This window comes from Meriones unguiculatus, chromosome 4 (assembly GCF_030254825.1).
Source record: "Meriones unguiculatus strain TT.TT164.6M chromosome 4, Bangor_MerUng_6.1, whole genome shotgun sequence".
Taxonomy (NCBI): Eukaryota; Metazoa; Chordata; class Mammalia; order Rodentia; family Muridae; genus Meriones; species Meriones unguiculatus.
This window is the reverse complement of record NC_083352.1, coordinates 127,578,354-127,699,528: the sequence shown is the minus strand read 5'-3', so window position 1 is coordinate 127,699,528 and position 121,175 is coordinate 127,578,354. Positions and strand designations below refer to the sequence as shown.

Sequence of the window (121,175 nt, the reverse complement as noted above, 5' to 3'; positions counted from 1 at the left end):
CCAGCTGCAGAGTGTTATAAGCAAATGTGTGAAAGATTTTGAAGGGAAGATGTAGGGATTTAAATCTTTGCCCTTCATGAGATAGGTGTGGAAAGACTGCCTTATAATTTTCCAATCTCCCTCATGCCCAACATGTAATGTTTCTCTTACTGAGAGTTAATGCTGATCACCAGGAAGCCCCATATTTCCTTGACAAACACCTAAAATTGCTCTGGAGCTGGGCATGGTGGTGTACACCTTTAATCCCAGCACTCAGAAGGCAGAGGTAGGTGAATCTCTCGAGTTCCAATCCAGCCTGGTCTACATATTGAGATCACTGTCTCTTAAAAAATGGCCCTAGTCATTTTAAATACAGAGGTTGTCAAGCACTGAAAAAAATGCTTGCTTTCTTAGTTTTTAATGTTGATGTGGAGGTCAGAGGACAGCTTGCAGAAGCTAAATTTCCTGCTATGTGGGTCCTGGGAATGCAGCACCTTCCCCAGAGCTATCCTGATTGCCTGAATAATGATTTTAAGAACACTTTGCTTATATTGATTTAGGTTTCTGCAGTAAGAGCCTAGAGCTATATCTTAATTTTTCTGAAGGTTATTTTTAACAGATTTATCAAAATGATAGTTTTGGTGACTACCTATTTAAAAACTGTTGAGATGTCTGGGTGATACTACAGTTCCTCTAATGTAAAGGAGAGGACAGTATTTGTGTACATTTTGGCCCCCATCAAGATCACTAAATCATTCTAGAAAAGTCTCATACCATTTCCAACTCAGATTCTACCATACTACCACAGTTCTTTTTTTAATTTACTTTTTAATGTATGTTAGTGTGTGAAAGAATGTATGCTGCATGTTTACAGATGTCCTGGAGGCCAAAAGATGGTCTTGGATTCCATACAGCTGTAGTTACAGGTAGTTTAGAGCACTGGCTATTCTTGCAGAGGACCCCAGGTTGATTTTGCACCACCAACATTGTGCCTCGCTGCTGTCTGGAACTCCTTTTACAGCCATTCCAGTGCCATGTTCTGGTCTCCATGGGGACTAAGCACCAAGTGGTGTACAGATAGGTGCAAATGAGTTTAAATGCAGTTTAATTAAATTTAATTAAACCTAAAATGTCAAAGGTAGCACTCCTGTCTTCTCCCAGAGTATATGAAGTCCTCTGAGTTGCTCAGATTCCAGGTGTGTGTACCCCCAGGCAGGTGGGCACTGTACCCATTGGAGGCTAGGTTTGCCACAATAGTGAGCTACATAGCACACACTGTCAGCTTTTGGAAAGGTGGAACATGCTGGTAGGGGTATATGTGTAGCTGATGTTTCACCAGCTGTGGCTACTACTGGGCCCTCTCCTATTTTAACATTCCAATTTCTAATACTCCTCAAAAGCAACATGTGCCTAAGGTTTAGGAAAGTAGATCCAGTTAATTGTAGAGTGTCCTGTACTTATTATGCCAGTCCTGTGGTCCAGTGCATGCTGGTTGCCAGGAATGAATACAGTGCCAATGTAGGCTTTTCACTTCCAGTGAAGGGAACCAACAGATGAGTAAATGGTGGCAAGCACCATGAAAGCAGAAAAGAGCAGGAAGTGGCCAAGTGGAGGTTAAAAAATTGTCCTATGGCAATGGAACAGTGACAGTAGACCTGAGTGCTGGTGTACTAGCTTAGCTGGTGACAGCAGTGAGACCAACAGGGACTAGCAAGGGGTACATAAAGCAGTAATATGTCACAGGTCAGTGAGTTGTATAGTGTCTTGTGGGTTTCAGCATATCCCCAACTCTACATAGTTTAGATTTCTTTTAAAAAGGTTATAATAGAATTTTCAAAACTTAATAAAAATCTTGTACCCTAAATACTACATTTCTAAAGAAAAAGTCCGGTTCAGATTAGTTTTAAGTTGCTGCAGGATTTTCACAGCATATTTCTGTGGCAATGTCCCAGGTGTCTGGCCTCACGTTTCTAAAACAAGAACCCTCAAAGGCCATCAAAGCTGCAGAGCACACAGTGGGACCTGAGTGCTCTCTCCATCTAGGTAAAATCCTGGATGGGAAGGAATGAAGGAATAGATGCCCTTCCCACTGGAGGAACATCAGTCAGTCTCTGCAGAGTGCCATATGCCACTTTGCCCTTTGGAACTGTTACCACAATGCCACAGTGTCTTAAGTAGACTGCCATCTCAGTGGCAGTTCAGCTGGGCTGTTATTCCAGGTTGGTAATTGCTGGGAAGATGGAGTTGTGAAGCTCCCAGTATTGCTGAGGATGCAGTTGTGGTTGCCACTTCTTTGTGTGTGGCCTTTTTTATTCTCTGTATCTGCAGGGCCAGCTATATAACAGGTGAAATTAATATGGCTTTGCCATGGGTGTTGTGCTTTTCTGATTGCCCTGGTCCCTGTGATGGATCCCCAGAATTTATGTAAAAAAGCCAGGCATTGTATGTACCAGTAATCCAGTGCTAGGAACTCAGAGACAGACCAATTGCTCCTGGTGCTTGGTGGAGCTAGTAATTTACTTGGCAAACTGCAGGGCAATGAGAGACCTATGTTAGGGGCTGCAGGCAACCAAGGTGCACAGCTCCTGAGCAACAACAGTCAAATCTGACCCCTGTTCTCCACATGCATACATGAGTACACCCACACAAATATCACACAAGCAGGAAATTGTAGCTTCAACTCATGAAATAATTACAGTACTAATTTACACCTGGATCTCTTTGTAGACAGTTTAGTAAATGTTTTGAGTACCTTCATGCTTTCTTTAAGACCCAGAATTATGCCAAATATAAACTAGACCCAGGAATAATCCTTGTGAATGAGAACATCTCCTCCATTGGAGAATGATTCCTCCATGGGGTATCTTGACAAGTTGGGTGCACTAAAGCCTTTATTGACATTGCCACCTATTGGACAACCAGTGTAGTGCCAAAAGACACATTCTTTAACCATAGGAACTGGAACTTAAGAAAGCCCAAGAACCCTTCTCTATGAAGCAGGATTCTGGAAAGTTTGTTTTACCTCAGACAGGGTTTCTCTATGCAGCCCTGGCTGTGTTGGAACTTGTTCTGTAGACCAGACTGGCCTCGAACTCAGGAGATTTGCCTGCCTCTGCCTCCCAAGTGCTGGCATTAGATGGTGTGTGCTGCCATGCCCAGCAGAAGTTTCTTGAGCGGTGCTGAAATTGAGTGTTTTCAGCATCTCTCCCAAAATAATGGGCTTTGTTGGAATGTCTGTTATAATGGGCAGACCTGGACTAAGGACTAGAATGAACCCTAGGGCCTGTATGATAACTAGAGGAGTTATGCAGGGTCAGTCCTAACGTCTCATAGGACCAGAAACATCCTTGCTGATTCATGTCACCCAGTCGTGGTCTGCTTGTCTGTGTGCTTAGGGGACTAAAGACTAAAGATACCCAATTGACCCAGGGCCTGATGAAAACCTTGTCTTTTCAAAAGTGCTTTTGGGAGAGGCTGTGGAAGTATTCTTTTCTGTCCTGGAGAAATCATCTCCAGGATAGGTTCCTTATGTAATCTACTCCTGAAATCAGAAGAAAATTAGAAAAATTATCCTTGGTGCCAAAGACAACATATAACACATTCTGCTTTTTGTAACCAGGATCTAGAGGGGAAAGTGAGAGCACAAAAGAGACCAAAGCTCCTAAAGAGAGAGAACAAAGGTGTGAGGATTCACATTGAGATGTGCTGGTTCTTTTCGAGGAAATAAACTGATAAATGCTATATCTTTCAGAAGGTAGGTCACCAAAAGAGGAACTGTGCAGATAATGTCCTCTAAGACCTCTTGCCTTCAATGTAACAGCTAAGAACACTGGAGGGCCAGATCCCAAATGTTCCTGGAATGAGGAAGCCCTTGACCCCAGCTGGCCTCTGACTTGACCATCCTTATCAGTATTACAGAGCCTTGGGTAAGTCTTGCAGTCCCCAGTAGGACTGATAATTTTATCCTTGTTAGTGGAGTTTTCTACTTTGTTCTTTAAAAAAAATTTAAATTAAATTTTATGTGCATTGATTGGTATCTTGGAGTTATAGACGGTTGTGAGCTGCCATGTGGGTGCAGGGAATAGAACCTGGGTCCTCTGGAAGGGCAGTCAGTGCTCTTAAACACTGAGCCATCTCTCCAGCCCTCTACTTTGTTCTTAACTCATATTCTAGATAATTGGCTTCTAAATCTTGTTGGATTATGGGCATCAGCAAAACTCCGGTGGTCAAATAATTTCTTCCGCCTTAATGCTGTCTAGAATAGTTCATTCTTTCCCAATACTTCTGTGTCTTTCCCCTTAATTGGTTAGAGACCTATTGAGAAAAAATAGAGACCTTAAGCATCTTCAGCCACCTATAGAATTCCACAATAACATCTCTCACAATCTCTTTTAAAGGAATAATGATTCAGTCCTTACAGGCCTTCCATTAGCCACGTATGGGCTATGGACATGTCAGGATATACCTAGGTATAATCAGATTAAAGATTCTTATGCTTTCTTGACCACAATTTTTTTTTCCTAGTCTGAAGCCAATAAAAGATACCTGGAAAATTTGAGTAAAAAGTAAATCAAACTGAGAATCAAATGAAGGCTGGCGGTGGTGTCCCATGCCTTTAATCCCAGCACTCAAGGGGCAGAGAAAGGCGAATCTTTTTAAATTCAAGGCCAGGCTGGTCAAAGAGCAAGTTCCAGGACAGCCATAGCTGTTACACAGAGACACCCTGTCTCAAAAAACCAAAACCAAAAAACAAAGAATCAAATGAAGATGAAAGCACAGCTTACCAGGTTCTTTGGAATATAGCCATGGTAGATTCAAGAGGATCTCTCATGGCTGTGGGCTTCGTTTAAAGACCAGAGAAGTCAAATGAATAGCCCAATAGTGTACTTCAAGGTCCTAGAGAACTAAGAACAAAACAAACCTTCAAAAAAGGAAAATGGCAAGAAATAAAAAAACAAAGACAAAGTAATGAAATGGAGACTAAAAGAATATACAGAATCAACTGAGTTGGTTCTAGAAAGAAGGGGTCGGGGTGGAGACAGAAGGAAAGAAAGATTAACAAATCCCCAGCTAAAATAACTAGGATTGTTACAAAAACTGCCTCAGGGAGAAGAAACATGATGTAGGTCAGTGACTCAGATCCACAAAGAACATCTGAGAAACAATGCAGTAAGGTGTAATAAAATCCTTCAGAACACTTTCCTGATCCTGTAAATGACTGTTCAAAGTCTTAACAGTTACCTCAGTAGCACATGAAGAGGGAGGGTGTGAGCAGCTGTAACATACTTGCACTCCAGGAAAGTGGCCACTGTTCAGTTTTAATGGAACATTGGCATATTTTAAACAATGCTTCCTGTAATAAATATGGTATATGTAAGAAAGCTAATGTGGCAGGCTTAAGCTTGGCCCCAGCATTGACTCAGCCTTGGACGCTTTCAGGTTACTGACAATTTGGAACAGTTCCCTGGACTTGGCTCAGTCTCTCTATCCCAGTACTTTCTACACCTCTGCATTTAAACAACTGGAAAGCCTGGTGCTCTAGATATCTATAACCTGAGCACTTGGGAAGCTGAGACAGGATGCTATAAATTCAAGTCCAACCTGGACTACACAGTGAGACACTTTTCAAAAAAAAGTGGGGAGTGATGGGTCCGGTCACAAGTGCTGGCTGCTCTAAAAGAGTTTCAATTCCAAACACCCACTCTGGGTAGCTCACTATCATCTGTAACTCTAGTTCCAGGGGATCACACACCCTTTTCTGGCTTCTGCAGGTTGTTACATGGTGCACATACATGTGTAGGCATACACATTTGCATTAAATAAAAATAATAAAAAGGAGACACAAAGAATGACATGTATGGTTGTGAGAAGCAGCTGCAGCCTGAGCACTGTCATTCCGTGTGCCAGTCACATAGGACCTCACAGCATTCTTAGTATGTCTTAATGTATTGTTTCCCCTTTTATGTCACAGTACTGCATTCATGAATTGTGGGAAGAAGGCTCAGCTGGTCAGGTGCTTCCTGTGCAAGTGTAAGGACCTGCAATTGATCCCCAGAACCCACATGAAAAAGCTGGGTGTGGTAGCATACATATATCACTCCAGTGAGGGGCAACAGACAAGCACATCTCTGGGCTCACTGCCAGCCAGTTTAGTCTACTTGACTAGCTCAGACCTGGTCTCAAAAAACAAGGTAGATGAGATCTATGAAATAATATCCAAGGTTGATCTTTGGCCTATACATGCGCGCGCACGCGCGCACACACACACACACACACACACACACACACACACACAGACACACCCCACAAATAGCAATACTGTATGTACTTATTTGGTTATTTTAGACTGGCATAATGTGAAATCCAGTACACAAAAAAAAATTCAGTCTGTATTCTTTGGCCATTACTATGTTGTGTAGAGAAGAGGGGGTGGGGCTGCTAGAGAAAGGCAGCTGCATGCCGTGCTTTTCTCAGCCCTCCACGTGCTGTCCTCTCTGAATCTTCCTATACACACCACTGGTAGGTGTCACAGCTTTTTTGTTTTTTACAATGGAGAAAATGCCAGTCAGCAATGGGGGGGGTGGTGAGCCAGCTCGTGGCTGGGAAGTGGGAGAACCCCAGAATCAACATCAGAAACACCAAGTGCAAAAACCCTGCCATGAGGGACACATAGAGAGCAGGCTTGCAAGGGCTTTTTGGATCCCCAGGTCAGGTTAGGATGGATTAATGAAGAGAACCAAAATATGAGGGCAAGGACTGGAGACATGGCTGCAGTTAAGAGCATTTACTGCTCTCCTGGAGGACTTTGATTCTGAGCACCTACATAGTGGCTCACACCCATCTATAAAACTGGTTTCAGCTCTCTTCTGGCCTCCATGGAAATTAGGTATGTATGTGGTACATACACATACATGTAAACAAAACACCCATACACAAAATAATAAAACATTTTAAAACTATGTTAAAGTATAAGGGCCACATGGTGAGTAGGGTTGGGCTACCATTCTAACCCTGTCCATAATGGCCATATGCGTGGACACTCTTCCTCCCTGGGCTATGTGATCTCTCTGGACTTTTTTATCTTCTGAAGTTACTGTTTTCATGTATTGATGTGGAAACTAGGAAAGCACTGATGTCACCTGCCTAACGTCACACCTCTGTCCTGCTTGGCTCAGTAGCTATCTATCAGGAAGTGAACTACTAGGTCATGACTAGTTCTTACACACTGCCTCCCAACTCCACTGTCTGGAATGAGGATGTGTCAGATGACTGATATCTCAAGAACATGCCAGCCAGCAGGTAGAGGGTGAGTTAGGTGTCATCACTGCTGTCCAATTTGGGTATCATGAAACCAGCATTTTACCAGATTGGATGGATCCCTCATAATGTCATCCTCTAAAATGTCACCGGGAAATATAGCTCACCTAGTATGCAGAGGGCTGATTCCTACAGCCAAGCAACACCCATAGAAGTACAAACTGCTAGACTCTGCTTTCAGCAGTCATTTTAATAGTTTGTGATTATAGGAAAAATTGCTAAATGAAGTTTAGATGTGAAGAATTTTGGTCTCACTAAGGGGACAATGAAATGCAATTTTTTTCTTTCTTTTTTTTTTATTTACACTTTATTCATTTTGTATCCCCCCATAAGCCCCTCCCTCCTCCCCTCCCGATCTCACCCTCCCTCCCCTTTCTGCATGCATGCCACTCCCCAAGTCCACTGATAGGGGAGGTTCTCCTCTCCTTTCTGATCTTAGTCTATCAGTTCACATCAAAAGTGGCTGCATTGTCCTCTACTGTGGCCTGGTAAGGCTGCTCTCCCATCAGGGGGAGGTGATCAAAGAGCAGGCCAATCAGATTATGTCAGAGGCAGTCCCTCTTCCCATTACTATGTAACCCACTTGGACACTGAACTGCCATGGGCTACATCTGTGCACGGGTTCTAGGTTATCTTCATGAATAGTCCTTGGTTGGAGTATGAGTCTCTGGGAAGTTCCCTGTGTTCAAATTTCCTTGTTCTGTTGCTCTCCTTGTTGAGACCCTGTCCTCTCCAGCTCTTACTATTTCCCACTTCTTACATAAAATTCCATTCACTCTGCCCAACAATTGACCATCAGGCTCAGCATCTGCTTTGACAGTCTGCAGGGCAGAGGCTTTCAGAGGCCCTCTGTGGTAGGTCCCTAGTTTGTTTCCTGTTTTCTTCTTCTGGCTTTCAGAAGCCCTCTGTAGAAGGTTCCTAGGTTGTTTCCTGTTTTCTTCTTCTTCCGATGTCCATCCTCTTTGCCTTTCAGGATGGGGATTGACTGTTTTAGTTAGGGTCCTCTCTCTTGCTTAGTTTCTTTAGATGCACAGATTTTAGTGGGTTTGTCCTATGTTGTATGTCTATATGAGTGAGTATATACCGTGTGTGTCTTTTTGCTTTTGGGACAACTCACTCAGGATGATTCTTTCCAGGTCCCACCATTTACCTGCAAATTTCATGATTTCCTTATTTTTCATTGCTGAGTAATACTCCATTATATAGATGTACCACAGTTTCTGCATCCATTCTTCAGTTGAGGGGCATCTGGGCTGTTTCCATCTTCTGGCTATTATAAATAAAGCTGCTACAAACATGGTTGAGCAAATGTCCTTTTTGTGTACTTGAGCCTCTCTTGGATATATGCCCAAGAGTGGTATGGCTGGATCTCAGGGAAGCGCTATTCCTAGTTGTCTGAGAAAGCACCAGATTGATTTCCAGAGTGGTTGTACAAGTTTACATTCCCACCAGCAGTGGAGAAGGGTTCCCCTTTCTCCACAACCTCTCCAGCATGTGTTGTCACTTGAGTTTTTGATCTTGGCCATTCTCATGGGTGTAGAAATGCAACTTTATAAACAAAAGTGATCAACTTTTTAAAACGGAGCATCAGATTTGTTTTACAGCTATTATTAAGCATATTTTGTATTTTCTTTAAAAATCAACTTGTTTTCATGGATAATCAAGGAGAGCCAAGAAAACTATTCTGGATCAACCCAGAACCCAGTGGTTCTGTGCAAGATATGTGAGTGTCTCTGCATTACAGCCCTGCCCATCCTGCAGGGGCACAGCTCTCAGCAGAGTTGGCATGGTGGTCAGGGTCTACAGCCTCTGCCTCTCCAGCTGGAAGCTTTTAGACTTCTCTGTAGCTGGGCAGTCTCAAAGCTGCCTGGTACTCAGGCTGTGGGAATGAAATGTAGGCTCTATGGCTGGACCTGGTCCCTCCTTCCTCCTGGAATCAGAGGCAGAGGAGAAGCCTCCCACAGGAAAACGGGGACTGCTACCACAGAGGGAAATGGGAGCTGGTCACACACACATGCACATGAGCACGCACATATACACAGTGAAGCGCATAAGCTCTGGAACCAGACTGCCTGGGTTCTAATCTGGTTTTCATTTTTTACCTTGGCCACAAAACCTAAACTCTGTCCCTCAATTTCTTCATCTGTAAAATGTAACAATAGGGTTAAGGTGGGGATTCTGAGAGAATCCCTCACATCCAGGGACTTGGGTCCTGGCTTACTGTTAAGTACTCAAAAATAGTGGTGGTTCATTTCACTGTTACCCCACAAGGGATAACCTGGTTTCTCTGTGGGACCTTGTTTCTGCTGCCAGGCTGTACAGCCCCACTTAGGAACCCTGGCTTCTGCTCCTTCCAACCTTCAGTGTGGCGTGTGCAGACCAGTTATAGAAATGCTCAGTGGCTGCCACCTCAAGCACTCGCCTCAGAACTGTGAGCACTGGCTTGGGGATCCTGACACCGCTCTACCTACCAGTCTCATTGCTAGAAGCAGGACTCAAAGGAGCAAGCGTGACAGGGGGCTTAAATGAAATGGTGGGATACAAGGCTTGCCCACCTGTTAGAGCATGCCTGATTTCTCTCTCAGAAGAGGAACTGGGCCAGTACCTTATCCTCAGTGTCCTCCCCTGGGAACTGTGTTAGTTAGCCCCAGTGTCCAAGGGTCCTAAAAGCATAAGCCTCATTTGCAATGGCTCCACCTTCATGCTTAGTCACACTCCAAAAGCTTCATGTCACTGGGGATTTGAGTGTGTGAATTCTGACGGGATACCACCACAGGCCATAGCAGTTTGAAGGGTAGGACCATCTTCACAACCCCAGGTTCGGAAGTAGCAGGTGTCTTGTTTTTGGCTTCTCTGCTCTTGGGGAGATCACAGCAGGCTTGTGAAGACACCCATGAACACCTGCTTCCCCTCCCCACAGGTGATCAGAGTCACCTGCACCTGGATAATACCTAATACCACCTTCTGTGTATTGCCCATGTTCTGGATTCCAGACATGGGGTGGAATAGCATCTCTGAAACCCTTTTTACATTGGTGGAGTCACCTAGGATAGAAAGTGACATTTGGAATGTTTACTTCCCAGATGAAGACCTCTTTCCCTGTTCGCAGCTGCTGACATCCTTTGAGATGCAGTTGCTCTACCACCTCGGCATATGCATGTAAAAGAAATGAGCTTTTTGTTTCTTACCTCAATGTGGTCTTGCCTACCTAGGCTACAGCAAACTACCAAATAGCAAGAGGGAAAAGAGAGAGAGAGAAAAGAAAAGAAAGAAGCAAAGATGGTGTTGAGAAAGGATAAGAGCACACTTTGTCTTTGGTGCTCACATGAGCATCTGGTGTCTGGGACCTATCAGGGACTCAAGTGGAGCTGTGTATGCCCTTTGAGCGACGACCTTAGATGGCTTGGGGAAATCTGGGATAATCTACCCAGTTGTCCTTGAACAAACGTGGAAACTGAGGCCCAGAGAGACCAAGGACTTGATAGTATACTTTGGCAGAGAAGTCCTATAGAGCTCTTTGATGGGGTCAGAAATCAGTTGGTCATGACCTCCCCTTGATATATAGGGAGATGGGGGCCTACAGGACAAACAGATTAGAAAAGTCCCCACTAATGACTCTTCCATGCCCTTTCTTATAGGCAGATGTTCTTAGGACTGTGTCTGGGAAGGATAGGCACAGTGCTAGCAGATCAGTCATCTTAGGCCCTTTGTACACCTGGGCAAGGATGGCTGAAGCTACTCAGTGTTTACCTCATGCCCATGCCTCCATTTTCTTTTTCTTTTCTTTATTTTTTTTTAAGATTTATTATTTATACAGCATTCTGTCTGCTCACCAGAAGATACCAGATCTCATTATAGATGGTCATGAGCCATGTGGTTGCTGGGAATTGAACTCAGGACCTTTGGAAGAGCAGCCAGTGTTCTTAACCTCTGAGCCACCTATCCAGCACCCATGCCTCCATGTTTTTTTCTCTAGTTTTTCTTTTTCTTGCTTTCCTCCTCTTTTTTTTTTTTTTTTTTTTTTTTTGAGAAAGGGTCTTATTATGTAGCTCTGACTGGCCTGGAACTTGCTGCGTAGAACAGACTGGCCTTGAACTCAGAGAGATCCGTGCCTCTAGTTCCTGAGTGCTGGGATTAAAGGTACGTACTGCCATTCCTGGCTTCCTTTTTCTTGCTAAGGGAACCCCAATGCTTCCTAGCCAAAAGACACCATTTCACAGCTTCCCATACATGAGGCCATGAACTGAAATTCTTGTGACCATTCAAAGCTAAAGTTGCTTAATATTTGAGATAAAAGGCTGTGGTCCAGCTCTATGGGGCTGAGAGTGCAGGCACCTTCATTCTGCTGCAGCCATGCTGGGCTGTATGGCCCAGAGCAAGGTGCTGCCCTCAGAGTCTGGCCTCTGTTTGGAGGAACACTGGAGAGCAGCCTGTGAGAGGCCAGTAGAGTGCTCATGTTGTAGGAATGCCATGATGGTACCTGGTCCACCATTAGCTCTCAGAGGGACAGGTGCAGCTGTGGCATGCTAGCCTGGGTTACAGGGAACCTTTCAGATTCCCGGGGCCAGTCAGAGGACACAGCAGCTCCTAACCTGGTGAACAACCTTTCTCCCTTCTTGCTGTAGAGAATGCCTTTGGTGTTTTCATATCTCTATTTTCATTTTGTGGTAAGTTTTATAATTTGTATAAGCAAAACCCTTTAAATCTCTAGGTATAGTAACTGGCCACAATTGAACAAACAGCAAAATCAACATATAATGAAGGTCAAACTTCATAAGCCCCTATCTTACTTCTGCTGCAGTCAGACAAGTTCCTAGAAAAGCTCTCAAATTTGAATAACCCTGTGCAAGAGAATGTTCAGAGGCTACCATCAGACACGCTGCCTTCAGTAGACTAGCAAATAAATATTTGAGTTGAAGGTACTGTCTCAAACTGAAAGGGGCTGGGCTGGCACATGGAGCTGTCAGTGACAGTGTCGGGAAACCATGCTGACTGTGTGTTTGGGAGGTGAATCTCTTAAACACTAAGTCACACTTTACACTCACAAGTGAAAAGGTTACACCATGCACAACCAGCCCACCAGTCCATACAACTAGACACTAATAAATGTATCCTTCCTACAAGAATTTTCATTTGAAATTCCAATTTTTGGCTAAAAATGTCCATCTTTAGCCATCTGTAGATTTTTCATAATGTATTCTCCATCAATGTCTTGAGTTTAAAAGCTTAATTTTTAGAGGGATATTCAAATAACAATATCTGAAGGGTCTCAGTTTGATAAAAGGCATTTCCAAATAAAAGTGACTCAGGCTAGGCAGAGTGGCACATACCTTTAATCCGATCACTTGGATCTCTGCGAGTTCCATGGTAACCTAGTCTACAAAGTGAGTTCCAGGTCATCCAGGGCTACATAGTGACACCCATCTCAGAAAGAGAGAGGAGATGGGCAGGGAGAGGGGGAGGGAGAAAAGTGACTCTTGCATCAATTGCCAATAGCTCCTTAGCTAAGGGTAGGGCCTCCGGAGCTGCTCCAGGATGCATATTAGAATTTGAACTGGCTTGGATGTGTATAGGTAACTACAGAGGCAATGAACTTATGTGTGCATAGGCCATGTCCTATCTAGAGGACACATTTCATGGGACTCCTCCCCAACCTCTGGGTTTGCTAGTTTGAGACAGAGTGTTGCCTTTTATTCCTGCCTGGCCTGGGGAACATAGCCCAGGATGGTCTCCAATCCAAGGAAATCCTTCTGCTTCAGTTCCAAATCTATGCACTACCATGATCGGTGTTAGGAATGTCTTCAAAATTAGCTTCATGTTATACAACTCTGTAAAGCTGGTGAGTAACCTGGTAAGTAGAGCTATGGCTAACCCGATTCAAGGAAACTGTCCATCTTGCTGTTGCTGCTTCAGAATGTTGACAGTCAGCTGTCCCCAACTCCATTTCCTTCATTGCTCTGCCTACAGGTACCCCAACTTTCTTTTTTCCAACACCTCTGCCTACAGGACACAATTAAAATCCAAGTGGTTTTGCCAGCACATGTCAAAGCAAGTTTTTTCTCCAGACATCAACCTCGCTTTCATTTGTGCTCTATTTTTTGAGAAAGGGTCTCTCTCTTATTGTAGCTCTGGCTGTCTTGGAACTCACTATGTAGATCAGGCTCATCTCAAATTCACAGGGACCCACCTGCCTCTGCCTCCCAGGTGCAGGGATTAAGATGTGCACCATCTTTGGCCTGCTCTGTGCTCTCTTTGGGCCATTTTTCTTCCTGTGACTCTCAGTTATACATTTCAAAGCCTCTTCTTGTTACTCATCTGCCACACTGAGTCCCCAGGTTGCCATTGTGACCACATCTCTCAACACTGTGTTCCATTCCTCCCTTGTCACAGAGCCATCTAGCTCTACATCCATCCTAGTCACAGAGATGGGACTGTGACAGTGGCCTTCCATGTCCATGTCACAGTCTCCCAGGCACTTCACACCCCTATTGCATGTAATGATGAGGACAGGCCTGTGGAACAGGTGGGTGTGGGAAACCCAGCTCAGAGATTTAGACATCAATGTGATGTCATAGAACTGGGATTGACCTCTGATCCAACAAGCTCTTCTTTTAAGTATGGTGAATATTTAAGTTTGTAACTGTAGTTTTGTAGAAGATATCTTTTCTAGTAGGAACATGTATTCTTTGAGTAAGTACTTACAAGCATGATGCTAGCCCCAGGACTAAAAAGCTCATGGACTTTTAATCCCAACATTTGGAAGGAAGAGCAAGGGCGATCTCAGAGTTCAAGGCCAGCCTGGTTTACAGAGTAAGTTCTGGGACAGCCAAGGCTACACAGAGAAGCCTTGTCTTAAAAAAGCAATAAATAAATAAGTAAATATAAAATAAAATAAAAAGAAACAGAAATCCTGGTTATAACCTTGGTTCCAATATTTATTTTGAGTGCATCCTTTGTAGATCTAAGAAGTGGGCCTTACTCTCAAGGAACCAAGGGTTGAACTTGCAGCCTTTGAGACACATGAGCAATATAAGATGATGATTCTTAGAGTCAGAAGCAAAAGGCCACATGGACAAGGGAGTCACCATTCCTGAAATGTGTTTCTTGTGTGTGGTACTCTGGGCTATAGGCTCCTTATAGGCAGGCAGTGTCTCAGGATCTGCTGTTAATACAATCCTGCCAGGCTCATCATGGGAACTGATGTGAACATGCCTGGCCTGAATCCCTGATACCTACCCCACCCTGAGTGGGTGCACTTCGTCATTCGCTAGGGGATTCCCCAGCACATGACTCCTGGGTCCCTCCCTAGACACCGTCACCAGGAATTTCTCTTCCTCTTCTTTTTAACTTGACTTTTATGTGATTATTTTGTAGGACAAATATACATTTTAAAGTTTAAAAATGTTAAGGGCACAAAAGAGCTAGGCATAGTGGCACACACCTTAAACTTAGCACTTGGGAAGCAGAGGCAGGCAGATCATTATGACTTCAAAGCGAGACTGGCCTACACAGTGAGTTCCAAGCCAGCCAAGACTACTTACAGAGACCTTGTCTAAAAACAAAACAAAACTGACAAAAGAAAAGAAAGAAAAAGAAGCCCTGTCTATCCCAACACAGTTCCTTAATACCCCTTCCAGGAGATTACCAATTAGATTACCATTTACTGCTTTCTTAGGAAGATCATAAGCAAGGCTGGAGGGATGGCTCAGTGAGTTATATGCTTGCTATGCAAGTGTGAGGACCCCTCTACCCACATGAAAGCTGTGAACAGCAGCACACATCTCTACAGGTGCAGAGACAGAGCCGAAGGGCTTGCTGAGCAGCCAATGCAGCCCAAAGGGTGAGCACTGGGTTCAATGAGAGACCCTGTGTCAGAAACTAAGGTGGCAAGGAATAGAGGAAGACAGTATCAATCTCAGGCCTCTACATGCTCAGACAGGCAGGTATGCTGCACACGCCTATGCACCCGCGGGCGCGCACGTGCTCTCTCTCTCTCTCTCTCTCTCTCTCTCTCTCTCTCTCTCTCTGCTACCATTATTGGAATCCACATAAAAATACAAACCAGAAAGCTCACCAGGGTCTGGAGATGTCAGGCCAGCATTTGTTTAGAAGAGTAAGGCTTAAGCCCTAGCATCTCAGAGAAGGAGTGAAAGAGAGAAAGGAGGAAAGGAAGAAGGATGAAAAAAAATGTTCAACCTCAGTCTCCACCCAGAGCTACGAGTATTTGAATATATACCCTACAGGCTGCCTGCAGTACACACTTTTCTCAAAACAAAACCAGAGGGTAGGACCTCAATTTTGATTTTTCACTGTCTCACTAGTATTATGGTTATATTTCCTCCTAGCACTTTCCTGAAGTAATTTAATAATTTTGTCATCTTCCATAGATTTGTGACTCCTTTAACGAATGTCAGGCATCTGATATTTCTAGATTGGTTTTACTAAAAGAAACAGTGATGAACACAGAGATTTCATTGTATTACATTTCTAAGAAATATACTAGGTTATAAAATAAGGCCACTCTTTAGGACCCAGGGCATGTATCTCACTGCTCTCCAGACAACTGACTTGGCCCATCAGCAGACTGGGGTCTCCATGGCGGGAGCCAACTTCCTCATAGGGCCAAGCCCTAGTTTGCACCTGTCAGTACAATATCCACTCATATCAGCTGTGCACCTTAACCCCGCCTCTGAATCTATGCTAAGGCAAGGTCTCACATGGGCCTGGTGACTGCTCTGTTTACCTAGCTGTACAGCTTAACCTGGGCCTATCCCAGTCCACAGTGAGTCAGCTGAACAAGGGCAGGAACCACCCTTCCCAGAGCAGGAACCCAACTGGGACACAGGCCACCAGCAAGAGACTCTGCAGTGGCTGGAGAAGGATACAGGGTGCTGGGCCAGCAGGTAAGAACAGAATCTGTATTGGCTGGGATAGAGGAGCTAAACAAGAGCTACTTACAATTAATTTCTCTCCTTCCCTTGCCATGTCTTCTGGGGCTTCCTAGGTAGTCTTTTAATTCACTTTATTCTTGGAATGAATTGGAAAAGGAGCTTTCCTTTTCTGCTCCCAGGCCCAGGCAGGGCTTGAAGAATGAATGATTTTCTGCACTGCCCTATGCTTTTACCCTTACCTCTCTCCCACAGCCATTAGCCAGGAGGCCCTGAAAGTTGTGGCTCTTTGATGCTCAGATCTCTCTCTAGTGGCTGACTCTCACTCAAGAAAGGCCAACATTCTCACCAAGACCTACAAGCCCACAAGGATCTGGGCCTCTCCCTTCCTCTCTGGCTTCCTCTCTCATAGTCCTCTGAACAGCTAACTTCAGTCTCGGGGGTCAGGTGTCCCTAAACACAGAGGACACCCTCACCTCTGTGCAGTAGCATTGTCTCCCTGAAATGGCCTTGTCCACCCAGCCCTTTAAGCTTTTACTCAAATGTCTCTCACCCCCACAGCAAGGCTCCCCTAGTCCTACTGCCACCCTCTGCTCTCCACCACTTCATTTTCCCTCCCCAGTTCTTCCCACAACCTGACCCAGCCTACAAAGTCTTGGAGCGTCACAAAGAAATCCTTACCTGAGAGAGAGATCATTTTGTTCACTTCTTACTGTGGGCAGCCACACAGTACCTGGACTTATGAGGTGCTAATAAGTGCATGTGGGATAAGCAGACAGTTATTATGGAGTTGGCTATTTGTGCTAGGTACTGTGCTAAATAATCTCCATGTGTAACTGGTTTAAATAGTCCTCTAATGCCTGATTAACTCTATGGTTATGGTAATGTTATTTATTTCACTGTTGTTACAAAATGATATAGAGCCTTACCCATTCTTTGCTCTCACAGTCAGTGCAGGCAGTGGGTCAAGCCTCTATCTCAAGTCCTAGCTGCTGCCCTGCCTCCCCTGAACCATCACTGGGGGAACAGCATTTTGTAAGTCCCATTCCTCTGGCACAGTATAGCCCTGGAAGGAGAGGACACAGGCTGTGGCTTAGCAACAGCTTCCTCCTTGCCGATTCACCAGATCCCTGGGTTAATTTGGCCTTATAGGAGCTATTACTCTACCACATTAACCCACACTTGTTTTCTGAAGGATGGATGAGTTGTCCACAGGAACAAGTGGGAGTCCCAGAGCTCTAGCATTTTGGAACAAAGTATTCTTATTTTTAAAAATTCAAATATGGGGGCTGATGGGCCCTTTTCCAGCCCTGATGATTCCCCAGGGCCTGGTATACTGTGGTATATACCATGGGTGCTATTGCTTACAATATGAAGAAGTATAAGAAGCTCTGGGATGGAAATATGAAAGGCATTGTTGGGAAGGGAAGTCCCTGGGAGCAAGGACTGGAAGGAAGTAGAGAAGTTGCTACTTGCAGGAATGTGAGCAAATTCTTTTGTTGTCACACTACTTTACGTGCACCTCATTAGGGCTCTAGTTTCCCTTTCTACACCCAGTTATTCTTCAAGGGATCTTCTTCAGCTGGTAATAGGAACAATGTTTATCTAGGTGTCAGGTGACATTTCTAGGGAGATGTGAACAAACATCTATTCACTTCAGACAAAGAACCAATGGCAGACCAATGAAAACAGTGATTCTCAACCTTCTTAATGCTGTGACCCTTTAATACAGTTTCTCATGTTGTGCTGACCCCCAACCATGAAATTATAAAATTATAACTGTAAATTTGCTGTTTTGAATCGTAATGTAAATGTTTTCTGATGGTCTTAGGCGAATCCTGTGGGTCTTAGGTGACTCCTGTGAAAGGGTCATTTGATCCCAAAGGGGTTGCAAGCCACAGGTTGAGAATCGCTGAACTAAAATATTCCACGTCTACCGTGGTAAACCAAGGAGCTTAGAAGGGTCAAAGGAGCTTGGGTGACTCAGAGAGGCAGCTACATCACAGAAGAGCCCACCCCAGGATGGGTGATGACTGCAGAGAGCTCCCCAGAGGAATCTTGGCTCCCTGTGCAACTGTTCACTGCTTATATAAGCTCGGGGAGGACTTCGTGAATCACAGCTTCACAGTCTTTTATGCTCCCTTAGCTTCCTGAGTCCTACTGGCTTCCCACTCCCTTCCGGGACGGAAGGTTGTTTCAATTGGGAGGAAATAGGGGCAGACTAGGCTTTCAGGATTCTTTTCTCTGTGCCTGCTCTTCTCCTCCTGTAGCTTTATGGAGATGCTGGGGCTTGACACAGACAATTCACACTGGCTAGTGGGGATGACAGGCAAACAAATACAGCATGGTGGAATTTCGATCTAGGAAATGCAGAAGGCCTGGCTCACAATAGGTGCTTCCTAAATATTTGTGGAACAAATAATGACTACTGAATACATATGATGCTGTGATCTAGGGAAAAGAGGTATGAAGATCCTTGAAGGTTGTGTGGGTGTAGGGTTTAGGGGCAGGCTTAGAACTGAACGATTCACCACATGAACTGTAGATGACATTCAAGACAGAGGGAACAGCACTGCCAAAGCATGAAGGCTGTTTTAGAGCTAGCAAGCCATTTGGAATGAATAAAATGCAGTGAGTAGATGGGGGCTAAGGATAGAGACATGTCCACCAGGGGTCAGTTATGAAATTTTTAAAGGCATGTTGAAGTCTGAGATTAATGCTGCTGTCAAGAGCTAGCTGTGGCTTCACTAACAGGTAAAGGCGGGTTTGAGGGTAACTCACAGATTTCTGGCTCAGTTCATACGTATATTTGGTGGGGCGGCAGCCACGATTTGGGAAAACTTCAAGAGAGTCTCTTGAAGGTAACACATACTCAAAAAGCAGGTGGAAATTTGCCTGAGCCTCCCTATCCAGAAATAGCACGCTGCTCTCACTGGCTTAAACTTTCCATCCTTCATGGTCACAGGTGGGTCTCTTACCTCTCAGAGATTTCCCTGATTTTCATAGCTTTTCCCCTACATCCCATGGAATCCATTGCTTGAGCTACTTGAAAAGGGCGATCTAATCTTCCATAGGAAGTAATCCCTCAGTCAAGTCCACCCACCCCCGGGCAGCAGATGTCTAATGGTTCCAGCACTGGTGGTTGGCGCCTGCATTTTCAACCAGGGTAGGTCAAGAGTCAGGGCCATGCTGGGATCCTGAGAGCATGGGAGAGAGGGTGACATCAGAGGCAACACCGAAGGACTTGAAGGCGCGGTGTCAACTCTGCTCTACTCCCTCACCCACTGCTGCCTCAGTGCTGAGTAAGCCAACCGGTCTAAGGAACCACTACACACAAGGGGCACCTCGGGAGAGCCACGGGCTCTAAGTCTAGGTTTGCATGAGGAAGACTGCAGAGTCAGATTGGCATTCCTGTCGCGTACTCCGCTGCATTGCCGATCTCTTTGGATGCCGGAGCCGAAGCAGACCTAACGCTGGGAGCACAAACACTATCACTATGACTTCGCAGCCGCGGGGCATCCTGGGAAACCCCGACATGCAAGCTGTGTGCGCGTGCGTCGTAGGTATCTCACGCAGCCGAGCGGGATTTCTGCGCAGGCGTAATAGCCCACGGCTTCCGGCTGGGCTGGGAGTCTTAGTCCAGCGTAGGCAGCTCGTGGGTTGCGGAGCAGTGAGATGTCCGGGCGTACAGGGGATAGTCCCTGGACAGTTGGGACTCTGCCTTGTACTCAGTGCGTGAAATGTGCCTATGTGGTCTCACATCTAAAGGGAAGGGACGGGTTAGGGTTTGTCTTGAGTTGCTGCCCTGGCAAGGATGCCTTGTCGTGAGGGGAAGGACCGCAGCCTGCAATAAAAGAATATGCACCATTTCTTGTGAAGGCAGTGGTGAAAGTGTTTCAGTCTGAGGTCAGTTTCCTGGAAGTGGGTCTCTAGGCCTATTTTCTTTCAGAGGGCAGTTGCAAAATGCGTCTTCTCCATTGCTGTCCTGTTAGAAAAAGGAAGACACGGTTCGATTCCTGTCTTATGTTCGGTTCCGCGCAGTGCATACTCCTGGTAGCGAAGCAAAATTTGGTAAATGGTAACTGCTGCAAGTTAATTCAAGGTTAAATCACCTGGAGGGTGTGCGCTGTAGGGTAGGGCCCAAGCCAAGGGATCTCTTCCAGTGGCTGATCTGAAAGGAGGTTAGAATCATTCTCACTTTGCCCCTAGGAAATTCTTGTCTTAGGACAGTCATTTCTGCCCCAAAGACTAGCCGAAGATAAGGAACTGCAGCTGTCCCGGCAGGCCACAGAAATCAGCACTGAGTCGGAAGAAAGCAGGTGGAGCCCCTTCTATAAAGGAGCCCTGGCCGAGCCACTTAGCTTGTCAACTATTTATATTTTTCAGTACAAATTAGAAGTGAACTTTCTATTTTCAGATTTTGTAATGCTAGTACCGGTTCATGTCAGACAAGAAGGCCTGCAGGGCGATGCGTGCATGGGTGGGTTGATTGGTTGGTTTGGGAAAGGAAGTGACACTGGAGTCTGTGGCTGTTCAGCTGAAGCTTCAGTTGCCAAAGGTTCCCGTTTTTCAGGATCAGTGGAATCTGTCAAGTGTAGCAATTTTGTAGTAAGCAGAAAATTGTTAAGTATTTTGCAAGCTCAAATAAAATTTCTTTACATCTGGCCATTGGGCTACCAGTTTCATTCCAGGGAAGATTCAGGAAGCCCTTGTGGGCCATTTTAGGAAATCCAGGCTGTGTTCCAAGGGAAGGTTCTGGCTAGTTTATGTCAACTTGACAGAAGCCAGAGTCATCTGAGAGATGGGACTGAGAAAGTTCTGCATCTGAGAGAGGGAACCTCAATTGAGAAAATGCCTCTAAGATCTGGCCGTGGAGCATTTTCTTAATTGGTGGTGGTTGTGGATGGCCCAGTCCATTGTGGGTGGGGCCACTCCAGAGCTGGTGGTCCTGGGTGCTATAAGAAAGCAGGCTGAGAAAGCCACGAGGAGCAAGCCAGTAAGCAGCACTCTCTGAGGCTTCTGCATCATCTCCTGCCTCCAGGTTCCAGTTTAGTTTGAGTTCCTGTTTTGGCTTCCCTCAGTGTACTGTGATTCAGAATATCTAAGCCAGATAAAACCTTTCCTCCCCAAGCTGCTTTTGGTCATGGTGTTTCATGATAGCAATAATAAACCTAAGTAAGACAGAAATTGGTACCAGGATTGTGGGATATTAATGTGATCTAGCTTACCATGTTGTTTTTGGGAGGATTGTGGAAGGGCTTTGGAAAATTGGGCTGTAAAAGCCATCGAGTGTTCAAAGCTTGGTGAAATGCTGTGAGAATTTGGAAGACTAGAGAATAATGCTGAAAGCAGTGATGATAGAGGCCTGATTTGTGAAGTTTCAGAGAGACGCTAAGACTGTCAGGGACATTTGCTATTTCGAATTGAGAACCTGTGGTTCTAGTTAGCTGGGGCTGAAGACTAGAAGATTTGGCTGTGATTAACAAGAGACCAGCACCACAGAGGTAAGAACATTGCTTTACTGGGACAAATGATGCAGATTCAGCTGGGGCTGAGAAATTAATGGTGAGTAAAAAGACTGGCATCACTAAGGTGAAATCTGGGAAGTGTTTCTTGGGAGTCAGCACACAGAAGCTGTGTTATAGAGGCGGCCAGCGGTGTACTGTGTGCTGGCAGCTAAACTTGGTAGTGTGTTATCTGAGTGGTACTGGTTTTGAAGGCATGAAGGGGTCATGGAGGGCAACTGAGGCTTGGCACTGTGTGACAGGGCTGGATTTCCTGACGAGAGTCGAAGAGAGGCTATTGGTGAAAGTGCAGCCCAGTTGCAGCAAAGACCCCAGTATTTTGAAGATGCCAGTATCATGGTGCCAAGAATAGCAGCAGTGGAGCATAGCCAGCCTTAGCCTAGGAAAAAGCTGTGTGTGCTGCAGAAGTTGGAGCTGGAGAAGGGACCCAAGCTCTCTGGAGGAGCCCACAGATTGTGAGTGAATTACAGATGTTGGACATTGAGTTATTTACATGGTTGGAATTTGGTTTTACTTTGATTTGATATGATTGTGCCCTGGTTCTTTCTTCTTGGAATAACAAAATATTTAATTTATTTTGATTTTACAGGAGCCCAACAGGAGTTGATAGATTTTGAACTTTTAATGAGAGTTTGGATTTTTAGAGAATTTTGATTATTTTAAAGAGACTTTGAACTTTCAGTATTTGAATTTTTAAAGACTGTGAGACTTTTAAAAGTTGAAATGTTTTACATTTTGATGTTGATATTAATATGTGAACCTGGATGAACAAGAAAGGAAAGGTTATGACTTAACAGTGATGTGTTTGTATTCCAGGTTGATAAGGAGTCAATTGTGATGGTTGGTTTTTATGTCAATTTGACACAAGCTAGGGTCATATGAGAGGAGAGAACCTCAATTAAAAAAAAATGCCTCTACAAGATTGGGCTTTTGGTACCACCCTGGGCTGCTGGTTCTGGGTTCTTCAAGAATACAGACTGAGCTGGGCAGTGGTGGCAAAGGCCTTTAATCCCAGCACTTGGGAGGCAGAGGCAGGTGGATCTCTGTGTTTGAGGCCAGCCTGTTCTACAAAGTGAGTTCCAGGACCACTAAAATAGAGAAACCCTGTCAAAAAAAAAAAAAGATGAAAGAAAGGAAGAAAGAAAGAAAGAAAGAAAGAAAGAAAGAAAGAAGGAAAGAAAATGCAGACCAAGCCATGAGGAGCAAGCCAGTAAGCAGCATTCCTCCATGGCCTCTGCATCAGCTCCCAAGAAGCAAAGGACTTTAGGCAAAGCCACAACATTCCAGCTTCATGCTTAAAAGGCATGGTGGATACTGTCTGGAGAACAAAGAAAGAGGAGACCATGGCCTATTTAGGGGGACGCTGTGACACCAATGAGGAGCAGAACAGTACAGCAGGGATGGGTTGAGAGGGGGCTTGGTGATACATGGAAGGGGTGTTGGGGATGGGAGTTAAGGAGTACATGGGTTGGGGTAGCAGGTACAGAGGGAGAGATGACTCATAAGAATGCCCTCAGTGCCTCATGCCCTCATGCGGGGTCACAGGGCTGGTTTCACATCATCATGGTACAGCCTGGTCAGTTCCCTATGACACTTCCTGGCATTCCTGTTACATATGGTTAAGAAGGACATACCTTGTCCATTAGTAGTGATTGTGAGCTGGGAAGGCACAGGTAACTGAAGAGTTGGAGGTGGGTGAATAGTTCAGAGCCTGTCCTTGGGGCAGGGCCCAGGGTGACAGGGCAGTGACCTCTACTCTGGGAGGCGGGTCCAGCAAGAGGAGGTGACAGGGAGGCAGGGTGGGGCATCCAGCTGGAGTGGCCTGCCCTACAGAGGGCAGAAAGTATGTCAGAGTCATAGTCTACTGTGTAAAGGGCAGAACCCAGAAAGACAAACTCCCCTGGGCATTTCACCTAGGGAGGGAATGGTGTGTCTTTCAGGGGAGATAGTACCCCACTTAGAGGCTGCAGATTCTCAGCCAGGATGACGAAATTTGGGTGGGCGCAGCGCCACCGACCTGGTTCCTCCTCCCTGTGTAGTAGTGTTTGTGTGTCTGGAGGAGGGAGGACTGTAGTGCCCGAGCAGAACCCGGGGGCCTCAGTGTGCTATGCAGCAACACTACCATTTGGCGCTTCCTCTTGGAGTAAGAAAGGACCTAACTGATTTTTGATGCTACAGTTGAGAGACTTTGAATTTTTAAAGAGATTTTGGATTTTAAGGAGAACTTGGATTTTTAAAGAGACTGAACTTTTAAAGTGTTTGAATTTGTAATATTAATTTGTAATTGATTGTGTAATATTAATTTTAATATACTATATAATACTGTAATATTAATATGAGCACTTGAGGACAAAAAAAGAGAAAGGTTGTGCCTATTAAGTGATGTGTTTGTGTGTCAAGTTAACAAAGGGTCAGTTGTGCCGGCTGGTTTTTGTCACCTGACACAGAGGACGGAACCTCAATTGAGAAAATGCCTGTTGTAGGCAGGCTTGCAGATCATATTCTTAATTGATATGGGCGGTGTCACCCCTGGGTCGGAGGTTCTGGGTTCTATAAGAAGCAGGCTGAGGAAGCCATGAGGAGCAAGCAAAAATGCAGCACCTTTAAGTGGCCTATGCACCAGCTCCTGCCTCCAGGTTCCTGCCCTAACTGCTTGTGGTGATGACAGTCCCATGGAAGTGTGGGTGCGACCCCCTCCTCCCATTTCCCCCAGGCTGCTGTGGCCGTGGTGTTTCATCACAGCAATATCAACCCTACCCGTGACAGATTACAGGACGCTGTGGAGCTGGAATATTTGGGGATGGGAGGGGTGTTGGGAGGGCTCCTAGAGTCTTCTGCCTTTCTGTTTAAATGCTATGCCCATTTAGCTGTGGTTATGGGTGCCAGCTCCCGGCCCCACCTGGTATGCAGTAGATGCTTCATGCATACCTGTGGAACTGGATGAGGAAACCTTATTGGTTCATCTGACTTTTGACACATGGCAGGGGAAAATGAAGCCCTTGATCCTGTCTTCTGGGTACATTCTGGATGGTCCTCTAAGTTTGGTTTCTAAGGTCTAGGGTCAGTTTAAAAAATACGGAATTTTGTGGGTGGAGATTATGAGCTCAAGAAATAAACAGGTGTAAATCCCAGCTCCTCATCTCTAAGATGGGACAGTATCCACAGGTGATGGTCTCGGCGTGTTGTGGTTCACAGGTGGCAGGAGGCAGCTGTCCTGCCTTTTTTTCAGGATGGGAACTGCATTCTCATCCTTCCTCATCCTCTGTGCTCTGCAGGGTGCTTCAGAGAGCAGTTATGTCTATCCTGTACCCATCTCTGGAGGATCTGAAGGTGGGCCAAGTCATCCAGGTAAGGAACCAGGCTCCATTTGTCTAGAGTCCCTAATGGTGGCCTTGAGGATTAATCCTAGTAACTAAAGCTTGCCAAGGGGGAATTCTGGGTACTGGGAGCTCTTGGTAATTCATGGGAAGCCCTAGGGCCCAGTGTAGAGGCCTATGGGTAAAGGGAGAGTCCAGGAGTCAAGACCCGTGGAATCAGAGCAGAAGTGGAAAAGACAAAGCAGCCACAGTGATGTGGGTTGTGTGCCTTCCTCTGAAGGCACACCCCAGGTGCCATACAGTTTCCCCAGGAAACCTAGAGTATAAGCTTAGCCTGCTCAGACTCCAGCAGTCTCTTCCACCTCTACCCCAACTCCTCTGTGTCCCCAGAAGCTTTGGGAATTTCAGTTTTTCTCCCTGATAACCTGGTTGGGAGTTTGGCTTTTGTGCTTTGGTTGCCATGGATATAAAACAATTGATCATAGGCACTAGAGAACTTTCTGCCAGAAAGATGTTTGTCCAAAGAGGCCACATTAAAAAAGATTTATTTATTTTTATATTATGTATATTTTCTCTGCGTGTATTGTATATGTACCATGTGAATGCCCAGAACCACAAAGGCCAGAAGAAGGGATCAGATCCTCTAGAACTACAGTTGAAGATGTTTGTCAGTTGAGATGTTGGTGCTGGGAACTGAACTCAGGTCCTCAGCAAGAGCAGCAAGTGCTCTTGACCACTGAGATATCTCTCTAGCTGCAAGAGGCCACATTTTAAAAAGTATTCAGCCTTGATTTTTAATTATCGCTTTGTGGCTGCACATACTCGTGAGGTACATGTGACATTTTAACCTGTCAGATCCATGTGGCTGGCACATCCATCACTTCAGGCTTATATCAGTTCTTTGAGCTTGGAGCACTCAAACTCCTCTCACCCTGCTCTTTTGAAGTATTAGTCATTGCTGAGTACGAACCATAGCTGCCCCCCCACTTCTCCTCCTCCTCCTCCTCCTCCAGCTAAATCATTTAATTTTCCTTGAATGACTGAAAAACACAACTCTGGAAAAACAAGGCTAAAAATGACATTCTTCCTGTTGCATAATAAAACTGACCCATTAGAGACAGGTCATAGTGTCCACAGGTGGGTCTCAGAGATATGAAATCCATGCATACAAGTTTCATAACTGAGAGAGGAAAAATAGCCAAAGAAAAAACTCCAAATAAATGCTGCATATACATGATGTCCCTTTTGCATACAGTTGCCCTTCTATGTATAGAGAACATTGTTCATTTAGCTTTAGCGTGAGTGAACACAGGCAGTATTTGACTTTCTACACCTGCCTTGTATCATGTATGTATGTAGAGGCTACATTTACATATGGTCTGGAGCCTTGAGGGTTCTAGGACACCCCACCATTATAAGTCTACAATAATACTCAATGCTCAGAGTCCCTGCCTCAGGAGGTCCCAGGCAAGAGTTCCTGCGGTCCCAGCTACAGCTGAGCAACACTCCATGTTCTTTTCCAGGCCCAGGCCAGAGCCTCACCCATGATGCCCACTCTGTCGGCCCCGCTGGCTTCTGCACCCCCACTTTCAGGTAAGTGAGCCTGACCCCAGTGTTCAGTGTTCATTCTGTGACAGCCCCAATGCCACCACACACCCCAGAACTGCTGGGCCTGTCACCCAGGCATGGGAGAGAACTTGGGACTCCTGTTCTCAGGACCAGGCAGGCCCACCTCTCCTGGGTATGTGGGTTGTACTGACCCTCAGGATGTGGCCCAGTTTTCTGGCCACTTCTCAGTGCCCATTTCTCACTTGTCACTCTGGCAGGGGGGTATGTACATTAACATTCACCCTTTGAGGAAACAGTGGAGGAACTAGTGGGGCAGAAATTGCCTAATTGGTACCACCATGGGCAGGCCATCTGGGGAAGACCAGATGTTTGAGGTAGCCCATACAGAAGCTCATAGCAACTGTGGATCAGTCCTGTGAGAGAAGCTCTGCTGTCTCCTTGAGCTGCCCCACATCATGGCGTGTGGTCCCTGGTGGTCCTGTACATAGTCTGGCTTTTTGTCAATTGTCCAACTGGTGCCAAAAGCAGTTGAGCTGAGCGTTAGGTGGGTCTCGGTGTCCGAGGTTGCTCCTAGACAAAGGTGCTCCAAGCCTTCAGTAGAGCTGGCCCATGTCACTGCTAACCATCCCTGGGACACATGACATGCTGAGGGGATCAGGGTGTTCTTATTTCTTTTAAAATGCATTTTTTTTATTTAGTTGTGTGTGTGAGGGGCACAGACCACATTATGAGTTGTAGAAGTCAGAGGACAACTTAAAAAAAAATATTTACCTTTATTTTTGTGTGCATTGGTGTTTTGCCTACATGCATATCTATGTGAGAATGTCAGTTCTTGGAGTTACAGACAGTTGTGAGCTGCGTTGTGAGTGCTGGGGTTTGAACCTGGGTTCTCCTCTGGAAGAGCAGTCTGTGTCCTTAACCGCTAAGACATCTCTCCAGCCTGATCAGGATGAAGTTTAGTGAAGTTTCCCAGCTTCACAGAAAATGAGAAGCCCTTGAATGATACCTTGCCTCTTCCTTACCATCAGAGTTGTATCCGAACCTGGCAGAACTGGAGAATTATATGGGGCTCTCCCTCTCTAGCCAAGAAGTTCAGAAGAACCTGCCTCAGATTCCAGGTGGTGACAATGTAGGTATTTGTCTCCTCAGGTGGCCACTAAATATCCTACTTCCTAGTCTTGCCGTTTGGAGAGGTGTGTGTGTGCGTGTGCGCGTGTGTGCGCGTGTGTGCGCGTGTGCATGCATATGCACATTCGTATATGCACAGGCATGTCAGTCCAGGCATTCTTTATACTAGCAATTGAGACCCAGATGCGCTCACTCTAAATTATGATGGATACCTTTTTGTTTGTTTGTTTGTTTGTTTGTTTGTTTGTTTTAGACAGGGTCTCACTATGTAGCCTTGGCTGGCCTGGAACTGGCTATGTAGACCAGATGGCTTCAAACTCATAGAGATCTGCCTGACTCTGCCTTCTGAGTGCGGAAATTAAAGACATGCACCACCACTCCTGGATGTTTTTGAAAAAGATTTGTTTTATTTTACTGTTATGTATATGATTCTTTTGCCTGTATGCATGTGCACTGCATGTGTGGTTGGTACCCATGGGAGCCAGAAGAGGATGTCAGATACCTAGAACTGGGGTTACAGAAGGTTGTGAGCCACCATGTGGGTGCTGGGTTCTCTGCAAGAACAACAGGTGCTCTGAACTGCTAAGCAACTTCTCTCAAGCTCCACACTTAGCAATTTTTATCATTGTAATTATTTTCAATACTTTCACCTTTAAAAAATAATAGGTTCCTGGGATGTTGCAAAGATAGAAAGTATTTCACCAAGTGTTGCTTTCATAACCACAGTACAGTAGCAAGACCAGTAATCTACGTGGGTAGAGTGTGTCCATCACTCTGTCAGCTTATCACTGTTCAGATTCATGGAACCATCACCCCATCTTAAGACAAGACCATCTATCATTAGCAAGCTCTCCTCCTCTCCTTTTGTGGTCACACCTACTCCCTCCTCCATCCCTCTCTAACCCCGGGCAACCTTCCCTTTCTTTTCTTTCTCCCATCCCTTACTCATCCTCCTCCTGTTGGCATTACTTTTTTAAACTATTTTGTTTGGGTTTCTTATGTCTCTTTCTCCCTTCTACACCCCAATCTGTTCCAATACCCCAATAGCAGGTAGGAGAAAGGAAGTTAATGGGGACAGGGGGCAGAGGTCTCTTTAGTTACTTCCTGCTGGTTAGGGTCGTTGGGTTCCTTGTGGCAAGTCCACTCTTCGTTTCAGGATTATCTCCAACTACCTCTCATCACACTGCATCAGCAGCAATCGGGAGCAGTAGTAGGGAGCCCCAGCAGCCTCCTTTCACAGAGTGCCCTCAACAGTCTCTGGGCTCTGGCCTTATATTTGCTCTCAGAGTCCTCAGAACTAAACTATCTCTTCAGCTGGGAAAGAGCCCCTCCCAGAGCCTGCATGAGCAAATAGTTCGCTGCTGTGAAAAGTCTGAATCAGTTCCTTATCCTACACCTGAAATCAAAACAAAAACATGTTTACATCCACAACATCCTCCCTTTCTGTGGCAGTACCTGGGACCTCATGGATGTTAGGCAACTGTTCTACCATTGTGCCACACTCGCAGCCTTATTCTCCCAGCCTTGCCCCCACCCGCTGTCTGTATAATTGTATCATTTCAATTGTATCATTAGATAAATTGTGTCATTTATCTAAGCATAAATCAGAAATTATGACTCTTTTGGGATGCTGTGTTCATGTCTTATGTTGTGTGTCTGTGGTACATGCCTGGTGCCTTTACACCTTCACCAGAACTTGGTATTGTCACTAGTTATGGCAGGTCTTCACCTGCATTTTCCTGTCAGCTAGTGGTGTGGAATATCTTTTCGTGTGCCCATCACCTGAGACAAGATCTGGCCTCGTCTGTCCTCAAACTCAAAGTGTAGCTGAGAGTGATCTTTAACTTCTGACTTTCAGGTCTCAAGTGCTGAGGTTACAGATGTGTGCCACCATGCCTGGTTTGTGTGGTGTAGGGGATCAAACCCAGGGCCATGTGCATGCTAGGCGATGCTCTCCTGACTGAGCTACATCACCAGCCCCATTTCATGCATCTTAATTGGACTTTTAAAGGTGGGATTTAGGGACTACATTTTATAATCTAGAGTCCTCATCAGATAGGTAGGTTGTAAATAATCATCCCCCAGCCTCTGGATTAACTCTTTATCTCCTGACAGACTCTTTTGCAGGGAAAAGCTTAATTTTGATGAAGTCAATTTTTTTTATACTTTTTCTTTTCCTTTCTTGAATTTCCTGTCTAAGGAATTTTTTCCCAAGACCTGGATACTAAAGATTTTCTCTTTTACATTCTTCTGAAGTTGTTACAGTTTTGTTTTACATTTAACTTTATAATCGAATTTGAGTAGATTTTGGGGGGAAAAATGTGTAGTTTATGTCACGGTTTCTGTTTTCTCCCCTGCCTGGCCATCCATCGCTGCAGTAGATTCTGTTGGGCTAGCTCCCTACCCCCACCTGGCTTTGACCTTTGCCACAAAACAATTGTCCTCCCCACAGTGAAGATCTCTCTGGATTTCCTAGGTGCCTGCTGATGGAGGGGAGTGCTGTGTCAAGAGAAGTCTTGATGTGTTCACGTGGTTCCTCACATCTTGTTCTTTTTTTCTGAATTAGTGTCACTGTTCACATCCCACTGTCTTTCCCCTACGGTTAGGTTGCCTTGACCGTGTCTTCAAAGCAGCTTGGTAGAGCTTTGATAGAAGTGCGCTGTGTTTGTGTGTTGGTTGGAGGAGTCAACAGCTTTGCCAGCTCTTCCAGTGTGTGCAAACAGGAGACCTTCTGTTTGCTTAGGTCTTTGTTAACGTTCATCAGGATTTTTCTCGCCTATAGTATACAATTTCTAAAAGTGTCTAGTTAGATTCACACACATCTCATTTTTTCCTGCACTTCTCTCTCTCTCTCTCTCTTTCTCTGTCTCTCTCTCTGGATGTCAGGGTATAGATAGACAGTTGAGTCTATGTTACTCAGGCTGACTTCTAATTCGTGGGTTCAAGGGATCCCCTTGCTTCAGCCTCCTTGATAGCTAAGACTAAGGTTTGAGTTACCATCCTAGAACAGTTGGTTTCTATATGCTGACATTGAACTCTAGGACTTTGGCGAATGTTTTAGTTATTTAATTATAGCTAGAAATTTTAGATTTCTGCAGATATTCTAGTAGACCATCATGTCATCTATCAATAGGAACAATGGTAATTCTCTGTCCTGTGTTCCCTTTTCCATTTTCTTGCCTCATTGTACTGGCTGGATCATCTAGTCCTGTGTCTGGTGAGACTGGCATCCTTCTCTTTTCTGTATTCCAGGAGGAACCAGGCATTAATTTTTATTTTTGGTTCAAATTATTGTTGGTTCAAGACAAAGTCAAACCTAGCCCTTTCATCTTTGATGCCTTACCATTTACTGTGAAAATATCTTCCTTTTAAATGAACTTTTAAGTTGATCTTTTCTTGATGTTAATTTCCTTTGGAAAATAAAGTGACTCCTTCCTGAAACCAGCTTCCTCTCTCCACCCCCCACTCATGTTTAGGGGTGTGGATTTTGATGCCCTCTAGTGGTCTCATCAAGATCCATTGCAGCCCCTGTAAAGTATGGTATGTGTGTGTTTGTGTGTGTGTGTGTGTGTGTGTGTGTGTGTGTGTCTGCCTGTCTGCCTGCCTGCCTGCCTGCCCAGGGACTGTTCTAGCCTCTTTACTCATCCCTACCTAGACCTACCTAGAACCAGAGACCCAGGCTCCAGGTGCCTGGCTGACCCCGCCCCTCCACTACTGTGTCTGCAGATGGTGGTCACTAGCCCTGGGCCTGGCCAGGTGGTAGCACCAGTGTCTGGGAACAACCTGGGTGTGCTTCGTGCAGAGATCAAGCCTGGGGTGCGTGAAATCCACTTGTGCAAGGATGAGCGTGGCAAGACTGGACTGCGCTTGCAGGCTGTTGACAAGGTAAGCAAGGGTCTGTAGAGGAGAGTGTGCCCCTCTGGTGCTAGATAGCCTTGTCACAGCCCCAGGGATACAAGCTTTGGGACAGTCACTCAGCAGCCTGAGGTGGTGTAGTGTATGGGGGGGGGCCTCCTGCCCCAGGGTTCACAGAGCCTCTGTCTACGGCAAGGAAGTTTCCGAGCAGACTCCTTAATATCTGATGCCTCAAGGCTGTGCCCAGTTGCAGCGGGGATCCTCTTTCAGCCCCACACTGTCACTCAGACTCCCTGTTTCCCTGCACCCTAGCTCCCATGGGTCTAGCTTCCTGATGAGTGTAGAGAAAGCCAGCCAGATGTTTTTGGGAAGGGTGGTACAGGAGAATTGATTACGATGCTGAAATGATGATTCAGCTTACTCTGTGTGGTCTGGCGTGTTTCCTCCTCCTCCTAGGAAACAGGGGTAAACTGTGTATCCCCCTGCAGATCTTAGGTCCCACTATACTACAGGCTCTCAGGGTGTGGGGAAGGAACATCTTAGAGGAGGGCCCTTGGCTCATGCAGCCAGGGGTGCTGACTCTGGGGTCCTGCTTCCCAGGGGCTCTTTGTGCAGCTGGTCCAGGCCAACACCCCTGCATCCCTCGTGGGATTGCGCTTTGGGGACCAGATCCTGCAGATTGATGGGTGTGACTGTGCTGGGTGGAGCACACATAAAGCCCACAAAGCCCTGAAGAAGGCATCATCGGAGAAGATCGTCATGGTTGTTCGGGACAGGTCAGTAGCCAGGTCCCAGCATGCTCCCTGCCTGGCCCCAGCCACACCTGCAAGCCCAACTCACTGTCCCTCTCTACCAGGCCCTTCCAGCGTACTGTCACTATGCACAAGGACAGCTCAGGCCAAGTTGGCTTTTTCATCAAGAAGGGGAAGATTGTATCTGTGGTAAAGGGAAGCTCTGCCGCCCGCAATGGACTTCTCACCAACCACTACGTGTGTGAGGTGAACGGACAGAACGTCATTGGATTAAAGGTAGGCAGTAGTGTTGCTCTGCCGGGAAATGTGGGCACTGTGGAGATGGCAGGAGTGGAACAGCTCCCGTCTGCATAGTCTGTGGAACCTGCTAGGGCCTCAGCTTCCCCAGCCTTAGGTTGATGGGGGCTTCAGTGTGACTTTGTGCATGGAGCTCTGACCAGTGTCATTCAGAATGAGTAGGTGCCTAGTAAGAATTTGGTCATTGCCAATGCACAGGATGTGCCAAAGGGGTGTTACAGTGTGTGGGACAAGGGCACCCAGGGCCTGCTGGTCACAAAGGACACCTCCTCCTCTGTGTGGCTTTTCTCTCTGGATGCTGATTACATTCAGTAATGGGGTTTCCTTTAGTAAACAGACTTGAAAATCCATTCTTCAAGCGGGACAGCTGAATTCTGGTCTTTGCAGAGCAGGAAGGTATACAAGGCTTCAGGCCCATGCTGTAGCTGTGGAAAGAAGGGCATCTTCTGGGGACAGGCAGGGATGAGTTGTATGGTGTGAGACATGAACAAGTGAAAGCAACTCAGTCCTGACCTCATGCCAGTCTACAGTGGTAGCGCTTCTCCACCCCACAGTGCTCATGGGTAGGCGGTGGCATCTACTCCACAGTGGGTACAAGCCGCGCCTATCCTATGTCTGCTTCCTTGTCCTGGGCAGTCTCCCCTCACCTTCCGTGGAGACTTAATTCTAGTGGCTCATGCTATTGTGGTTAGTAAGTTCTTCCTGTGACTGAGATCCCTCCTGGTGCATTTTCTCCCGTTTCTCTGTGATCGAGCATGCCGGGTCAAAAGGCCACCACAGTCTCTGCTTGAAAATCTGCGTGCAGTAATGGCACTTGTGAGCAGCTGTAGGTTGCTTCCTTTGAAAAAATAAAAATTCAGTCATAAGTCTAAGAGTAGCCATGCTGGGAGATGGTTCTTCCATCTGCAGATGATCCAAACCATCACTGTGAACTCACAGGTTACCCCGCCTAGCCACAGTGCCACGAGATCCTTCGGCCTATGCTCTTCAGCAGTGCCAGGTAGTTACACTTTTTGAGATCAGTTGTCTTTCAGAGTTTTTGCCCATCAGTACTCCCCTGAAGCATCTCTTCCCCTATTTATTCTGGAACAACCAAGGAAGCACAGAACCATATAAATGTAAAATGATTTGCATTTGTCACCAGGGTCTGAGCAGGGACCACAGGCTCATTACTACAGCTGCAGTCTTTTGACTGGCAGGCACCCTTTGCATGGAGTTGCCTGTTCTCTTCATGATCTAAGCTTTTCTTACTAGTCAGTGAGGTGTGGGAGAGGACGCATATGGCTGGCTCAGGGGAGCCAGGGGGAGCCTGAGGATACAGGTGGACCCAGTGTCTCCCACTGGAGTCCAAGTGTAAATGGGACTGGCGAAGTTGTTAGGGCAGGAGAGTCACATTTGTGGGGCAGTGCTGTCTTCAAGGAATGGGAGGCTGGTGTCATGCTCTTGTGATCCTGGCAATTCTCAGGAACAATACCCTAACCTGAGATGTCTAGGATTCTGGGAAGCCTCTAGCAATAGCCATGCTGAGCTACAGTTGGGCAGCAGTGCTGGCCCTGGTTTCCAAATTGACCAGTCCCTTTCCTCCTCTTTAGGACAAAATGATTACAGAGATTCTGACCACAGCTGGAAACGTCATCACACTGACCCTCATTCCCTCTGTGATCTACGAGCATATGATCAAAAAGTAAGGCCATTACACCCAACCTCTGCACTCTGCCTCTCACCGCCTATTATGCCCTGGCAGCCTCCGTGCTGACCCAGAGCACAGGTCTGCTCTGCCCTATCTTTGATCTTTCATCAGTTCCATGGTGTCTAGTGGCTTCTCATGCACTTGACATCCTTAGAAGTAGGGGCTGAACACAGCTCCTGTGGGGTAAACAGGCTGGGGTGAGGATCAAGGAAGAACAGCTGCCAGTTACTATCACTGTTGCCTTGTTTAGGTTGTCCCCATTGCTGCTTCAGCACACCATGGACCACTCCATCCCAGACATCTGAAGTTACAGGAGGGTGCCTCAGGCCTCCTGCCGTCCTGCAGGGAAGACAGCAGTCCTCAGATGTCAGGTTGCAGCTGGCTTGCAGCCTGGGTCTGGGTATTACGGGGGTGTGTCCCAGGAGGATGCATATTGGATAAGTCTGTCATTGCTGTTTCCAGACCCCCTTGGATCTGGAGCACTAGCTATGCTGGGGCACAGGTGGGACGCTAGCACCTGGTTCTCTGTACCCTAGATGCTAGGTCCTTAGGCAAAGGTCCCTGAGTGCTACTGGGTCCCTCTGCAGACTTTTACCCCCTCTAGGAAGTCAGCTGCCTGATTCGACAGAGGAGTACCTGATGTGTTCTTTACCTTCATTGATCTTTGTCACATATTGTGTATAGACCAGTGGTAAAACCCTTTACCGTCTTTTGAATAAAGAGTTTACTTTAAGCAGAGGCCCTTCCATGAAAGTTCTTGAAAATTCCCCAATTCCTGCTCGAATGACATCCCAGGGCGGCTTTTGCTTTTGGACAGTAGCTGGGCCAAGGTCTTCTCTGTGTGCCTCTGAGAGCAGTGCTCAGTGTGCCGTGGGGTACTTGCCAGTGTGTCATTGGGGCATTGGCACTGAGGGGCATGTGGCTGTGGGATGACAGGGAGAGTAGAGGGGCCCTGCTCTGGCTTTGGAACCCCTGCTGAGTGGTCATGGTGGTTTCTGTAGTTACAGAATGGGTCAGAGAAGCCATTTCAGGACTACTAAGAATATCCTCCCTGTGCTGAGCATGAAGGGACATAGGATTCTAGATCCTGTACCTGATCTCAGATGGACAGAGACCCCAGCCCTACACAGCAGAGCCTAGTGGGGCCCAGCCAGCCGACAGCTGATCCCATCCGTGTTGGGTGCCATGGTGAGTTTCGCACCCACCCCAACATACTTAAAGAAATGACACGGTACAAAGACACCAGGCTGAGGGGCTGTGTGTGTGTTCATGCTTTAATTCAGAGCTGTCTGCTACAGGCACAACTCTGTCTGAACAAAAGGACAAAGGAGACTGAGAGTTAAGACCCCTTCCCATGGCCCCCCTTCTGTGACCCCTGAAGCTTCTGTCAAGGGGATAGCTTTATATGAGAGTGCTTGGTGGCCTCTTTGAGTTGTCACCTAGATCAAAGGGGGCTATGAGTTCCCTGCATGAAGGCCCCTCAGAGGCCTTTGGCCCTAGAGCCTGGGGATTTGCTGTCCTATGCCTTTATAGGTGAAAAGGGGTCTCAGTGAAAAGCTATGTAGGCAACCTGCTTGGAGACATTGGTCATGAACTCTGCTCAAGGCTGCCTCTGTTTACAAGTCCTCACTAAGCTCCATGAGAGGACTCTAGAACAAAGGAGCCACTACCTCAGGCTACTGGGATCCAAGGGCCCAGCAGCTATAGAAGGTAGTTCCTGGAGACACTTCCTCAAGGCCTTGTCTGCTCTGACTGGAGGCAGGGAAAAGCAGCACCCTAAACATTTTTGCTCCAGGAGCCAAGGGCAAGAGGGCAAATTGCAGCCTATGGGTGGTGGCCAACTGGAAGGGAAGGGGGGAGCTTAGGGATGAGCATCCAAAGGGAGCCTGGCCCAGTTCTACCTTGCACCCAGCCCCCTTCTCCATTTCCAGAACCAGCAGGCTGCTGAAGTGTCTCCTTCCAAGCCCACCTCCTGGAATTACATGAGCATGCAATCCCTTTGTATGGATATGGGACTCTGAGCTTATATACTTAGGAGCAGGGCCATCACCCCAGCCTGCAGGTTCCAGGGTTGTTGCGGGACTGGGTAATGAGCCACTCACTCCACGGGCAAGGAGCAGAGCCCTTCTCACAAGCAGAACGCATGGACGAGGACCCCCGCTGTAGGCGAGGTCTTCTGGTGACCACACAGGCAGGGCGAGGGTCACAGCAGGAGCAGGGTGGTGGCCAATTCCACTCACTGACTCTACAGACCTGGACCCTTTATGATGGCTTCCCCGGCAGCAGGAGCAGAGTGAACCACAGTCCTAGCTCTGCCCAAGTCCACCAAACACGAGACACGACAAGAAGGCCCAGACAGCAAGACATGAAACAGAGGGGCTGCAAAGTTGGACTAAATGCCAATGGTGAAAAATATATGGACTTTATGTTGTCAAATATAGTTCATACATTTATTTTCTCAGCAGAGCTTCGACTGTTGCTAAGGAGACACATGGAACTCCTTGAGTGCACAGGAGTCTGGGTCCGTGGCCAGTCCTGGCGTGGCTTTGGATCAGTTTTATCCCCTGTATTTCCATGGCACCACCCCTGTGTCCTATGGGGCAGCCCCAGCGAGGCCTCAGGTATTTGGGTTTGGTTCAGCTGGGCTAGGAGTGATGTTCCACCAAGGACGGCTGGTCTGAGGCCCCAGCCGAGGCGGGGGAGTTTTGGAGGCACAAAGCGCATGGCAGAGGGCTCTTGCCCTGATGGCTAGGCTTGCTGCCCACCCCCAGTGCATGCAGGTGCCCCTTGGGGAGGGCACAGAGTGGAGGGGCAGAACTCATGAGTCAAGTAGTGGCCACTGGGGAAAGGTGAGGGCACGCAGCCTTGGTGGAGAGGACCAGAGAGGCTCCTATGTCAGAGGGTGAGACGCAACGCTCTACCAGCTTCCCAGAGGTGGGCCAGTCAGGTAGGTATGTCTTCTCTGGGAAGGAGGAGGAAATTAGGATCAGGGTATCTTTTCCAGGCTGACTGAGCCTGGACCAGGAACAGCATAGGCAGGCTTCCATCACCTGGCCATGCCCCTGATTGGAAAGCACACTCAGGGGACCCTGCTTTGGCATGGACAGGCAGCTGCTGTGGCTTCAGAACCCCGTCTGGAGGTGCACCTAGAGGGCCACCTTTCTCTGGAGTCAGCTAGGTCAGAGATTCAGAAACCCTCATCCCAGAAAGCAAGCAGCTTGGGGGTTCTGGGACGGGCAGGAAACTAAGTCCCTAAGGGAACTGAGTGCAAACGTAGGTAGGGCCTGAGGCCAAAGGGGCCCGGAGCAAGCGGCCTCTGACTTTTCCAACTCATTGAGGTACCTCTAGGCTACAGATGAGATGGACTCATCTCAAAATGAGAAGGGCCCCTAGAGCTGCTGGCCTCACCTTCTCTATGCTGGCTGATTTTCCCAGTGGAAGCTGGGGCTTGGGTAATGGCTCCCTCCCAATCCCATGATGAGCATGTCAGGAGTAGCGATGGGCATCGGACGTCTCACGAAGACCTAACATACCCAGAAGCCAAAAGGAGAACAGACAGACAGACACAGAACCTACCCTGCCCTCTGCCTCTCCTGAGCTGGTTGTTCCAGCTGGACCACACTTTTGCATCCCAGGGCAAGGGAGGAGAGCTAGAGCTTCAATGGGACCTGGGCAGCCAGACCCTGCTTGGGGTAGCTCTCTGCACTTTGGGTCCTGGCTGCCTCCATTTGAGGAAGTAATACTGGTCCAGGAGACTGAGGAGAGGGCAAGGGGTGGTCTGGGTGAGAAGGCATGGAAAGAATGTGCAAGGGAGGGGAGTAGCCCCACATCAAGACAGCCAGGGACGTTTTGAGCAGGGCCTGCCTTGTCTAAAGTCTGGGTGGACAAGAGGGGCCAAAGGGGAGCTCTTACCAGTTTCTCCCTCTTCAATTAGCCACCTTTTACCTTTTCTCTCCAAGTTTTGGGATGCCTTTCTGAATCCCTGATACTGTGAACATCTGGGGTAGGGGCACTATTCCGGACCTGAAAGTAAAGAAGAGGATGCCAGTGGGGATAGAGAGGGGCAGCAAAGGGCATCCTACAATCAGTGGCCAGGCTGCCGAGAGTGGAGAGCTGCCCGCCTCCTCAGAGCTGGGAGCTGCCCGCTGAGCTGGAGCCTGGCTGGCTCAGTGAACGGCAGCTGATTCTGCGGATGGAGTGCAAGGCTACCGTGCAGCAGCCCCGCAGCAGCGAGCTGATGTTGTAAATGGGCTGGCCCTGGCGCCGCTGGGAACGGCAGAGCCAGGCCACCGTTGGCACAGCTGGCACCACCACAGCCAGGAGATCCACGATGTAGTGGCGGCTCCAGTAGCTCTTGGGTTCCTTTTCGGTGGTGGCAGCTGCCTCCTCCTCCTCTTCCACAGGACACACTACACTCACTGGCAGTCCTGGGTTAGAGTTGGCTGCAGGCCGGTGTGTAGCTGGCCCACAAGTGATGGGCTCTGGGGCCTCAAGCTCGTCACCTACTGTCACCACCACTGCTGAGTTGGGGTCTCTGGGCCCTGAGGGGTGACGATCCAGCTCTGAGTGCCTGTCCTTGGGGACTGAAGCACACCCCTGAGCCTGGCCCACTTTCTCCAGGATGGTGTTCAGGTCAGGCTGGTACTGCACGAAGTCTGTCTGGATGGCCCGCTCCTGCATGCAGCTGGCCTGCACACCAGCCTCCATACCACACAGTAGCTTCTCGTAGGTGTTGCTGGCAGGGAAGCGGGGCCCCAGATTGAAGGAGCTGTGCAGAGAGGCTTCCTCAAGGCCACAGTCCACTCCTGATGACAGCAGGCTACTGGCCTCCAGGGCGTCCGTCCGACTCAGTGTGTCATCGGCAGCCACAAAACCACTATCAGCTCCATCCTCAGCAGAGGTGTTGGAGGGATCCCCTGGCTGGCGGTCACCACAAACGGCTGGGTCACTCAGCTTGGTGTAGGTGGAGCTGCGGGTGAGGGAGCGAGCGGGGGACCCGCCGGCTGACTCCCCGGTCCCTTCCTCCTTGGCTATTCCATTCTGGGCCACCTCCATGCTATGCAGCAGCGTCTCCAGCTTCTTGTTCTGGATATTGATGTCCACGAAGTACTTCTGCAGCCCCTTGTCCTTGTCAATCAGGTTGTTCTTGACAGTGTCAATGACCTGCTTGAGCTGCCTGATCTCCTTGCGAGCCTCTTTCAGAGCCAGCTGGGCTTCCACACGGTGGCACTCCTCCTCAATCCAGTCCTCTTGCATGCGGGACAGCTGCGTCTTCAGGTCATCGATCTCTGTGTCCCTGTAAGCAAAGAAAACAACACTTGCTCATAGCCTGTCCTCCTGACCTGTCACTGCTACTGTGGAGAGGCAAGGAGCTGTCACCAAGCTCCACCAAGATAGTCCCAGAATGGGGTAGCTCAAAGCTAGAGACAAAAGTAGGATTTGATGCCTCTTTCATCCCACAGGGAGAAGTAAGGGTGGATGGAGCCAGGGACCAAGACAGGAGAGGAGGTTCCCTTGAGAAGGAGAAGACACAGCAGTAGGAATCACATTCCCATTTCACCCACTAAGCCAAGCCCTTTCACATCACACCTCCAGAGGAGACTACACAGATCCTTAATTGATGAGCCAGCTGCTATATAAATGTAATGAGCTCTTAATGCAAAATAGTGGACGCTAGAGAGAGGGATATGATTCCCTACTGAAGCAGCTTGTGAATGTTTTAACTAGAGAGACATTTGTCCCCAGACTCTAGCAATAGGATGGTAGCACAAGAGAAATGACAGCCTTTGCTGATGGTGGGGGAGCTGACAATCTTACAGTGTACCTCTTGGAGAAAGACCAGAAGTGATAAATGAGTCAGAGGAGGGTGAGGAGGACTGGGTGGCTCTCTTGTATGCATGTTAGAAGCTCCTTTGTATTTTCTGTCAAGAGGAGAGGCTGAAGAGATGGACAGGAAATGCAGTTACCAAGAGAAGGCTGTACCAGCAAGCAGATCTACAGTAACACTTCCACCCAGAAATGCTAAGGCCCTTCACATCCCCTAGTTACAGAGGGACCCAGGGGTGCTACAGAGGGAAGTGGTTAGTGAACCATGCCACAATGACTAGAGGGAAAATCAGGGCGAGACTCAGTGGCCACTGACTGCAAGCAGTGGGAAAGGAAGGCGCTCACACAGGCTTACAAGCCTGTCCAGGCATTCTTCTTCCAGGACCTTCTTAGCGATGAGATCCAATAAAACCTCTCAGTTGCAAGCCTGGCTTACGTGAAGAAACTACCAATGGCATGGCTGTCACTTCTGTGACTGTACCACATAAGGCACTGCAGATTACCCAAAGTTAGATTGGAAATCCCACTATGCAAAAGACTCCAGAGGTCAAGCATTATCCTCTAGGAGGGGCTGGCCACCCAACGGGGTTCAATTGAGCAGAGGGCTAGAGGAGGGTAGTGAACTGGAGCTATCTGAGTGGCAATAGCAGGCAGATCACCAGGCATGGAGTCCTTGACCTCCTGCCTCTTCCTCAGTTCAAAGGTGGTGGAGCCCATAGACCAGTATTTTAAACCCCCTGAACTCTGAAACCACAACAAACCCAGACTGGACTGGATGTTGACAGAGGTATACTATATAACACGGCCAGAGATCAATAAAGACAGGAAGACCGATGGATTGGAGAGGATGGGGAATGAATGCTAATGGGAACAGGGTGATAAAAAGAGGTATCTCATTGTGGCAATTGTGACAACTCTGAAGATGCTACACCCTATCCAGTGGTTACTTTAGAAGGGCCACTTCTGTGGCATGTGGAGTACTCGAGGTAGGGTACAGTACAAAGCTGAGGCAGAAGCAAAGAAAAAAACACAGTGGGGCTGCCTGCCCTGAGCTCTCCTGCCCCGCACAGAACAGACAGGGTTCAGAGGAGGCTGGCAAAGGTGATGAGAGCTGGAAGAGCCCACTCTAACATAGGACTTTTGGTTTTTGTTGCTACAGGGCCTCACTTTACATTTCAGGCTGTCCTCAAACTTACACTCCCTCCTCAGACTGCTGAGTGCTGGGGTGACATGCGTGCGCCATGGTGCTCAACTGTGAAGTGTGGCTCGAAAAGGTGAAACTACCAGGAGGGGCAGCACCATTGTCCAACAGGATCCGAGCTCCTGGGAGACCCCCAGGCTGAGCAGGACCTCGCCCAAAGCATTTGCTGCTCTTATATCATCTACAGGAAGGAAGCAGATAAGAGGAAGGCTTCTGGGCCTGGTCTGATTGGTGGAGACCCCTGTGTCTCATTGTGTACAGGCAAGGGAGGGCTACATGGCCGTTTCTCTTTCTCAGGGAAAAGGAAGCTGGGGAGAGACTCTGTCGTTCAGCTTGTTCAGCTCGCTGGGAAGACAGGAACCACGGGAGAAGTCGCCACCAAAAGAAGCTGCAGGGCCGTGGTCAGGAGGGGGCTCAAGCAGGAGAGTGCCTGACCACTCTGCCCACCGACCCCAAGCACCTGCCTGAAGTAGTCAGGGGGTCTCAGGGGCTGGAGCATCTACAAATGGGCCCAAATGAGGCTTTGCTGAGAGAAGAGGTCAGGCAGAGAGCAGCAAGGCCCCTTCCGTCTTCTTCCCAGGGGTTACCCCAGGGCTCTGGCTCTGCTGAGACTGGGGCTGGCAGATGTCCCCAGGGCTTCCCTTGGCTATCACTCACCGGTCCTGGAGCCGGTCTTGTGTGTCCTTGAGCCGGGCCTTCAGGTGCCGGATGCAAACTTCCTTTTGCTGCAGTGGAGTCAGGTACTGCTCTGGGGTGGGAGGCTTGATGCCATGGTTGTCGCTGCATAGTGTGTACTTCATGGAGCGCCTGCAAGGGGATGTCCATCAGAGGTAGGGGATGATGAGGACAGGCCCTGCACAGGGCTGGGCCGCAGAGCAGGGGCCTCCAGCCTATCTTCAGCCCAGCCTGTGCCACCAGCCCTTCTGTGCAGGCCACGTAGGCAAGGCGCAAAGATAGCCAGCCTTCTACGAGTGAGCTTTAATGAAGCTCTTCTGAGTGAGGAGTAGGACGGGGAATCAAGGCTCCTTTGCTTAGGGAAGAGGGGCTCTCCCATGGGGATCGTGTGTGTTAAGCATCCTATGTCATCCAGGGTCCATGTATGGACCCTGGCTGCAGCAGTGCGTGCTGGGAAATGTTCCTCCTCTAAACACACTCACTTCAGAGAGCCTGGCTCAAGCTTCTCAACAGAGGATAAGAGATGGGGAACAAGGGCAGGTTGTGAGTGGGCCTGGAGGGTGAAAGTTCATCTGCAGAGGAGATGGCATCTTCCTGAAAGGGAGACTCTCTTCCCTGCTGCTGAAAGCCTGGCTAGCACAGGGACAGGAATGGGGACAGGACTGTCACAGGCAGGGGTGCCACGATGCTGTGTCTGTAGACATCACCTTCAAGAACATACAGGTTTGCAACACATATACACTGGGAGGTCGGGCCACTCGTCCTCTCAGGGAATTCACAGTGTCTCAGGCATTGTGCACCTGCATGTCCCACGTGTGGACACGCACCATTTTTATGTTGCCTTCACAGGCAATTTCCTGGTCCAGGACAGTAGCCATGTTTATGCACCTATGATCTGGGACATGTGTGAATACACACGTAGATAATTAGCAGCAGTGCCCTGGGGACAGCTGTCTGGATGCCTTCTGCACCTGCTATACTATGTGATATGACATATCTGGGTGGAGGAGCCGCCACCCAGAGGGCCACCGGGGCCAGGATGGAGGGCCGGCAAATACTTTCCTAGGAAGGAGAACTCCCTGATTCCACAACAGACTATAGTCCAGATGGCTCCACCCACAGCTTCCTGGCTGCAGGATCTGTTCTTAAGAACCCTACTTGGTTCTTGGTTTCAAATCCCAGGAGTGTTCCCACACACTGGAGAGTAGGGCCTATGGCCATAACACTCTGTTGCTCCAGGGGCTGGGAATATGTAGGCTCAGCAGAGACACTTTAAAGGGCCGGAAAAGATAGGCCCTGCGGAGGCCCACTGTGGAAGTAGCCACATTCAAGGCAGGTTCAAAGTTTCATGCAAGCTGTATAGTGCTTACTGTATGGAAAGTGTTAGAGAGAAGGTGGAGATAGGAAGGGAAGCCAGGTCATAAAGCGTCTCTTCCACTTGCCATGGGGCAAGGGGTGGCGTGGTGGGGGCCTGGGCTTTCTCACCCAGGTCTAAGATCCCTTCAGAAGGGAAGGGCATGCAGAGTCCTCTATGTAGACCTGAAACTGTCTGCCTGCCCTGCAAGGGATTTGGCAGGTGGACACAGACCTGTGATGCATAAAGACAGTCCTCAGCCTGGCATGAGGCGAGGGGTGATGAAGCCAACATTAAACTAGTAAGAATGAGGGTTAGAGTGACGTGGGAACTTTGAATGTTCTCATTTGCTTTCATGGGCAGTTTTCCAAGATAACATTTAATACATGTTTATAGTCTCTCCAGTTCTCTCTCCCTGTCTGTCTCTCTGGTGTGTATATTAAAAAATAGAAGCATGTGATTATACACATCTTAGCAGAGACAGCCTGGCTATAGTGAGGCCCTTAATAATGTGTCCTGTCCTCCCCAGGGGTATCAGTCCCCCATTTTGGGCAACAGGATTTTTCCACCGGTGCTCAGCCTGGGGTTTGGGACTGTATCAGGGACTTCAGATGGGAGATATGTTATAAAACTGTTAGCAAAAGAAGTCTGGGAGCTCCCAATTCCATACTTTCCAAGAAGTAAATCAGTCAGAAGCCAGACGCCGGGCACAGGTCTCACACAAATGCTACCCACCATCTGCACCTTGGTGGAAAAACCTGAAATCTGTGGCTTTAGTGGCTCTGGACATCACTGAACACATGACATTTCTCTACTGAGAGGGAGGAGCTTGACTGTGGAACTGCAGTCAGGACACACCCTGTCCTCTTATGTTCCTAACTCTCCAGCCTCACTACGGTCCAGGATGTAGTGATCTACTCACTGACATCTCTGGGTTATTAGCCCCATTTTATGACAAAGAAAAGGTTGAGCCTGAGACAGAAAGCCAAATCCAAAGCCTGTAGCTCCGCACAACCTCCCATTGCCAACTTCCATTCCGGTACCCAGGAAACAGGATGCTTCATCAGCACCCTGGTTCTAACATCCTGGTCTTCAAGGACCCACAACACTTTTTTTATCTGCCCTCTGGGTGACTCTGTATTTTCAGGTCTCTGTCTACTATACCTAGAGGACAACTTAGTGGCATGTGGTATCTGAGACAACCCCCCCCATCTTCTCCTCTTTGTTTGGGGTGGCACCATTGGGGTGTTTGTGTGTAAAACACTAATCCTCTCTGAATTAACTAGATAGGTTGCAGTAATTCACATGACCTAGTTCTAACCAATGAGGTCTAGGCAAAATGTCACAGGCCAAGTGTCCCTTTTCCGAGCAATGAACATAAGAGGAATCATCTTTTTCCTTGCTGACCTGATGGCTGGTGGTACAGCAGCCATCTTGGGATAATTAGGATAAAAGATGGATGGATGGTGGAGCAGGAGGAGGCAAGACCTGTGATGTTTCAGCAGTTGCCTGCCTCTGGCTCCCTGCCCTGACTCTCACTGCATTTGCTCTTGCCCATCTTACAGACAGGAACCAACACTCAGAGGGGAGAAGTGAGCTTTCCTAGGCCGAAGTCAGCAAGAATGCTGGTGGTGGGATGGTCAGAACATGGTGCTGTTTCCCCTGTCTCCTGGGTACCAGGTTCCCAGGCAGCCAAGGAGGAGCTGGTTACCTCGGGGTGGGGCTGCTGTCACTGCCCTTGCAGGAGCCAGAGTTGCTGCTGCTGCTGAGGGGAGAAGTGCCGTAGGCGTCCCGCACACTCACAGGTGGAGAGGTGCGCCTGGAGGCGGGGAGAAGAGGCAGCTGCTCATTCTGGCTGGCAGGCAGCTGTGGGCACTGGGCGAACACTGCCAGGCCGCTGCGGCCTAAAGTGCCCCCGCTTCGGGTTCATCCCAGGAAAGAAAGGCAGCGGGGAGAGGGGAACACACACACACACAGACAAGGGTGACAGAACAGACAGTGGAAATCAAGATGGAAACTGGAAGGCGGCTGACCTTCCTAGCTCCCCGGGGTCAAGAACAGAGGCTATACAGGGCTGTGGACAAATGGCGGGCCCCAGGGTCTCTCAGCCCAGGGAAGGATATCCATGCATGAACTGAAACAGAGGGGAGAAGAATGGGGCAGACAGGAGGCGACTGGAGGAGGGGCCCATAGGGTGACAGTCATAGGAGGACTACTGCAGGGATAGTAATGGCAGGGCCGGTGCTGGCGGGAGCCTTCCTATAACTGTTATATCCACCGTGTCATTGGGTCCTTAAATAGTTCCTGGAGGTGGCATGGATCAGGCAGCCTATTTTAAGGACGGGCAAACCGAGGGCACAGTTTGCGTAAAGGCACGCGGCAAGTCTGCTGCAGACATTGCAAGACAGAGCACAAGCCCTCCTGCCTCTGAGGCCCAGGCTGTAGGCAAGGGGAGACTCACCTGCGAGATCCGGCAGAGGCCCTTCTACTTCCCTGCAGGGACATGGCCATGAGGCTGCGGGTCCTGGTTAGCGGCGGGATGGACGGTGTTCCCGGGGCTGAGGAAAGAGGGCGGGTTGTGGGGGGCGTAGGGAGGGCCGGGCCGGGCCACGTCATCCTCTCACTGGGGCCACTGCCTGGCATGGCTTCTCCTCTTGCCCTTCGGCGTGACACCCCAGAATCAAGCGAGGACCTAAAGGCTAGGCTGCAGATGGCCGGCTCCACCAGTGAATTCAGTGGGCTTGGCACAGGCCGCTAACCCCAGTTTAAAGTCTCAGTCCTCAGAGCCTCAGGGGCGGCCATAGGTCATCAGTCCAACCCCAGATCTTCCAGGTCAGTGAAGATGCCTACAGGGGTGAAGACCCTGCCACAGTCAGACAAGGACCCCCTGTTCACCACTGCAGCAGAAGGATCTTCTACTCTACCAGCAAAGCCTGCTTCTCCCCAGGTCCCTCAGATCCTGCCTCCCACATCCAGTCCCCCCTCCTTGGCAGGGTCTGCAGGTCGGAGGACTGCAGGAGTTGGAGCCCCAGATTAGGCCGGGCTGGCCTCGCTGACCATCACCTTCCCAGCTGGCACGTGGTTCGGGGCTTCCTGGCTACAAAGGAGACAAGACAGACGGACATACCAGCAGACATGTAGAAAGATAAATGGATACAGACAAAATAGATCATTCCAAGATGTGTCACAGACAGGTCCATGTACATGCTCAGGTGCCTGCCCACAAGACAGGACAAGCAGCCAGGCCCTCTGACTCCCATGCTGCATGCGGGCATGCTAGCCTCTGTCATATAAACATGCATGCTTGGTTTAGCATATCCCAGGAACTTGAGCACAGGCTTGATGTATAGGAGGTCAAGGTCAAGAGAGTAGAAGCCCTCCCTAGTTGCTGAGTGGTCCAGGGTCAGTGGGTCTAGCAAGTACACTCATATGCCCAGGAGATTTGAAAAAAAGGGGTGGGTAGAATCAGGCCCACCTACTTGGTGCTGGGGTCCTTAGGATGTTCTCCTGAGCAGGGATTTTCAGGGAAAATCTGCGGGGAAAGCTCTGCAGGCATGTCTTCAGGGATGTGGGAGAATGAGAGGCCCTATGCGGATGCTGGAGCTATCTCGGATGGGGACTACATTAGCATCAGCCTAGAATGCTTTTGGGTCAAGGAAGAGAAACCTAGGCTTTCTGCAGCCAGTGGCTAGTTTTGAGCCAGCCCCAGAGGTCACAGCCCCTGATTCCACATTCAGAAAAGGGACTGTAGCCAACAGCCTGGGAAAGCTTAGCTGAGAATGTCATGCCCTGGATCTCTGCCCATGCAGGAGAAGCAGCTGCCAGGCCCCACAGTGGCACACCAGCCTGTGCTACATGTGTTACGTACATTATGCCATTGACTTCGCCCAACAACCCTATGAGGAAGTGCTAAGATTAGTCCCCTTTTAGAGATAAGGAATCAGGGCCACTATGAGCAAAAGGACTTGCCCAAGTCACATCCCCGTTGTGTGGCAGGACCAGTATTTGAACCAGACCAGCATCAGATACTGAGATCTCAAACCCCACAGTTCCTGACCCAGGGACTACCTCCTTCCCACGTCAGGGCCCCCAGGAGCCCCATTCTCCTGGCTAGTAGTGGAACCATCTCCTGAGTGGACAAAGGCACTACTCAGATGGCCAGTTTCCTGGCTGTGATACAGAACACGGCCTGTTCCCCTAGAGGGCTTGGACACAGCCAGCATTGTCTGCCCAAGAGGTGTCAGGTGCTGGGCAGCAGGAGCTGCTGACACCATGCCCGTCACCTGAGCTGCCTACCTAACTTGGCATCACTTCTCCACCCACCAGTCTCAGTCACCCAAACGGAGCTTCTGCGAACAGCAGGAGGGCCAGACCCTGCTGGGTGGGGAATCAGTGGGCTGTATACCCGTCTGGAGAAGCACACAGGGTGCCTGCCTTTTGGGACCACTTCCTGGTGGGAGCAGCTGGAGTAGGATGGGGTGGGGGATGGTATTTGCTCATGAGCGGACAGAGCTTGGAGGACTACCTGCCACAGAGTGAATTCCTCTGTGGTCAAGTGACCTACTAGCAGCTTTCTTTCAATTAGGCCCTTGCTAGTCCATGTCTTCACTGGTTATGTGCCCAGTCATTGCTTTTCTCTTGGCTTTAGGCTGGCTGCAGGGAGGTGGGAGCCCCTTTAGCAGGCTTCGCCTCCCAGGACAGCTTCTCCACCATGCCAGCTCGGGTGACTGTGGCTGAACTGTTAGCAGAGTCCAGGTGGAGCTCAAGGCCCAGGTCTTGTGAGGCAGGTAAGAGTGGCTAGATGGGAACTGCCTGTGGCCTTGGTACAATGCAAGCTTTGTCCCAGCTGTCTCTGCTACTACCTTGTCTAGCAACCTGCTTCTCCCTCCTCTTGAGTTCTGTTTTCCTTCCTCCCTGGCTGCAGATGGGAATGGGGTGGCATTTGTACCTGGACATAGTGAACAGTCTCCTGGGAGACTAGAACCAGTCATTAATTCAGGGCAGAGTGGAAGTGGCATTTCCCCTGCTGGGGGATGGGACCTCACAGGGAGGGCCCCTCTTGGGAAAGCAGAAGCCACCCAGGCCCATAGGGCACCTCTGCTTCAGGATCCTGCTCAGAGGCCCCAGTGTGTGTCCTGTGTCTTCTCAGCTCCTCCCTCTCATCACAGCCTGGGAGAGGAGGCATGTTGCCATGGCATTTATTGCCAGGCTGCCTCTTCAGCCTGGAGTCCCACAGGCCTGTCCCCAGGCAGCTGGAGGCAGCTACTTGGAATGGAAGGTGAAAGAAACCCTAAGCTATGGGAGCAGGGCCAACAATCTCTCATCCCTTCAACCCCAAGGCCACCCGCCCCTCTTCACACCAGTGTCCCCGTCTCCCCATTGTGCACACTCCATAGCAACCACACAAACAACGGCCACTTTGATTGGTCCTCCCCATGCCCAGTGCAGCCTAAGGGCCTATAATGAGGAGCAGGGGCTGAAAGGACACAGAAACAGGGTTGAATGGATCTGGGGTGGAATTCTGGCTCTTGCATTCTCTGCCTGCAAGCCTCAGCAAATCTGGCCACTGTTGAGCTTCAGCTTCTCGGCCACCGTGAGCTGCCCCTCCTCTCTGTGCACCATGAAAGTAACATGCAACAGAGCAGACATATAGCATGGACAGGTGTTCTGTCACACAGGAGATACCAAACAAACAGGGGCAGACAGTATTCTGGAAATAGGTAATAGAAGCACAATACGACCTTCAAAAAAAAAAGAAACACATTCAAGATATTTTGGAGGTCCCAGGAAGGTCAAGAAAAGCTTCCTCCAACCAGAAGCTTGTGTTGGGCTTGGAAGGATGAATAGGAGTCCACTAGGGGGAAGACAGGGGGCAGCATGGCCAAAGGCCGTCAGTAAATCAACAACATAGCAGCTTGGAGGCTGGGGTGCCTGCTGAAGGAGTGAGGCTGCAGGAGGAGGTGAGGCCAGGCCACAGCCTGGTAAGCCAGGGTCCTGTTCAGTGGACCACAGGGAGCATGGAACTGTTCCACAAAGAAGAGGGGCCATATCAGGTGTGCATGGGAGGCAGCCCTGGGTACAGTTTGTTGGGGAAGGACAGGACTGGAAGAAAGGAGACAAGGTAGAAGGCGGCTAAAGCCTTCCAGGGGTGAAGAGAGGAGGGCACAGGTCTGGACAGCATCGGGAGTAACAGAGAAAGGAGCTGGACCATGTTTGAAATACATCAGAAGCTGTGAGGATAAAGGGGGAAACAACTGATGGTAAGTTCTTTCCATTTACAACAGTCTCCTCTTTTTCTTTTCCCTCTCCCCTCTGAGTGTGTACATGTGTGTATGTGTGTGTGTGTGTGTGTGCACAACGAGAGCTCTGCTTGTCAAACCGCCACATCTCTGCTTGAGCTGTTTGCCAGCCTACCGCATCCTCCCCCCAGGTCTGTGCAGTCAGCCTATGCCCTGCAGACTTCCTACTGGCTTCCTTTTCCATTTGCGGAAGAGCTTAATCCCTTAGTTGAAGCTCCCTGGCATATTTCATAGGAACAAATACAACTTCTCATAATACCATAGTTTAAAACCTGTGCTAGATTATGGAGCTAGACCACATGATCTCTAGGGTATTGGGTCCCACATTCTGATTTTAGGGCTGTTTAGGAAACAAGGGACTTGCAAATGATGCTTTCTTCTTCAATGACTAGAGACTCCTGAGTCACAGTTTTCCCAGCTGTAGGATTAGGAAGCTGCACCTTTTGGGAGATACTGGCAGCTTACTCGGTAGGGCGGCAGGCAGGTGCTCAGGCCAGCCAGGTGTTCCAAGTGATAGTCCCAGAATACACCATCGAAGGTCTTATTTTCAAAGCATCAGCCATCAACGAAAGAAGAAAGCAACCCTGAAACCCCAGGGAACAGAACAGGCTGAGCTGATGACTCAGCCCCCAACAGCTGTGCAAAGCAGAGCATGGCAACCAGGGTTTGGGAGGAATCCTGTCTCTGCCAAGGCAGAACCTGGAACATTTTTCCTAGGCAAATACAGCAACTTGTGCTCCTTGAATGCTAATGCAGAGGTGGGAATAGAAATGGGCTTGGGTATTTGCCAGCAACCACCCTCCAACCTCAGAACTCCAGGGCAACTCTACTGAGGTGATAGGCCATTCTCCACAGGCTTCATTCCGGGCAGCCTCATCCTTTCCCATCAGCAGACTCAACCTTCCTGCGTGTGTGTGTGTGTGTGTGTGTGTGTGTGTGTGTGTGTGTGTGTGTACTTATCCAGCTCACTGCTTGTCTCTGGCACAAGCTACTCCCAGAACTGAAACCACTCAGTGGAGCCACTGGATTCTGTGTTCTCACTGTGGTAAACCCAGAACAGTGGCAGGACTGTTCCACAATTTGGCCAAGTGCTGTAGGGGTTCCCAAGGCAACCAGGAAAGGCGTGAGGGCTAAGGCAGCTCCACAGGAAGCCTTTAGGGACTAGTCTCAGATGCTTCAGCCCTGCTCCCAAGCTTTGGTCTGGACACCACCTAGGGAACTTAGCTTTGGACTGCTGAGCAGGGTGGGCTCAGGCTTCCTTTTCCATTTCAGCTAACAGGGTCCTCGTGTCTGCTCTGCTCTGGAAGGTGTGCTGGTTCTTTTTTACTATCAGCATGGGGGATGAGGGAGGCACCCTTCTGGGTGTGTCTGTGAGGGCCATTCCAGGCAGTGGAACTAAAAGTGGAGGCCACCCTGAATGTGGGGGCTCCATCCTATAGGCTGGGTCCCAGGGCAGAGTAAAAGGCAACAGAATCCATATGTAGAGGAACCCCCCATTCTATTAGTCCTTCTCTCCCTCTCTTCTCTCTGGCTGCTGTGAGGTGAGCAGCCATGTCACACCCTCTCTCCCCCATAGGTTAACAGTACTTAAACTATGTACAAAATAACACTTCCCACCTCCCATTTTGCTGAGATGTTTTGTCACAGGGACAAAAACTGACCAACTAGAAACTCAGAAGTCTCTCTCTCCCCCCCCGTGTGTGTGTGTGTGTGTCTGTGTATACAAGCATGCATCTGTGTATATATGGAAGGCAGAGACCAAACTGGGTGTCTTTGTCAATGGCTTATTTTTGAGACAGGGTTTCTCACTGAACTTGAAGCTCATGGTTTATCTAGACTGACAGGCCAGAGAACCCCGGGAATCCTTCTGTCCCAGCCTCCCAGGTGTGGGGATTACAGGTGCACATTATGCCCACCTGGGGATCCAAGCTTAGGTTCTTATGCTTCCATGGCAAGTACTGTACAACTACTGAGCCATTTCCTCAGGCCAGTAAGACCTTTTTTTTTTTTAATTCTTTACTTTTTTTAAATTAAAAAAGAGATTTATTTTTGTTATGTGTATGAGTGTTTACATGTATATATCTGCATCACATGTGTGCCTGGTACCCATGGAGGCCAGAAAAGGACTTTGGATGCCCTAGAACGTAGTTACAAATGGTTGTGAATCACACTGTGGGTGCTGGGAACCAAACCCAAGGTAAGGCCATTTTTTAAAAGAAGGATTTGGGGGCCTGGGATGTAGCTTGGTAGTAGAGGGCTTACAGAGTATGTGAGAGGCCCTGGGTTAAATGCCAAGCACTGCCTAATCCTCCCAAACAAGAGAGGTGTTCACAGGTTAAAAAAAAAATTGGGATACAACTTCATATCCACTGGGATGGCTGTAAGAAGACAGGCAACAGCAAGTGTCGTCACGAGCGTGGAGACACTAATGCACAGCTGGTGGACAGGAGCAATGGTGACACTGCCATGGAAAACAGTTTGGAAGTCCCCCGGAAAGCTAAACAGGACTGACAGACTTTGAACCTGCCGTTCCAGTACTCGATAGATTCCTAAAGGAATGGAACAGGCATCGAAGCACTGTGCACAGGGCTGATGCAGGTGCTATTTTCAACAGCTAGGTAGGGAGCACCTAGTGTCTGTCAGGAGAAGAGAACAAGGCCTGCACAGCACATACATGCACCAGGATTTTCAGCCACTAGAAGAAACGAGGTAGTAACATGTACCACAACATGGTTGAGCCCTGAAGACACCGAGTTAAGTGAAAGAAGCCAGATGAAAATGGAAGAAGTGATTACACAAAATGCCCAGCACGGGCAAATCCATAGAGACAGAAGCCACTTAGAGAAGCCACTTAGTGATTGCCAAAAGGAAGGGAAGAAGCAGCAGAGAACAGCTGCCAACAGGAACGGGACTTCTTAAAGGAGGGGGGTGATGCAGATGATTGATTAGATAATGGGTATACAATTCTGTGCATGTACCACTAATCTCCTGCAGCCTAGGCACAGTGCGAGCAGTCCCGAGACCCTCAGCCCCTCTGAGCCATATCACAGTAGTCACTGGTGATCCGGTGCGCTCTTCCCTCAAATCTAGCTACTTCAAGCACATGTGGTAGCCTCCTTTGTCCATGTTTATTTCTATGAGACACAACCAAGGTAATAAGAGGGGGAGAGAGGCAGTTCCTGGGAAATCAGTGCTTCTTCCCAGCATTACCTTTAAAGAGATCTGGCCTTCTTCATGTATAATCTGCATACCTCTCAGAGAGTCTGAGAAGGCATTAGATGACCCTGAAGTTACAGGGACCATCTTCCAGGCCAGCTGTCCAGGGACATCTCCCAGGGCAACATCTGGCAGGCCTTTTACATGGGCAGGGAGCATCAGGGGAACCTTGGATCCACTCCTTCTAATGATAGTTGCTCAGGATAGACCTTCTGCAGACACTGGGGAGAGGTGTGTGAACAGAAGGGTCATGGTGCCAACTTCAGCTCGGTAGCCAACCTGGCAAATGACTTCTGGCAGATGGAGGCCCCCAGCAGCCCTGGCAACAGCATATGCTTTTTCTGGGCCTCCTTACTGATAGAGCTGTCAAGCTCTGCAACTCCTCTCCTGCCCTTCCTCCTCTCGAGCAGCACAAAAAGAAGATGGTTGTGGCATGCCATCCCTGTGGCTTCTTTCTGTCTTTGAGCCTTGGCCCTTAGGATCCTGGGTTTTCATCGCTACTTAAACCAGAACCCATTCCAAATACCAGCAGGGGCTAATGTGGTCTCAGAAGCCTAGGATGCAGAATACCTCAGGGAGACTCTGTCACCATTTTAGTCACTGAGAAATGAAAATGCAACAAGGGTAGGTAATTTGTTTGCAGTTGCCCAGCATATGGGAGACAGAGCCTGGACTGGCAGCTGGAGTCCAGCAAAAGGCCTTCTACACATATCCCTCCACCCATCCTCATTTAAGAGCAAGCCAAATCCAGTAAGAAAAAAAAAGAGAGGTTTTCCAAAGGAAGAAGCCTTGGGAGGAAAGCTGAGTCATTAGACAAGTGCTCTACCAACTTTAAGGCAGGTTACACAAGACGAGAAGGTGAAACTGAGGCCTAAAGTCAAATGGGGCCACTACAATGTGAGTACAAACAGAGCAGTTTAATCCCAAGCCTCCTGCCCACTGATTTAAACAGAAAACTTAGGACCAGTTTTCCTTTGATCAGTGAGAAACAGAACAGGTTCATGATTTGGGAAAAGTAAAACCATTCCTCCAGTGGGTTTTAAAGGAAGAATTTCTGCATAGGATTTGGTGCAAGAGAAGAAATCTATTTGTATTTGTTAGGAGCCTGTAGGGAGGAGCCAGAGAGGGAGAGAGGGAGAGAGAGACAGAGAGAGAGAGAGAGGAAAGGCAGTGTTCTTAGAACTCACTGAAGCCAACCTTCAAGTGCTGTTTTGTTCACAGGGCCCTTGTAACAGGGACCGAAGGGTTAGGGAGGTCTCAGAAGGTCTGCCTGGGACCACAGTCCCTTTTCATGGAGACAGCCCTCCACCAATCAGTGATCAGAGAGCCTACTCCCCGTGGGAAGGGCAAACCAGGGTCGACATATTCCAAAAACCAATCTTCCTGACCCCACCAGAATTCTATGATGCTCTAGTCCAGTGGCTCTCACCCTTCCACATGCTGCAATCCCTATGCATAAAATTATTTTCTTGCTATTTCATAACTGTAATTTTGCTACTATAATGAATCCTAATGTAAATATCTGATATGCACGATATCTGATATGTGACAGCTGTGAAATGGTTGTTTGACGCCCCCACAGGTTGAGAACCTCTGTTCTAGTCCCCCGGTCACATTTTCTTAGCAGAAACCCAAAAACTTGGGAAGCCCGCTGTATGAGCAATAGTATCAGAAGGCATGACCCTGAAACGTAGCCAGCTCATTCTGATCCCACCAGCATTCATGGCACGCTGCTTCTGCTGGGAGCCAAGTCACATCTGTGTTCCTGAGGCCTGCAAGCTGAGCACAGACACACAGCATGGCTCACCCAAGAATACCTGGTGCTGCCCACGAGCCAAGCTCCTCACTGCAGCATTCTTCTCCATCCTCTGTGCTTGCTCTTTGCAGCTGCCAGCTGCCCTGCCTGCTCAGCAGCTGGTCCCTATCCAGCTGATTGCTGGTGGCATTTCCCACATCGCGCTGAAACCTTTCACCTTCAGGAAGCTCCCTGGCTTTCAGCAAGGCCAGCACTGCTCATGCTTGCTGGCCTAGGGCCAGGGATTAACAAATCCCTCCCCAGAAAAACCTTTCTAGAGATGCTGTCCTGTCTCTTGATTTAATTAAAACAAGCACCTTTTTTTTTTCTTTTTTTGTTTCATGTTTTGTTTTTTCAAGACAGGGTTTCACTGTGTAACAGTCTTTGGCTGTCTTGGACTTGTTTTTTAGACCTGGCTGGCCTGAAACTCACAGAGATTTACCTGCCTCTGCTGGGATTAAAGCCATGCACAACCATGCCCAGCAAAGGCAGTCGGATCTCTGTGAGTTTGAGGCCAGCCTGATCTACAAAGTGAGCCCAGGACAGCCAGGTCTACACAGAGAAACCCTGTTTTGAAAAACAAAACAAAACAAAAATCAAACAAGCAAACATAACAAAAATACCCAAGCATTTTCAAATTGCTTTAAGTGGAGGGTTCACAAACACTCAGGCCCCATTTAAAAGCCTTTTGTCTCTCAAAGTTTTCATTCACAGAGAAACGAGAAACGAACTAAACAGAACAGTATGGTTTTGGGATAAAACTCACCTGGGCTTGGGCTTCTAACACCATTGGATCTGACTAAAAGGCTGTGCTATCTCCGCAGCCACTCTTCTTAAAAAACAACACAGACAAACAAACAAAACAAAAACTTTTGGTTTTTTGTTTGTTTTGTTTTATATGTATGTGCACCACTTGCAAGCTTGGTGCCCATGGAGGCCAGAAGTGGGCACTGGATCCCCTAGAACTGGAGTTACAGATACATGTGAGCTGCCATGTGGGTGTTGGGATCCAAACCCAGGTCTTCTGGAAAAGCAGCCAGTACTCTCAACTGCTGAGTCATCTCTCTGGCCCCACTTTTATGTAGCTCATATACTTCACCTTTCTCCCATCCCCAATTCTTTTTGTGTATGTAAGTGTGATGTGTGTATAGGTTCTGTGAATTTATACATGTGTGTCTGTGCGTGTGTGGAGGTGAGGGTGTCTTCCTCAGTCACTTTCTACCTTATTTCTTTGAGACAGGATCTCTTACTGATCCTGAAACACACCTATTTGGCTGGCCAGTGAGCTCCAGGGATGCACCCGTGCCTCTCTCTCCAGCACTGGAATTACAGGTACACGGCACTGCACCAGTTTTTCTATAGGTGCCGGGGACCTTGTGTGCAGCTTGCACAACACGTACTTTACCGACAGAGGCATTTCCCCAGTCCTCTCAATGCAAGGTTAGAACAATATGTATTTCAGAGGTTCCTGATTACAGAAGCATTGTATATGTGCATGAGTGTGTGTGCATCTGTGTGCACGTGCATATGGGAGCTAGAGTTCAACCTTGGCTATCATTCCTCAGAAGCCATCTATCTTGTTTTCTGAGAGAGGGTCTCTCTTGCTGGGCTCACAGGTTAGGCTAGGCCAGCCAACGACCCATTTCCAAATCTCCAGAACTGGGATGGTGTTGTGTCACCACGTTCAGCTTTTCACAGCGGTTTAAAGTCATGCTTTCACAGCAAGCACTTTAATGACTGAGCTATCTTCCAATCCTGCTATCTCCAAACATTATTTTTTTAACCTTTGGTTCTAGTGAGGGTGGTGAGGGTGGAGGAAAAAACAAAAGCAACAAAACAAAATATAAAAAGACCAAGCCAATAACTGTCTTGAAAACAATGGCTGTCTAGCAAACTGCCTCTTGGGTGTAAGATAACACTCCAAGATTAACATTCCCGAAAGCAAATCTCTCTAGTCTTTCCTCAGAAATCTTTCTCTGAGGCTTTCCTTCTATTATTGCTAACAGCAACCCCATTGCTCTAGCTGCACGAGGCTCTGATGTGCTTCAGCAGTGCAGTGCCAGCCTTCCTTCCCTGCACACCCAAAATCTAACACCTGCCAGAGCTGCCAGTGCCCAGCCACCATGTCCCGCCACCAGCTCTCACTGGGTGCAGCCATCCTCTTAGCCTTCACACACCCAAAGTGAGTTGAACCCCTTCAGAACAGGGGTTGAATTGTGGTACACCCCTCCAGTGAATGCCTCCCATCTAGGGACTCTTGCTGATCTAAAGTCCTTTACAACCTTCTCTTTCCATCATCTACTGCCTATAACCCCTGCTACTACTCCCCCCCTCTACCACCCCTTCTCACATGCTCCCATCTCAGGGTCTTTGCACATGCCAATTCTTCTGCCTGCAACGTTCCACTCCCATACCTTTGCTCAGCATTTTCTCTTTCTATGAAGGTCTTTGCCCACAGGCATCTTCTTAATGCACCTCATTTGGTATGATACAAGCTCCCATGCCCCAGCATCCCTCTCTCTTTCCACATTTCACTGTTCTCTATCATCCTCAGCAACCTCTAATATATTTATACACTTACTTGTCCATTACCTTTATAAGCTCCAGGAAAGTAGGGATATGTGTCCATCTTGTTTTTGACTGTGCTTCCAGTTCTTAAACTAGTACCTACTCTCTGCCCAGCCTCTGATGCAGAATTGCTGAGTAAGTGCATCGGCTCTTGCTTGAGGTGTTGCAAGCTTCTCAGCAATGGAGACAGCTCAGGCACTTTGCTCGCACAGTTACAGTCCCTTCTGTGCCATGCTTTGTGTCATCTTTCCTTAGAGGCTATTCTGCTCGTCACAGAGACCTGGGCATGAAACTAACAACTGGATCAAGCATGAAAGCAGTACTTTTTGAGGCTGCTGTTTACTCACAAGAGGTGCTCCACAATCATTCTCTCCATTTACCCCACACCCTCTGAAGTATTTGTCTGGAACTCAGAACTCATTTCAGCTGCCCCATCAAATTAGTTCTCCCTGCTTTGTGAAATCCCATCAGTGTATCAACTCCAAAGCCTGATATCAGCTCTCAGAGAAAGATAAACACCTAACAATCATGCCTGTTCTCCATTATTCATTGATTTTGTATTTGTAAAGTCACCTACTTGCTGTTATTTATTTGTATTCTCAAAATCAATACTATCAACCCTTCCCAAGTCATAGATAGGCAGGAGTGACAGAAAGTTTGGGTTGCTAGATACATGCTCTCAGTGGATCACAAGGCAGCATCTTAATGAAAAGTAAAAAAGACTTATCTTATGTGAGTGTTTTGCTGACATGTATGTCTGCTCACTGTGCACACAGAGGCCAGAAGAGGCACTGGATTCCTACTAGAGTTACAGATGGTTGTGAAATACCACGTGGGTGCTGGGGCTTGAACCTGGTCCTCCGGAAGAGCAGCCAGTTCTCTTAACTACTGAGCCACTGGACCCCAGCAAGGTAGCTTCTTGGTCGACCTCTTCTACTATAAGCAAAATAGTCATGGTCTCTGCATGGCCAGACTTTCAACAGTTGTGCTCATGATTTTATGGTTGAGCTGATTGCCCCAAGCCTTGTATTAAATTGCTGCTTGGTGTTTCTCTGCACAGGAAAGCTCCCTCACATAAAATACATTCGTCAGAGACACTTCACTCGGGCACGAGCCATAGTGCTGTTGGCTGTGTGTCCATGGATGTAAATCAACATGTATTAAGTAAGATATCTTGAAACAGAAACTCACACGAGGCAAAGTTATGTCTGGATGAAAATGTGACAGAGGACTGCAGACACCTAACCCTGTGATTCCTTTAGGCACAATGGCTCAATACTGGAGAGTTCAGAGTTTTCTATAACTTTGTAAAATATAATACTGCAAATCTGACAGTCCATTTACCCAACGGCTAATTTTCTTTTTTTCACAGATGTGCACACGGTGGGTCTTGCTGTAGCTTTTATGTTCCAGCCTCAGTACAAAGCAATGCCATTAGCACCAGCTCAGCAGATGTAGTGCAAGAGCTCAGATGATAAGTCATACTCCTTTGGATTCAACCCTCAGCCCAGGGTAGCTGTGTGCCCTCAGGCCAGTCCTCTCAGGGCCAATTTCCTTAAATGCACCTGAGGTGAACCACTGTCATGACAATGAGGGGCAGTGCCCAGCGTGGAAGCTCTTAGTACAAGGAGCATATTACATTCCGGTAGGGCTTCCAGCAAGTGGCAAGATACCCTTCCGAGACTAAGTATTTGGAACAACTGAGCGTGAAGGCCATACAGAAACAAACCTCCCATCGTCTCCCTTTAGCACACTGGCTTTCCCACTCGTGCCTGGGCCCCGCATGCATTGATTTCAGCAGTGACTGTCCACCAAGGGTCTGAGCCAGGGTCTGAGCCAGGGGGTCAGAATCAGAGGGTGTTGAGATGTTGGCATCCACAGTGTGTCCTAAACTTATACTGCAAGCAGTGCCATGCACAGACCACTTCCCTTTGCCCTGCATCTGTAGATGCTGAGCACTGACAAATTAAAGAGATTTCCTACTCATTTGAAACTCCATAGTTCTCGCCTATTTGAACAAATCAAAGAGCTTACAGCTATGTGTGCATGTTCTAGAACAGCAATTAAGGTTGAGGCTATGAAGTGGCTCCTCCCAGGACTCTTGACAGCCTGGCAGAGTAAGAAATTTGTTTTCTTCTAGAGACATTACATAAGCTGAGGACCTGAGCTTGGGGTGCAGGGTGGCACTTGTCCAAGTCCCAAGGGCATCAGTGGTAAAGCTGGGATTTGACGCCTACGCTTGAGGCAGGGTGCTGTGGGCTATGCCAGCCTGGCAGTGTTCTTTTGGCTATTGCCAGATGTTAGTGAAAATGCCGAACTGGGCTGAAAGGGAAAACCTGTTGGACAAGGCCACTGGGGTGGCACAGGAAACAGAAACCACCTCTGGCTGCAGCAGGTAAAAACCTCTCTTCCTCCCCGAAGCTGGTGCACCTGATCCTCACTCTCTAAAACAACTGCCCTTCACTAGCTCTGTTGCCACTGAGCTCTCCTTATCCCTCTCACCTGCCTTTCCTAAGAGCATGCAAGAGCCCATCACAGGGACTCGGGTAGGGCAGGAAGAGAAACGAACTGTCCTAGGACAGGACTGAGCCAGGAACCTGACTCTCAGCAGAGGACTGGATATGAGCCTCAGCTGCTCCTCCCTGCCACACGAGGCTCACCTGCAAAGACCTGTTTAGTAATGCCAGCAAACAGCCTTGACACTGCTAGGAGGACAGATTTACAGACCAAGGCACTGGGTAACGCATAGCAGAAAGGTCACATGCTGCAAAAGGCTTCCTTTGTTTGGACTCGGTCAAGTTTTGTCTTTCTAAGGCCTGGTGCTGTGTAGCCCAGATCAGACCCAAACTCAGTGTAACTGAGGCAGGCCTTGGACTCTTGTTCCTCCTGCTTCCACCTCCCAAGTACTGGGATCACAGGGATGAGCCACCGTGACTGGATCACTTTTAAGCTAGACACAGTAGTAAAGGTTGTATACTCCCTTTAAAAGGCCCCCTTCCCCCTAAACATAGGGTATTTTTTGTTTTTATTTTATTTTTGAGACTGGGCTTCACTGGATGTCCTGGAACTCACTATGTAGACCCAGCTGGCCTCAAACTCAGAGACCCACCTGCCTCTGCCTCCTGAGCGCTGGATTAAAGGCATGTACCACTATCACCTGGCTAGCGCAGACTATTTTTGTGAGAGGGGTATTGTTATTGTTTTTGCATGCTTCTAATCATAGTATATACTCACACACTCACTCACACACACACACACTCTCTCTCTCTCTCACACACACACACAACTTTGTATCTTTAAATTTTTCAACACGGTTTAAGAATTGTCCATATGCTGCAGTCTTCATAAAACGTGTTCTGTGGGGGCTGGAGAATGACTCATCAGGTAAAGCACTTGTACTGCAAGTGGGAAGAGCTGCTAGGATCTCCAGAACCCATGTGAAAGCTGCATAGAGCCAGGCCTATCTGCAATCCCAGCGTTCCTAGCGAGAAGGGAGGTGGAGACAGGAGGATTCCTGTAAGCTTGAGGGCCAAACAGCCTGGCACACGCAGCTGCAAGTTAAGGACTGACACACACAGTTGTCCTCCGACCTTCACACAGGTGCTGGGGCATGGCTGTGCCTACACTCACACACGTGAACACGCACCACACACCCACATTAACAGGACTCAGGCACACACACAGCAGTTTATGGTTTGCATAATCTTCCACCACGGGTCCAGGATGGTTACCTTTCCCCTTCTGCTGAACTACTAGTACCTTCTCATTAACAAAGCCAGTTTGGTAAGTGCTATCTTTGTTCACAGCTATTGCTCTATGTTTAGTGTTATTTCTTCAGGGTGGCTCCCTGGGCGGATTCCAGGATCAACAAGACAAACTGTTCTTCAAACTGCTTTCTTGAAGGATCAGGTTGGCAGCTGTCATCTCCCACCAATCCATAACATCTGCACAATGGCTGGATTTTCCATTAGCAAAACCACCGTACCTAGCCAAAGCCTGAAGCTCAGACACAAGAGCCATTCAGTGTAATTTTGCTCCCTGTTTTCCCTTGTGGCAAGGGTCTCCACATCCATGTGGCAAGGAGAAAATTAAGGCCAAGCTCAAAATTGACCTAGGCTCCAAACTGAAAGCAAACCTCCCACTGGTGTCTCCCCACCCCCAGTCAAGCACCTCCTGACATCGCAGTATTTACCAAGCATCTGTGTCTTGTGTGCAATGGCCTCGTGCCAATAGTCCAAAGTATCAAGGCACAGGTTGGGGAGGGGCTGGGAAGACAAGTGAGTGTTTCTGTAGGAGTTAGAAGGGATCCCCTGAACAGGGTACTGTGGAACGCATATGAGCCTCCTGTGGAAGGGACTCTCCAAAGTTTAAATCCTTGTCCAGAATGCTGTGGTGGCTAGGTACTGTGAAGCTACTCACAGTATCGACAGAGAGCATGGAGAGCAAGGCTGGGCTGTGTGTGTGCCATGCACATGCTAGCAGGTTCACCATCAATGCAGGCTTAAGGCTGAAGGTCAGGATTAAATTATAGTAGATGGCCTTGCACTAGAGAAGAGGGGAGACTCTAGCAGAGCAGGTAAGAGGCAGAGTCATTTAAGAAGGCTGTGGAAGCTAAAATGTGATAAAAAAGGGGAAGGGCAAGAAGCAGAAATGGCTTCAAGAGGAATTTAGGAGGTCAATTCTTCAGGGCCCAATGGCCCATGAAGGACAAGGGGAAAAGAGGAGCTGTGATAATGCTAGGCCTCCAGGGTGAACACTAGTCACCTCCTCCCAGGGTTCAGACCTTCTCCCTTGACTGCAGAGCCCTAATTTTGTTCAGGGATGGTCAGTGTTCCCAGCTAAAAGAATCTACACCAAGAGCCCCAGTTTTGTGTGCAAACCACAGTGGCAGCTCCAGCCTGTGAACTATCGGCTTGAGAACCTGGCCAGCTGTTCATCTGCAAAGGCTGAGCAAGAAGGAATGCCATACCTTCAAAGGTAGTGGGTCTTCCTGGGCACCTGAAATAGGGATGGCTTCAGAATCAAGATTTAGCAAACTTCTGCTGGAGGAAGCTAAGCAGCCTAGAGACAACCTAGGCATCCCAAGATTCCCCAAGGAGTTACTCTGGGCACCAGGAAGGAGGCTCTGGAAATTTCCTCTGTTCTCCTGGGGTAAAGCCTGGCCATCTACCTCTGCCTATGGCCACACACATTTTGACTTCTTGATGTACTGGTCTCTCCATTTATAAAGTGAAAGTTACACTTCTTGCCTCTCATAGCTGTTATGACATCACTACCTCACCTCCATGCCTTCTTCCCAGCCACCTTGACTGAGTTCATGTGGATCACAGCCCTGCCCATGCAGTGCCCTCTAAAATCTGGGAGTCTCTCAAGTCTTTCTAGTATGCCAAGGTCATTCAGGGAAGCCTGTGGATGGCTACACAGGTCAAATTCACAGCTCCCACCTGTGGCCCAGTTACACATACCCCTTAGGGCATAGCTCCAACTGTAGCTGGCTTCAGAGCCTAGACAATGCCACCAAGCTGTGAAAGAGCCTCTGAAGGATGAGGATGGTGCTCCTGTTCAAGAGAGCCACAGCACAGTAGAGAAGGCTTCCAGCCACCATTCTGTCCCATCCAGGCCATGGCCAGGCTCCATAGCCCTTTCTGAATGAGCACAGGGCCCTCCCTTGATCCTCACCTGGAGGTCTTAGGATGGCAATGGTGCAGACACACACTACTCATCCTTCCTTGAAGATGAGAGAGCTGGAGAGCTCAGCCCCCACCTCTCATCCACAGCAAGACTCTGATGTGCCTACCTTAGAGATGAAGGAAGAAAAGTAGCCAGACTCTCCTACAGTCATGACTAATGGCACCAGAAGCAACTCAGGTCTTTTTTCTTGAAAAACCAGAGTCATGGATGGACTCTAAGCTTCCATGGACTCCTTATTGGCACAGTGAAGCTCTAGGTACCTGTGCTCTGTAGTTCCTGGTACAAAAACTGTAGCTGGTTTTTGCTACTTTATGGGTTTTCTTTTTCCAATCCTTTATCCTCTCCCCTCTAGTTTCACCCCCTATCACTTAAGAGGAGAGAATGAAGGATAGAGGGAAGAGAGAGATACAGATCCTTGACTCTAATTTCTTTTTGTTTCTTCTTTGAGCACGACTACTAACAAATCACAAAGAAATCCCCTCGAACTACCAACAACCACCACCCCTACGCCTTTGGGACCTAGCATTTATATATCCTCTGAAAAGTTCCCAGAATTCCAAACATCACGCAATCGCAGAAACACTCTGCACCTGGCAAAACCATGCTTCTGCTAAAGCATAGCCAGCTGCACGGACAGCCCAAAGCTTCCCATGGCCCCACACCTGGGGTTAAAATAGAAATACGGTCTTTTAATGTTGTTGTTTTTTTTTTAAAAAAAAACAAAAATTCCAGAATTCTCATTACAGATATTTCCAGGTGCTGACCTGCAGGGACGATCAGGTGTTGTCTAATGTGCATCCCTGAGCTTTGTTGGGCCCAGGACAGATATGGAATGTAGCTCAGCACACACACAAAAAAGTATATACTTAAAATATTACGAGGTTTGGGAGAATTTTTTTGTTTTGTTTTGTATGTTGTTAGGCAGGAACTCTGCAGCACTGGAGTGTGAAAGGACAGCACTGTGCTGCAATGTCAAAAGGTTGCACACACCTGTGAGAGAGCAATGAGGAAGAACTGAATCCAGAAACTGGAGCCTGCCTCCCTCCACCTGTACATATACACTCAGCACCATACTCTCTAGGCCCTGGAGGGTAAGCCACAGACTCAAACTCAATTTGACATGAATCCAAAACGAGCAACAGACTGCATCGACTCAGTGAGATCAATAGACACCCCCCCCCCCTTATGGATGAACTATCTCAATAGACATCTCACCAAAAATGATATACTGGCTGCAAATAAGCACATGAAATCTTCCCACACTGGCCATTAGGAAAGGCAAGTGAAGGCGATGGAGAGGTGCTCTCACATACCAGTTAGGACAGCTAAAGATGAAGTCAGTCACTCCAGGTGTAGGAGAGACCATGCAGGGACTAGGATTCTTGTGAACTGACATGGGACTGTGAAGTGGGTGTGTCTTGGCTAAATGCATGCTTATCAAATGATATGTGTGTTGTAGTTATAGGAATAAACCAAGAAAACAGTGTGCGCTTATCAAAAGATTTGTGTACAAATGTTCACAACAACCTTGTTTATAGCAGGAAAAAAAAAAACCCACAAGACCAACAAGATATGAATGGATAAACCAATCATGGTTGACCTTTACTACTCAGTGTTTGTGTCTGTGTCCATCTATGAATGTGTGTAATGTATGCCTGTTTGTACACATGTCTGTGGATGTACTCACATGTGGGTGCACATACAGAGGCCAAAGGTCAATCTGGGTATCTTCCTCTCTCATTGTCTACCTTATTGTCTCTAACCGAACCTGGAGCTGGCGATTTTGGCTAACTTGCTGGCCTGTGAGTCCTCAGAATCCACCTGTCCCTGCTCCCCAGGGTGGGGGTTCCAGGTGGGCACAGCTTCGCCGGCATTTTGCATGGCTTCTAGGGATCTCACTTGAGGTTCCTATGAGTTCTCAGTAGGCACTTTCTCTGCTGATTCACCTCCCCAGGACTCCAAATGTACCATCTAGTTATATAGACAGTGTGACTCAAAATAATTACACTCAATGCACAAAGCCAGGCCCTCCAAAGTGTATCCTGTAGGGTTACATTCATGGACACGTTCATAGATGGAGAGCATGTAGGTTGCTGCCAAGTACAAGGGGATGAGATGAGAGCACAACCAGTTACAAAGAAGCAAGAGGAAGCATCTGGGGATGAGGCAGGGGAATCATTGTCTTAATTGTGAGAGTGGTTTGCCAAAATGACTTAACTGTATGTTAAAATATGTACAGCTTGCTGTTTACTAACTATATCTCACTCAACTAAAAGGAAGAGAGAGGGAAGTGTGGGAGAGAAGGAAGGAGTAGCAGGCAAGAGTCTTAGGAAGCCAGGCACACACAACACACACACCTTCACACTTAGGAGGATGCCACGTGGCCCCTGGGGTGACCTGAAAACTCTGCTGGCCAAATATTTCATCTGCTAGAGATGCCAAGGCTGCTTGCCACTTCCTCGGCATTTCCTCAGAATACTTTCTGTGCACCATGCTCATACCAGGCCACTGGGGACACTCTTGCCCCAGGAAATCTACCTGAGCAGCCATGATGCATCTTTCCCAAATCTGACAGAGACAGACACATGCGCCAACTATTCCATCTGGGTTCCTTTCCTGGGCTCCATCACAGCTCTTCTTAGCCAAGATTTTATAATCTTGCCACTTCAAAGCCTTCTATTAGCTCACGACTGTAACAGAATTCTTCTGCCTCTTATCAGCACTTGGATGCTGAACAGACATCCAAGCTGAACCCCAAGTGACTTCTGATAATCGATTAATGGGAGTCAATCTTCACAGAATCACAGAAGTAGAGGGCAGGAAATGACATGAGGACCCCAAAGCCCACCACTCAGAGTGATTGATCCTGGATGACAACTTCTGAGTGACATTTTCTCTAAGCAGCCATCCTGTTCTGCAGGTATCTGGCCTGTTTAAAGCCCTGTGGTGAGGAGAAAGCAACTGTGCAGACATGAAATAAACAAGAGCCACAGACTTTTTCCTGGAACTTATTGTACATCTACTATGGGCTGAAACCCTGCAGTAGCACAAACGGAGCTCCCAATCTAGTATAATTTCACTCCATCTTTGCTCCTCTGAGGCTAATTACATTGACCAGTTACCAACAGGGTAACAAGGCCAGACAAATTAAATTACTCATCCACAGCAGAGGCTAAGAGAGTTGACCTGGACACTCTATTGATGCTTTCCATGGTTCACCATTCAGAGAGCAGGGCAAAAGTTCCAACACAGCCTCAGCCTGAGCCCTGCTCTTGATGGAACTGCTGATCTTTGGGACCCTTACAATACCCACCTCCTCTCAGTCCCAAGGGACCCAGAGGCCAATCTCCCCTTAGTCTCAGAGCTCCACAGAGAACAAACATCTTTTTCTTGGAGGTAGTGAGAGGCCATCTTACCTCTGAACCACACAGAGCCTAGAGGGCCCAGGTTCTGTGGAGGAGCTATGGGGTTCAAAAGAAGATTCCTAAAAGACAGCATTTGACCAGGATCTTGAATACAAGAAGATGCCAGTAGCAGCAGGAAGAAAGTTATATAAATAGAAACTGGGTGAGTGGTATATAATAGAGATAGGAAGAAAGAGTACAGAGGGGAGACGGCTGATCTGGATCAGATCAAATCCAGAGTCACCTGGGGACTTTTCTGGAGTCACTCACCACCAAGAATCCTTCCTCAGCTCTTACCTCGCCCTGGTCATGCTCTTCCTTTGAAGAGCCCAGGTGAGAGCTGAGGAGTGAGGGACGGACATGTGCAAGTCCCCTCTGAGAACAGAACGGGAGAGAAAGAGCAAAAGAAAAAGGGAGGTGAGAACTGGGGCTCTGGAATCAGATGTTTGGCGATGCAGCCTCCACGTGGTAGTGTGGGACCTTGGACAAGTTGTTTAAATTCCCCATAACTTGGCATCCCTTTGAAGAATAGTGCTGTTCCCGGTGGGTTCTTAGAAGGGGTCTGTAAGGTCCCACACACCTGGGCCTGCATGTCACTTGGGGCTTTGAGAAGAGGAGAGAGACTAAGGCCTAGAGAAGAAGGTTACTGGGAGGCAGGTTTAGGGGGGCTAACCTGCGCTCTGGGCCTTTTCACACAGGCTCTCAGGAGAGCCTTCTGCTCTCTGGAGGGAACAGCTGTAGATGAGAACATCGACAAGGGTGTTCACACCAGGTGTCTCAAATCCCCCGCTAACAAACACTGGAAGTGAGTCAGCCTGGTGCTGAAGCCAGTGCTCACCCTAAACAGTGAGGATCCAGGATCTGCAGAAGATCCAGAGCCACCTCAGAGACCTGATCTCAGGCTCCTCCCCACAGGCGTAGGACCCCAAAGGTGAGGGAGGTGGCCTCGTCACACTTCTGTGTCTCACTGTGGAGGAGGTGACATTCATCAGGCCTCTCACACTTAGCTCCGTATCCAAAGTCTGCCACTTCTGGAAGGGAAGGTGGTGTGTGTCTGTACAAGGAAAAGGGGGAAGTGCGGGAGTGAGAGGAATGGCCAGACTGGTTTCCCTGTGAGGCTTGGGGCAGGCCTAGGATTTCCAGTGTCAGAGGGAACAGGGATGTGCCCTGTTCTGGGAGCAGACTTAATGCCAAGCTAGGATTCATTGGCCTTGCAGTCCTCCTCCTCTCCCTTCCCTCCGCCCTTACGTTGACAGAGATTTGGGTTCTCCTCCTCCTCCTCCTCTAGTAAGCCTTCCTTGTTTACTGTTGTCCTTTCTCCGGGAAGTGAGTAGTGACTACTTCTTTCTTCACTGTGCTCTGTCCTGGAATTCCAGACCCTCTGTACAGAGGAAGAGTCTGGCTCAGCTGCCCCTCCACACTTTGCCATCCCGAGAACTCCTAGGATATCCCGGACTATGTGGGAAGCCCTGATGCCAGAAGCTAGCTCTGAAGATACCTCATCTCTCCCACTCCCGTAGATTTTATTTTTAGTAATGCAGAGCTGTGTGCAGGTGCTCACAGAGGTCAGAGGCGTTGGGCCCCCTTGAAGATAGTTACAGAGTGTTGTAAGCCTCCAGGTGTGAGAACTGAACTCAGGTCCTCTGGAAGATCAGCACCTGCTCTTATTGAGAATTCACTCTGGTCTGCACTAGAATTTGCCTCCCTTGATGTCACTTAGCAAGCACTGGACTGGGCTCTGCCTTCTGTATTGTGCATGCTGCATGCTAGGGCTTTGAATACTTACAGACGGTCCTCTTTGCCCTTGCTCTTCTGTCTCTACAGATAGGAAGCCAGGAGGTCAGAGTCCCGGCTCTGTCAGTGTGGGCATAGAACTTTTGACCAACTCTTTTCTCTAGGAGCCCTAGCTCTGTAAACACTGACAAGGAGCTACCCATGCAGTACTACCACTAGCCCACGAGGTCATCAAATGAATCCAGAGACAGAGGGAGAACAGAGCCTCAATGCCCAAACTGCATGGGTTCTGTTACATAGCAGCTATGTAACCCTGAGCAAATTGCCTCCCCTCTCTGAGCCTTGGTGCTATCTACTATACAGTGTGGATAACCTATGATAAGGGCCTCAGCTGGTGTTTTTTGGGAGGCTGGTACTGAAAGTTGGGCCCCCACACAAGCATGCCTCGACCTGTGGTCTGTGCCCGAGCCCCTGGATTGCTTAGTTGCTTCTCTTTCTTCTAGCTAGCCCATACTTTGCCTTTCTTCTGGATCTGCCAAATCCCCCAGGTCAACTGCAACATGGCCACTTCACAGCGTGGTACTAAGTGCCACGCAGATTCCACGTGCTCAAAAGGCAGATCCACTGATAGCTGTTGGTAGCATTTCTGTGTAGCAGGCCCTGCATATCATCCATCCATCATCCACCTTCAGCCAGGATGGAGCGCTCCCTAAGGAAGGGAGCACACCTTGGACCTGAGGCAGACACTTAGTAGAATGGATGTAAATGAATAGATGTATCTTTGCCTTATCACACTAGGTTGCTTAATGAATATTTGATTAACTGGGGCCACGAGAATGCAACTATCGTCAATGGCTTTTGTCTGAGTCTTGGAAGGCCCTAAAACCATGCTGGTGGGGTTCCTCCCACTAATTATAAGCTCCCCTGAGGCCCTTCTTTTAGAACATTCTATGCTTTCTCTGCAACCAGGGCCCACTTTCCTCCAGTGGCCATGAGACAGAGCAGTATGCGGACTGTCTGCTTGCTGGCCAGGTTCGTAGTCCATTCAAGCCAAGGGCAGCAGTACCTCAGCTTCCAAGACAGGAAGCGCTTCATCAGGGGCCTTTCCTCACATCTAAAAGAGGCTGCATCAGGAATCAGAGGCTACTCAATAAGACCCCCTCCTAAGGCTGCCAACTATGTTTCTGGAGCCTCCACAGGAGGAAGCCTGGCTCAGGCCAGTTTCCAGTGGGTACAGAGGTACTGGAAGCCTCAGTCCCCAGCCAGGCCTGCTGGTGCTGCTAAACAAGAAGAAGGGGCATACCTAGGGTTTTGGAAGTCATGGGATCAGAACTAGTGAGTGTAAGCTGCTAAAGCAAGGCAAACTCCCAGCTTTGAAGAATGGCCTACTCTGGCCTGGCCTGCCTTCCCAGACTGTTTTCATCCCCCATAGACCGGGGAGCCACTGCTGAGTGCAGTGTGCCTCACACTGGAAATTTACGTCAGAGGTCACCAACGACCTAACGCAGACATAGTTCAGTGTGTGCACTGGAAACATTGCCTCACTGGTCACATTTTAAAAACTGAGCAGCGTCACAACAGTTGCCCAGACTTCTGCCTTACACATCAGCAGGTCTGAGAGGACTGGCCAGGCATCTGTGCAGTCAACAGTGGCAGAGCCGGACAGCAGCTGCTTCTTCCCAGAGAGCACTACAGCCAAGAGAACCGCAACACAGGACCTGGCTTTGCCTTCTGTTTTGGCAAATAGATCCTCTAGTAACCTCAGCAGGTAGAAAACATTATTGCCATTTCACAAACAAGGAAAATGACTCAGGGAAAAAAGCTAAAGACTAAAATCCAAGCAGCCTGACTCCAGCCAGCAACACAAGGACACTTGTCTGAGGCAAACTAAGGCAAATATGAACAATGAATTAGGGCTTTTTCATGTGTCATTATGGGGGGGAGTAGAGAGATGGCTCAGTGATTAAGAACAGGGGTTGCTTTTGTAGAGGAGGAGCCATGTTTGAGTTCCTGAGCCCATATGGTGGCTCACAACCATCTGTAACTCTAGTGTCATGGGACCTAATGCTCTCTTCTGTCTTTTGTGGACACCAGGCATGCACATGGTACACAGACACACATGCAGGTAAAACAGACATACCAAAATTATAAAATGGATCATTGTCACCTGGGGTGCTGAGGAAAGCCTCCAGGGATTTGTGCATGGTGGCAAGTACTCTGTGAATGCAAGTCCTTGCTACATAGCCAGCCTGTCCCCACATGACAGCAGGCTCTGACTGCTCCTCCTGACTCAAACCCAAACACACAGGAATCCATCTATCTATATCTGTAGCATCCTATCTTTCAAGAGGTGGCTTTGAATGGAGCCATTTCCAAACATTATCCCTCTAGCAAATTCACACAGCCTTTTTTCCTGCCTCTTGTTACGTTATCTGAGTCTTCCTCAAGTTACAGTTACCTGCTCCCTACCCACACCCCTGCCCCAAAGTGGTCAAAAGAAGAAAACAGTTGTAAAGTCCTTAGCTCGCTCGTCGGAGCTTGAAGGGCCCTTATCCATCACCATGTCTGACTGACACTGACTCTCTCTCTCTCTCTCTCTCTCTCTCTCTCTCTCTCTCTTTTGAGCTAGGGTTTCTCTGTGTAGCCCTGGCTGTCCTGAAACTTGCTCTGTAGACCAGGCTGGCCTTTAACCCAGAGATCTACTTGCCTCTGCCTCCCAAGTGCTGGGATTAAAAGCATGCTCCATTATCGCCTGGCCCACCTCTGACTCTTACTCTGCAGGTGTGGAGAAGTAAGAGGCCTGACCTCAGGCCTGGCCTCCAGTGGACAGCAGGGTGCAAGGAAGGTCCCCATTTTGGACTCCTTATGATGGCTCTTTCCACTGTATCAGGCTGCCTCTAAGACTCTCAATTCAGAAGACAGTGCTAGGCATGTGACAAACACTTCATAAATATCCCATCCATTAAGAGATGTAGAGCAGCCTGGGAACACAGACTTCCCACTGCAAGGGCTCTTGGCTCAGTGTCACCAGCTCAGAGTACCAGCTGCCCACCCCTAGGGCCTGGGTGGCCTAGACACAGAAAGAGCTCACATGACTCAGAAATGCAGTTCCTATTGCATGGTTCTGGCCACTGCCCTTTTGAGAAATCTTGAGCAATGACTCCACTTCTCCTTGTGGATGAGATGCTGAGGAGTGCCTGGAGGAAAAGCTCTAAGTCTTCTAGGCAGTCACAGACACTAGACACTGTAACAACAGAAAAGTCATAAGCGTGGTGGTGCACACCTATAACCCCAGCATGTGGGAGTTCCAGGGGGCAGAGGCCAGAGACCATGAGTTCAAGGCAAGATTGAGACCTTGTCTCAAAAGACAAAACCAAACTTAGCTCCTGCTTCTAGGAGCCTCTCAGGACAGGAAAGGGTCTGATCCACCAGGAACAAATGCATAATTCTGAATAGTGTCACAGCATGATGGGAGGTGGTCTGTCACACTCTGTCACTACCTTCTAAGCTGCTGGGAGAACTCACAACCTCTAACACTTTTTGGCACTGGGAGGAATCTTATTATCATTATTCCCAAATTCACCACAGGATAAAAAGATGCCAATGGCATCAGCTCTCTAGGTCTTCTTGACTCACAGGGTGGGAAGGGCCATCTCTTCCTCTTTCTCTACTCCCAACTTATAATATTTATCAGTTTCCCTCCCAGACATCTTTCCATACCTGCATATTGGACTTCTTAAAACTCAGGACTGGCTCCTGCTCTTTCCTGACCCATGCACTTGCCCTAGAGCCCAGCTAATGAATGATAACAAACACTGAGCCCTGTTCAAAAGGACCGAGAAGCCCTCTACCCTGTGCTGGGAATAGAGCCACGTTTAGACTTTTAGAGCCAGCCAGTGCATTGAGTCTGTCTAAGTGGTGGGGACACTGACCTCAGAGGGAGACTGGCTTCCCCAAGGCAACCCAGTCTAGGGGAGGGCTCAAACTAAAAGCGCTTCCTTGACTCCCAAGCCAATGTGTCCCCAGCTCTATCCTCCCCAGGTTCTGTAGTATTTTAGTGGTCCAGCTCTGGGCAACACTCTCAGCCTGTCTGTCTGGCTTCCTCACTGCAAAATGGGTAAAATGATGTATGGAGCCTACATATTAGGATGCTCTGAGGTGTAAATAATTGAAAGCATATTAAAATAGCACACAGGAACACCCAAAAAACGCATTTGTCATGACTATCATTCAGACCCAGCCAGTCTCCTTGAGAAAGGGGGACCCTCAATCCATCAGCTAAGCAGAGCTCATGGCAAGAGCTCTGCAGCCCTGACTCACTCTCTCTTCAGCTCAGCCCAGCACGTCCTCTGCAGCAGTCATTCAGGGGAGATGTCTGATCTGCCTTCACGGTCCTTCACAGCCTTCCTGACTCTGAACTCCTTGCCTGTATGCAAGGACACACACAAACATGCCACATACACGCCATAGCAAGGTACGCATGAGAGGCAGCAGGACATGTGAAAGAGATGGTGCTTCTGAGCCAGACAGACCACTACTTCTTCCTGGGCATCCCCAGGAGCTTCTCTGATCTCACTAAGCCTGTCTCCTCCCTCCCTAGTAGATGCGATTTGCTATACAGATCATCTACAATGCTTTGGCATTCCACAAATGATATTAAGAAAATAAATAACCATCCATTTTTATTTATAAAAATTCTCTTAAGAAAACTGCAGAACCAGAAGGAGCTCAGGGATCACCTGGTCCAGTCTCCTCCGTATATAGAGGGAGAAGCATGCATACTAAAGAATTAAGCATTCCAAGGTCACTCATTGGATACCATCTGGGACCTGGGACTTCTGACCTTCTACTGCTTTCTATGTCAGCTTGGTTAGTTCTCCTGGGCTGGTCCCCTCCCTCATGCAGCAATGGTTGGAATCCCATTGTTCTTCCTAGTCATGGCTCCCTAGCCAGTGCCACCTGGACCCTGACTGTCAACCTCAAATTCCCTGGCACATCTGGCCCCTTTGTCCCTAATGAGGAGCCTAGAAGTGCAGGCAAAATGTCTGGTAGCCACAGCTGATGGCAATAATGAATACATGTAAACTCACTATAATGGCAACCAACACCTGTGCAGTGTCTGACCTTTGAAAGTCAACTCACTAGTTTCTCCCCTCCCCCAATACAGATGGTTTGGAAGCATCATCTTCTCAAATATTTTTAATGCAATACTTATTAAGCACCTGTTTTATGCCTTGTCATGGGCCAGAGGCTGGGGACAGAGAAGCAAAGCCTGGGCCTCTGCCAGGAGAAGCTCATGGTCTAGCAGGGATTTAGGACAGAAGGGGGTGGGGGTGCATCACACACGCTTTTGACCTAACTGGTGTTGCAGCAAAAGCTCTGCCCTGCCCTGTTGGGAACCCTTTATGTTGCTGGCAAAAGGCAAAAGGTATCTGGAATAAACTAGATCTAGACAGGATGGATCGCAGGCTGAAAACGACAGCAAGAAGGAAATAGAGAACAGGAAATACAGCCTGACTTTCTTCTAGGGAAGGCAAAGACTGGTGTGAAACCGGCAAGCCTGGCTCTTGCCCTCCACCAGCACTCAATCACATGCTTCTGTTCCCCGAGAGGTGACACCCATGGATGACAAAGTCCTTCAAGCCCTTGGCTGGGTTATTCATGACTGCAGGCCACCATCATTTGCTAGAATTGTCTCTTGTGGTGGAAATGTTTGCACCTTCTGGTTGCTGCCCCTTACCTCCTGGCAGGGACACCTCCCACAGAGATGTAGAAGAGTCTGCTGAGACAAGGAAGAACTCCTCTGTCTTCTAATTTACCTCCAAGTTCTGAATCCTTGCAAACCTACTGTGTGTGTCAAGCCGGCACTATCTCAAGAGCTTCTGTATGAATCTCATCTTTCCCTTAGAACTCTGGGGCAGTTACCCTTCTCCCCAGGCTTACAAATGTGGGAGTTTAGGCTTGGGGAAGGGAAATAACTTGTCAGGGCAAGGGATGTCACCATAGAATCAACTGATGCCACAGCGCTGAGAGACCCACAAGGTCAACATTTTACTTGAGAGGTCCAGAGTCGAAAGAGATTAACCAAGGGGACCCCAATTATTTCAAGGACCTAAACTCAAATTGTTTTAATAGATGAGTCTCCAGATTCATTGGAGCCATGCTCAAGTGGTTTGTTGAAACTGTACACATCATCTAGGCCAGCCCCTGCCCTGAACAGACTAGCAAACACCCACACCCAGAAAATAGTAAGATGTCTACTTGAGGCCAACCAGTAGGTTAAGGCCCAGAACCTCAGGCTCTGGCACTTCCTTACACCCCTCGACTTGCAAGAGACCAGCATTTTTGGGGAAACTCCTCCAGTCCATCCAGGCCTACACCCCAGATGAGCAGAGAAGGCCAAGGCCAGGAGGCCTGGGCCTGTAAGCAGCCTCTCCACCCTGCTGCAGAGTAAGGAAGGGGAGTGTGGGACTTCTCAGGCTGGCAGGTGTTGGAAGCCTTCTGGCTCCCTGCTAGGGAGTGGAAAGAGAAAACAGCATATACCACGGAAGCTCCAGGGAGACTGAGGCAAATTTCCCATTTTAGGGATCATGGGAAATCCTGCCAGAATCCTGCAAGGCTCTGATGTTTCTTAGTGGTCAAGACAGCTAGAAAGCAGTCATAGGCACTTGACCTTGGGGTGGGTGTGCGGTTCCAAAGAGAAGCTCACGTGTTTACGATATGCCAGAACAGGAAAACAAATAGGAAGGGAGAGGGATTAGTTTCCTGAAACCCACCTACAAGGAAGACCTTGGGCGTCTTCCCTACTAAAATCAGCATCCTCTAATTAGTAAATTTCACGAGAGGGAAAGGGGTGCTTAGGATGTAGGGGAATGGAGGGAGGGTGGGAATGAGTCACGATTATTCCCCTCCTCAGCTGGTGCCCCTACAGGATCTCGCCCAAGCCTGCGGTCTCAAGCTGCCCTCCGCGGTCGCAGAGCCACGCAGAACCCCTCCCGCTCCGCCGCGGCCTCCTCACCTGGGTCCACTCGCCCTCCGCAGTCCCGCCGGCTCGCACGACTCCCGCGCCGCTTGGCGCAGCGCCTCTGCAGTCGCTGCAGCAGCCGCCTGGCGGTGATCAGCAACCTGCGGCTGTGGAGAAGAGAAAGACACACAGACAGGGGCGGGTGAGCACGGGTGGCCGCAGCCCGCAAGCTCGGAGGGACAGGCTGCCCGCCGCTGGCTAGGGCAGCTCCCGGGCTTGGCCGGCGCCCCGCACCCCCGCACTTGCACTCCTGGGTGCGGCGGGCGAGGCTGGGCAGTGGGCCCGGAGGTCCCCGGGGTCCTTGTCATCACCTGCGAAGGCTTCCATGGTTTGGGCTGCCCCAGGAGGGCAGCCGGATTGCTCTCCCGAGCCCCAGCTGGAGGTGGCTTAGCCGGGTGCGTGCTGGGGCTGGGGCTGCGTGGAGGGAGAGGTGGAGGGCGGGGGAGGAGAGGTGGATGAAGGGGATGAGCCAGTCCGCAGCTCGCTGGCAGCTGCGTAAGCCGCCCGTCTTCACTTTCCTTCTTAAAGCGATAGTTAGTTTCTGAGAGCCCTGGAGCCAGGACTACCGCACGTCGGCACGGGGTCCTTTATTATCTCCAAGTAGCTGTTGCACAGAGCTGGAGGGTGGGGAGGGGTGCAAACGGTGTCTAACCAGTGACTGGCGATGCGACCCTGGGAAAATCCCTTCAGCTTCTGTGCCTCAGTATCTCACTCCCTGGCACACAGACATCTCACATTAAGTAGTAATATTATCTGGACGCCTTTCCAAACACTTTTGACCCCCTAAACCAATTTGTGAGTGACAGAGTTACTTAATAAGAACAGCTCTTGGCATTCTAAAGAAAGGAACCTTCAGTACCTGAGGGCATTTAAGAAACGTTATCCTCTGCAGTGTTAAAATAGTAAACTGGATAGACAGGCAATAGAAAGCTAAGCGATTCGCAACTGAAGGTCCTTGTTGTGGGTTTCTCCCCTGCCTGCTACCTGGCATCACAGCGGCACAAGGGACCACAAAGTCCAGGAAGCTGGATTTTAGTGGTCCATTTCTGGCCCTCCCATTTCTGACGGCGCTAGGTTAACTTGCTGGCCTTGTTTCTTGGTCTGCTCCACTGGGTGTAGAGGGAAGGGGTTCCCTAATCAGCTGTACCTTTGCTCACAGCCTTCTGGGAATTTTCTCAATCACCTTGCCACCTGCCCTTATTCCACTTAAACTCTCTGGTGTCCTCTTAACTGACTTTTCCTATCACTTAGTTTGCTCTTAGCAAATTCCTCCTTGCTGGGCCTCCACACCCGGCTTTTATTTGCTGTTCCGTGGGTTTGAAACAACCCAGACTCCCAGGTTGCTCCTTCGATTCCTCCAAGTCTCTGCTCAGACACTGCTGTCTTAGGGAGGCCTTCTGCCATGATCAATCTTCATTGTCAACTTGACTGGATTTAGAACCACCTAGGAAACATATGTTTGAACGTGTCTATGAGAGTGTTTTCAGAGAGATTTGTCTAAGGAAGGAATGCCCACTTTGGATGTGGGCTGGGGCCCAGACTGAATAAAAAGAATAAAAAGAAAAAGCTCATTGAGTCTGAGCATTCATTTCTCTCTTTTCTTCCTGAGTGGGAACACAATGTCACCATACATTTTCTGTCATATTTTCTCTGTCATAATGGACTATACTCTCAAACCGCAGCTACAATGAATCCTTCCTTTTTTAAGTTTTCTTCTGTCAGATATTTGGTCACACTCCTCAGAAAAGCAATATACCTTCCTTGATCAACTTACAAGACATACCGATTTCTTCCCTCACTCACTTTTTCTGTGGGTGTGCACACATGTATGTGTGTGCATGGGGTGGATGTGTGTAGACCAGAGGCCTTTTTTTTTTTTTTTAAACCACTCCTTACCTTAGTTTTTGAGACAAGGTCTCTCAATGCACCTGGCTGGAGCTCACTCAAGGGTTCAGTTAGACTAGTGCTGCCATGTCTGGCTTTTTACATGGGTGTTCAGCTCCTCATGCTCTCTGGAAAGCACTTTAGTGGCTGAGCCATCTCCCCAGCATCCCCCCAATGCATTTATGTCTGAGTTTTGCTGTATTTAATCATCTGTAATTGAAAACAGTTTATTTATTGCTTGTTTAGATGTTTAGAATGTACACATCATTTGGGAAAGGATGCTTTTCCTCTTGCTATATCCCTAGTGCCTAGAACCAAATCTAACTTACGGAAGGTGGTCAGGAAAGATTGGTTGAGACTGAGAGCAAAGCTGAACTTGGTGCCCTTTACTCTTCATCCAAGCTGAGTTTTCCAACAGAGTTTACATAGCAACTTCACTGATTTACATTAAGACTCTGCAATATTGGCTTGTTGATTCAAAAGTAGCATATAAATAAAGTCGTAATATTTATAAAAAATTCATTATTTTGATTTTCCTATTCCTTACGAATCAAATCTTTTTCTATAGTTCATATTTACAGTAAATCTACCAGGGGTTCTTTCTATTCCTTTTAAAGCAATACATGCCTATCTGGGGAACACTTGTTACATTTTTCTCTCTACTAAATCTTCAGTTAAATTGAATTCTCCTGTCAAATGGCCATCATTATATTATACACTGTGGAAAACCACAAAAGAGAAATTGTAGCAAGAACAACACATTGCAGTTGAAAAGTTCAGAAAATATCTAAAGAAAAAAATTAATGCTACACTAAAGAGCTAATTGATGACATGTTTTATCTGTCTTAATGACCACCTAAATTAAACTTCTTCATACCTAAAGCAAAACAAAAGAATACTATGTAATAATTGCATGTTTATGGGGAGAAAATTTCTAAGACTATCATCTATTTAACTGTCTCCATATCTTGCGCCCCCCCCATTGGTACTTAGAAGACTACATTTCCCAGAAGTCTCCACTAGCAATGTTCCAAAGCAAGAGAGCTCTTCCACCCACAGGACTCCCATCTGGAATGGTGTCAGCCAGTAAAGAATCCTCCTGAGCCCCAGAAGGCAGATGATTGAGAAGAGAATCAGTGTTTAGTTATAATGTAAATTGCAATGAGGGTTACAAACATAAAACAAGATAAACTTATCCAAAGAAATCAGTAATTTTGTTTTGTACTAATTAGGAAAGATTTAAATTTATTTAAGTTTCAAAAGCAATTTTCATTCCAGCTCTGGGTAAGCACCCTGTTCTCACTGAATGCAGCAATAAAAACCTGAACAAAATATACACACGTGGGAGCTATATGAGGGTTCTTAAGGGAAGCCACCAGCAGGGCTAATTAGAGAAGGCAGGCAGCAAGGTTAAATCATTGGGGTGGCAGGAACTTAGCAGTTTTGCTTCTTTGGGTATCCTCCAGCCTGGGCTCCAGAGGGTAAACTCTGAAACCGGGAATCAGCACAACGCATCTCCCAAAGAGCCCTTTCAGCTCTGCCTTGAGATCCAGGAAGGAGGCATCAGATGCTCAGTATGAGTGGGGGAGTGACTTTTCTTTTCAGATCTTTCTCCATTTTCTCACAGTTCAGTTTTTGGCAATCCTGCAGTGGCTGTTGAAACAGTAGGAAAGGCAGGTGGCTAAAACTTGAGGGAAGAGAAGTTACTCCAGCAGAAGAGGTGAGCCGCTGCTGGCTTTATCTCTCAGTGGTCCCACCCTTGGCTCCAGAGGTAGGTACACCCGGAAGGAAGCTGGCAGCAGGGCAGAGTAGACATGGCTCTCAGCTGCAGAATTCTGATGAATCCCTAATAATGATCATGATATCAACAATACTTTTCTGTTGCTACTAAACACCAAATCAAGAACATGACCTTGAAAAAGCAGAGACAAATATATATTAATTCTATAGGAATAATCTTTTGGATAACTGTGATGATTTTTCCTCATAAACAATGGAGGGGAAAGGAAAGCAGAACAAACTTAATGAATGACTAAGAGATTTGTCAACAGATTGTAATGCCTAGCAAACATAGCTTTCAAGAATGAAAGCAAAACAGGAACATTTTGAGAGAAAGAGAAGTTAAGAGCTCCACTGGTGGGCTTGTTAAGAATGGAGCCAACATTGAACTAAATGGAGAGAAACTTAAATCAGTCCCGCTGAAATCAGGGACAAGGCAAGGCTGCTCACTCTCTCCGTATCTCTTCAACATAGTACTTGAAGTCCTAGCTAAGAGGAATAAGGCAACTAAAGGAGATCAAGGGAATACAAATTGGAAAGGAAGAAGTCAAAGTATCACTATTTGCAGATAATTTGATGGTATACATGAGTGACCCCAAAAATTCTACTAGAGAACTCCTTCAGCTGACAAACACCTTCAGCAAAGTGGCTGAATACAAAATTAACTCAAAAAAGTCAGTAGCCCTCTTGTATATGAAAGACAAAAGGGCCAAGAAAGGAAAACATCCTTCAGAATAGCCACTAATAACATAAAGTACCTTGATGTGACTCTAACCAAGCAAGTGAAAGAACTGTGTGAAAAAACAAAAAACAAACTTCAAGTTTCTGAAGAAAAAAATTGAAGAAGATATCAGAAGATGGAAAGATTTCTCATGCTCATGGATCAGTAGGATTAACATAGTGAAAATGGCCATCCTACCAAAAGCAATCTACAATGCAATTCATATCAAACCACTAAAACAATTATTTACAGAACTTGAAAGAACAATTCTCAATTTCATATGGAAAAACAAAAAACCCAGAATTGCTAAAACAATCCTGTACAATACCAGATCTTCTGGAGGTATCTCCATTCCTGATCTCAAGCTGTACTACAGAGCAACAGTAATAAAAACTGCATGGTACTGACAGAGAAACATGCTGGAGGATCAATGGAATCGAATGGAAGACCCAGAAACAAACCTACATACCTACAGAGAAGCCAAAACAATACAATACAGTGGAAAAAAGATAGTATCTCCAACAAATGGTATTGGTCTAACTGGATGTTTACATGTAGAAAAATGCGAATAGATCCGTATTTGTCACCCTGTGCAAATACCTCAACATAAAACCAGACACATTAAATCTGTTAGAAGGAAAAGTGGGGAAGAGCCTGGAACTCATTGGTATAGGAGATAAATTCCTGAACAGAACACCAACAACACAGGCTTTAAGATCAACAATCAACATATGGGACCTCATGAAACTGAAATCTTCTGTAAAGCAAAGGACACTGTCATCAGAAGAAAATGACAGCTTACTGATTGAGAAAGGATCTTCACCAACCCTATAACTGACAGAGGGCTAATATCAAGCATATATAAAGAACTTAAGAAGTTAAACACCAACAAACCAAGTAATCCAATTAAAAAAAATGGGGCACAGAGCTAAACAGAGAATCCTATGTAGAGGAATATCAAATGGCAGAGAAACACTTAAAGAAATGTTCAGTGTTCTTAGTCACCAGGGAAATGCAAATCAAAATGGCCCTGAGATTTCACCTTATACCTTACACCTATGCCTAAGATCAAAAGCTCAAGCAACAACAAATGCTGGACAGGATGTGGAGAAAGGGGAACCCTCCTCCATTGCTAGTATGAATGTAAACTTGTACAACCACTTTGAAAATCAATCTGGTGCTTTTTCAGAAAATTAGGAATAGTGCTACCTCAAGCTATACCACTCCGAGGCATATATCTGAAATATGCTCAACCATACAACAAAGTTATTTGCTCAACCATGTTTGTATCAGCTCTACTTGTAATAGCCAGGAAACAACCTAGATGTCCCTCATGGGAGAATAGATACAGAAATTGTGGTACATTTACACAAAAGAATACTACTCAGCTATTATAAACAAGGAAATCATGAATTTTGCAGGCAAATGGTGGGAACTAGACAAGATCATCCTGAGTGAGGTAACCCAGAAGCAGAAAGACACACATGGTATATACTCACTTATAAGGGGATATTAGACATATAACATAGGATAAACTATGTTATAACCTTAAATCTATATTAATAAAGAAGCTAAATAACAAGGAAGACCCTAGGGAAGATGCTCAATCCACATTCAGAAGGGCAAATGCAATAGACATCAGAAGCAGAAGACAGGAAATAGGACAGGCGCCTACCACAGACTGCCTCTGAAAGATTCTACTGGTCAAGGTAGATCATGGAATTTTATGAAAGGGGGAGATAGAAAGACCTGGAGGGGACAGGTGCTCCAAGAAGAGACCAACAAAGCCAAACAACAACAAAAACTGGCCCTGGGGTCCCTGCAGAGACTGATACCTCAACCAAGGACCATGCATGGAGAAGACCTAAAATCCCTGCTCAGATGTAGCCCATAGACTCAGTCTCCAAGTGGGTTCCCTAGTAAGGGGAGCAGGGTCTGCCTCTGGCATGAACTCAGTGGCAGGCTCTCTGATCACTTCCCCCTGGGGGGTGCAGCCTTGCTGGGCCACAGTGGAAGACAATGCAGCCAGTCCTGATGATACTTGATAGGCTTGGGTCAAGAAGAGGGAGTAAGGGTGGGAAGAGATTGGGAAGAGACAGGGGAGGGGGCCACAGCCAGGATACAAAGTGAATAAATTGTAATAAATAATAATTAAAATTAAAAAAGAATGAAGACATTTCTTAAAACGAAAGACACAGAAGAAAAGTATCAGAAAGGAAGGGGAACAAAATTGGCAGCTAGCTAAGTAACTTTTGTAGACTATCCTTCTCTTCTTGAGTTTTAAGATGTGTTTGGCAGTTATGACTAGTGACAGCAACAGTTATGTCTCTCTAATGAGGTTTTTGTTACCATACAGCATTGCAATTTTTTTCTCTATTTTTAATTTTTAAAAATTCTTTATTAATTACACTTTATTCACTTTGTATCTCCCCCTGCAGTTCCTTCCCTCCTGCCCTCCCAAATCCCTCCATTCCTTCCCCTTTCTGCATGTATGCCCCTCCCCAAGTCCGCTGATAGGGGAGGTCTTCTTTTCCTTCCTTCTGATCCTAGTCTATTAGGTCTCATCAGGAGTGGCTGCATTGTTTTCCTCTGTGGCCTGGTAAGGCTGCTTCCCCCTCAGGGGGAGGTGATTAAAGAGCAGGCCAATCAGTTCACAGCATTGCAATTTAATACAGCTCAATCCTTGTTTGCTACGTTTCCCAAGGAAGAAGAAAAACTTCCCATTGTCCTGCATTATATGTTGTAAATCAAAAGACAAATAGAATTTTTAGACATTTAAAAGATTCATTTTAGACTGTGCTGAGATCAACTGGCCTTTGCTTCTGAGGATCATGACACTTTTTAGCATTCATTCGTAGCTTTTTGGTGTTTTGTTTGCTTTGAGGCTGAGTTTCATGCCTCCAAATCCCTGGATGTTAGCTTTTTTCATTTTTTCCTGTTTATTAAGATTTTTCTAATTGAATTTTTAGATCTTGGAATGGCCAGTTTTTAGACTGGCAATAAAATGAAGCCATTAGTCAAAACTAAAATAGAAAAGATAATTTTCATTAATGAAAATAACCAAAAGGCCATTCAGATACCCCTTTGAAAATGTGGTACCTTTGCACAATGGAGCATTACCCAGCTGTTGAAAAACGATGACATCATGAAATTTGCAGGCAAATAGAAGGAAATCTTAGAAAGAAATCATCCTGAATGAGGAAACTCAGATGCAGAAAGACAGACATGGTATATACTCAGTTTTAAGTGAGTATTGGCTGTTAAGTATAGCCACAGTCCCAGAGAGGCTAAGTAATGAGAAAGGTTCTAAGAGGGAAATATGGATCTCACTGGGAAGGGGAAGTAGAATAGATCTTGTGAGTGGACTGGTCAGGATGGGAACTGGAGGGATAAGGTGGTGAAGGAGGGATGGAGAAAGAGAGCATAGGGAGAGACTATAATTGGAAGGCATTTGGGGGCCAGTGTGGAAACCTAGTGCAGTGCAAACTCCCTGGAATCTACAGGACTCCTGGCAATGAAGAATATGGAGCCTAAACTGTCCCATCTTCTGTAACCAGGCAAGGTTTCCAGCCACAAAACCTTAGACTACAATATGTGCTGCTTGTAATATGTACTGGGGCACATTGGTGGCTCAGAACTTGTGAACGTGGCCAACCCATCAAGTGGTCTAACTTGAGGTCCATGGCCATGAGAGGGAGCCCATGCTTGACACTGCCTGGATAAAAAGGAACTGGAGGCGAGACAGCCCACAAATCTAAGGTAGAACCAAACAAAACTGGCCAAGAAAAAGAAATAAATAAAACAAAAACTCAATGACATGATTTCTAATCATATTCTGCCATACTCACAGATCAGTGTCTAGTAAGAGAGCAGGTTGGAGGCTGCCATCTGGTTCCTCCCCTCGGAGCCTGGGGAACCCATGAAGAATGGGGGACGTGGAATTGTAGGAACTGGAGGAGTCAAGGACACTGAGAGAGCACAGGCCCACGTATACTCAACTAAGTAGGGTTCATGGGGGTTCACAGAAGACTGAAGCAGCAATTATGAAGTCTGCATGGTTCCACACTATGTCCTCTGAATATATGTTGTGGTTTTGGTTCGGTATTCTTGTAGGACTTCTGACAATGAGAATGTCTCTGACTCTTTTGCCTGCCCTTGGAACTCTTTTCCTCATACTGGGTTGCCTCGCTCATCCTTGATGTGTGGGTTTGTACTTGTTGTATCATGTTCAGTTGATGTCCCTGGAAGACCTACTCTTTTTATGGAGCAAGGTGAGGGGAGTGTATCTGGGGTAGAGGGGAGGTGAGGGAGATTGGGAGGAGTGGATGGATGGGAAGATGCAGTCAGGATGTACTGTATGAACAGTAATAATTATACTAATAATGTCCCCTTTGAAAATTCCTCAAATAACTGCTTTTGAAAAATATAAAATTAGCTAATTTATTACTAAGGTGCCAACACCACCATTCAATCAGTTAGTATCTCCAGACTTGTGCTCTATAGGTATATCCTGGTGCTGACTTGTAATGATTATAAATGTGACCCAACACAAAATGATGTACTTATTTACATTAGTATAAGATTCAGGGAGCATTTTTAAAAGATGGCTCTATCTATCTATCTATCTATCTATCTATCTATCTATCTATCTATCTATCTATCACGTATATAAAACCTGCACCCCAGAAAAGGGGATCAGCTCTCATTATAGATGGTTTTGACCCACCATGTAGTTGCTGGGAATTGAACTCAGGATCTCAGGAAGAGCAGCCAGTGCTCCTAACCTCTATGCTGTTTCTCCAGCCTTCAGGGAGCATTTGTTAACTGTGTGAAACTCCCTTAGGCCATTGAAGACAGGCCATGGGAGAGAACATGGCTAAAGCCACCAAGGTCTGCTGCTCATCACAGATGTTTTATCTCAGTTATGTTACCTTGAAAACTTCTCTGAAAACAACTTTATATATTTTATTCCAAAACACCAGACCATCACCTTAAAAAGTAACAGCCAGAGGTCTTGGCGAGGGGCATGCATGAAGAAGGGGTAGGGAGGGTGGGACCGGGAGGGGAGGAGGGAGGGACTTATGGGGGGATACAAAGTGAATAAAGTGTAAATAATAATAATAATAATAATAATAATAATAAAAGTAACAGCCATACTGTGCTGAGTAATTTAAATGTATCCCAGTAGAGAAGCAGAACTTGAATTAATTTGGGGGGTACTAGTATTTTAACTTAGATACACAAAACAAAAGGAAAACAAAATCTAATGGCCAAGATTTAAATTTTCCTTGGAGCCTCTGGGGTAAAAAAAGGATGTACCTGTCTCCTTGTATTTATTTAGCAGCCATACAAACAAGCACATATATTTACCTCACATATTTCTATTTTTACTTCCACCTGAAATAAATCCCAACATCAACATGAAGTTTCAAATAGTCCTCCAACTGCCCACCATGTTCCAATGAAATGGTACATCTGACAGTTTTGTTTCTGTGTTTTTTGTTTTTTGTTTTTTTTTTTAGACTATGTTTTTCTGTGTATTCCTTATTGTCCCGGACCTCATTCTGTAAATCAGGCTGGCCTTGAACTCCCAGAGATCCATTTGCTTCTGCCTCCCTATTGCTGGGATTAAAGGTGTGTGCCACTACCTCCCGGCTTCTGACAATATTTTTAAATTATAGGAAGAAAAATGAAAGTTCCCACTCAGAAACATAATAAATATTTCACAGCCTTGGTATCCCAATCATCTGAGAAACCAACTTAAAAACTATACTTGAACATGTTAATTATCAGCAGGTGATCTGTCAGGCCTCTGAGAAAGGCAAATGCTGTCGCTTTACCCTCACACAGCCTTACATGTTGCCAACAAAAAAAGATTACAGCAAGCAGAACCTGTTTCCTAACATTCATCAATAGTCATCACTATGTCTCAACAACTCTATTTCTTACACTTTACTTGTTTAAAACCCAGAAAGATAAAAAATGGTTATTGAGGTATAAGACAAAGTTTCTTGTATGTTCACAATTTTGCCAGCTTTCTTTTGGATATGGAGAAGATGAAGCAAGAATGGAAGGTGATGGCGGAAAAACTGCTGAGAGGAAAAAATGCATACCCGAAATCCAGCTGTTTGAGTTTGGCAACATCCACAGCATGAAAAAGGGCTCTCTTTCAAGTCTCTGGACTTACATCAGCAAGGTTCCTTTAAAAAATAAAATGTTGGGGGCTGGAGAGATGGCCCAGTGGTTAAGAGCACTAACTGCTCTTCAAAAGGACCTGCGTTCAATTCCCAGCACCCACAGGGCAGCCCACAACTGTATGTAACTCCAATATCAGACACCCTCACCCAGATATACATGCAGGCAAAACACCAATGCACATAAAAGTAAAAATTAAAAAATTATAAAAAATGTTATCAGTCACCAGAATCACCCAAACAATATCATTAAATAGAGCTCCTTTAAATCCATAAACTATGCCGCTGAATAGAATCTTTATTTTGCTTCTACTTTCCAACTTGTGAAAAGAAAGCCCTCAAATACTTGCAGCCCCACCTCACCCAGACTGCCTTCAAATTAAAGATTTCTGGATCATGTTTGAAAAAATCAATCAGCTTTATCATTCAAGAGACTGTTGTCATTTCATATTACAGCTGACTGTAATTTGTTAAATTATAAACAAGTTTAATGGATTATGAATGAAGTGAACCCTATGCCTGTGTAAAAGCAATCACATTTTAATTATGAACTAAAAAAATCTGATCTGTAAACATGAATTATAAAAATTAAAACACTAAAAACAATGCTAGAGAATTTTACAGTGGGAGGGTCAATGAAAATTCTCTTTTACATACATTATGATTAATCAACTAATAAATAGTAGAATAAGGCAAAAATAGTAAAACCATCCTTTTCTCATAAAGTTACACATCATCTTCTATAGGGACAGCTATAATGCACAATGAATCAAAAATATGAGCGCTCTGCTGCATTCCCAAGAGCATTAGGCAATCTCATCTTAAATTGATCTAGTCATTTTTCTCTCCATCATCTTCAGCATCTAGTTTCCTTTTCCCTCTCTGAAGACCACCTTCCTCTTCCTCCCTTTTCCCTCAATGCAATCATCATCCGGAATTTCTTCTTTCATGAAGTATGAGGCTTACTTCTCCCACTTCTGAACCTCCCTCATCTTCCTCTTCTTCATAAACTTCAGATGGATCAGCTTCAGCTTCAGCTTCCTCTTTATCCTCCCCAAATCTGGTGCTTCACTATCCTCCTAATGAAATCCACCTAAGTATGTAATTAGTTGCAGTAATTAAAAAATATTTTCTCAGTAATCTTCCAGGTTTGTGGCCTCACAGTTAAACAAGTCAAAACTTCAATAATAAAAGTTTTTTGCAAAGCTTTTACTGTACTGAGATCTTTGATTTTATTTCCACTCAGACTGAGGTAGATAAGATTTAGACATTTCTCTGCCAGGGCTTCCAAGTCTCCAGAAATTATATTGCAACTAAGTTCCAACTTTCTAAGTTTATTTAAGCTAGGAAGCCAAACCAATGAATGCAAAGCAATGCAAATACAAATGGCAAGTACCACCCAGGGTATGGGAGAGAAAGACAATAGCAAGCCAAGCCCAGTGGGTTGAGATTCTGACCCTGACCCCACCTCCTCATCTACACACCCCGGAGAGTGAGCACTCTGTCTCTTTCTCTCCCTCCCTCCCCCCACAGTTCTTACCCCTTCAATGGCTGCTTGGAGATTGTTGTGTTTTTTTAAATATATATATATATGTGTATATATATATATATGCACTATATATTTGAGGAGGCTAGAAGAGGATATAGGATTTCTTGGAAATGGAGTTATAGTTGTGAACCTCCATGTGAGTTCATGAGAACTGAACTTAGGTCTGCCAGTGCTCTTAACCCCTAAGCCATCTCTCCAGCCCAATTTTGATGCTCAATGACACAGGGGGGATTCAAGAGTGTTTTCATTTGTGCCTTCATTTGCTCCATTGATGTTTCTCATTATTGAGTACAAATGTGTGCAATTTCATCTTAAAAATTATATTGTATCTTAAAATTATTTTATATAAAGAAAACTTGGTTTAAAAGAAGAACACAGATACAAAAATATTATCAAACCTACAAGTGTGGTGACACATACCTTTACACAGCAATTAGGAGGTAAGGCAGGTAATCTCTGTGATTTCAAGGCCAGCCTGATCTACAATTAGGAGTTCCAGACCAGCCATAGCTACATAGTGAGACCCTGTCTCCAAAAACAATCAAAATCACAAGTGAACCAAAGCTCTCATATTTTATTAGTGTAAATGCAAAATGGTACAACCTCTGGCAAAAAATTTGTTATAAAAGTTACATATACATTTACATATGTCTCAGAAAAGCTACTCTTACAGAATAAATACTCTTATATGTGTATGTATAAAACTAGACATACTTATAGGTCTATAATCATCAAAACTGGAAATAAATGTCTTTCAATGGATAAAAATGTAAATGAGCTAATATATTCAGGCAACAGAATACTACTCAGTATTTAAAAGATGCAAATTACTGATACATGGAAGAACTTGGATCCATATGAATGATACTAAACTGAGTGAAAGAAACCAGTCTCAGAAGGTTACACGCTGTATAATTCCATTTACATAACATTCCCAAACAGACAAAAGTGTAGTCATAGAGAATAATGGCCAGGTATTAGAATAGGGAACTACCACAAGGAGATAACCCAAAGAGGATTTTTAAAAATGATCTGACTATATCTAAATTGTGGTGATAAAATATATATATAAGCATATATATATCAAACCTGTATACAAAAATAAACTATTTATAAACATATATAAATAGATATATAAACATACATATATATGACCCAATATATATTAGACATGTATACCAAAAATAAAGAAACTAACTTTTCATTAATTTAAAAATAAAGAAACCAATTTTTCATTAATTTAAAAATAGACATATTTAAAACAAATGTGTTATTTGCATCTTATAGTTACATATATTCAAAGTGGTAATTTAGAATTAAGTAGTTTACAATGTAACTTCAGCACCATTATTTACAGTACCATAGGCCATATTTTACAATGTACTTTGAAGTTCATAGAGCATAGGCAAATTTTTGACTCAAACATCAATTAAGGAAAATTATTTTACTGTCAAAAATGCTCAATACACATAAAGTAAAAGAGAACCCGTTTCAGTGGTCTTTGCTGAGACTGAACCAGTAGGTAAAACATTAACAAGTGTCTGCTAGGTTTTTTGTTGTTATTTTGTTTTTTAACATAAGCAGATTTGATTTTGCTGAGACATTAACGGTGACAATAAAAGTTATTAAATAGTAAATGAAAAAGTTAAATGACCCACAGACTCAAGGTTACACAGGTAATTTAAAGGAAATTTTATAATTCTTTAACTAAGATATTAGATTAAAACCCAGAGAATTAGACACTATCAATGATACAAAGGTCAAATAAACTAATATCTACAAGTAAGGAAATATCAACTATTCATTAGCCCTAACTTTAATAATCCAATGTAAAAGAGTATTTTACAAACACCCTTGGAATGTTTCCTGGAGGTACACAGTATTTTATAATATATGCTAAACACAACCTAAATGCAACATTTAGATCAGGGCAATGATAAATGCTATATATTGAAATCAGCTAAGTTAAAAAATTACTTAACTGTCCCCTCACAGGTTTCCAATTCTGGTAGTATTTGTTCTAACTTCTAGATAGAAAATGGGAGGGCAGCCTGCCTATGAAATGGGTCAGACCATCAGCTCCTTCCAGATGGCTTCCGTATCAAACTGAACAGTCTATGCAGAAGTGCCAGTGATGGTATAAGCCTGCCTGCTGTGGCTTTCTTTCACATCTTATGGAACTTTGGTCCCACTGTAGCTGTAATATCTGCATAGGGAACACTCTGGTTCAGCTCAATAGCTCCGTGTTTTTTCAGGATAAGAAAGGTATAAAATTTGGCAGCTGCCTGTTTTCGGTTGCTATCTTTGCATAGCTCTATCAGACTAAAGGACTGTATTCCCATCCTGGTGAATTCCTGGGAAAATAATTAGAAGAGAGAAGAGAAAGGGGGAATAAAATCATTAGAAGTACAACAGTCTGTGGATGCATAATGAACAACATATACTGCAATTTTTGATAACTATGATGTCCTTAAAAGGACAGAATGACTCTAATAAGCTTATAAAAAAACAGGTCACTGAGAACAAACCTATTTTACTGGGAAAATGCCTACAAAACTACTAAGTTTCATACAAATTTATGTGTGACATAAATAATAGTTTTTAAAAGTGACATTAACATAAATATCTCTTATTGAAAGTGCAATAAGTTTAATCTTACAAACAGGAAAAATAACCTATATGGCTTTGTGAGGTTTCACACATGATGAATGATCAGCCCATTGTGTGTCTTCTAAAAGGCACCAGAGATGCCTATAGAATAATCTTCAAAGTTAATGTGGAAGTGTGCTTGTAGGTTTCAGTTGCAGCAGAATGTAGCTATGCAAACATCTCCTGGTTGGAGTCATCACATAGTGCCTGCATACCTACTAGAAATAGTAAGACACAGTACAGTATTAAGTTTGAAGACAGCACCTTTTAATGAAGACTAGGATTTGGAACTGCAATCCTACAAAAGTATAGTTTTTACTTAGCCAGAAATACTGGACCAAATACTGACCAGTATCCTTATGCTTGTCACACTCCTTGGATGGTTGTAATCAACATTTAGGAATGTCAATACAAGTTTCTGACAGTATAAAGTACTTGATAAATAAGTAGGTAAAATACTCCACTGTGCTTTTTCTCAACCACAGGCAAAGCACAGCATTAGTAACCTTTCTGAAATGGCATACCCAGCCTTCATTTATTTCCTCCCTTGAGAGACAAGTGTGGATTACATGGCCTTCCTCCCATGACTTTTTGATTTCAAGAATTCTAAAAATACCAAAAAAAAAAAAAAAAAACCAAAGTAAGAAACCCCTAAAGTGTCTATTTTTTTTTTTTTTGCTTGTTTTCGTCTGTGGGGAGCCATTGGTTATAAGTTGTTATTGGTCATAGTCAGGGAGGAAACAAAATTAAGGTCAGAATTAGAGATCTCTCTCTTTCTCCCCTCTATCCTTCTTTTTTATCTTATTTTTTTTCTCCTATCTAGTGTCAGGGAAAAAGGGAACGATAAAAGAAAAAGGGAGGAAATAAAGGATAATAGGATGAAATGTAGATTATCGAATCTACTAGTCTCAAATATTTTACATTGGTATGGATTATTGTATATTGATAGAAATCTAAGGTTATTTTGTTCAACTTTTACTTAGTGTATTGTACATATGCAATTCATTTGAAAATGTGATGTGAAGTTCTAGTCTTATGAAAGCTAACTATTGCAAACTTCTAAGGATGATTGGAGATGCAAGTTAGTAGTCACTTATAGATAATCTTACTTGTAAAGTCTTGTTAGATACTAGTTTAGTTAATTACAGAAATAAGCTCTACTTAGTCTCTTGTATATGTTTTCAAGATTAAAAAGATACTATATAGCTACAAATAAGCAATGCTTGTCTATTTACATATACTGATATATATATAGATAGGTACATAGATAGACAGATATGATGAGGCACTATATAATCGTAAATAGATAAATGCTATAAAATATGGCATTTAAAGACATTTTAACAATAAAAGGCTTTTCTGACCGAGAAACACATCTGCTCCTGGCAGCACCTCTAATCAACTTCAAAGAAGATGATGGGCATTAAAGGAACAAATGTGGCAAGACAGCCACTATACAAAAAAAGAAAAAAAAAATCCTCATCCCAACTGCTGATAGCAGGCTGCCCAAACTTCGGGCAAACAGGACACTGAGGAATTGACCGTCCAACTTTGCAGAGACTAGGTAAGCCAGTCCTTCAAAATTCCTGCTTCACAGAAAAGTCTGTCAGATATTCTGGGCCAGTAGGGTAAAGACTGGATGTCCTAACCACAGAGAGGGACTTCTAGGCAGTCAGCTGTCTCTGTCGTTTCTATAGTTCTGGAAGCTGTTTGCTCTATGCTTCCTACATACTTAAGTAATATTATTTCATTTTAAAGTCTCTGATAGGGTTGAAAATTAGACAGTCATAGTCTTACTACAACTAAGCTTAAGACAATAGTTTATGTCTAAAAAGATATTTTAAGGTCTAGACAGATGTTTTGAGGTTGATAGATACAAGATATGATAAGAAAGTGATTTAGGTACAGAACTTAGGACTTACTAGGACAGGACAGTTAGTGGAATATATTTGCCAAATATAAATGCACTTTGAATTGTAATTCTTACCTGATAATTCTCATAATTATTCTTATTGTATATAGCTTATTAATGTTAGAGAAAAGCCATTTTTTTTAAACAAAAAGGGGAAATGTAATGGGAGTTTTTGTTTCTTTAAAAACTAAGTTATTTTATGTAAATATTTTTTTGTTTTAATCCCAAGTGTGAGATGTTAGTTTCTCCTTTAATTTGTCCACGGCTGATAATTGCCTCATGCAGGGGCATAGTCTTTGCCAGCTGGAGTTAGTTGAATTCTGAGGAATTTGAGGGGTATAAATACAAGAGTCCATAGGGAGAACATGCGGCTTGGAGGAGACATAGAGAATGTTTTGATAACAGTTTGAAGAAAGAAGGAAGAAAGAAGAAAACTTCTCGTTGTGTTCGCTAGTTCCATGGACTTCTGGATATCCTGATGACTGAGATTGGTATTGCTCCCCAAAAGAACCCAAAGACCCTACAAAGCTGGAAGAAGTAAAAAGGTCTACATCTCCTTTCCCTTCTAACCTTTCTCTCCTACTTAGGGTTGGGTGTTGGAAGGGAGGTAGAGGCTTAAGCAGTTCCAAATAGAGTAGATTTAAAAAACAAGTGCCTACAGGTGCCAGATATGTAAGACTGAATATGTATGGTTATTTTTGTTCTTGTCAGAAACTTTTTAAAGTAAGGCAAAGAAACAAATAATGTGAAAAAGAGAAAAGAAAAAGATCAAGAAAGCAGCTGGGATACAAACTAAATAAACTGTAATTAACATAAAAATAAAATTTAATTAAAAAAAATAAAAAAGAAAGAAAACACAGTTGACTTATAGAGCAGAAAAAGGTAAGAGTGGTGGTTTGATAGAAATGGCCGCCGCAGACTCATGGGTTTGAATGCTTGGCCCATAGGAAGTGGCACTATTAGGAGCTGTAACCTTGTTGGAGGAAATGTGTCACTGTGGCGGTGAGCTTTGAGGGTATACATGCTTAAGCTACACATAGTGTAGGACACAGTTTCCTTGCTGCCTGCAGATCCAGATGGAGAACTCTAAGCTCCTTCTCCAGTACTATGTCTGTATGGACATTGCCATGCCTCCCACCATGATGGTAATGGACTAAACCTCTGAAACTGTAAGCCAGCTGAAATTAAATGTTTTCCTTTATGAGAGTTGCCTTAGTAATGGTGTCTCTTCACAGCAATAAAACCCTATTTAAGACAGTAAGTATCAATGAGAAAGTCAGCAGAGAGCATGTCAATCTGAAGTACAGAACCTGGGAAACTGGGGCACTGGAGTCATTAGAGCTCAATGGTTAGAGACTGGGGTAAGAGTAAAAGCAGAACTGGAGAAATCAGACCTTCTATGGATGCAACAGCTTCACAGAGTAGGATACCATCCATACACAGCAGGTGGCAAGAAGGTTTAATTTTGCAAATATCAACCATTGAGGCTTTGTATTTGGGACATGGATACTGAGTAGAGAAAAAGTGTTCAACCACAAACAGGGGCAGAGTGGTGTTCCACAATATTCAGTAAGATGACCTGCCTCTGTGCTGCTTTTTGTTAACCTAGGAAGAAACATCAGGAAACAGCTTTAATTAGATTAACCTGTGGGCAAGTGTGTGTGTGGGGGGGCATTTTCTTCATTAAAGATTGATGTGGGAGGGTCTAGCCCACTGGGGCAGGGCCATCACTAGATATTTGAGTAAATTCTCTAACATTAAAAAGAAATAATAATATATTGAAAAGATTTATTATATATAGAGAATATAAAGGGCAAAATAAATCTATAAAATTTGAAGATAACGTTTTTAATTAATTATTTACTTAATTAATTACAGTTTATTCACTTTGTATCCCAGTTGTAGTAGCACTATCCCTCATACACTCCCAGTTCTACCCTTTCTCCCTCTTCTCCTCCCATGCCCCTCCACAAGTCCACTGATAGGGGAGGCCTCCTCCCCTTTCCTCTGACCCTAGCCTATCAAGTCTCATCCAGATTGGCTGCATTGTCTTCCTCTATGGCCTGGTAAAGCTGCTCCCCCCTCAGGGGGAAGTAATCAAAGAGCCAGTCACTAAGTTCATGTCAGAGACAGTTCCTGTTCCCATTACTAGGGAACCCACTCAGAGATGGGGTTGCCATGGGATTCATCTGTTCAGGGATTCTAGGGGTTCTAGTTTATGTACATGCATAGTCCTTACAGTATCAGTCTCAGAAAAGACCCCTGTGTCCAGAAGTTTTGATCTGTTGCTGTATCCCCCAAGGAAACAGAAGCAGTCATCAAAAGTCTCTTTTCCAAAAAAAGCCCAGGGCCAGATGGTTTCGGCACAGAATTCTACCAGACCTTCAAAGAAACACTAACTCTAATTCTCTTCAAACTATTTCACAAAACAGAAACAGAACACTACCGAACTCAGTCTATTAAGCCACAGTAACCTTGATACCTAACCCACACAAAGATCCAATAAAAAAAGAGAACTTTAGGCCTATCTCTCTTATGAACATTGATGCAAAAATATTCAATAAAATACTCACAAACCAAATCCAAGAACACATAAAAGATATCATCCACCATGACCAAGTAGGCTTCATACCATGCATGGAGGGGTGGTTCAATATACAGAAATACATCAATGTAATCCACCATATAAACAAACTGAAGGAGAAAAACCACATGATCCTCTCCTTAGATGCCAAAAAAGCATTTGACAAAATCCAACACCCATTCATATTTAAAATCTCAAAGAAATCAGGGATACAAGACACATACCTAAACATAATAAAGACAATACACAGTAAGCCTATAGCCAACATCAAACTAAATGGAGAGAAACTTAAATCAATCCCACTGAAATCAGAGACAAGGCAAGGCAGTCCACCCTCTCTGTATCTCTTCAACATAGTACTTGAAGTCCTAGCTAGAGCAATAAGACAGCTAAAGGAGATCAAGAGGATACAAATCAGAAAGGAAGAAGTCAAATTATCACTATTCACAGATGATATGATAGTACACATGAGTGACCTCCAAAATTCAACCAGAGAACTCCTTCAGCTGATAAATGCCTTCAGCAAAGTGGCTGAATACAAAATTACCTAAAAAAAAAAAAAAAAAAAAAAAAAAAATCAGTAGCCCTCCTGTATACGAAAGACAAAAGGATGGAGAGAGAAATAAGGGAACAACACCCTTCACAATAGCCACTAATAAAATAAAGTACCATGGTGGTATGGAACCAAGCATGTGAAAGACCTGTTTGATAAAAATTTCAAGTTTCTGTATCCTAGTTTTTAAGTGGATGAAGTTAAACTCTTTTTACTGTGGACACAAAAAGTGATGAGGATGACAGTAAACAAAGCATATTAGTGGTTGCTTGATATCAGGGGAAGGATGAGGCAAGAGAGAATAAAGTGAATACAAGGACATTTTGGGGTATTTTAAGTATGTTCATTATTTTGGGTGTGGTGATAGTTTTTCATATGTAAAAATAATTCTAATACATTTAATATAGTAAACTAAGTATAGCGAACGATACTTTAATATGTATAATTTATTACTTACTAACTATACCTCAATAAAGGTTTTTAAAAAGTAAATAAATACAGATTAGGATTACATGAACAAAAATAATCAGTAACTTTAAAAACTAAACCAAAAAACAGTAACAAAACTCCCAGAAAACAAAAAGCAAATTTAATTAAAAACTGAAACACAAAGTTGAGGCTATCTTCAGAACTGTAAAAAAACAAAGATAAAAGGAAATAATATAGAGATGAAAATAATATAGAGATAAAAAACAACACAGGCTCCAAGAGCAACAATCAATAAATGGGACCTCATGAAACTGAAAAGGTTCTGTAAAGCAAAGGACACCGTCATCAAAACAAAACGACTGCCTACAGATTGGGAAAGAATCTTCACCAACCCTTTTTCTGACAGACGGCTAATATCCAGTATATATAAAGAACTAAAGAAGCTGAAAAGCAGCAAACCAAGTAATCCACTTAAAAAATGGGGAACAGAGCTAAACAGAGAATTCTCTGTAGAGGAATATCGAATGGCAGAGAAACACTTAAAGAAATGCTCAACATCCTTAGCCATCAGGGAAATGCAAATCAAAATGACCCTGAGATTTCACCTTACACCCATCAGAATGGCCAAGATGAAAAACTCGAGTGACAACACATGCTGGAGAGACTGTGGAGAAAGGGGAAGCCTCCTCCACTGCTGGTGGGAATGTAAACTTGTACAACCACTCTGGAAATCAATCTGGGGTTTTCTCAGACAACTAGGAATAGCGCTTCCTCAAGATCCAGCCATACCACTTCTAGGTATATATCCAAATGAGGCTCAAGTACACAATAAGGACATTTGTTCAACCATGTTTGTAGCAGCTTTATTTGTAATAGCCAGAACCTGGAAACAGCCCAGATGTCCCTCAACTGAAGAATGGATGCAGAAATTGTGGTACATCTACACAATGGAATATTACTCAGCAATGAAAAATATGGAAATCATGAAATTTGCAGGTAAATGGTGGGATCTGGAAAGGATCATCCTGAGTGAGCTGTCCCAGAAGCAGAAAGACACACGGTATATACTCACTTATATAGACATGTAATATAGGATAAACCTACTAAAATCTGTACATCTAAAGAAACTAATCAAGAGAGAGGACCCTGACTAAAATGCTCAATCCCCATCCCAAAAGGCAAAGGGGAAGGGCATTAGAAGAAGAAGAAAACAGGGAACAAGCTAGAAACCCACCATGGAGAGCCTCTGAAAGGCTCTGCCCTGCAGACTATCAAAACAGATAGTCTTATGGCCAACTGTTGGGCAGAGTGCATGGAATCTTATGTAAGAAGTGGGAAATAGTAAGAGCTGGAGAGGACAGGAACTCCACAAGGAGAGCAACAGAAGCAGAAATATGAATACAGGGGTCTTCCCAGAGACTCATACTCCAACCAAGTACCATGCATGGAGATAACCTAGAATCCGTGCACAGATGTAGTCCATGACAGTTTAGTGTCCAAGTGGGTTACATAGTAATGGGAAGAGGGACTGCCTCTGCCATAATCTGATTGGCCTGCCCTTTGATCACCTCCCCCTGAGGGGGGAGCAGCCTTACCAGGCCACAGAAGATGACCACTTCATCAGGCCACTTCTGATGAGATCTGATAGACTAAGATCAGAAGGAAGGAGAGGAGGACCTCCCCTATCAATGGACTAGGGGAGGGGCATGCGTGAAAAAGGGGGTAGAAAGGTGGGATTGGGAGGGGATACAAAGTGAATAAAGTGTAATTAATAAAAAAAGACAAAGATAAAAGGAAATAATATAGAGATGAAAATTTTTTATACAAAGGAGTAAATAAGTAGAACCATTACCTGATCTATAAATTCGCCAAGAAGAGAAAAATAGACGAGCATCAAGAAGGAAAGCCTAATTAAGAAATATTTTATATGTTTGGGCGTTTTGCCTGCATGTATGTTGTGCACCATGTGTGTATGGAGGCCAGAGAAATGCGTCAGATCCCCTGGAACTGGAGTTACAGTAAGTCACCATGTGGTTACTGGGAATCAAACATAGGTCTTCTGCAAGAACAAGTGCTCTTAACCCCCAAGCTATCTCTCCAGCCGGGAAGTTCAAAATTTAAAAAGTCCTAGAATATGAAAATAGTGATTATATATCCAGCACAGAGCAATACAATAAACCTGAAGGGACAAAACAAAACAAAAAAACAAAACAAAACAAAAAAAAAACAACGAAAAAACCATCACCACTACCACCAACAACCAAAAACTATCAGCTTCCAGAGAGAAAGTAAAGATCATCACCAAAAATGAACATAAAACAAGACAGTGCCTAACTTCAAAAACAACACAAGAATCCTAGATATGTTACAAAAATTTATCAGATAAAGTATCTCCAAGTTATATAGAGAAAACCAAACAAGCTCAAGTTAAAAATAATAAAATTTACGGCTTTGTTTGCAAAGTTGTTATCTCCTATACACCATTTATCTTGAAAACTTATGAGGATTGTACTGACAGAAAGATTTAGGATTAAAAAAAAAAATCAAAGCACAAACACAGAGAGAAACTAAGAGAAAACAAGGAATTTCCCATAATTGGGAGAAAGGAATGTCCCAAGACAAAAGCTGTGGAGAAGACATACAAGTAACTAGTATGAATTAGACCAAGAGTATAATGAAATGCAAAAGGGATATTTCTGAAGGGAAAGTAGGGAACTAATGGGTCAAAGGCACATAGTAAAAGGTTTTATTACACTGCCAAAGAATTTGGAAAAATAATTATGGAGAGTTACCTAGACATGAAGGAAATAAAATGATGTAATAAAAGGCTAAAGAGATAGCTCAGTGGTTAAGAACACTGGCTGTTCTTGCTGAGGACCAGGTTCATTCCCAGAACCCACATGGAGGGTCATAACCATCTATCTGTAACTCCAGTTTTAGGTGATCCAATGTCTTTTCCCAGCCTTTGCAAAGCACTTCATGCATACACTACACAGACATACATGCAGGCAAAACATACATATAAAGAAAAATAATTTTTTTCCAAAAGATGTTATAAACAAAATAACACAACCATAAAATTTATATGAAAACTGTAATAATACCATGAAGCATCAGTGAAAACTGACTTTTTACATAATCTTTGAAACAGAAACTGATAGTTATCTTTTAATAAACTTTTTCTTCTGAATTAAGCCCTAGGCATATCACTAAAAACCATCTCATGGCAGTGGACTTTCATTGTCCTCAACAAAAACATAAACAATATTTTGTTTTCATAAATATCTAGATCCTCAAGGGCCAGGGAATGGTCCAGTAGATAAAGTGCTTGCTGTGCAAATATAAGGACTGGAGTTCAGATCTGCTGTACCACACAGAAATGCTGAGTGGGTCTGGTGGCCAGACTATAATCCTAACATTCAGGAGTCAGATGTGAAGCATCTCCAGGGTGAGCTCACTAGCCAGACTGGCTGGGATTAGCAAACTCCTAGTTCAGTGAGAGGCCTTGCCTCAGGAAATAGAGTGGAGAGTGACTGAGGAAGCCACTTTACATCAATTGCTGGCCTCCAATACACAAGTACCTGCACATACATGTATCCCCATACTAGAACATGTACATACATTACACCTGCAAACACACAAAAATAAATAAAACAAAATGCTATCTTACCCGTAATTCATTTAGTGTTTGAAATAATCTTTGATTCCATTTTTCTGCCTCAATATTTTGTTTTCTGTCTGATGACTCCTGTTTGAATAATCGATAAATATTTCATTTACTCCAATTTTATTGAATGTTTATTATTTACCAAGCACTATATTAGCTACTATATTAACTACAGAAACACAACTGTAACAGTCCTGACCTAAAAAAAAAAAAAAAAAAAAAGTATGGTTTGATGATGAAGTGAATGCCACAAAGGACAATTGTTTTTTAACAATTTCCTCAAGATTAAAACAATCCACTCTGCAGGAAAGCTGAGGAACCCTGCATACATACTCCTATAAATGACCCCAATAAAACTCACTGGGTCACCAAGCTGGACTTTGGTGGTATCTGATCTATGGTGAGTTCCCTGTCTGGGGTGAGCAGACATGTTTTGTGTTTTCCCAGCAAAAGTTCTGTCACACAACAAAAACCTGTTCAGGGTTGTACCTTGCCTCCAGGATGTCTTTTGATAAACAGATCCAAAGTAGGATACTATGTAGTCTTTACTGGTGATGCAGCCCAGCTTGTGCCCTTCTGTACTTTGAAAAGTAAAGTTAGCAAAGTCAGTAACTTCTGGCTAGGATTTTCAGTGTGGCCAAGTCAGAACTCCAGTGATAGGAGTAAATAGAAAAATTGTAGAAAATTTGTTGTTGCAATGCCATTATCTGAACTTAGCTAATAATATAAACACCCTTAAAATGGCTTAAGAGACTTTTCAGAGTTTGAGGCACTTTGTCTGACTCTGTTTACTCTTTTGTCTTTTAAAGCTGAATCACTTCCAGAGACAGCTCAATAATAAAAACTATAAGTTAAAACACTTTTTAAAGAATTTAGTCTCATCTAACACCTTATGAGCTGAGAACGGAATCTTGGCTCAGAAAGGTATTGATCTGTCTGATAAAAACAACAGCAATAATAACAAGAAAAACAGAGCAGGCTGCACAGGGCTGTGGATGAGAAGTGACATAGTTCTGACCTACTTTATCAGTTTTTCTAGGCTATTTCTGACCATAGCATGCATCAGTAAACAAAACAAAAGAAACAAATTAAGAGGCTATAGAGGTGGCACAGTAGATAAAAGTGCTTACTGCCCCTGAAGAGGACCTGGGTTAGGTTCCCAGCACCACATCAGGTAACCCCTGTTCCCGGGAAACCAACAGCCTCTTCTGTTACCCCTATGCATATGGTGCATAGAAACTCATGTAGGCATATACACATGCACATAAAATAAGAATAAATCTAAAAATTAATACCAGTACCTAATAGGTGATTTGACAGTATTACTAATAACTTTTGATAAAAAATTCTTTAAGTTAAAAAAGCCTTCAGTACTCTGGGATAAGATTCAAAGAAGTAACTCAGGGGCTAGAAACATGGCACTGGCTTCTCTTGCAGAAAATCTGGGTTCAGTTCCCAGCACCCATAGGTGGCACACAGCCACCTACATTTCCAGAGGGCCCAACATCCTCCTCTGGCCCCTAGGGCACCAGGCACATATGTAGAGTACTTTCATGCAGGAAAAATACTCATATATAAAAAACCTTTTAAACCTTAAAAAAATTTTATTTTTATGTATATGTATGTATCTTTAAAAAAATAGGTAGTAATGCATAGGGAGTCAGTGAGTCAAATTTCTGAACTTGATATCAAAATACAGCCCTATGAGCAGAACATTTCATGTTTTGATTTTAAAAACTTTTGTACAGAGATAGGTCTTATGCCAACAATGCTCACAAAGACATGCTCATAATATTTCATAAAAAACAAAAATTTAAATACCCATGGTTTTATCCAAATATAGTATAATCTCCAAAGACAAGAATGATTTAAAACAGCTATTATCAATATTTTAAAACATGACCCTACCTTTGATAAGGATAAAAACTGCATACTTACATTTAAAATTATCTAAAGTTTCAAAATATTTTAAGGATGAGAAAAAGTCATGGAAATTCTTCATAGCTCACCAAATGATTCACAACAATCTCAGCTGTTGTTTGAGCCAGAGTAGCCAAGGCTATGTAGTTCAGGCTTGCTTCAAACTCATGATTCTCCTGCCTGGTATGGGCCACTAAGCCCAGCTAAACATATTTCCTCAGACCATAAATTTAAATTATAAACTTATAAACAAACACGGACATTTTCAAACCAAATTTCAAAATACTAACACTTAGGAGGACAACTTTTTTAAAATTTATTTATTTTTTATATTAATCACGGGTTATTTACTTTGTATCCAGGCCGTGGCCCTCTTCCTCATCTTCTCCCTGCCCCTCCCCCAGTTCTCTAACAGGGGAGGACCTCCTCCCCTTCCATCTGACCCTGGCCTATCAGGTCTCTTCAGGCCTGGCTGCCATGTGGAGGACACTTTCAAGAGTGCTCCTCTCTTCCCTGTTAGTCTCCCCTTCTACTTCCATGTCCCTTTTTAACTCACTGAGTTTAATTAAGGTTTCTGGAGTGGTTGGCGATACGCTAGAATAATAGAAAGTAAATAAGATTACCACGTACATTCTGTATATGTATGAAATTACCAAAAATGATGTTAAATCTAAAAATAATTAAATATTAAAAAAAAAACCTTGCCAAAGAATACAAATATATTTACCAGCTCAGTTGGAAAATTTTCTTGGGCCAAGGAAGCATTCATTGAAGATGATCCCTCAGCAGCTGGAAAAATTGTTTCAAGAATATCCTGCTAAAAAATTTTAGAAATTTACACAGGTAATTCTGCTACTGGTTATAATATGAACAATTCAATTTTATTAAATGATTTATTAACATAAATGATAATTTATCAAACTAACATACTAATTATTTATTTTTCTGAAAAGCCTCAGATAATCAGTTCCTAACTTAAATATTCTTTTTCCATATAATCCACAAATGAAGAACCCTGCACACTACTTCTTCCATTCTCCTCTCCACTGCAGGCTCCATGTTGAAGCCTCTACTATGGGCTCCTGAGATCACTTTCCTTTGAAGTATTTTGTTCAGTGGTTACTCATGGCAGCACCAAGCTTCTGCGCAGGAAAGAAACCTGAGTGGGCAAGCAGAGTGGTGAGAGTGAGGGCTGGGGCAATGAGATCCCTACCAGGACTCTGCCACTAGAGTGGTCACTGAAACAAGTAGAAACAAACAAACAAACAAACAAACAAACAAACAAACACTTTATCTTCCAGAAGGGGAGCAAAAACAACAGAAGAAGAAAAAAGAGAGAAGGCCAAAAATGTTCTACTCTCCATAATCTCCTCCTCTTTCCACTGCTATAAGGCAATGGCCTCTTTCCACCCTTAACCTGTCACTAAGCTCCATCCCTCAATCTCTGATTTGTGTAAGGCAGAAATATTTTCTAATATACTTTCCTCACATTTTTTATTTTGGCTTTAAATATTTTAGTGACTAGGAGGCATTGTTTTCTTTTCTTTAGCATATATATTTATATATAATATATTATATATATTTACAGAACCTTATGTTCTCTTAATATCTATGAATATTCTATATTTTAGATAATTCCAAATTTATAAACACTGTATACAAAAAATCCTGTTTTATGAGATTTCAAAATGATTGATCAGGATCAACACCAAACTTTACTACATTTCCTATATCTTTAACAGTTTTGAAACAAAGTAAGAATAGAACTGAAGATTAGAACATAGAATAGTACAAAGGAGTAAGAGTCAAAAGAACTGGGCCAGCACACAGAGAAAAATCTATTTTGCAAATAAGTAGTTGATAACTGCACTGATATTTTCCTTCCCCAAACCATAAATTAAACAAGTTTACCTAATAAGAATTTCAGTAGCTGCATTCTAGGAAATACCCCACCCCCAAAAGGCAGATAGCATGGCAATTCATTGTATCAGTATGCAGTATATTTCAAGTATTTCATAGAACATGTTCTGTCTAAATGTATTGTGAAACTGTTTCCTTCCCAGGGTATCCATTTTCAACGTGGATTAACTCTGAATTACCTGTGTGTGGATACACTAATGAGGGTTTCTGTTTCCCAAGTTTCTCCCTTCCCTCTTTTGCAGGGAGTCTTTCTAAGTGTGCCTCGCGGTGTGTGTTTTCCTAACCCTAATAAAAAGCCTTTCTTTGCCAAAAAATTACAACAATAATGGAACAGACCTGAAAGTCACTGGTGTATTTTTATCAGGAAGCCTGTAATATTTAAATGACAAATGAGAAAATATTTTATCTTATTTTTCTGAAACAGGGTTTCTCTGTGTAGCCCTGGCTGTCCTGGAACTCTGCAGATCAGGCTGGCCTCAAACTCAGAGATCCACTTCTGCCTCCTGAGTGCTGAGATTAAAGGCTTGTGCCTTCACACTCGACAGAAAATATTTTAAGGAATATTTTTCTATGTTTTCAAATAAAAACTGTTCTCAGAAAAATTGTGTTTTGTTTCTTCAGAGTGACAGACCTTTAGACCTTTAGATAGTCTTTTGGTCATAGACCTTTAGATAGTTTTTCAAATTAAAGGCCAAGATAGTTGGGAAGTTTACAACGTTTTTCTTAGAGGAAAAAGATAGTTAAGAAACGATACACAATCATCTGGCTAGAGTTCTAAAGGATCCTGAAACTTATTCAATGTAGGGCTTAGTAAGATTCTCAATATACCAGATTCAAGCAAATCACTCATTTATTGTGTCACATAATACATTTCAGTATGAAACTACCTTATCTTGTGATTCACTATCCTAAACTTTAGAGGAATACTATTTTGTAGATTAAATTTGTAATTTATTTTGTAGTAATGATACTTATTCGAGAAAATGTTGAATAATATGAGATGAAATATGACTGATATATATATATATATGAATATATATCAGCCTCTCACTATTACTTCACTAGAGATGCATAAAAATATTTCAATGATTCTCTCTAGTTAACTCACCTCAGAGTTAATATTCATATTGAAGTCCTCTTGAAAGCTACCCATAGATTCATCAATCACATTCTTCCAAACTTTGGGTTGACCTAACTCTCTGTGGGAATTTGGCTCTTCCATCACTGAGGGTTCTTAATTATGAAAGAAGTAAAGAAAACATTACCAAATTGCATCTTAAACGTAAATTGGCATATGGCTATTCAAAAAGAAAACTTCTGACTAGTAACTTGGAATCCAAGAATCTCAATAAAGAGTGCACACCTTTCTTAGACTCCCCTGAGTCTCACACAATTTATATATTTATAAGTTTTATAAATATATATAAATTTATATATATATTTATAAATTCCTCTTCTGCTTCTTTATAATTTCCACTCCCCATTATCCTCCAGTCATCCTCACTCACTCTCACACATTTACTCACAGAACAACAGGAATAGTTTAAGCTCATCATGGCATACTATTCCGTAAATTTTAATGTCTTCAGAAATGGTCTCTGGGTGGAAGAAGCCTATTCATCATATAAATTGGTTTTATTGCTTTATAATTGTCACAACAATACTAATCGATTATTAGCATTCTGTGAACTTTTTTCTAGGAAAATGGTGATATCTGTCTCAGGGTAGTTGTATTATTTAAGTACTGGTCTTTTCACTATCTGAGTTTTAGGTTGTTTTAAAACGAAACATTACTCTGCTAGACAAAGACTTTCTTTTCTAAGAGTTTATGAATACTGCCTTTCCAGTGGAGGAGATAAGAGAGAGAAAAATAATTGACATAGTATATATGTTTCATCTTTTGTATGTGTGTGGAGAGGATACTGGGGATTAAACCAAGAGCCTCACAAACTGGGCAAGTCCTCTATCACTGAACTATACCACCTGCTCCTTTTAATTTGAAACAGGGTCTCAATAGGTTGTCCAGGCTGCCTCTGAACTTTCTCTGTAACCCAGGCAGGCCTTGAACTTGGAATCTTTCTACGCTAGTTGGTGGGATTACAGGCCTGTGACACCAGGAGTGGCCTATAATTCATCTTTTCAGTGAAGTCTTCGGCCAGAAATTAATGTGAAAAGCAGAAAACTGCTATACTAAGATATTACTTTAACTTACTTTTCTACAGATAGATATTATATTTGAAAATATATATTTGTACCTAGTTTTCATCCTGAAATGTAAAATTCAACTTTTGCTTATGCAACATTCCTCTTGACAAGATAGAACTAGGAAGTCTCACCTGGAATGTTTTGGTCTCCCCAAACTGACTCCTTCTGTATTAATTTTGTAAGCTTAAAGACAGTGGTCAGGAAGCATTTTGAAAACAACTGTAAAAACACATTTATATTCTTGATTTTATATTAGTAGAGCAATTCTACAAAGCACAATCACATATGCTAAAGAGTTAAAGCCATTTATACACATTTTTTTTTCAAGCACATGCCTTTAATCCCAACACTCAGGAGGCAGAGGCAGGTGGATCTCTGTAAATTTGAGGCCAGCCTGCTCTACAGAGTTAGTTGTTAGTTCCAGGACAGCCAGACCTACATAGTGAGATTGTCTCAGAAAAAAAAAGAAAAGAAAATTAAAAGCCATTCATACACCAATTTTTAAACAAATTAAGCTTTAAAATAAAGTCTTCTTTTTCCCACATGACCAATTATGTTGTAAATGTAAGTATATTTGTTTATAAGCAAACAACCATATTCATGTAAAAGATGGAAACAATTACCATTTTCAGTTCATCATGAATCAAATCCTGGGTGGCAGTTGACAGAAGTGTATCCACTCCTCCCCTCTTCTTCCACATCATCAGTTTTTGTGTGGGGGGTGCAAGGTCCAGAACCATAAGAGTGTCCACAAAGGACGTAAGCTGCTTATGCATAGTCTTACTACTTATCTCCTTGACTGGATCTATGAGCAATCTCCTCTTTCCTTTTTTCCTTCTATTAGCAGCAATGTCTACAGAGAAACAGGCATAAATGGACTTAGAAAGTTTTGTAAAATGATAGTCTAGGCTATATCTTAAAAGAATATCACAGATAACCTGCAGCGTTACACTGGGAAGAAAATCCCTCTGTTCTCGAAATATATACTTTGCAAGGTTTTTGCAAAGTTAGAGTATCTGAGCAATCAAGAGCTGATACATTTTTCAAGGTATTGTTTGAAGTTGCTTAGGAGGGTCTCTGTTCATTGCTAAGCGGGCAACTAAAAATACATGGCAAACATGGAGAAGGCAGTTAAAGAATCTGGAGTTTTCTTTCCTTTGTTAAATATATAACAGGATAAGTTTCAAAACATCAATGTGTATCTTCAGTGTGTATTTCACTCCACACTAAAATTCATATATAATTTTAAAGTAGGTAGCTAATTCCATACCACACAGAAGTCAGAAGTCAAGCTTTTCTTTAGTAAAGCTAAAAAATTTTTTGTATGTTTTTTTATTTTAATTTTTATTAATTGCACTTTATTCACTCTGTATCCCCCCTGTAGCTCCCTCCCCTCTCCCCTCCCAACCCACCCATCCTCCCCCTTCTCCACGCATGCCCCTCTCCAAGTCCACTTATAGGGGAGGTCTTCCTCTCCTTCCTTCTGATTCTAGTCTATCAGGTCTCAGCAGGAGTAGCTGCACTGTCTTCCTCTGTGGCCTGGTAAGGGGGAGGTAATTAAAGAGCAGGCCAATCAGTTCATGTCAGAGACAGTCCCTGTTCCCATTACTATGAAACCCACTAGGACACTGAACTGTCGTGGGCAACATCTGTGCAGGGGTTCTAGTTTATTTCTATCCTGAGTAAGGTATCCCAGAAGCAAAAAGACACACAGGGTATATATTTAATGCCAAACAGTATTACTATGCTGTCAGCCTTCTATAACATAGAAATGATTGTTTACATATCTCAAAGCATTTATGCTAGCAGGGTACCAGAGATAAAAATAAAATCATTAAACCGCTTACCTAAACTATCAATTGGGTCAAGAGCAAATCCTTCTTCTTCATTTGATAGTAATGTTGTTTCATTTAAATTTTCATCTTCAGGTAGATATTGGTCATCTGAATTACCTGGTTCTACTAATAAAAGCACCATGAAAACAAAAACAAAAAATATGATTATGTTTCACATTAGAAGACAATATGAGATATAAAGTGAATAACTGAGGACATCCTGCTAGCTGGGGTAACACATACATTCTTAGAATCGTGAATTTTTTTTTTTTCCAGAACTGAGGACTGAACCCAGGGCCTTGTGCTTGCTAGGCAAGCGCTCTACCACTGAGCTAAATCCCCAACCCCAGAATCGTGAATTTTTAACAGAGGCAAGGTTCAGTAATAAATGGTCTGGGGCCTACAACATTTGAATGAGTTAAGTAGCATCACCCTCTTTTGCCTATGAGGTATCTCAGGCTGGCTACAGTCACAGCAGAAGTAAAAACAAAAAAACATTATCAATATAAATTTCCTATGAAAACTAAAATATTTATGTTTGGTTGAACCATCGACTGACTCATGATAAAGAACTATAGCTATGTTTTGATTGCCCAATACTTTTTATATTTTTTATTTTGATTATTGTGCTAGAAAGCAAATGTAACATCAAACATTGAGAAAAACAAAAATGAGGTTAACTAGACTTTAAATACTTAAGGAAAAGTATCTATCTTAAAGACCTTAGCTCATCTGAGGTACTTTGGTAAGAATTTCAATTAGAGAAAAATGTGTAAAAGACTTCAACATACCTAGTATACTACTGGGAAATTCAGAAGGCAGAGAAATTTCTTTGTCTGAACATATGTCTTCTAAAAAGGTATTCTCATCTTGCAATAGATTGTCTTTAAAAACATAAATATTTTTTATTCTCCAAACATTTACTAGCATTAGTTTACATAGACATTATACTCCAGCATCTTAAACTATGAATTTTCATTTTATATGGGGTTAGATAACTGAATTTAGAGGGGTTGTGGTGTTATGAAAATTTTGGCAACAAGGAAAACCTCCCCTTTTCTGAGAAAGAGGAGAAAGGGGAATGGGAGGAGGTGAGCACGAGGGTGGAGCTGGAAGGAGAGGTGGATTGGGGGCCGAAATCAGTTCAGGCTGTGAACTATTAAATATTAAAAATGAAAATAAGAAACTGATAGCATTGTAGAAATATTCATTATACATGTGCTTTGTGCATTTCTGTCCATTAAAGAAGAAATATGTAGAAATATGTAGTCATAATTGCTGCCTTTCTTATTTATCCCTTAAATCTGTTTGGATTTTCCCTTATGAATTTTTGCAACATTGTTATTGGGTATATATACACTTAGGATTGTTGTGACTTGTTTGTCACAAAAAGATGTAATTCACTCTTTATCATTTAAAGTACTTCCAAGGTTGTAAAAAAAAAAAATCAAATGTATTTCTGGCAGTGCTCACTTATGCTTCATTTTGCCTCTGTAGTGTGGCCTTGGTTCTGAACACATAATGGGCACTTTGCACTGTGCATGCCGTCATCTGCTACAACCACTGCCTGAAATACCTTGGCACAGATTAAAGATTCTGTATATTATGAATTATATGTTTTTAACTATGCATACAACTTTTTCTGTGCTAATAGAAATAGACAGCCCTCAGAGGAAGACAACACAGCCAGTCCTGATGAGACCTGATAGGCTAGGATCAGATGGAAAAGGAGGAGGACCTCCCCTATCAGTGGACTTGGGGAGAGGAATGGGAGGAAAAGAAGGAGAAAAGGTGGGATTGGGAGGGAGTGAGAGAGGGGCTACAGCTGGGATAAAAATGAATGAATTGTAATAAATAAAAAAATTAAAAAGAAATAGATGTAGTTATAGTAAATGAAGACATTTACTATTTCTCTACCACTACTCCTTGCAAATTAACAAGGAATACATCTTTAGATTATAATTACACATATCTCTATCATCTTGTATATTATTTATGCAAATCAGTGTTCTTAGCATTACAAATTTTAAAATTGAAATATTGAGCAACTCAGGCTAGAGAGATGCCTCAGTAGTTAAGAGCATTGGTTGCTCTTCCAGAGGTCCTGAGTTCAATTCCCAGGAACCCCAATTATCTCACAACCATTGGAAATGGGATCTGATGGCCTCTTCTGGTATATATGAAGACAGAGTACTCATATATAAATAAAATAAACATATCTTTAAAAAAAAAAAGAAACATTGATCAACTCTGAAAAACACTGAAAATGTTCTATATCCTACATTATCAAAAGTTTAGCAGAAATTTAGGGTTTTTTTCCATGTAAAAGTAAACAAACATATCATCTCAATTTCATGTATTTATTTTAATAAATGGTAAAATGGTATAGTTACCAAATAATTGTTTTAGAATACATTTCTTTAGTTTATTTTCAGTTCACACTTGGTTTGTACAGACAATTTATTTTTTAATTTCTAAACTGTATTTTTTATTTTATATGTATGGGTGTTTGCTTACATATATGTCTGTGCACGACATGCATGCAGCGCCCACGGAAGACAAGACGGATTTGGATTCTCTGGATCTGACTAACAGATGGTTGTAGGCTTTAATGTGGGTACTAGTAACCAAACCCAGGCCCTCTGGAAGAGTAATCGGTGCACTTAACCCTGAGCCACCTCTCTAACCCTTTGTACATACATTTTATATACCTATACATTCAGGACCACGTAAGAATTTCTTGGGCAAAAGGAGGTTGTGGACTGAAAAAGCTTAAGAAGCCCTAGTTTATACAAGTGATAACCACACTTCTTTCTTTCTCCTACCCTCTTCTCTTTTCTCTCTACACCATTTTCTCTTTCTCTCTTTTTTTTTTATAACAGTTTCATTTTGTAGTGAACTGGCCTAAAACCCCTTATATAGTCTAGGCTGCCCTTAAACTCATGATTCCTCTGCCTCAGCTTCCTAAATGCTAAGATTGCAGGTATGAGCTGCTATGGCTGGCTGATAGCAAGACTTTTAATGCAAAATGGGAAAAATCTGTAAATGTATTTATATAACTAATAATCTTTAAAATGCATACTTTTGTTTTCCCAGTGTCTCTCTACATTATATATTTTATACTAATATTTAATTTAAATATAAAATACCATAATAACCTTAAAGAATATCTATTCCACAATTTGTATTAAAGACAATGTTACCAGCATATAAGCTAGTATATTTTGTGAAGAGTATACTAATCTCACTTCTCCTTTCCAAAATTTAAGGATAGAAATAAAAATAGGAAGGAGTTAATTGCTTTTATAGAAATATGTTTAAACAGATGACTATTAACTTAGGCGTAGCCTAAAAATACTAGATTTTGAAAACATATGTTAAAAGTAAGTTGACCTATAAGCAGATACATATCTGAAAATTTAATTTGATGTAACAAAACAGATACATTACAGTGGTTTGGTTAAAATAAATAAATAAAATATAATAAAATTTTTGTGACCAGAAAGCATACCAATCATTTCTCCTGCAGCTCCTTCATCTCCAAATCCATCTCCATTATCAAAGAACAAACACTTCTCCTCATCAAGGCTTCCAGAACTATGTTCAACTACAAGACCACTGGAGTTCATTAATATGTTGTCATCAAAGAAGCTATGTCTTCTGAGAAGTTCGGGTTCATCCCCTACATAAACACGTATCATTAGTGCCACACTAATCCTAGTAAGATATACTTTTAGAGTTAGAGGAAACTGAGATATCATCCTAGTCTATGAAGAAAATAAAAGATTTAAAATTATTAAATTAGCCAATAAAAGACATCCAGATTTCAAGTTTGATACTCTCCCAATACAACAGGAAAAAATGTGAGAGCATTCAGTAAAGTTTATAGTTATATAGTTTAATATATAGTTATATAGTTAAATCATATCCTGGATGGCCTAAATGCTGTGGGAGTAAATTGATACTCCATATATTATATAGATCATATTCTGTTTGACCAAGTATTATTTCATATCATTTCATATAGACAACTGCTTGAACAGTTTATGCCTAAGAAGAATCTGGAAAAATCTGCCTAAGGCTACAGAGAGAAACCCTGACTCAAGAAAAGGTATGTTAAAATATTAAAGAATGGGTTTATAATACTCATTCAGCAAATATTTGTAGAATATACTAGGAGTTAGAGATAGAACACTAAAAAGAACACAGCTGGTCACCTAACATTAACTGAGTACTTAGTTAATCATATTATGTAACAGAAAACAAAACTCTCATTTTACAGAGAAGCAACCATCACTGAAAGGCTTGAAGCCAGATCATCATTAGCTTATATTGATAGTTACAGAGGACTCAAAGTTAGCTCTGGCATGTTCTTTCCAACCTTTGGATCTTAAAATCGTTATGTCCATGATTCCAAACCATGATATGAGGTTAATCTCCTCTCCCTTCCAGTAATCCATGTTAATTATTATTCAGTAAAGAAAATCATGAAGTATCACTCATCTTGAACAATTTCTATAGACCTATATCACACTGGATCAAAGATTTGCTAAATGCACTTCACCATTTTTTGAGAAAGAACTAATAACATGTTTGTATTATTCAGATGTAGCTCTTTCCTAAAAAGAAAACCAGCCTTGGTTAACCAGACAATACACTTAGGAACAGTGTGAGAACAATGATAAAATAAATATACTGTAAGACAGAGAATTAGCATCTAGACCAGAAAAAAAATTGGAGACCATATTTACACATAAAACAACCATCCTATAGCTATCTCTACTACCATTGTTTTCATACAAAATGCAAATATAACTGATGATGTCTTATTATTTTGGTTTCTCACCAAAGCTCCCAGCTTGAAAAAGTAGATCACTGCTATATTCTTCTCTAAGTGTGATTTCCTCTGGTTTACTTTGGTTCTGAGCAAGAGGCTTTGAAATATCAATATCGCTATAGAAAACAATATTTAGGAAACATGAGCAGAACACCATGGTTTTACAAACTATTGGAAGAAACTTAAAATTAGCGTATTATTAAAAGGACTTTTAAAAACAAAAAAGTTATGAACATCAACTTTTAGACATAAAAGTAATTTTCAGGTTAATAAATCTAGTGGTGGTTCTCAGTCACTCTTTTACTTGTGCATTTGAATAGATGGGCACTTTTGCTACGGCTTGAATATCTGTGTTCCCTCCTAGTCCAAATATTGAGATCTACTTCCCAGGGTGATGCCTTTAGAAGGTAACCAGATCATAAAGTCTCTGCTTTCATGAACAGAATTTTTGCAGCCCCACATAATCACTTAATACTTGTACCATGTGACGGTATAGAAAGACTCTGTGAACCAGGAAGCAGAGCCTCTGAATTTATGACATCTTGACTTTGGTCTTCCTTTGTCAATACTGTGACAAGAACTGGGTAACTTATAAACGGATATCCGTTGCACACTCTTCTAGAGTTTGGGAAGGCCAAAATCAAGGCACCACAGATTAAGTATCTAGTATGGGTCTATTTCCCGTATACAACACTTTACTTCTGTATCCTCAGACAGTGGCTGTGCAAAAAAGCTTTCTTGGACTAAGGAGAGCTCTCAGCTTTCAAAACCTCATCATACTCAAAGGCTCCTATCATTTACACCATTACCATGGGAATTAGGTTTCAATATGTGAAATTAGAGAAACATACATATGATTTTAGACCCAAATTATGTTCTCCAAAAACCTAATTTGCTTCCTTTTCTCTCCTTCCTCAACCTCCATCCTTTAGTTATCCTGGTTTCAGTAAGTGGTAGCTCCATTTTATGCTCCGAATCAAATAGTCATTCTTTATTTCTTTAAGGCCACATTTAATTTACCAACATATTATGTCTACTCTGCCTTCCATACATTCCATTAATCTGAGTGCTACCATCTCAATAAAATGAAGTCTAAAAACTGCTCTAAAATTACTTCATATGGACTTACTACAATAATCTCACAAGTTTTCTTTTCCTTTCTTTCCCTTTTATAGTGAAGTAGCTAAAGTGAGCATGCTGAGACCAAGTGAGTTCTGGTCACTCCTCTGTTCTCTACTCAAAACTCTCCTGCATTTCCTCTCCCAGCCAAATAACAGCCCTACGATAGCCTACAAACCCTATGTCACCTGTACCTCCTGCTCCTTCTCTGACCTCATTTCTTTACCACTCAGCCCTTCTTTCATTCCATTTCATCTTACCTGCCTTCTTGCTGTTCCTGAACATGTCCTGTCTTATAGCCTTTCCACCTGGTTCCTGTATTTTCATTTGCCTTATGCCATTCCCTCAGATTTTTTACTTCACTGGATAGTTCCAGTACAACATTCTTCTATGTTGCTGTAAGGTTTGTTCCCTTAGGCTTGTGTTCTTACTTTATCAGAAAACCCTTTCCTGACAATCCTATTATTTGTTTTCACAGTTATTTATCTTCATATTCTACATGTACTTGTTATTGTTACTCTATACCAACTAAAATATAACATTCACTAGGCAAGAAACTGTTTTATTCATTGCTATTTCTTTAGTGCCTAGAATTGTGCCTGGTATAGGGAAGGCACTTATTTAATAAATATTTACTGGATGAACAGATATACTCTCAAGACTATAAATACATGAGGCATTTTTGTTTTTGTACTTTGGAATTTCACACTGAAATTTAAGCCTTTGTCATTTGCACTTGTTCAGTTGTTTTTTAAGTTGAAGTTGCCTTCACAAAGTGTGAATATGAAAACAACAAAACATGAAGAAGTAAAATAATTTACTTCATACTATAGATGTCAAAATCATGAAATTCTTCAGGTAATGTGATACTATTGTAAGCTGCTTCAAAATTCTCTTTTGGGAGGTCAACCAGTCCTGAAAATAATGAAAAAGAAACACAATAAGCAGTGTTCCTTTATGAAACATTAAACTTCCAATTAAATCTTTGTTCTCTCTCATGGGCTTCCCTATATCCACTCCTGCCCCTCAGCAGCAGTTTTTTTTTTTTTTTTAAATGAAGCAGCCAGAGTAACAGTTTCCAAAAGCAAATAGATCAGATAACTCTCATCCTTAAAGACTTAATTATGAATAAAGTAAGTTCCCCACTATAATAAACTAAGTAGCCCTATACTCTTATCATACATTATGTAAGGACACTCTCCTCAATCATTATACTCCATATACATACTACCTTTTTTGTTCCCTGGAAAGAGCAAGCCTTTTTTTTTTTGTTTTGTTTTTTTTTTCACCTCAAGACATTTGTATTTGTAGTTTCACTTGCCTATATTGCCATTCCTTTGGATACTACTCATGTATCTGAGTACTGCTCATTTTTCTTTTTTTTTTTTTTCCTCATTTTTCAAGTATGAGTTTAACTTCTGTCCTTTCACAAAGGTTTTCCCCAACTACCCTTTACAATGTACTCTATTATTTTCTGTTGTAGATCTTGGTTCAGTTTTCTTTGTAGCATGATCACTAACTGGCACAATAACACATGGCTTTTTAATATCAGCATGACCACAATCTGTAATTATTGTAGTACGTTTTAAAAACATTTTTATTATCTGTTTTCCTCAATCTGACTGAAAAGAATTATTCATCTTGCTTGTCTTTGTATTCCAAAGCCTAACAAGAATCATGTTAAGCACAAAGCATGAAAGTCAATAAATATATATAAGATACATAATAAATGAGCAAGAAAACACAGTATGCATATAAATCTACCTAAAGACTCTAAAACTATTTTAAATGAAAAAGATTTTTAAAAAAAGAGCTATCAGTTGGAGCCCACAAATGTTGATAGAGGGATGCTATATGAAAAACTCTAACATAGGTACTGTAAGAGATTACAAAAATGTATTTAAATTGTGTGAATTTCTAATTTGGCTCTCCTAAAGTCAAAAACAGGTATGCAAACTAAATGAACCATTAAAAATAAGTGTTGGTTTCTTACACAATTGTGATGATTTTAAGTATTTTCTTATATTAACATATAAAACATAACAACTTTTGGAAAGTATAACTATTTCTTACAAACACAGGAAAAGACCACAGTAAAGAAAATAATTATCTTAATGGAATCTTAATATTCAGTAAAAATGAAGTTTATATTCATTATATTCACAGTATGCTCTCAATTAAAAGAGACTATCCAACACAAAAATGCAAAAGGAATCAAATAGTGACACAAATTAACATTGTATGTATACCTGGGCGAAATGTCATCTTCATCTTAAGAAATGCTTCACTGCAATCTGCCAAAAGATATTTTGCCTTCCTATTATAGATTCGAACAACTCCCAAAAGAAGGTGTCCTGAAGTTCGGAGTGCGATTTTCACCTATGAATAATTTTTTAAAACATTAGAACAATAAAGATTAGGTTTATAAATCCTGTTCTTTAAAAATTAAGGATATCATAATTTCTCTTTGAAAAGCAATTGTTATATTCTTAGTAAAGGAACCACTTTTTACCTCACCATATAAAATAATTTACTTTTTTTTTGTGGATTCAGCAAAGCCATGTTTCACTTAAATGCCATATTAGAATGTCTTTGTGCAGACAATAATTTTTTGGGGGGGGAATTAAAAGAAATCACCTGAGAACCAAAACTGTCTTGGAAAAGAATTTTAACTCTTCTACAGCAGCCCTGGTTAATACAAATTATCATTTTAATCAGTAACATACCTTAGGTGAAAGAATTTTTTGAATGGTTATCTCTATATTACACTCAAACACATGGGCCTTTGTGAGTTTCTTCTCCCAGTGAGCTGCAAGCCATATTTTGGCCAATGGCCCTCGTTTAGTCATAAGCACATGAGTGTAGAACATGTTGCCTGTATTCCTTAGTTATATTTAAGGAACTAGAGAAAACACAAAACAAATGTCTTAAATTTGATAAGAAAACCTTTTTGGTAATTTTTTACTACAATAAAAACTTGTCATTACTTCTACAAAATAATACTCAAATTATCTCCTAAACTAATGTTATTAATTTTATGTAATAATAATAATAATATTGAAGATAGTTCTTGCTTATAGGCAAAGGTGATCTGGATCTCCTGAACTTCCTGCTTTGGCTTTCACATATGTATCCCATGCCTGGCTTTAAATATATTAATGTTGAAGTTAAAACAATAGATTTCCAAAGAAGTATAAAATTAAAAAAAAAAAAAGCAAGAAGGCCGGGTACATGTCTTTAATCCCAACACTTGGGAGGCAGAGGCCAGCCTGGTCTACAAAGTAAGTCCAGGACAGCCAAGGCTACTCAGAGAAACCCTGACTTGAAACAAAACAAAGCAAAAAATCATTAGTCAGAAAAAAAAAAGGCACCATTGAATTTTAATATTTTGGAGTAAGGCTGATACAACTTTCACCTAACATATAAGACAGAAAATAAATGGATATTTCTACAACCCACACTACTGATGACACCATAAGGCTATATTTTGAAGTAAAAAATGAGGAGAGATGTCATACCACTTTGGCTTTTGGAATATGAATTACTGCTTTAATATGTCATCTGAAACTGCCACCATGTAACTAGCTTTACTCCTATCCTATTCTAAGTTTCGGTAAAAAGGGAACACTGAGTCAAAATGCAGACAAACATTAAGTCAGCCACAGAATTAAAAACTTAGGTCAAGTTTGATCAATGCCCATTTCTACCGAAAAACATCAAACTAAAGGTTACAGTCTATGAAACCACAGTCCCTAGGGAGACACTTTGATATGGCTATAGCTTGTGCCCTGCAGATGGCTCTACTTCCTTTTAGTACCTTGGAATTAATTCCAAATCTAAGTTTAAAAACTGCTCCCAAGCCGGGCACGGTGATGCACCCCTTTAATCCTAGCAATTCGGAAGGTAGAGGCAGGCAGATCTCTGCAAGCTCGAGGCCTGCCTGGTCTACAGGGTTCCAGAACAGCCAGGGACTACACAGAGTTCTGTCTCGAAAAACCAACCAACCAACCAACCAACCAACCAACCAACCCAAACAAAACAACAAACAAAACAAAACAAAACAAAACAAACAAAAACCTCCCAAGTGTGAGAAAAAATAAAGATATTTTTTCGGTAACAGATTAAAAAAAATAAATTTCAAAAAGCCAAACTCTGGGACTTTACATTCTGGAGACCTTCGTTTACTGGGCACTCTTCCACCCGACCCCACCCCACAACCATGTGCCCCTCTTCTCCATCCTCTGATACTGCGAGGGTGCAGGGTTAGTTTTTCACAGACTACCTCAGGAAAGGGAAGACCAAGGCTGACGTAAGGAAGGGGGAGCAGGGGATGGGGCTGATTCCCGGAAACCCATCCAGGGAGGGGAAGGTCAGGAGGTGCGGCCTGGGCAGGTGCCGCCTTGCAGGGAGCCTGAGGTGAGGGCAGGGCCTGAGGAGGGAGCGGGAGGACGGGCGACCGGAGGAGCACCGGGTTGAAGAGAGGGTGAGGAGTGGAGGGGTGGAGGCCGAGCGGCAGCCAGGGTCTCGCGCTGGGGACACCCTAGGCTAGAGCCCCAGCAGCCGGGTGGCCTCCTGAGGCGGGCCTCGGGGCTTGGTGCCAAGGTCTCCCGGCGTGCGCACGTGGGCAGTGGGTGGCCCTAGGCCCCCAAATCGCCCAGCCCGCCTACCGCTCCCAACTGCCTGACCTCGCAGGCAGGCCGCACCGACTTTCAGTGTGGAGCCTGAGCGCTGTGACACGCACGTGGACGACCCGGCACTCGTCTTCTGGCGCTGCCCCCTGCGGGGTGTGGACTACAGGAGGGCACCGGCACGAGAGGGGGCGGGGGCGTGAAGGGCGGGGCCGGGCTGAGGAGTGAGTGTGATTGCTGAGGAGAGGTGGGAGGGGCGGTATGAATGGGCGGGGCAATGCGTGAGGGGCGTGGTGGGGGCGGGGCGTGAGGCGTGAGGCCTGAGGCGTGGTGGTTTGGAGCCTGAGAGGTTGTGGCTGCCGGAGGCGCTGCCTGCGGGGTATTGAGGGGAGGGATGGGGCGGGGCACGAGGGGGGGCGGGGCGTGAGGATGTGAGAGGGTTGTGAAGAGAAGTGGGAGGGGCAGGTGCGGAGGGGCGGGGCGTGAGGGTAGGCGGGGCGTGAGGAAGCTGGGCCGAGTGGGTGTAATGAGGGGCTGATGTAAAGGCGTGGTGTGAATGCGGCGGGGCGGGAGGTCGTGTAGGATGTAGGAGGATGGAAGATGGAGGATGAAGTATGGAGATGTTGAGGAGCAGGCCAAAGGAGGCCGGAGAGGCTCGGGTGTACCGAGTGGCTAGAAGGCAGAGCTGAGGCATCCCACACAGACCACTTGCTCAGGATCTGTGCTTGAATTCTGGGAACTGAGCCTCGTCCCCGCGAGTTCTTCACCAACCTGATCTACATTAGCGAGCTCCAAAATAAACAGGACTACTTGGAGATACCCTGTCTCAAAAAGAAGGAGAGGGAGAAGATCTTTGAAGAAGGGCGAAGGTAGAGCAGGGACAGGCCTTAGGCCCTTTGGTTTTACTGTGAAAGGTGCGATCTCTCTGAACTTCCTTAGGCTGTGTGCTAGTCACTCCCACTTACAAGCTTGCCTTGCAGGGCTCCCATTAGAGTGGACCACTCACACACAATCCTGGAGCCAATTCCAAATCTTTATTCCAGCCGGGTGTCTGGGACTCAAGGGCAGTCCCGAGCTTTTCTAAGGGTCCATATTTAAGCAGGAAAAGCACATGATGGCTGGAAAGACTCCCGTAGCTACAATCAGATTTTAAAAAAATGTGATTAGCAAAATTAGTGAAGTTAGGCTGACCATTACAAAGAACTCAGATCCTTAAGTTGATTTTCTTCCTGGAACTGATTTTTTGTTTCTTTGTTGTTGTTGATTTGTTTTTTATTTTTTTAAAGCTCTCCCTTACAGTTACTGGCACTTTACTCAGCAAGACAAAGTTAATCTGAAGTACCAATGAAGTCACTATAGTCAATTTGCAGTTCTTGTCACACTCAAGGTCACTGCAAAAATGATATCATCCTCTTGAACCTCAGTATTTCTCACCTGTAAGATGGAAATTTTGATAAGAAAAGTATCTGCACCGTGGAATATTGCAAAAAAAATTAATGAGATGATGTATGTAAAGAACCTACAGTCATAAGTGCTTAACAAATATTGGATACTATTATTGGTATTATTATTTAAAATATCATTCATATTGCCCTCCCCCTTTGGGGCAGCAAACATTTCAGCCTGTATTACCATAAGTTTTAATAGATAAAGCCAGTTGCTTGAATCTAAGGAAACTCATATAGGAACAAAACAATCCACGACTAATTTAATTCTCTTGAGCTTTATAATAAGTATCAATAATACATCTTGAAACAGTAATATCCAGTATGATATTACAACATATTACATCCAGTATGATTACAACATAGCCCAGGCTCCTTCCTGGACATTTTCATAGCTTGCCTCATTTACTCTATAAACAAACACACAGTAGTTATTAGCTTTCCCTTTTGTGGAATAAGGAAATGAGAGAAATACAGAAACCTGTCCAAAGTCACATCATTGGGAATGACAGAAACAGGGTTCTCATTCAAGCTCAGCTCCCACTTCCCCCTTTGGGGCTTGATCCAAATATCTGGGAGACATCCTTGATGCTGCCTACAGCATCATGGCCAGGTGTCTCTGTGGGAATTACATGTAACTGTAATCCTTTAAGATCAATATCCTTTTCACTCCAACTCCCTGTCATACTATATTGGTGAAATATGGGAAGCAGCCAAGATACATTTATTAATTAAGTGCACACTTAATTTAGGTTCAAAGAGATCCATGTGTATGGGGCGTTGTCAGTTTCTATCTATGGTTAAGTCATTGCTATCAGTCTTAGTGCAAAATGGCTTCTAGACGCACAACTATCACCCACAGCTGACTCAGCTTCCGTGCAAATGAGGGTCCCATGGTCAAAAACTGTGTCAGTGCTCAGCGTGTGCTCATCATCAGGAGTATGCACACAGGCAGGAATCACTATTGAAAGCAAGTCCATGCAAAACGCTTCTCATCATCAGACATAAATAATTTATGCAGAAGATTTGGCTCTCACAAAGGCCAGTTAAAGCAGAAATCTAGGGCTCAGTAGAGAAAAGTGCTTGCCACGGAAGTGTCAGAGCCTGAGTTCAAGCCCCCGGAACCCATGTAAAAACTGGACACATGATTGATGTAAGTGTCTGTAACTCCAGTGTTCCTACACAGAAATGGAGGGTAAAGACAGGCGACTACCCAGAAGCTCCCAGACCAGCTGGCCTGGAAAACAACAAAGAGAACCTGCCTTAAAAAAAGGTGGAAGATGAGAATTCACTCCTGGGGTCCTCCTTTTATCTCCAAACACTTGTCATGGCAGGAACATACCCATATTCACATGCAGGAATATGCATATAAACACATGTGCATGTAGACACAGCACAAATCTTCAGCAATGTAGCATATACAGTTATTGGTGCATTAGATACTTTTTTTCCAGTTTAATTAAAATAACATAAACCAAAATGCACAGACTTGTGTTTGTTGAGCACAGGCATGTAGCCCTACTATAAGCAGCAAGCAGGAGTGTTTTTTTGTGTGATCTTCTCTGTAGCAGGTAACATCTTATGTGGAGTGTCTGTCTTGGCAATGTGTGATGCCTATAGAAGAGATGTCATGCAGAGCATAACAAAATAGTAATTCATTAAGGGAAGCCGATATGTTCCAAGTCAAAATGATGAGTACCTGATTGCTCATTTCATAACCTAATTAATTAAGAAGGGCTGCTATGTTGTAGCAGGCCTTTAATCCCAGCGCTTGGGAGATGGAGGCAGGCAGACCTTTGTGTATTCAAGGCCAGTTTGATCAACATAGTGAGTTCCAGGAGAGCCAGAGCTATATAGAGAGACCCCTATCTCAAAAAAAAAAAAAAAACAAAAACTTAAATTAAATTAAAAAAAGAGAGAGAATCAGGGTTCAGCATGAAAGCGCATACCTTTGATCCCATCACCCAAAAGGCAGAGGGAAATGTATCTCTGTTAGTTTGGGGACAGCCTGGTCTACACAGTAAATTCAGGTCAGCAAGAACTATCTATGTAGGAAGACTCTCTCATATTTAGGGATGAATCATAAATGTACTACAAAAGAAGTAAGCTTTTCTATTTCTTGACATGAAATGCTGGCGTGGATAAAAAAAAAATAGATGGGTCATAATGTACCACTATGACGAGGACATAAAAAAATAAGCTGGTTAATGTGTGAAGCTGGTTAATGTGTGGTCGGCTTAA

At 44.4% G+C, this 121,175-nt stretch overlaps 3 protein-coding genes and 1 pseudogene across 17 annotated transcripts; 1 reads left to right on the top strand and 3 right to left on the bottom strand.

The window, feature by feature from the left end:
- Positions 1-16,061: 16,061 nt before the first annotated feature.
- On the top strand, positions 16,062-35,055 carry Sdcbp2 (syndecan binding protein 2). Of its 4 annotated transcripts, none has more exons than XM_021661368.2 (9): positions 16,062-16,199; positions 24,985-25,057; positions 26,550-26,619; positions 27,624-27,724; positions 31,450-31,608; positions 32,179-32,354; positions 32,435-32,606; positions 34,220-34,311; positions 34,568-35,055. In XM_021661368.2, the coding sequence occupies exons 2-9, from the start codon at positions 25,004-25,006 to the stop codon at positions 34,620-34,622; spliced, it is 879 nt and encodes a 292-aa protein (XP_021517043.1). In that variant the 5' UTR covers positions 16,062-16,199; positions 24,985-25,003; the 3' UTR covers positions 34,623-35,055. The 4 variants fall into 4 exon arrangements, with proteins under 4 accessions (XP_021517043.1, XP_060239083.1, XP_021517044.1 ...); XM_060383100.1 differs by lacking the exon at positions 16,062-16,199 and adding an exon at positions 19,841-19,915; XM_021661369.2 differs by lacking the exon at positions 16,062-16,199 and adding an exon at positions 19,934-20,090.
- Positions 35,056-35,572: 517 nt separating this feature from the next.
- On the bottom strand, positions 35,573-75,214 carry Snph (syntaphilin). Of its 12 annotated transcripts, none has more exons than XM_060383095.1 (7): positions 75,099-75,211; positions 47,242-47,269; positions 46,437-46,470; positions 45,835-45,931; positions 45,085-45,291; positions 42,002-42,151; positions 35,573-39,613 (listed from the first exon to the last, which is right to left on the bottom strand). In XM_060383095.1, exons 4-7 carry the CDS (start codon positions 45,882-45,884, stop codon positions 38,443-38,445), a joined length of 1,578 nt encoding a protein of 525 aa, XP_060239078.1. In that variant the 5' UTR covers positions 45,885-45,931; positions 46,437-46,470; positions 47,242-47,269; positions 75,099-75,211; the 3' UTR covers positions 35,573-38,442. The 12 variants fall into 12 exon arrangements, with proteins under 12 accessions (XP_060239078.1, XP_060239081.1, XP_060239076.1 ...); XM_060383098.1 differs by having other exon boundaries at positions 45,085-45,192; XM_060383093.1 differs by having other exon boundaries at positions 45,835-46,470.
- Positions 75,215-86,513: 11,299 nt separating this feature from the next.
- On the bottom strand, positions 86,514-88,601 carry LOC110564095 (acidic leucine-rich nuclear phosphoprotein 32 family member E-like; annotated as a pseudogene).
- Positions 87,804-117,673, bottom strand: Rad21l1 (RAD21 cohesin complex component like 1). Its single transcript, XM_021661370.2, has 14 exons — positions 117,547-117,673; positions 115,588-115,763; positions 115,111-115,240; positions 113,683-113,776; positions 111,752-111,858; positions 110,417-110,587; positions 107,697-107,789; positions 106,918-107,031; positions 105,694-105,923; positions 105,202-105,289; positions 103,974-104,098; positions 101,673-101,762; positions 99,029-99,106; positions 87,804-89,585 (listed from the first exon to the last, which is right to left on the bottom strand). The coding sequence occupies exons 2-14, from the start codon at positions 115,729-115,731 to the stop codon at positions 89,397-89,399; spliced, it is 1,653 nt and encodes a 550-aa protein (XP_021517045.1). The 5' UTR covers positions 115,732-115,763; positions 117,547-117,673; the 3' UTR covers positions 87,804-89,396.
- Positions 117,674-121,175: the final 3,502 nt, after the last annotated feature.

Bases quoted from the DNA above. Each gene is read 5' to 3' on its own strand.
- Sdcbp2 (XM_060383100.1), top strand. From the start codon at position 19,860: ATGTCCGGGCGTACAGGGGATAGTCCCTGGACAGTTGGGACTCTGCCT. The intron at 25,058-26,549 runs GTAAGGAACCAG...GTTCTTTTCCAG, and splicing joins AGGTGGGCCAAGTCATCCAG to GCCCAGGCCAGAGCCTCACC. The intron at 32,355-32,434 runs GTCAGTAGCCAG...CCTCTCTACCAG, and splicing joins GTCATGGTTGTTCGGGACAG to GCCCTTCCAGCGTACTGTCA.
- Snph (XM_021661371.2), bottom strand. From the start codon at position 46,016: ATGCCAGGCAGTGGCCCCAGTGAGAGGATGACGTGGCCCGGCCCGGCC. The intron at 45,292-45,834 runs GTGAGTCTCCCC...ATGAACCCGAAG, and splicing joins GCCTCTGCCGGATCTCGCAG to CGGGGGCACTTTAGGCCGCA. The intron at 42,152-45,084 runs GTAACCAGCTCC...ATCCCCTTGCAG, and splicing joins GACAGCAGCCCCACCCCGAG to GCGCTCCATGAAGTACACAC.
- Rad21l1 (XM_021661370.2), bottom strand. From the start codon at position 115,731: ATGTTCTACACTCATGTGCTTATGACTAAACGAGGGCCATTGGCCAAA. The intron at 105,924-106,917 runs GTAAGCGGTTTA...GTTTCTCTGTAG, and splicing joins TGACCCAATTGATAGTTTAG to ACATTGCTGCTAATAGAAGG. The intron at 99,107-101,672 runs GTAAATATATTT...TTATTCAAACAG, and splicing joins AAAATTTTCCAACTGAGCTG to GAGTCATCAGACAGAAAACA.